The 144,179-nt window shown below is 44.1% G+C and overlaps 1 protein-coding gene and 1 pseudogene across 3 annotated transcripts; one reads left to right on the top strand and one right to left on the bottom strand.

Annotated features, from left to right (window-relative positions):
• Positions 1 to 37,020: 37,020 nt before the first annotated feature.
• On the bottom strand, positions 37,021 to 103,297 carry LOC147426817 (RNA ligase/cyclic nucleotide phosphodiesterase family protein). Of its 3 annotated transcripts, XM_086498371.1 has the most exons (3): positions 103,139 to 103,291; positions 80,795 to 80,902; positions 37,021 to 37,905 (listed from the first exon to the last, which is right to left on the bottom strand). In XM_086498371.1, the coding sequence occupies exon 3, from the start codon at positions 37,882 to 37,884 to the stop codon at positions 37,336 to 37,338; it is 549 nt and encodes a 182-aa protein (XP_086354497.1). In that variant the 5' UTR covers positions 37,885 to 37,905; positions 80,795 to 80,902; positions 103,139 to 103,291; the 3' UTR covers positions 37,021 to 37,335. The 3 variants fall into 3 exon arrangements, with proteins under 3 accessions (XP_086354497.1, XP_086354496.1, XP_086354498.1); XM_086498370.1 differs by lacking the exon at positions 80,795 to 80,902 and having other exon boundaries at positions 103,139 to 103,297; XM_086498372.1 differs by lacking the exon at positions 80,795 to 80,902 and having other exon boundaries at positions 103,084 to 103,257.
• Positions 103,298 to 105,465: 2,168 nt separating this feature from the next.
• On the top strand, positions 105,466 to 109,303 carry LOC147426816 (uncharacterized; annotated as a pseudogene).
• Positions 109,304 to 144,179: the final 34,876 nt, after the last annotated feature.

Here is a 144,179-nt window from a genome sequence, read left to right as displayed (position 1 = left end):
AGGAATTTCCCACACACTGGAGCATCATAATATCCACATGAGCATACATTTCTTGTATCAATCAACATCAAACATTTCTGGTGCAAATATGCTACCCCTGGTTCAAATAGTACGCTTTTACTATGCATATTTAACAGTATCCATCCATATTGAACTTGCTTGTGAATATCCTTAGAATCTCCTGGATCAAACACCAATGAAATCACACAGCATTGATGGGCTCCACAATATACTAGAGCTTCACTTGAAGCATAGTGCAACACCACATCTCATAAACTTTTGGCAATTTAAGCCCGTTACCAGAAAGCATTAAAGAATTTTGACTCCCTTTTACTAGCAGCCAAGACATCACTGACATAAGAATCAATAGAAATAGCATACGAATCCAGTCACATTTGGCACATTGTCCAAGGAAATGAAAAACCCTGTGCACTTTATGCAGTATCAAGGATGATTTAGCATCATCACCCCCTCTAGCTTCATAGTCATCACAAAAAACCTTGGGACTCTCTGGACCTGTATCATTAGAGAAATTTTTACCTGTTGTTGGGGTTTCATCTTGATCATGAAAAACAGCTTCAACCTATAACTCTTCATCCATAGCATCCTCGGGAAAATAGTCTAAATATTCATCAAAACTGTAGGAGTTATCTCCTCATGCAGCCCATGTACAAGCATAGATGTAGAATCCCTATCGATAAACTATTCACAATTAGCATGATCTAGGCAATCTTCATACTCATCCATGTCATCCTTTGATTCCTCATTTGCATCCATGTTACTTAGCAATCCATCATAGCACTATAAAGGCTCATCTGGCACCCCCTTTGAAGAGGTACACGCATCAAAAAGCTCTTCTATACTGTCATAATCATCTCCTTCACATCTAGACATAAAATCATCAATTATGGCATCCTCTTCTGTGATAGCAGCATCTGCAAACATATTCTTAGTAGCAATCATATGTTCATTGACATCATCAGGCTCATCTTGTGCCGAGTCCACAATCTTGGTCACTTCATTGGCTACTGTGTATATAACAACTTTATTTACGCACTCATCTGCAACAAACATGTTTTCTTGCTCGGCTATAGTGCTGATAGTTTTAGTAATGTCATGTAAAGGCTTATCTGCTTAATGAACTCCTTTAGAATAACCCGTGGCAAGGTCAGCAGCTTGTGAACCACTTGTTGTACAGTCTATGTCTTCACTGGAACCATTATTGGAGGTAGCGTCCATGCGAGCAATCTTTGTACAAAATTCAAATAATTCTGTTTTAGAATTAAATTCATCATTTACCTTTCCTTTGTTACTCAGAATATGCTTTTCTGAAATTGAATCTTCTACTTCGAATTCCGCATTCTCTTTGGCTTTGTTTCTTGCAGAAATGTTGTCCCAAAATTCATCATAGTTGAGGAACTGCATATGATCCCCTTTACCTTTACTAAAGACAACCTAGCTTCATTCAATAATCTCTTTTATTTCTAGATTTAGAATCCTTGAGATTTTGTAAATAAATTCCTCTGCAAAATAGTCCCATTGTGTGGGATATGCTTCTGCCAGTTCTTGAAACTGCTCTTTAAAATCTGAGTTTACAACCTCTTCAAAAGCTGCAATCATCCGATTTTTTGGAACATTTTGGCTCTTATCTCGGCTTCATAACATGCAATAAAACCTTTTGGATCATATCCCAGAAAATTATTGTATTGATCCCATACAACATCAAGTGCCATCTCTACCGCATCATCAATCTGCTTTTTTATTTGCATGGCTTTTGCTTCCTGCAGACATCCTTGAACTAATTCCATCATTTTTGGCAAATCCATTGAAATTGAAATCGTCAATAAACTGCTTCAACTCTCATGGCATCTCCATCTTTACCTCCCACCCCGGCTCGTTTCGCCTCGGGTTCGCCAAAGATGTCAGGGGATATGTGTTCGAAACGTGAGCCGGGCAGGCAGCGCTGGGCCTCTGGCTGTGAGAGGTGTGAGAGAGAACAAGAAAAATAGATGCATATGGCTTTGGCAATCACCATATTATTCAATTGATCAATTCAATCTCTGAATACAATGTAATCGGTAGCTAAGGCGGGCTATTAGCAGCACCAACACTTAGATCAATTGGTAAATATGAGTTTAAGCTCCCTTTATAGATTAACCGGGTCGTTAATGACGTCGGGGTTTAATAAAACAATTAATTAATCTTCAAACTGATGATGGTGAAGGAAATTTTTGCATGTCGCTTTACCTGCTTCAATTGCCCCTTAGATTCTCCAAATCTGATTTTGCTCCAATTGCTATGCTTTGGACATTTGGCATACATATCGGCCAAAGCATTGTCAAGCTCCTGCATCTTTCTCGAGAAGCCCCTATCGAGCTAGGCATATCCCACAATCAATATGCTCCATGAGACGTCATTTGGACAAAGAGCTCAGCAATAACTTTTTATGCTTTCGTAACGCCACCACATTTGGCATATAATTCACCAAAACATTCTTGGACTCCATATGTACTCCTGAAGCCCTCGGCTGGCATATCATCATGAATTTAGTTGCTCATTTCAATTTCTCGGGTACTGTGCCACTCACCTTCATGATGCAATTATAATGATTAGATTTGAGGAAAGGCCTTCCCTTCACACTCGGTTATGGACACCATCATGGCAACGATGAGCATTAGATTGGCACAAAATCATATGCTAACACGCAATCAACAACTGGCACACACTTTAACTTGTTATATCTTTTTGACCCGGGTTCTGATTGATGCAGAATAACTTTTTGCTAACCCCATATACTGAGTACTATCCTCTTGAATTGTGTCAAGCTCCAAAAAACACCAGATGGCACATCGATCGAGGCGAACGACTTGGCACGAAACTGGCCCCTGAGGAAACTTAAACTGGCAATAACTTGGCAACCAGATCTTCGATTGCTGATCCAAAAAGACCAACACACTCCACGAAGTGAGCACTTCAGCCCCATGCATTCACTTTATCCGATACGGATCTGCATCAACTTAAACTTCAGACTACCATAGCTTCTTCACCGTTGCTCCAATCGACGAGCCGAAAAGACAAACCGATAGAGAACTTCAAGCACTGCAGTTCTAGATCATAAACTACCATATGTGCTCACTTCAAGCATACTCCTTTTTAGCATCATTAAAGCATCTGTTGGCCCTTTGAAGCTGCATCTGGCATACATTACTCATAGAAGTATCTTGTTACCAAGCCTTGAACGTTGATCATTAATCACGTAAGCTCGAAATAAGCTTGACGTGCATTTTTCTAGTATCTTTGTTAGCTTGGAAGCGGAGCTACACGACATCACATGGCTGAGTGGAAAACGTGGTGTCTTGCATTTGTTCTGACATCTTATGTCTGCCCATGCAACGACTCAATGGACCGGGTTTGTGTAGAGGAAGACTTGTAGTGGTGAATGAACCGTATAGTGAACAACAAGGGGTATTGGGTAAAGTGATTATCGAAGGAGGGGTGTGTTTAGAGACAAAACTGTCTGAGGTGAGCTTGGGACATTGTCTGCATGGGGATTTGAGTAAAGTGAAGATGGGCACACTCTATGCATAGTTATACACACACGAGCCAGTAATGCTCCACTCTTCGCCCACCTTTGATTTTTGTGCACCGTTTGTGACGTGTCAAACACGCATTCATCGGCTTGATTTGTTATTACTGACAAGATTCATTTTATGATTGTTTAATTTATTTTCCTTGAATGACCGTTATTTGATACTGGATTCACTCTTGCTTCTATCTAGAACTGGAGTCACTTTGACTATTGGAGTCTAGACTAAATGTCACTTGGAAATGATGATCCATTGAACTAGTGTTGAGTTTGCCATATTATAAACCTGGTCTGAAGTTGTTGATACCTCTTTAACTGGCTCTGACACTGGCATGGAGTGGAATAAGTCTAGAGTTTCCTCCTCTGCATTTAGTACTACTAGAAGTTCCTTTGCTTTGGAATAGTATAACTTGATTTTGGCCCCATTGTATATGCCTAGAAACAGTAAACTCGACAAGTCTTTGAGTCTTACTGCTCCATTGGAAAACACCCAATCCACTTCATAGGGTCCTGACCAAGCTATCTTTAGGTTTGGCTTCTTCAATTGCACTTTGAACTGATATAAGAGTACCAAATCATCCCTCTAAAACTCGCGTACCTTGATTTTATTGTCATGCCAATGTTTCCTTCTCTGTTGAACAACTTCTTTTTCCGACATGGCCCTCTATCTGATTACATCCAATTGCAACCACTCATCCAATCATTGTTTTAGATTCTAATTGAATTCCAATCCATGCTCCATTGCTAGTCTTAAGTTGGGAATGATAAATTCCTTCAAAACAACTGCTTCAGTACCATATACGAGCTTGAATGGTGTCATCCTACTCATTACCTTGTGAGCAGCCAGACATGCCCATTGTGTTGTTTGAAGCTTGGTGACCCACTGATGCGGCTCCTTTTGCACAATCTTAGTGAGAACGGTTTTGATTGTCTTATTGTTACTCTCTACTTGACCATTACATTTAGGATAATAGGGTGTTGACTTACTGTGCTTGATTGAAAACAACTCCATCAAAATTTCCATCGTATCATGGATGAAGTGAGTGCCCTGATCTAACATTATCTCTATAGGACAACCATATTTGTAGATGATATTTTCATAGACGAATAAAGCAGTAGATTTTGTGGTGTTGTCTGGAAGTGTCTTAGCCTCTATCCACTTGCTGACATAACATGTATCCATATGATATATCTAAATAGTTCAACATCTATTGGCTCGTCCCTCAACGATGTTTACCCTTTGTGCTTCTAGAAAGTAAGTCTGCCTCAAAATGTGTCTTGCCTGGTTTGTGGAGAATCTTTAACTTGAATTCCATTAAAAACATCATCCACCTTATTAACCTTCCTTGTATAATCACTTTGTTGATCAGAAACAATAGAACTTGATGGTCAAAATAGAAATGGAATAATTTTCCCAATAGATAGTGTCTAAACTTGGTAGCACTAAATACTATTCCCAATGCTTCTCTTTTAGTAGTCGAATATCCTTGTTTAGCCGTACTGAATAGTGACTGGTGAAGTAGACTGGGTAGTCCGACTTTCCATCAGGCTGGACTAGTATAGCCCCCATCTCTGTTCTAGTGGCATCAACATGCACATGGAAAATGACATCCTAGTTTGGCTGGTGAAGTGGCTTCCTACTAATCGCATCCTTTTAGCACTAGAAACTCCATTCACATTCTTCAGTCCAGTAGTTTCTTGCTTTTGAAGCCATTCAAGAACCATGCTTGCATTCTCTTCTCAGAAGGGGGTTCTTGCAACTATCTGGTCATATCTTTGATCTTTTCAACATAACTCTTGATCGACAATTTGCCTTGCTTGATTTGGTCAAGCTCACATAGGATATCTTCATCCCCTATGTTATTTGAGTACTCCAATCCAAAAGATTTAACAAGTTTATCATAAGAACTCAGTTGACAAGCTCGATAATGGTAATACCACTTCCTAGATGCATCCTTCAATGCTTGTGGAAAGTAATCCCTCCACTCATCTTCATTTGAGTTCTGCATGCTGAAAAGATTAGATAGGTACATCGGGATCATCCTTTTTCTCTCCCTTGAACACTTCAAAGGAAATCTTCAGATTATTAGAGTGTTTGGTAACTTGACTGCTTCTGGCTTTATGTATTGGCTTTCCTTCTCTAGAACGTCTTTTGCTATAGTGATTAGTGTCAGCCTTCCAGACTTTGTCTGTTTCTGTTATGATAGAGTTTCCCGAGTCTTCTTCCTGGCTACTTTATGCGCTAATCTGTGACTTTGTTTGCTACCCTCACTTTTCTCAGCGTGTCTTCTGCTCCTTTGAGATCCATGGGATCGATTCCTCCTTTCAAATCGCTCAGCTTGTCTCCGCGTGGCATGAATAGAGTGATAAGAATCCCTTGATTCATCAGCAATGCCTGGTTCTGGGGCCACACGTGTCTCATTTCCATGTTGATGTTTAGTTTTACAGCCTTGCTTTGACTCTTCTAGAATTGGGATGACAGGGTTTGGATCCTCTATGAATTTGATAGCTGGTCGTCGACCTCTTTTGGATGGAATTTCTAATATCCAGTTGCTCTAACCCCTACTGGGAGACTATTTGATTGTCTAGAGAAATTTTAGCTCAACCATCATGATGGCCAAAATGGAATGAGATTTCAGTGTACTGAAAGAGAGAATTGGAATTGGAATTGAAAGCAGAACAATATTGGCACTAGAATGGTATTAGTCCAATACAAAAGTATACAACTAGAGTCAGTACAATATGAGCTTCCAAATCAATGTGAATTATAAAGTACAATTAGCCAGTGGCTCAAGATACAATTAAGGATTAGGATCAAAAGGTCAAGACAGACTAAGCTAGGCTCAAGATACAAGAAGAGCTCCCAATAGGTAGACCAACCCCACAAAATGAAGTAATGGTTCCTATTTTATAGCTTTCTTGAGTGGGCTCTGATTGTTCGCGTCCTGCGTCAGTTATTGTGGTAATTATCTCTGATTTACTGTTTTTAGAAGCGTCCAGTCCAACCTTCCGCTCTAGAGGTTGTTTCCACCTTCTACAATGAAGAAGAAGCTCAAGAGCACACAACGCATGAAATGATATTATTGAGTGTCTTAATACAAAGATAAAGCTTTCCCTGGAGTGAGGAGCAGGAGCGTATACACAAACTAGGGAAAAAACCTCTTATCGAAGGAAAATGTACCTCCACGTTCCTAAGTTCACACAGATTACTACCTCTTACCGTAATATGGTCAGTGGGAGAAGGAGATGGAGAGAGATAATACATGTCCATTGGCATTACTATAGAGATTGGTTTGAAGTATAGTTAAGATATCAACACCACTAGTAAAACTCGATACATGTAACCCCTATATGATGTCCTTTAGTTTGTGTTTTCTTTTTGTGGTATTAAAGCTTGAGGCGTGCCAAAAAAATAAATGATAAAATCATAAGCCAATGAAAAAGGGCATGTTAGGCAAACATAACAACTTGCTCGTTAGAATAAGTTATAAGATTTAAACTATTCTTTCAAAAGCTAAGCAATCAAAAGTAGTATCCACGGCTAGAAAATACATTTTCCTTGATCAAAGAGAATAAGGGAAAACTTGAAATTCTGCCGATTTTTAGGTCAAAAATTGAAGCTTTTGTCGGTATTTACACTAAAACTTGTGTAAATTAAAACCAAACTCGGATTTTACGATTTCAGTCGGTTAAAATATACTAGATCCTTGTTTTTTCTAACATTGGTAGTATTCTTCCCTATGGACGGGAATATTTTCATATCGCCCTTCTCATGATGAGATATCTTGGAAATTGTACATCAAATCTTGTAACTTGGAAGCATGTTTGGTGAAGAATATGAGTACCTAGCATTTTTTATAAACACTTGAGTAGAATTCATATTTACAATCCTTAGTGTTAATTAAAAAATTTATTCACTAGAGGTTGGAAACATAAAAAACTAGAGGGGACTCTCCTCTTTTGAACATGGTCAATTCTTGTTCGAATGCTATGGCGGCATGACTTATTTTCCAAATCATGAGAAGGGCACTCTTCCTTTCAGGCTTCCATTGGGAAGTACCCCCTTTTATACCCCCCTCTTAAAATAAAGGAAGGATACCTATGTTTATCAATTTGGGGAATGAGGAAGAAGCAAAGCAACCTAGTAAGCATTTTTCAATGAAGAAAGGGTGGTGTTGGAGATTCTTTTTAGGCTGGTGGAGAGCTTTTAACCCAACCATGATCGAGTCTTACATTGTGTATAAAGGATGTGTCTTGGATCCTTTGATTGCAATTTCTTTGCAAAAGCATAGCTTGTAACGGGGTCAACATGGGTGTTGAAGTCTCGAATGATGATGGTAAGGAGGACAGAGTCTCAAGTTTATCTCCTCACATTCTGACTTGTGCAAGTAGAGATACAGCAAGAACCACGCCAATCTATCAAACCACACCAAGCACCACACTAGAACCCTATTAGAAACCTAAATACTTTACATTATCCTAAAAAGAAAGATTGTTGAACAAAATATTCCTGCAACAAATGAAGTTTTTACAAGAAAAAGTGCTCATCACCATCATGCACTATTTTGACAATTAAGCATCACTAAGCTAGATGTATATTTGGGTTTGCATGGTTGCTTCCTCCATGATTATCACAATTGTAACACTAACTCCCTTAAGCATAGAGATTACTGGTTGCATCATGGGTCACTTGAACACAATCAAATGTGATCTACAAGTAGTACAATATTTCACATTGATTGTCCCCATGATTAGATTGTGGCTTATGGATCTAACGCCTTTGACTACACCTCAGATGCCTTACCTAGCCTACCAAATTTGTGTCTTCAAAATATTCATTGTATGCAGGTTGCTTTGCAATGAGGAGCTCTAGCAAGATCACCCCAAATGAGTAGATGCCCCTTTAAAAGTGCACTTAAAGCATTGGTAGTACTCTAGAGGCATGTGACACGTGTCCCTTCCAATGTGCTCACACTTAGGTGAGTGTCCATTGCACTTGTCATCCTTGCCATGCCAAATTGAGACACTATAGCCTCAAGATTTTTGTCAACGCATTGATTGAATTTTTGTCCCTGTGGATTATATGAGGTAGCCACTCGTGATGTATAAATTACAAGTTGACGCGCATGCAATTTGCTTCGAGTATTGCCATGCCAGCCTCTATTCCATCTCCATATCTCCATGTAGCCTATCATATAAGCTTCCACCTTCCATGTACTCATACACTAAAAATCTCTCTTACCCACCTTACAATAGCCCTGGCAAATATCTTAACAAGGCACAAAGTTTCAATGCTAAATCTTGCCCAGAGTCTCCATCTTAGCTATGAACTCTATCTGCTTGATAGATGAATTGTAGTAGCTTCTTGATTGCAACCATACACCCATCTTTTAACTCAACTAGCGCACCTCACCAAATCCCCCTATACCAATGAGGCTCTCCTCACTAAACCCATTTTTTCACCTCTATAAGTTGTGCAAAATTAGACTTTCTAAGAAGCCTCTCAAAGGTAGCCACATTGATGATGTGGCCGGCTCCCTCTCCCCTCCTATGTTCTAGTTTCTATTTCCATGGCATGATTCTAAACAAATATTTTTGAGCAACTCATCAGTTTATTTTTGTCTCTTATTAGCCCTCACATGATGATACTCCACACTGTCAACATACACATGAGTGCAAGAGCTATGGTAATTCCCATAACAATGCTATTGGCCCATGACAACACAATAAAGTGGCTATGATTGATGCGTTCACCACTTGCACCACCACTAATGCATCTCTTAGATGTTAACTTTTGACACATAGGGACAAGGTGGTAGGGGTCCACTACATAGACATGGGTTGTGTCCAAAACCTCTTGTTGGAGGGTAGGAGCCATCACATTTCAGTGCAATTGGAGAAATCAATAGGTAATAGACGCAAAAGGAAGTTGTTATTTAGAAGCTCAAGTTTAGAGGGAGAACTCTCACTTTCGTTAGTAGCCCTATCTTTTGGGATCTATACCATGAACTCATTGTACCACATTGACAAGCTGATAGGCACTCAATCCCAATAGATATATTTTGAAAAAAATTAGAAAGAGCTACTAACATTTCTCCTACAAACTCATTGTTAGGGAGCATCAACTTCTCCAAGGCAGTGTATGGAGATCATAATTTAGATCGAATAGGGCCACTCATCTTGTTGGAGTGCAGTCCAAAACCTTCAAAGCGTTTAAGTTCGTGATTGCCATTGTAGGTAGTGGGCCTGTGAAGGCAATGAAGGTGAGAAGCAAGCTCTCCAAGCTGCAAAAGTAAGTGACAACTTATGAGTTGTCAAAAGGAGTCAGAGGAGCTGGATCAAGAAAGAATGGTACCGGAGAGTTTTGTTGATGGAAATACCTAGCTGCACCAAGGTAGGGCATGCATCTCTAATTTTGCATGGTGTGGAGTCAGTGAATGAATTGTTTGAGAGGTCCACTACTTTGATGTTATTAACACTACCCAAGGAAGTCGGTAGCCCCTTCTCTCTTCTCTTTTTATACACAACAATGGAGAATGGAGAAGACCAAAGTAGACAGTCTGATTGGAATGTACACACGACATAAAAAATAGCAGCAAGATACTACCCACGGATATGTTGTACATGTAGACACGGATTGAAGCTTTGAGTACGCGTCAAGGCTTGGGGGCTCAAAGTGATTGCTTGTTGCGCGCGCGCGCGCACACACACACACACACACACACACACACACACACACACAGAAAGAAAGAGAGAGAGAGAGAGAGAGAGAGAGAGAGAGAGAGAGAGAGAGAGAGAGAGAGAGAAGCCTCAAAGAGACTCGAGAGTCATGATGCTCAAAATAAAACATCTCTCACAGACACTCTAAATGATCAAAGCACAGCATGATGCTCAAAATAAAACATCTCTTTAAGATGCTCAGACCCTATCCTAGAGTCATCCACCCTAAATGATTGAATCACACCTCACATCACGAGGGTGTGAATGTATGTATTTCCAATAATGATGTAAATCTCCCATATCACCCCCATGATCCATCATTGCCTTTACACTTCACTCTTTAACGAGTGATTCCTCCTGATTCAACCAATGGTAAATTTGCTCTCTAAAATTGATTTTCCTATAAAGCTTAGTATTTTAGCCAAGGAAAAAGACAAGTCATCTCTATGGCCTTTTCCCTTTAGGCAGGCCAAAAGAACCCCATCGAGGTTTATGGTGCCGTCAAGGTCGAGGGTCGTGGGGCAGCCACTCTGAATCGCTCATCTGCAGCACATTCTAGCCCGAAATTCCCGCTACAGCCGTCAGATGCACAGCACGTCAGACAACGGAATCGAGACCTTGAGCATCCAATGGGGTAACAGCAAGTCAACGCTCAAAAAACGATGAGGTCTTGACAACTCAGCATGTGTAACTGTAATAGAGCAGCCAATCATTGGCATCGTAATCAGAGCACCATGACTGAGTGCCGACAGGATTGACTGCAACTATCTGACTGGCAGGCACACGTCTCCTTACGATGATTGGCCCCCCTCCTCTCGACCATTGATGGCCGAGAATGGTCGCCTATTGACCATTCCCGTAATCAGATCTCCCGACCTTCGCCGGTCACCCATGATTAACGGGAATGGTCAGTTGGCGACCATTCCCTACACCTTAAACAATAGTATATTGTGCACTCAATGAAAGGTTCTTGTCGCTTGTAAAAAGCCCCACATTCTCTAATGTATGGACTTCTTGCAATCATCATAAAGTTGTCACTCATCAAGATTTCCTTGTCACTAGTAAAATTTATGTAGGGCTTTAAAAGCCTCACTTCCTCTAATGTATACGACTGCTCAAAAAGTTTAACGTTTTCTTTTACCACACTCACAATTGTGAGTGGTAGAGTTATCTTATCTCAAAAATAAATGTATAATAACCCTCAAGCATAGATTGTGCAATGAGGACCCAAAAGATATAAAATATCTCCACTTACACAATTCCTCTTCAAGATGAGAATCAATTGGTAACTAACTGGTAGCCCATAATTAGTATTTACTACAAATCCAATGTAGAGGAGTGCTTGCTTCCACTCCACCAAGCCTTTGTTTTTATCAGCAAAGATAATCCATTCACTACTTTCATGTAATATTTCTTCAAAATTGGCTATCGCAAGGTTTCTTTCGAACACAAGAAGGTTTCTTGATTTCCAAGTTTGTTTAAGATAGCAGAATCAAACTATCTATGTGCATGCCAGGATGGCATGATATCGAGAGCCTTTCCTCCTAGAATCATGTCATTCTTGAAAAAGTGGATCTTCCAAGTTTTTTGTATCTATTTGTCAATTTTTCATACTAGACCTCTCTTGGTTGGGGCGGTCTTTGAAAAGATGAAGAGGGTCTTTGATTGTCACTTTACATCCTAAGCACAGGTCAACCCTCTAGCTGTTACCTTGATTCTAGTTGTTTATATTGCCCTCCAAAGAACCTTTCACAAGAAGATCTTCATTATGCTAGGCCATGGAGGATCCCAACTGTTGCCCACTTAGATTATGGCCATAGCACCCTCCACTATTTGTTAGGTAGATAGTACCAATAGGCTTTGTAGATTACCTTGATGCCAATGCCAAACTTTCTAATCAAATTTTGCCTTTGTAATGGGCGTTGGAACCTTGGATCTTCAATCACTCCTTGACAGAAGCTAGCTAGTTTTAAATTGCTTCTATCTAGAACTGTGATAAATGTATTAATCCTTTGTTGATTATTCTTATGGCTACTTCCTCAAAAATAGGCTTAGGAAAGCTCCTCTAGCCTCCTTAGAGATCAAATGGAGACCAATGAGTGATGGAGTATTTTGTTATTTCTCCCCATTCAAGTGCTTTGGTACATTTTTGTACCAACTTTTTTGTACTGCCGTCTATCTTCACACTTTCTCCCCATTCAAGTGCTTTGGTACATTTTTGTACCAACTTTTTTGTACTGCCGTCTATCTTCACACTTGCCATAGTGGTGCCATTAGGTTATCATAAGCTCTTACCGATTTCCATGGGCACTCTTGGGAGCGGAGTTTTACCTTGTCTATCATACCACAAACTTGGCACATTGGGCTTCTACATGTGACATCCGGTTGAGTATCCTGGCTCCACAATGCTCCGTGGGTTTTGCAACCCACTCCCATTTTCCCCATTGCTATGGTTTTGTATACTTGGAGTTATTTTTCCATAAGAAGTGTTTCACTGGTTTTGGGAAATCTTTCCAATTGCATTTAGACATATTCATGATTGTCAAGAAGAAGGATAAGTATGGGATCATGAACATATTGACCACCTTCAATTTGTTGTGAAAGGGAAGAAGCAATTACTCCCATCTTTTCATCTTGATCCTGATTATTTCCATGATTCATACAAATTCCTATATATCAAATATACCTACCCCTAGTGGGCCCCAAGGTGGAAAAACATTATACCTTTGGAGACAATCTCTTGACCAATTAGTCGAGACAAATGAGTCATTTTTTCTGGGAGAGAGATCATCCTAGACCTCTCAATGTTGCATTTAGAGTTGAGACTGTGGCAAACATTTGCACAATGTCAAGAGTGTTTTGCAATATATGTGCGGTGGCTTTTAGGAATCATCCGCAAAGAGCTTGGCCAAGAAATGCATGTTGTCTAGGAGAGGAGGCCTTGAATGTCCCCTTTCTCAACGCTTGCCTCAAGCATGGTGGCTAAGGAATGAGAGAAGATTGCAAAGAAGAGAGAGGCTATAGGGCAACCTTATTTAATTGACCTTTTGGCTTCGAAGGCTCCCACAAATCTATAGTTAAAGAGAAGTTATGAGCAGCTGCCTGCTCCTAGGATGTGTACCATCTGACACATACAGAGGCCAAAGCCAAAAACCTTCATGACGACTTCTATGAATGACAAAGAAAGATGATCATAAACTTTGTCAAGGTCAAAAGCTGGAGGAGAATACATTCCTAGTTAGTGAAGTTTGCGTATTCTTTATCGACCATTTCTGCAACAATGTTGTCGTAGATTGATTTTCCTTTGATAAATCCATGTTGGTGGGGGGTGATCACCTTATCCAAGATGGAAGACAACCTTAGGGATATAACTTTAGCAATGATTTTGTAGGCCACTGTCATCATTGTCATAGGCCACCAATGCTTTAACTGGGAGTGACATTTTAACGCCCAAGTTGAGCACTCTAGGGATTTGTGCGCTAAACGAGCAATGGGGGTTTTCAAGTCATCCCAAACTCTTCAAAGAACTTCATTGTAATTCTATCCCATCCTTGAAATTTTTCATTGCCCAAGGATTGTAAGGCAAGAAAGCGTTCGTCTTTGGTGATGATTTTTGCCAAGAGTTCCGCTTATATCGACGCTTTAGCTTTAGTAACACTATTGTGAGGAGTGAGGATCTTGCTTCCTATGATTCAAATTAAATGAAGGGGGGATTTTTTTTGGGTTGTGCACTTCGTTCCCTACATCTTTCATGATTTTTGTGATGATACTCCATCTCTTTTTGTTTTAAGGGCTCTAAAGAAGTGCGATTGATTGGCAACCTCAGACTTAAGGGAGATCCCTCTAAACAATAATCTTGTCTTTCTTACTTCTTTGAGTTGGTGTTCTACTAGGTCTGCTTTCACTTCAAACCACCTCTTGTGCTCTATCATCTTGATGGTCATACCTTTTTTTTTTTTTAATAGTTAGTGCCTCCACTTATACTATATTTTTTTGGAATTTGACATCATGGGACTTCTTCATCCTTGGGCATATTCGTTTTATTGCTCTATGGAGAATCCATGGATGATCTACATCCACATCTTTTTTGAGCTTGCTAATTGTTGTTTTGATCGGGCTTCTAAATAGTGGCTCTTGAAGAGGTGTTTCCTTGTGACTAGCTTCTTATTTTTCCCTTCAAGATAGTGTTCTTTGCTTTTGATCCAACCCAGTTTGATTGGGTCTTTGGTTTTTGGTTTGAAAGTGGATCGATGCCCTATGCCTATATTGGCAAGTGATCCAATAAGCTTTGGGAGGAATTCACCTTCATATTTATTGACAACGACATCCAGTCATCTTGATGGGATTTGTACAAGTTAGCAGGATAACACTAAGCTTCTCAATAGCGGGTTTCTTAAAAAAGATACAAATTTAGGAATATCTATTTAGCTTAGAGGCTTTATTAAGGTACTAAAGGCTTGTGTAAGTATAGCATGACATGCTACCCCATGGACCTATACAGCATAGGTGCACCACTACCCACTTCTTGCACAAGATTTCTCCATTTATCTTTCTCCGATCCCATCAAGAGTTTAGAGGGGTTGTCTTGTCTCTTATGGACTCAACTATATTGAAATCCCCCACAAGGCGCCAGTCCCCTCAATAGGAAAGTCTCGAAGATCCACCCATAGTTTGGCTCTCTTTTTAGCATCGAAGGGGCGTAAACATTGTGGGAGCTGCAAAGAGAGAGAAAGAGCAATGACACAAACTGAAGAACCTTGTGGGTTGGTTGGTGGTACTGCAGAGCGAGTGTGGGTTGGTAGACAGGCTTGCAGAGTCCCGTGATACCTTATTCTTGTGTACATATACAAAGAATAAGGGGCAGCTCATACTAGAGTCTTACTCCACCCACACAGTGTACTCACTCCTTCTCTCCTTTCCACACGCACACCACACCACATACGCACGCATTTGCATACATGCACTCTTAAACTGGTATCAGAGGTTTGGCGACACGTGTGCGGTGGCTTCTCTGTGAGATGAAAGTGACGGAGCTTGTCTATGGCGGCTTGAGCTCAACGACGGTGGATCTGACTCTGACGACGTCAGATCTGAGCTTAGGAATGTATAATTCAACTTGTATAGAGGCTGTGTCGCAAGCCAATGCTAAATTTTGCAGAGAAACAGTAGGAACATGAAGTGTTGCAGCTCCTTTTTGTTGTTTTTGGCTCCCGAAATAGTGTTTTTTTGCACATTTCTGTTACATGGAGTTGGATGGATATGATCCAGGAGTCTAGGTTGGGGTTTTGGCACATTCCAAATGCAATGGTGTTTTTTTGCACATTTCTGTTACATGGAGTTGGATGGATATGATCCAGGAGTCTAGGTTGGGGTTTTGGCACATTCCAAATGCAATGGTGATTTCTATTTGTTGAAATTCTGATCAAAATTACAGCAAGTACAACAACAACAAGTTTATGCTGCGTTGTTGGACCAAAAACGGATGTTTTTGGCATACCTCTGACACTTGGACTCAGATAAATGTGATCCAAGAGTCTACCCTGGGGGTTTGGCACTTTCCGGATGCGTTGATTAAATCAAAATCTTGAAATTTTAGTGCTACATTGTCTTTAGCAGCCTGTCAACAATCTCGACATATCAAAATTTTGCAGTTTGATTCCTACATTGTAGAGAGTGATGTTGTTTGCATCTTTGGCTATGTATGGCACACTCTGGTGCTATTTGAGAGAGAAATCACCTTGTTTTCGCATATGCAAGTGATGCTTTGGGATGTGACTTTCGGATCTTTCCACATCCGAATACGGTTTTATGCGCATTATATGACTGTGTGGGACATTCCAGAGAGCTTTTTCAGCACATTTTGGTGCAGTTTAATGCTATGTATGCATTTTGTGAATACCACTTGAGCTAGGTGTAGCTCGTAGGTAGCAAGTTTACAAGTTTGCAATTTTTTTGGACAAGTACACGTCCATAGAGACACTCGTTTAAGAGTGAGTCGATTTGCCAAGCATTTGGCAGTATATGTAGACCGTTTGTGGATTTGCTTACTGAGACACTGTTTGTTTTTCATGCAATTTGGTGAGATTTTTTGAGTTTTAACTTAGTTTACAGGGGAAACTCTGTCGGATTTTTCCTAGATTCTTGCCATGGTTTATGCATATCCTCGTTTGCTCTCTAATGGTTTAGTGGTTGAGTTTACTCCCACTCTGGCAGTTATCTGCAATTTTTTGGAGTGCGGTTTGCGTTGAGTTTTGGCTCATTTTGCAAAGAAATTCTATCGAATTTTTGTCATGTTCTTGCCATAAAAGTTTGCAGTGTTATGCCATCTTGTATAGTGGTCGATATATTCCCACTTTGACAGTGATCGAGTGTTTACTCTCACTTTGACAGGTTTTGTCAGCTTGGATACAGTTTGGTGTTCTTGTATCCACTCTCGCAAGAGTGAGGATTGTGTATGCTTGTGTGGCTACCAATAGACAGTCACACGTTTCATAGGTTTTTGTAAAATTTTGCAGGCAGTTTCTCTTGTGGGATGCGTTTTGAGCTAGTTTTCTCTGTACTTGCGTATATGGTTATGCGCTTTACGCTTGGTTGAGAAGTTTGGCCCAGTTTATGCTTGCAGATAGCAGATTATGGAGATTTTTTGTGCATATGCGAGCATCGATTTTGATGTAAGTAGTCATGGTTTTCATGATTGTGTAGTGGTTGAGTGATCTCCCACTTTGTTGCCATTTTGTCATTCACTTATGGCAGCAGACATGTGCGACAGTGAGAGACGACGGTTTCGTTCTTGCCGATACGTACGATGTTGGCATTGTGGTCACACATGACACATTAAGCGCCATTGTTTTAGATGTATGACATAGTAGCGTAGATGTATACCTGATGCAGATGCAGCTTTGACACATGTTAGAGAGGCAGTTCCAGTGGCAGTCTATGCCAGTGATGATAATGTCATGCTTGCGTCGAGTGTACCTCTTGCAGATATGTCTATGGATAGCACACTTTCTCCACAATGGTTACTAGATAGCGATGTTGCTTTCCACATCACACCATGTTGTGAGTGATTCATCACATTGTCTAGTGGGAGACTTGGTTGTGTGCCCTTGGCCGATGGTTTGGAGTTTGACGTAGAGGGTGCAGGAGACGTTTGTTTGTCACTTCCCAGGGGTGCTTCATACATGCTACGGCATGTACGCTACGTTCCTCAGCTGAGACAGAGCTTGATCTCAGTGAGACAAGTACCAGACTTTGGTTGTCAGATACAACTTAGAGAGCAGTCTTTCCAGATGCATTGCGGATCACTAGTGATTGTTGCCAAGGGAGCCCGTAGTGGCTTGCTTTACCTTATGCATGCATCTGAGGTATGAGATATCACAGTCTCAATTTTGTTGCTGGCATGCATTGAGCGATAGACGAGACGTGTCTCCTTCGCAGGTGACCTCCACCATGCTCACGAGACAGAGCATTTAGTTGTGCAGGACATGTCGGTGGACTCTATAGAGACAAAGATAGAGCGACAATGTTCTAGTGAGACACAACAGGTGTTGTCAGAGTCTGTGCATACAAAGATAAAGTAGTTCTGCTCTCTATAGACACATGTAGAGATAACAGATATGGAGTTTCTTTATATGCTCATGCTAGAGACTGATGAGGTGATATCAGGACACATGCATTGAGTCCCTATGGATGAGGGGGAGGTAGTCCTCTAGGAGTTAGAGTCGACGCATCCAATTGTAATAGCTAGTCCTGATGATGCAGAGTCTGCACATAGCACATGGGAGGCAAGTACAACTAGGTTTGTGCAGATTTTGTCAGCATTCAGGCGTCTCATCTACGACCTGTTAGTATCGAGGCCCGACCTAGCGGTTGTAATGGAAGCATTTGCAACAGGAATTGTCAGTGGTGTGATTATTGACACTAGCATGATGCATACTGGAGTTTTGTGGACCATGCAGAGTAGTCTGCAAGATTTACATGCAGCCTTGCAGGCTCTAGCGTGGGTACACATGCTCACCTACCACGAGAGCCGATACAATTGCATGTAGATCGAGTGAGCGAACCAATAGCCGTAGGTTGAGAGAGCTCTCACATGTTTTCTTGTACATACTAGTAATTTAGCTAGTAGGACTCACTTATCAGTGCCTTTAAGTGAGAGATTGTTGGGGTACATGCGTATGTGCCTTGCTCGATCGCCCAGGCTATGGGCGCTTACGCAATGATACTTATTCTTGTGTACATATACAAAGAATAAGGGGAAGCTCATACTAGAGTCTTGCTCCAGAGTCTTGCTCCACCCATACACTATATACTCTCTCCTTCCCACACGCACTCTTCAAACATGGCGAACACTGAGTCATATTCCCACTGCTGACGTGCCAAATAATCATTTGCAAGGCTTGAAATTTATTATGCATGCTGATGTGGCGCCCATCCAAGGGTTGCAACATTGGATTTTGTAGGAGAAACGACACTAAACAGAGGGCTGCCACCAACCCTGGACTTTGAAAATTTAGTAATCAGCATGGCCGTAGTCAACCTTCATACACAACGATAACCTCAAGAAGAAAGGCTAAGTGCCGCTTAACGAGCCCATAGACCTGAGCATCGAAGGAGGGGAAAAGGGATTGGATGCTTTGTCTGCTGGAAGGGTTGAGAGGAACGACTCTCCAATCAAAAATTTGGCAGAGCTAAGAGAGAGAAAAGCAAAGATAGACCAGAAACTACAGCTATCCAGACTACACTGACACAAGGTGATTTTGTACCAAGCAAGAGATCATTCAAGGAGGCAAACACATCGTCTATAAGCATGGATATAGCCAAAGGAGACAAGGCCTTCCAATCACTCATGAAGACCTTGCCTCAAAGGGTGGAGGTTGACAATGCATGCACAATGGCAGTCCCCCCCCCCCACCCCCACCACACTAATCAAGAGGCAATTAGCTAAGCTAGCCGGCTAACAGACTAATCAAGAGGCAATTAGCTAAGTTAGCCGGATAGTAGACAAAGCTAAACTTGTCAACGGGTTGTACGGTCCAGGAGTTCTTGATCATAGTGACTCAATGCATTTCATACAGTATCTGGCAAAAGAACCCTTCACGGTCGAGTTCAATTATCCCTCTATAGTGTCGAAAGTCATGGCCAAAAGTGTGCTCTTCTTTAACATATCGTCTGATCTCATGGGATCCATCCTTTGAAACTCCACACACTTTCAAAGACTTATGTCCATTATGGGTGGAATTTATTCAGCTTCCACTTGTTAGAGTTTAGATTCGTGTCTGGTGGTAGCTCTAATATCTCCCAGGAGCAGATTAGGGAGTGAGTGTTTTTTTGTGGCTCTGCCCAATCGTACTTGAGGTTGATGTACTTATTCATGGGGGTGCACTTCAGAGTGTTGCTCACCCGTTAGGCTCGCATGAGGCGAGACCCCCATTCTTAGGGTTTCTCGGGACAATATTCTATAGTTCTGCTACTAGATATGTGTGTCAGATCACTTTTAGTAAGTTTTTATATTTATTAGCATTTATTAGGCCATTTATGGGATCATGGGATTTTTCTGCAGGTAGGACAATTTAGAGATTTTGCTGCAGGTAGGACAAATCAAAGCCTATATATGCAACCCCCCCTTGTACTTTTGGTATGTGTTATCAATGCACAAATCGAGTGTTTGGACACACTTCCTCTCTCTAGTGTTTTCTAGATTGCTAGAATTTTGTTATGTCTGATCACTTCTCTATAACGTTTTCTCTCCACATCGATATCTCTCTCTAGCATTTTTCATTAGCTCTCTCTCTCTCTCTCTCTCTCTCTCTCTCTCTCTCTCTCTCTCTCTCTCTCACTCTCTCTCTCTCTCTCTCTCTCTCTCTCTCTCTCTCTCTCTCTCTCTCTCTCTCTCTCTCTCTCTCTCTAGTGCTTCCTCTTCTCTGTCATGCGCACACCCTCTCGATGGGACATTGCCTATGGAGATTTTTCATGCCCATTCAATGGGCGGTACGTGCTAGGAGCTTGATGACAAGGAGATCCATCGCGATAGATCCGAAATCTATTGGTTGCCCAATATGGAGAGGAGGTTTACTTGCAATTGCAAACAAGTTTATCACGTGATTCATTCTTTTCTACTACACCTTTGACATAGTATTAGAGCCACAACATGCTCTTGAATTGGATCGGTGATTTGTGCGAGTTTTTGTTGCTAATTTTTTGTGACGAAAAAGGACGGTTTCTATTTTTCAGTGTTTTTTACTCTTTTCGATTGTAGTGGGAAGATTTGCAGATTTTATCTTCGAACCTTTACCTCGACCTAGCCTTATCACATACCTAAGTTCTCCAACACCATGGAGAAGATTGATGATTGTGAAACAAGTTCAGTCCATGATGACGAAGTATATCATGAGGAGGAGATCGGCGGCAGTGAACCCACCGTCAATGATGAATAGGGAGATTGGTCCCAGTTCTTTGGTCCCAGTTCTACTCCAACGTAAGTGATCAACCATTCGAAATACCTACCCTCTCTACCTTTCCTTTGGATCGGCAGTTGAATGGAGACAACTATGCCATTTGGAGAACCCGATGGATTTAATGATATGCACTTGCTTGGAGTTGCAGAAAACATTGGTCGCTGCTCAAGTTATTGGAACAAGTCTTTTGAAGAAATACGTCGAGCTTAGCATGTTTTGCTTGATATGTAAAGCCCAATGTGGTGCTCTTACAAAAGCACAGAAGGATCTTGATGGCCACATCGAACACATTGAATGCAGTTCATCTATGCTTGTACCTTGAAGGCAATGTCTTTATGAAAGGCTATTAACATGAGTAATAGAATTAATGGAAAGGTTATTGGTAAGAGATCAAAGGAGGAATATGCCGTGCTTAGTAGTGTTTTGGTCAAATTTATATGTATAAAGGTCAAAGGCTATCGAAAATACAATGATGTGTTAGACAATGCTTCGGTCGATATGTAATCAATTGTGGTGCAATAGCCACTATTAATAGCCATTTAGTTGAGGAGCTCCATTGTTAACTGTGCATGGCGTGTGAGACTGAAGAGCAGCCAAGAATTGCATGAGGGAGGTGCCAGGTGTGGAGGGACGGCACCACTAGGAGTACTGGTTGCATGGTGGCTACGGAGCTAACTCCAAGGCATTAGAGGACATGCGGCAAAAGATGAAGGGGAGGGCCACAACTTGCATGAGGAGGGAGGCAATCCTTGCTTGGAAAAGAGACGCGTGCCTTGTAGAAAAGAGGGAACGAGGAGTCAAGCTCTCGCTTGGGAGCAGCTACAAAGTTGGCGAAAGAGGGTTGCAGGATAAAGGGAGAGGAAGGGAGATGAGGGAGAGGGTCGAGACCTGCAGAGCCGGCCTAGGGCTGGAGACAAGGAGCATGGTGAACAATTGGAAGGGCAACCTAAGGAGCTCCAAGGGCAGCCACAAACTGCGAATGGCCCATAAGAAAGGCGCGCTGCAGGGAGGAGGCCCCATGCAAGCTGATGAGGCTACTGATGGCCACATGAAAAAGACGAGGCTATGAGGACTCCCAGCAAGAAGAGGAAGCAGCGTTACTTGAGGTTCAAGAGCTCAAGCCACAAAAACTCTTGGGCTTATACTCAAAGCTCAATTAAACTCTCTCTCATCAAGCCCAAGCTCCATAACTTGATCTTTATTAAGCTTTAATTAATCATACATCTTTCTCATTCATGCCCAAAGCTCCATAGCTCTCTCTCACAAGGATTCATATCTACTGCTCCTTCATGCTAAAAGCTCTAACTCTCTATCTCTTGCCCTCATACTTAACTAATTATTAGGAAGAGAAAGGGGTCTAGGAGGGCCTCTTTATTTGACAGTTTAAGGGAGTCAAGCCTCTATTATAAGAAAGCAATCAAATGACAAATTTTGAATTCAAACAAGCAAAACGATTAGTTTATTTGAATTCAAAGTTTTCCTCCAAAATGGAAAGCAAAATCTAGCAGGCAAAACCATATCATGTAACATATCTACAGAAAGAGCTCGGCCTGTAGATAACAGATCTATAATCTCCCTCAAATTAGAGATCATATGTAAGAGTTATGGAAGGCCAAAAAACATAAAGTTGTCTACCGCCTTTTGGGGGGGAAAAGTGCATCCTTTGACCACTCTTATACCTCTCTTACACACCCACCATTCTTGTACACATGGTGGGCACCTATTTGTCAAAATGTTAATCACCTCCATAATCTCATGGCAAATAAAGAGGCCCTCCTAGACTCCATTCTCTTCCTAATGATGTTTCTCTTTCTCCCTCAAGACACAAGATGTAGCTCTACCATCGCCCTCAAGCCTAAGATCTAGAACTCGATCTTCAAGCAGTTCATAGCTCTCTCTCCTTCTCCATCGACAATGGAGCTCTATGAGGGAGTGCTTGATCTTTTCGGGACTAGAGTGGATGTTGGATCTCGTGATGGATAACAAAGAAAAGGAGACCTACTTGGTGTTTTGTGTTTTCAACAGGCAGAAGATTAATCAGTACTTGATCTAGACAACTCAAGGGTATCAATTAACCTTCAACAACTTGTAGCTTGAATTACCCTCTTGTATCTAGGAAATTGGATTGGGATACCTCCGCACAGGTATAAGCCTCATGTCATGAGCTACATAGTGTTGTGAGGCTATTGGGGTTCACTAAAGTGCGTCGCCTACAGAACGCACTTAGTGAAATTCGTTGTTGTGTAATCAAATTCTAAGAATTGAAACAGCTATATGATTTTGTCAAATTGTGTGCACCGAGCGTGTCTATTGAGTGCAAATTTCCTCTCTCTCTCTCTCTCTCTCTCTCTCTCTCTCTCTCTCTCTCTCTCTCTCTCTCTCTCTCTCTCTCTCTCTCTCTCTCTCTCTCTCTCTCTCTCATAGCAAGGAGCCATGTGCTCAGCCTGTCCCAATCCAAAAATAGCTTAATCTTTGACAACAAGATTGGAGGTTTTGTCTCAAGCAACTTTCAAAATCCAAAGGACCTTGTGCCAGTGAAGGTCCTTTGGCTAAGCTATGGAAGCGTGTCAATGCTCGAATCTGGTCGTTCATTATCCTCAATAATACACCATCAACTATTAGCCACATACGATATGAAGGATGCAAAGTTGATTTGAGATCGACTTTCTTCACTTTATGATCGAGTTTCTCCAATGAAGCGGATAGCGCTCGAGGTGCGATTAAGGACCTTGGATGCGAAGAAGTCTTCCATGTGGGATCACATCAACAAGATGCAGGAGCTTGCGTTCGATGCGTGATTGAGGACCTTGGATGCGAAGAAGTCTTCCATGTGGGATCACATCAACAAGATGCAGGATCTTCAACAAGAGATATTTCATATAAGAAAGCTTATTAGTTCAGAGGATATGGCCATCTAGCTTTTGGCCCAATTGCCTTCTCAGTACTCCAACTTCCATTCTCCCTTTATTACGAGTGGAAGTTGGCTATGGAGAAAAAACTTGATTTTGTCAAGAAGAATAACACTTTGGAACTGGTTCCGCGGTCTGCCAAGCGAAAAGTGATAAACCTCGTGTAGACTATGACGAGACCTTTACACTCACTGCAAGGATGGCAACCATTCGGGTAGTTTTTGTCCTTGCTTCCTTTCTCGGGTGTCCGGGTTTCAGATGGATGTTGTTATAGCATTCCTCAATGGTGATCTAGAGGAAGAGGTGTATGTGATGGAGCAACCTCATGGGTTCGAGGATCCAGACATGGTTTGTGGGTTGCTAACTCTACGGCTTAAAGCAATCTTCTCAAGCGTGGTACCAAAATGTAATGGAACTAGCCTATTCAACTTGAGAATAGCGGAAATTAATGAGAATACTTTCGAGAAATAACTTTGTGAGCATAGCGGGTAGACATAATTGAAGATAGCAACATAATCATAGCAATTAGTTAACTTGGCATGAACAATACTTTTGCAAGAGAGAGAATTTAGAGAACATGACAACAATTGAGGACCGGATTTATGTGGAGCCGGTCCCCCCTCCAATAGGCATTTGTATTATGATTTCTCCCATTAAGAGAGACTTGTTACAATACATTCTTTGTGTTCCTTGGACCTAGGTGAAGCAATGAAGATGGAAAGCTTCATGCATCACCATCATAGCATAACCTAAACTTGAAGAAAGCTTTAACTATCGCAAGCCTCAGTCCCAAGACCTCAAACACCTTCGAAGGTGGAGAGAGCTAGCAGGGAATGAGGGTAGGGAAGAGGAAGAAGAAACATTTCGTAGGAGAAAGAATTAGTTCCTCACTTATCATACTCTTGTTGCTAGCATACATAATAGCATAGTAATGAAGAAGAAGGAGATAGCAAGCTTAAGCATTGAAGCATGGCTCTTGGTTGGATTTGCACTCCATAGCCAAGAGTGTTGGTGTAGGCTCTCAACCTCTACTTGCTTGGAGAGGGAGCTCTTGCACTTTGCATAGCACACAATAATAGTGATTGTGAGTGTGTGTGGGTGAGTATACCCCTCAAGCAAGCCCCCAGCTAGCTTGGGTCGACCCCCCCTTGTAGCTCATGCTTAAAGCTCATTGGACCCCTCCAGGCCTAGCCAATCACAAGTAGGAGCCATTACAAGCAACATGGGTAGAGCCTTGGGACAAGTGTTCCCCTTTCCCCTTTGAGAAAGAGGACTTGATAAATGCAAAATCAATTAGATAATTCAAGTAATTTATCATTGGACCCCTTTGAAGCTTAGCCAATAGGCTTCAAGCAACACATGAAGGTAACATGGGTAGGGGCCTGACATGTGTCCTTGCTGCCTCTTCAAGTTGGGGCTTCCCTTGTGTGTGTGTGAGTGGGTGTTCTCTCTCTAGCCCCTAGGAAAAGGGCTCGCCCCCCCTCTTGTAGGAATGCTTTTGACTTTAGGTGATCAAGCACCTTACTCACCAAGCATGACAAAGCACTTGAACTAGGGGGTGTTCCCACAAGCATCTCAGGCAAGCTTCTCAAGGCACCTCAAGTACCTTAATCATGCAGCAAGTCAAGCACCTCCAGCATGGAGCCAGTTAAGCACCTCAAGCATCTTAATCAAGCACCTCAAGCATGACTAACACCTCAAGCACGACAAGCACCTCAAGCATGACAAGCACCTCGAGCTTGGGCCGGGTTCCCACCTCAAGCTCAGCCCCTGCTTACTTAAGGTCAAAGGACTTTTCCACACATTTATTGGAGGTCTTCAATGAAGCTAACCCTAAGGTCTTATGCTCCATTGGTTAGCCTTGCTCTTTGATAGATCATCTCCCTTTTGGGCCCCTTTACCATTGGCCCCGTGTTGAGACAGATCTATAAGCACATATCTATATCTTAACACTTGTTCCCGTTTATTCTCCCACATTAAGTGATCAATTTAATATGAGAAAATCATTTGGGTTGGTTAGATAATAGATTTTATGACATTACCTCTCTCTTGAAATCATAGTCGTCCTCGACTATGAGGTAGAAGAGATAAAGTCTTAGTCATTAGTCAATCGTACTTAGCGGTAAAGGATCCCTTTTTACCCTACGACATCTTTCGAAGATGGATGACTAATCCATTTGGTGCTTGGGAGACATAGCTACCGCAAGCATGTCTGCTGTTTAGTCCATTTCATTTTCCCAAAGTAGAGTGACAAATTCTACGTGGTGTTTGAGAGACGTCGTCATCACAAACATGATTCTAAGCATGCATACTAGTTCAATTTGTGCACAATTAAAAAGAGGACTAGTCATATAAGACAAAAACATGAGTCATTAAGAAGACATTTGTACATTTGCTTACTCTAATGTAGCATTGTAAGCATTGACAAGGTTCATACTATCCTTAAGTTGTACTCCTTGCATCCATTTAGCATCTTCAAAAGGATAATTTTTGAACTTAATAAGATACCGTCGGATTATCTTACCATGTCGTAGTACCTTGTCTTCATGCTGAAGGACAGCCTCGGGTTGTAGCACCTCTTCTTGGTCTTCAACTTCGGGAGGGTCTTCAATAATTGGTTCAATTGGTGGCTCTCCTTTGTAGGGCTTAAGTAAGCTTACATGAAAGGCATTGTGTATAAGCCAATGGTTGGGCAACTTGAGTTGATAAGCCGTCTCATTGATAGGCTTCAAGATTTGGAAAGGACCATAGTATCTTTTTGCTAGTTTAGCATAATACTTTTGATGGCCCGTAGGGTTTTTGCCCGTCGTTTGCCTTAATCGAGCCTTAGGAAACTTGAGTAAGACCCAATCATTTTCTTTGAACATTAAGGCTCTTCTGTGCTTATCAGCAGCAGCTTTTTGCCTTTGTTGAGAGATAAATTGAGCCTCTCTAATCTTTTGAAAAGATTCTTGTAGGTCACGGCTATACTCATCGGCGGCGAAGATCTTCCCATGTACTTTGAGTAGCAAGGGACTTTTAGGTCTTCCCTCAATGATCTCAAAAGGTGCTTTTCCCGTAGAAGTATGTACAGTATTATTGTAGGCATACTCTACAAGAGGTAAGTACTTTTCCCATTGTGAGCGTTGATCTACTTCGGTAACATAAGTCTTGAGTAGATCAAGTATCGTAAGATTGGCTATCTCACTTTGGCCATCCGTTTGTGGGTGATAGGCCGAAGAGAAATTCAATCTTGTTCCTAGATTTTCAAAGAGACCTTTCCAGAAATTACTGGTCATTCTAGGATCTCTATCTGACACGATGGATGTGGGTAATCCATGGTGCTTGAAAATCTGAGATATGAAGAGAGTTGCCATTTGGTGTGCCTTAATAGTCTTTTTGACAGGAATGAAATGTGCTTGCTTGCTAAACCTGTCGACTATTGTCCATATTCCTATATTCCCATGGATAGACTTGGGTAATCCAAAGATAAAATCCATGGATATACTCTCCCATGGTGAATTTGGAATAGGCAATGGCTGGAGTAATCCAGGTTTCTTTCCTCTATCATACTTGGTCTTTTGGCATACTACACATTTTGATACATACTCTTGTATGTCCACTTTCATGGTAGGCCAATAGAAGTACGTCTCTACTCCTCGGAGAGTAGGCTGAATACCTCTATGCCCCGCATATGGAGGAGCATGGGATTCATACATAACCTTCTCACGAAGGGAATGGATAACACATAGCCTATTGCCGTGGAGAAGATAACCATCCTGCAAGGTGAATGGTTCCTCTTTCTTCCCCAAAGCAAGGGCTGACATTAAGTCTCTAAAGTCAGGATCAGTAGCATACTCATCTATCATAGAGGATAGATCATTGTGAGTAGCTATAGACACCGCATTAACTTTTGGTCGTCGTGAAAGTGCATCGGCAACTTGATTGTGCTTACCAGCTATGTGAGCAATATGGAAATTAAATTGCGAAAGAAAATTTGTCCACCTCATTTGTTTGTCAGAAAGCTTGGTTTGCGTCATGAAATACTTGAGACTTTGGTGGTCGGTTCGTAGGATGAATGGAGTCCCCAATAGGTAGTGCTTCCATGTGTCTAGGGCATGTAGAACAGCTAAAAGCTCTTTCTCATAAATGCCCAAGACTCGTTCATCACCATTGAGCCTTCGGCTCTCATATGCTATGGCATGCCCTTCTTGAAGCAAAACCGCTCCAAGGCAATCACCACAAGCATCACATTGGACCTCAAATGGCTTTGAGAGATCTGGAAGCACGAGGACTGGTTGGGAAGTAAGCTTCTCTTTGAGTTTTTCAAAAGCATTTTGCTCCTTAGCAGTCCATACAAACTTAACGTTCTTCTTAGTTAAGTCGTGTAGTGGTCCTGCCACTTGAGAGAATTTTGCTATGAAGCGTCTATAGTATGCACACATACCAATAAAGCTTCTTAGCTCATGTAGATTTCTTGGGTTAGGCCATGCTTTTATTACCTCTAACTTTGATGGATCCATTTGGATACCATCTTTAGAGATAATATGACCTAAGTATTGAATCTCTTGAAGGAAGAATTCGCTTTTCTTTTGGTTGAGATAAAGCTTGTTCTCCCTCAATGCTTGAAAAATCACTTGGAGATGCTGTTTATGTTCCTCCAAAGACTTGGAGTAGATGATGATATCATCAAAGAACACTCCAGTGAATTTTTGATATGGTCTAAAAATTTTCTCCATCAAACGATTGAACGTAGCTGGTGCATTAGTCAAGCCAAAAGGCATGACTAGATATTCATAAAGACCAAACGTTGTGCGAAACGCGGTCTTTAAGATATCTTCATCCACTATCCTTATTTGATGATAGCCACTCTTAAGGTCAATCCTACTGAAGTAGGTAGAGCCTTGTAGCTTATCAAACAGATCTTCTACCCGAGGTACGGGAAATCTGTTTTTGATAGTGATATGGTTTAGTGCTCGATAGTCCACACACATACGGTATGTACCATCTTTATTTTGCACTAAAAGGACTGGAGAACAAAAGGGAGAGGAACTAGGCCTCACCATCCCTTTGTCTACCAATTCCTGTACTTGCCTCATAATCTCCTCTTGTTGAGCTTGTGAGACTCGATAAGGAGGCTTGTTAGGTGGTGAGCTTCCAGGAAGGAGCTCAATACGATGGTCATCATCCCCTCGTTTTGGAGGTAGGTCCATAGGGATATCATCGATGAACACATCTTGGAATCCTTTTAGAAAAGTAGACAAGTCTAACTCTTCTTGATTCTTATCATTTTCATTTGATGAAACATTAGTATCTTTTGGAGACTCTTTGACAAAAATCATGTACGCAGAAACTGAGCTCTTCATTGACTTATCAAAAGAAAGAGGATTTACAAGTGGAATAGTGTGACCACGCTCACTAGCATCTATATACATGTTCTTTCCCCTGTAAGTGAAGTAAATTCTCCTTTCAGGGAACTTCATGTTGGCAGCCATGCGATCAAACCATGGTGCCCCTAGGATAACATCCTGATGTTGGAGAGGAGAGATGAAGAAGTCTTCTTTGTCGACATAGCTTTGGACATGAAGCCTCAACTTCCCAATCAAGGGAGTAACGGAGGCTTGTTGTCCCTTGAAAGCTGCATCAGCTGTTACTATATTTCCCATCTCAAAAGCTTGAATGCCCAACTTGGTGGCCAACTCTATTGATATGAAGTTGAGAGTAGAGCCAGGGTCAAACAAGATGAAGGCATCATGCTCTCGTACCTTTCCCCAAGCATAAGAGAGTGATGATCCTTTGCAATGAGCATCCTCTTTTGGAGCTTCGATGGTGGAAGCTCTAGGAGTCTCATTGCGAGTATTCTTCTTGGGGCAAGAACGATAGCCATGTCCTTGCTCTCCACACTTGAAACACTTATGGTCCTTGCGAAAAGCTTCAAGCTCTTCAGGAGAGAGTTTGTTTTTACCTTTGTAAACTTCCTTCTCCTTGGACCGATTGTTGTTGTTGTTGTTGTTGGAAGTGCCTTGGGAATTATTTTGAGCATTGGATTTCCCCTTTGCATCATTTTTATCTTTGTTTTCCATGGGCTTGACATTACGTCTAGCCCCTTGATGGAAATTGATGCGTGAAGCAACCATGGTGTGGTGGATTACTTCGGTAATAGTACCGGGCCGTTGAGAGTTGATGTATTCGGCCATCTCTTCAGGTAATCCCGCACAGAATTGTTGTCTTTGCTCGGCAAAGTCTATCTTTTGAAAGACAGTAGCTTTGAGATGTAAATCCCAAAACTTGTCTACATACTTGTTGATAGACTCATGAGAGAGAAGCTTCAAGCCGCGCCATTCGGTAAGAACTTTATCTTTAGTATCGCTTGGCAGAAATTGCTTCATGATGGAAACTCGTAGAGTTTTCCATGTCTTTGGGGCTTCTCCATTGCCACGAAGGCTAGCCCACCATTGACGAGCTGATTTTTGGAAGTGCATGGCTACATGGCGTAGCTTGGAGGACTCTGTGAAGCCCTCGTCCCCAAAGGCCGCGTCAAATTGCTGGATGAAGGCCAAGACTTTGTCGGTAGCACCAAAGGTGCCATCGTAGGTGAGAAAAGAGATACTCTTTCCTCCCTCCTTGAACTTCTTTAGCTTTTGTGACCTTCGCAATGCGGGAAATGATTTGCGATGTCCTCCCCTCTTGTATTCTCTAGGAGAATAGCCATAACTTTCATCGGAAGAGGAGGAAGGTGAAGAAGAAGGAGAAGAGGGTGACCTCTTCCTAGCCCTTTTCTTCCTTTGTTTCCTCTCTTGCCTTTCAGAGTGATGAGGAGAAGGACTATGGGTTACTCTTTTCCTCTTGGGAGGAGTAGGCGATCGTCTAGACCGCCTTCTTCGTGGAGCCACATCTTCAGAAGAACTTAGACTTTCATTGCTTTCTTTCTCTTTGGATTCCTCCTCTCGAATGGGAGAGAGTCTTCTTTTGGAGGTCTCTTCATGAGGCCTCCTAAGCTCTCTCTCCTCTTGGAGAGGAAGGAAAATTCCATAGGCACGAAGTTGTTGAGTAACTTCGGCTTGCAAAGTAGGGTTGCCCATAGCTTGTTGCAACCTAGTCACAAGGTAATTCACAAACATGGGAGCATCATCATTAGCACCTTCATGTGCAAAATCAAAGCTATCAATGTTCATTCTACTCTCTTGATTATTGTCAGCCATGTTAACAAAATTTTATGTATGTACTTAGTGTATGCTTTGGCAATTCAAAACCTTAGTTGCCACTCCTCTTAGCCTTTGAAAATCGGCTCTTAAGTATCTACACCCACGGCTCAAAGTGGTTAATTATAGAGAGTAGAGGAGTAGGTCTAACATAGCGGAATTGCCAAGGGCTAGCTCCTTTCGGACTTCTTATGGCTCAATAATGGTAAAGCCGTAAGCAAGTCTAAAAAGACTCCATTATTAAGTCCAAAGCTCCCGAGGTGTGCACCATCCCCCACATAGTGGGCTTAACAAAACCGATCTTAGATCCCAGTTCCACTTACCCTATTATAATTAACAACATCAACCATTTATAGGCTACTTAAGGACCTCCCTTCTTAAGCAAGAAAAGAGAAACCAAATGCTCTGATACCAATGTAATGGAACTAGCCTATTCAACTTGAGAATAGCGGAAATTAATGAGAATACTTTCGAGAAATAACTTTGTGAGCATAGCGGGTAGACATAATTGAAGATAGCAACATAATCATAGCAATTAGTTAACTTGGCATGAACAATACTTTTGCAAGAGAGAGAATTTAGAGAACATGACAACAGTTGAGGACCGGATTTATGTGGAGCCGGTCCCCCCTCCAATAGGCATTTGTATTATGATTTCTCCCATTAAGAGAGACTTGTTACAATACATTCTTTGTGTTCCTTGGACCTAGGTGAAGCAATGAAGATGGAAAGCTTCATGCATCACCATCATAGCATAACCTAAACTTGAAGAAAGCTTTAACTATCCCAAGCCTCAGTCCCAAGACCTCAAACACCTTCGAAGGTGGAGAGAGCTAGCAGGGAATGAGGGTAGGGAAGAGGAAGAAGAAACATTTCGTAGGAGAAAGAATTAGTTCCTCACTTATCATACTCTTGTTGCTAGCATACATAATAGCATAGTAATGAAGAAGAAGGAGATAGCAAGCTTAAGCATTGAAGCATGGCTCTTGGTTGGATTTGCACTCCATAGCCAAGAGTGTTGGTGTAGGCTCTCAACCTCTACTTGCTTGGAGAGGGAGCTCTTGCACTTTGCATAGCACACAATAATAGTGATTGTGAGTGTGTGTGGGTGAGTATACCCCTCAAGCAAGCCCCCAGCTAGCTTGGGTCGACCCCCCCTTGTAGCTCATGCTTAAAGCTCATTGGACCCCTCCAGGCCTAGCCAATCACAAGTAGGAGCCATTACAAGCAACATGGGTAGAGCCTTGGGACAAGTGTTCCCCTTTCCCCTTTGAGAAAGAGGACTTGATAAATGCAAAATCAATTAGATAATTCAAGTAATTTATCATTGGACCCCTTTGAAGCTTAGCCAATAGGCTTCAAGCAACACATGAAGGTAACATGGGTAGGGGCCTGACATGTGTCCTTGCTGCCTCTTCAAGTTGGGGCTTCCCTTGTGTGTGTGTGAGTGGGTGTTCTCTCTCTAGCCCCTAGGAAAAGGGCTCGCCCCCCCTCTTGTAGGAATGCTTTTGACTTTAGGTGATCAAGCACCTTACTCACCAAGCATGACAAAGCACTTGAACTAGGGGGTGTTCCCACAAGCATCTCAGGCAAGCTTCTCAAGGCACCTCAAGTACCTTAATCATGCAGCAAGTCAAGCACCTCCAGCATGGAGCCAGTTAAGCACCTCAAGCATCTTAATCAAGCACCTCAAGCATGACTAACACCTCAAGCACGACAAGCACCTCAAGCATGACAAGCACCTCGAGCTTGGGCCGGGTTCCCACCTCAAGCTCAGCCCCTGCTTACTTAAGGTCAAAGGACTTTTCCACACATTTATTGGAGGTCTTCAATGAAGCTAACCCTAAGGTCTTATGCTCCATTGGTTAGCCTTGCTCTTTGATAGATCATCTCCCTTTTGGGCCCCTTTACCATTGGCCCCGTGTTGAGACAGATCTATAAGCACATATCTATATCTTAACACTTGTTCCCGTTTATTCTCCCACATTAAGTGATCAATTTAATATGAGAAAATCATTTGGGTTGGTTAGATAATAGATTTTATGACACAAAAGATAGACTTTCTTCCTACAACGCTCCTTTCGACGATCTTCTACACACCCAGATTTCTACATTTATCATGAGGGAGGATTGATGACATATGGTATCCTCTATGTGGAAAATCTTGTGATTATCAGTAGCCATGTTGAGCATATCCACACTACTATGGAGACCTTAACTACGAAGTTTGAGATAATACATCTTGTCTTGTTTTATCACTTTCTTGGATTGGAGATATGACAGACAAAGAGGGCATCTTTCTCTCCCAGGAGTGCTATATCCAAGAATTATTGAAAGCATTTGGTATGATTGAGTGCAAACCTATCTCAATCCTTATGGATCCTAATCAGAAGTTGTCACAATTTGATCTCTCTATTCTAGCAAATGCTAGACATTATTAAAAACTGGTTGGCTCTCTCATTTAGGTACTCAACACCCGGTTTGATATCAATTTTTCAGTGGGACTTCTCAATTCTTTCATGCAAAAACCCGCAAGTCACATTGGGAGTAGGCTCTTCAGACTTTGCGGTATTTAAAGTGACCATGTCATTAGGCCTACACTATGCAGCTAGAGGTACAAACTCCTAGATTATTCTACGAGCATGGAGTGATTTGGATTGGGGTGGAGATCAAGATGGAATGATCGACTACAGGTTACGCCTTTTCTTTTGGCTCAGGAAAGTTTCATGGAGCAGCAAGAAACAGCCAACAGTTGCCTTATCTTCCACAGAGCCAAAGTAAGCCAACATTTGCCTTATCTTCAACAGAGGCAGAGTACCAAGCTGTTTGCAGTGCTACATGTGAGTCAGTGTGGATTCGGAGGATACTTTTGGAGATGGGCTTCCCAAGCAAACGACCATCATGTACTCTGACAACCATAATTGTATTGGTATTACAAGGAATCTGATGTTCCATGCCCGAATCAAGCATATAGAGATATAGTAGCTTTTTCTTCGTGAGAAGACAAGGATGGCTCTATCGGAGTAGAGTACATCTCGACCCTGTTGACATCTTCACCAAACATCTTCCACAAGTGACATTATCCTCTCATGCCAGCTCCCTTAGACTAGTTTCCTCTCCAAGAGCTGAGAGGAGCTGTTAGAATTCAATTTCTTGTCCGATGGTAGCTCCAGTATCTCCCAGAAGCAGATTAGGGAGTAAGGGATGTTTTGTGGTTGTGCCCGGTCATACTTGAGGTAGACGTACTGAGCAACACCGTGAACAAGCCGTTATGCTAGCATGAGGTGGGACTTCTCTTCCTAGGAATTCCCGAGGTCAAAGCCTCGAGTCTTCTATAGTTCTGCTACTAAATATGTGTGTAGGTCACTTTTAGTGAGTTAACATATTTATTAGCATTTATTAGGCCATTTACGATGAGGGCCGCTTTTCATCTTCCGCCTCTCAACTAGATCGTGGGGTTTTTTTGAAAGTAGGGCAAATCACAGATTTGCTATACATATGCAAACCCCTCCCCTTGTACTTTTGGTAGGTGTTATCAGTGTAGAGATCCACTCCCTCTCTCTAGCATTTTCCAAATTGCTAGCGTTTTGTTATGTGCGGTCACTTTCTCTCTCTAGAAATTTCTCTCCATGTCAATCTCTCTCCCTGGCGTTTTTCATCAGCTCTCTCTCTCTCTCTCTCTCTCTCTCTCTCTCTCTCTCTCTAGCTAGCTAGCGCTTCCTGTCCTTCGTCGTGTGTACACCCTCTCGGTGTGACATTGACTATAGAGAGTTCTCGTGCACATTCGGTGGGCGGTACGTGCTAGGAGCTTGAGAACGAGGAGAATAATTGCGATAGATCCAAGCTCTATTGGCTACCTAGTACATAGAGGAGGTTTGCTAGCAGTTGCAGCCATAGTTCATCATCCGATTCACTCTTTTCTGCTACATCTTTGACACCACTCTGGCTCCATGGTAATCTGAAAGATCTGGCCAACACACTGGAAACCTGACTTTTTATCCCATCGAACAAAAAGCTTGGCCGCACGACAAACAAGGTGTGATCTGTTGGGACATCTGAAAGCCACACTGTATGGTCATAAATGTGGGGGCCAAGCTTAAGGTAATCCCACTTAAGTATCGCACGCATGCTTTACATGCAATGGCTTTGGGCACTTTGCACATCCTAAGAGAGGTGAGAAAACCTAATCAAGCAATTATGGAAGTTGAAAATCCCCCGCAAAAGGCCAGTGACCACTCGGAAAGGACAGACAAGGTAGCGACAATCAGGCTCCAAAAGTAAACCTAAAACCACAAGAGCATCTAGCCAAGACAAACAAAGCTTCTGATGTCCGTGAAAAGGCCGCCCTACTTTTCGATTTACTTCTTCTCACCAAAAAAACACAAGCTCTGAGATCGTTCTCTCGTTCGACTTTGGAAGACAATGGATGGCATATATGAATCACAAGCACAGGTCTGCGCATAGCACAAAGAGAATCCGTGGAACAAAATTGAGACTCCGATTGAATTTGAGAATCTATTTGAAGTGCTTTGGGACGCAAATCCTGAGAACCTATTTGAAGTTCCTTGGGACGCAAATCCTAAGGACCAGGATCACAAAGATGGTTGCTTCCCATACTGGGATAGCAGTAAACAAACCCAAGGAGAGGGAACTCGATCTCATGGAGGACGTCAATCATAACGGGGATGCGGAGGAACATGAAGGGCATAAAACCCAATAAAAAACATGCCCTTCTCTAGGATGTTATCAAGAATGATAGAAACAAGCTATCAAAGAGCATCAATTGGATGCCACTATATTGGGAACTGTTATTTCCCGGCCGTCAAATGTCCAGGGCGAGGGGGGCCGCGACACAACTGTGCAGGCATGCAGATCACACCCACCAAGACATTTCGTCTGCTGATGAACACCAATGATTGGTTGTTGAAGGATTGCATGCAAAAAATATTCTGGCTGCTGCTGTGGCAAGCAATCAGGTATTGGCTCGTCGCTTTCAGCATTCTGTGTGCTCATGTGCTAGCACGGCAGAGGATTCTGTGAGCTGATGTGTCAGCACGACAAAGGCTTGCACTGTACTGATCTCTGAACATTCCGGGTGCTGAGTTGGCGAGCATCGGCAAGATACAGGTCCAGATTACGGCTTTTAATGTTCAGCAAATGGACGGCTGCAGTTCTTTGCCCCCCTCCCCTGGACTTTGACAGAGAAGGAAGTGATGGCTTCAATTGCATGCAAAAATGTTATCTTATAAAGAAGTTTGACTCACGAATGAAAGATGTTAGTTCCATTGCATCAATAAAAATGAGTTCAACATCATCTTTAGTCCATTTCAGTCACAAAAGTTGAACTTGGTTGAAGAGGTCTAAGCTAGATACTTGCACGTGGATTATCTTCATTGTGGAACACATTTGACACTTCATTAGCAATTCATCACATTGCAGTTTTGATAGTGTGGTTGGGAGCTTGCTTTCTGAAGAGATTAGATGCAGGTCTGTTGATCAAGAAAGTGAAATGTTGCTTGTGCTATTTGCAAAGGTAGAAAGCACAATAGTAGCAATCAGATGGTTGCCCTCAGATGCCAGCCTTAAGAACACAAAATGAACACAAAACCTTGTGACAATTTAATGGTGCTATAAATACGAACTAGGCAGTGGATGCAAAACCTTCTTAGATATCATAGATCGACTTTCTATTGATTAGAAGCAATGGATTTATGTGAACGAAAAGATCGTAGTTAACAACTGAGAATTCACTATCCTTCAACATCTTGTGGCACCACCACAGCCCATTTCCCCTAGCACACATCAAGGCAGGCGCTCAAGCATACAGAGTCTACACAAATTTCTCATGGAGAAACTTCAAACACAACATCCTGATGGAACCTATCTTCTTCTATTGAGTAAAAAGTGGGGCTTGTGACACTTTGCATTACATAAAAAGTCGACCAAAAGATTTATATACAAGAAATATGGGAAAAAGCCTTGAGACCATGGGGGAAAATACCCATACCACCACAGGATACTTCAAAATGATTGAGTAGTAAAAGCTCTCTCTCTCTCTCTCTCTCTCTCTCTCTCTCTCTCTCTCTCACACACACACACACACACACACACACACGCGCGCGCGCGCGCACGCGCAGACCATAGTAAAACCAGCAGATGGACAAGTCAACCCAGAATAATTCCTTCTTGATTCATAAAAAAGTTCCACACATTTTGGCCAAGTAGAAAAACAAATGTCCACCCTCTGCCATATGTTATGAACAGATGACTCAGATACAGGCAGAAACAGTCACTTTTGGGTTACATCACTGTATTTAACCTCATTAATCTGTAGTTCAACAAAGCCGATACACTAGTGAACTGTTCAGCCATTCAGAAAGCCTCTAGATTTCTATTTCCAACAAGAACCCCATCATCGCCAGCGACATCTTCTCAAAATTTCAAGCCTCTTACACAAGCAATGCTTCATGTAAAAACAGCTTCTATTTGCTCTCACCTCCCAGAGGAAAAGAAAAATGCTCTCTTACAGGGGGAAATTCGACCAGGCCAATGTCGTAGACATGGCCCATCAAAGGAAGCTTGAAGTCCCGCAACATGGAGAAGGCATCTGCCATGCGGGTTTTGACAACATTCAGGGCGACAGAACAATGTGGAAACCAAGCATCAGGTTGATAAGACTCGCTGACGTCAAGCCCTTCTCGCCGAAGCACATCACACAGCTGCTCATGGCATGTCAGCAGAGGGATGGTGGGGGTGGGTGCGAGAAACAGCACATTATCCTCACTGGGAAAGCTGCCCACAGCAGAAAAAGTGATTGAGAGTGGCTGCTGCTTGGCTGCAAAATTCTTGATCACGCTATACAACTTGGTTGATTCAAGCACCGGAGCTGTGAAAACTGTAATGTGAGGCCGCTCTTCATTCTCAATAAGCTGTGTACTGATCTGCCTTCTCGCAAACACATTCCATATCTTTAGCACCTGATTCTCGAGGGCCGGGTCAAAATAGAGTTCCACAGCGTACCCTTCAGGCATCTTGCTCTGCTGTGTTGCTGTCTGCAGTACACATGAGAAATATTCTATGATTATTTCACGACAGAAATCTCCCCATTAGCTCCTTCACATTCAAAAGGTTACACTTTTCGCACATTCCGAGAGCTGAAACATAAACAACCATAGCACAAGCATATGTAATTTGAGCTGTCCTCAGTGTTGCACACCTGATACAAGTACATCAATTATCATCTTGTTTTGTACCTCTTGTCATTATGTTTGTATAAGAACTGAAAATGTGTACATAAATAACACAAGCATAGGGCTTCTCCGTGCCCAATCGTTGACAACTGCAATATAGCTTAAACTCTTTTCATTCTTTATTGCTTTATATTTTTCATAACAAAAAAGACAAACATTACCATTATCCCTTACACATTGTGAACCCCCCCCCCCCCCCCCCCCCTCTCTCTCTCTCGATTGGAAAGGATGTGTTCACAGGTTCAGTTTCAGGAGCCCCGGACGAAGCTATGGCTCTTTGACACCTTGGTGGCTTCAGCATTGCTCTATGGAACCGAGATATGGGGACCTTCACTAGATCACCACGGGAGGCCGGGTCGCTCAGACGGATGGGGGAACATGGAGAAACCTCTTGTCTCTCTGATCTCGCGGCTCATTAGAGCCAAGGCATCAGTACCACGGGCCATTATCTGAGCAGAGCTAACGGCCCCCCCACTTGTGGTGGAGGCGCTCACCAGATCAGTCTCCTTCATAAACCGCACATGGGAACTTCCTAGAGACAGATATGTTCGCATAGCACTTGAATCCTCTCGACAGTTAGCCATACAAGGGGATACAACATGCTGGTATGGGGAGATGACATCATGGTTTCAGGCACATGGGTTCAGCATAGACAGGCTGCCACCATTCCATTACTCATTAGATGCTTCATCTCTCACTCTTACACAGTCAGAGATCACCAAGCTCATCCGCCAAGACCTGACCCAGCTAGACACCAGGAGGACATGGATACAACCAGCACAGGAAATGGGCACGATGACGGCTTTCTACAGAGACCACCTTCTCCAGCTTACGGAAGATGGTTTTGTGGAGAGACCCAGATACATGGATACCCACTTGTCTCATGGGATACGATGTGCTATTGGCCAGTTACGCACATCTTCTCACCAGTTGTGGATCGAGATTGGGAGATACAACCGAGTACCAGCAGAGGACAGGACATGCCCCTTGTGTAACATGGAACCTGAGACAGAGCTACACTATACATGCCGCTGCCCCGTCTTGTCACCAGCGTGTGACTACTATCTATCCTTTTTGTTGATTTCTTTCTTATTATCTATTTACTTTCACTTTTTGGAAACACCCCTCGGGAAATCTAACTGCCCTGCATTGCATAGCTAGTGTGGAACTGTCCAGAGGGAGTCCAGGCCTGAGGGCAAGAGAGCACTAAGGTTGGACAAGGACTATGGTTAGCCAAGTGGGGTCATTGACTAGCCAAAGTGGAATCCTTTGCTACAGAGGCTACATTTCAGTTTTGGATGTGGCCGCAGTGTACAAAGAGGGTCGGATGACCTAGAAAGATACAATGGCAGCATCTCCTAAAATTTAGGGAACTGCTATTTTGGGACCTGAAAATGTGTTGGCGTCATTACCTCCGGAATGACAAAGGGAACATTTTCTTACTCTGCCGTGAAGTCAACTGGGTAACCGGTTGGGATATTTTTAGGCGGCAACCCCGAAACGGGAAAATGCTTGTAAATGTGCCAAGTGGCACATTCTGGTGCACTTGCCTCATGCAACAAGAAGTGGCGCTGAATTTGAAGAGGGAAGAGCCTCATTTTCAGATTTGTCACAGGTTAAGAGCTATGGAGTGCTTGCTTTCCCTCTTATGCACAGTGCGGTGCCAGGAGTGATGCCCTGCACGCTACGCACTGCCCTCTCTCTCCCCTTTGGCAGTATGTTATGCCCCTCTAGTGGGCTCTTCATTTGACCAATGTACAGTTGTGTGGGTTCATGCGCGATTGCCGAGGCAAGAGCCTCTTGCACAGGTACTGGATTAGCTAGCGGCTAATCCCCCCGCAGGTACAGGTGAATTCGGAGAGGTTTCACGCCAGAAATCTCGTTCGATTCAAAGGGCAAGTAGCCCTACAGGTGCGGGAGCTCGAGGACTTGCTAGGGATGCGACCGGCACGCGAAACGGAGCCCGAAACAGTGAATTACAGCCTGCTGTGTATTTTTGCAGGTTTAGGGTTTTGGCCCTAAACGGACCCTAATACCCCCAGGAGGTTCGGGGACGCAAGGGGACCGCTATACAGGTGATCTGGCGCATTTTCAGGGCTGAAAACAGAGAATTCAGCGTGCTGCAGATTCTCGCCAGGTTTTGCAAAGTGCCCGTATGCGTCGGGAAAGTCGGTCAATGCGTGGGAATACTGACCGTGAAGGGTTCTAGTACAGTTATGCTGCCGAAATCGGGCTGGAACAGAGGAAATTCAGCCGAGTTTGTGCGGGGCAGCTTGTAGGAACCACAGCGTTTATTCCCTCTTTTGAACAATAAAGAAATACCGAAAGGGGCGCCTAAGTTAGGGGCCAATCTGGTGTCCGTCTACTCATACAGGTGCAATCTAGCAGCCTGTATCCCTCTCCCCTTTGTTGTGTCTTGAAAGTACAGGTAAAATAGACGACTAATAATGGATGAAAGCTAAATCAAGGTTTAAAGTAAAGTCTACCGCCCTTTTTGGATTGAACAGGCCGGTTGCATGGTTCCATCGACGGGATTAAATCACTTTTTCCCATAGAAGTGAGCCTTGGTCAGTTTTGGACTTGAAGACACAGGGGATCATAGACCAGACACAGGGAATTGCAATTATGGCTGACAGACCAGATGATGTGACTGAAGAGGTTTCCTCTTCACAGGGTCAACAGACACATGAAGTGGGTGAGTCCTCAAGACCACCACAGACTGATGATGATATATTCAGGACCCAGTTGGCTACTGCTGTGGCTATGTTCACACAAGTAATGCAGAATCCGAGGTTTTTAGCCTTTCTGCAACCTCCTGTTCCGTCTCAGCAAGTTGGGTCACTGGATCATATTCAAAAGCCTGTTAAGGCTCGAGCACAGGTGATTCATACCGCACAGTCAATGGAAACACCTGTACACTTGACGGAGAACATGCAGTCTCCACAATGTATGCCTAAGGTGCAAGAACAGGTGGCTGAGATGCCAGTTTTTCAAGCTGTACCAATTCAGCCCGCCACCTTTCAGCAGCCTATAGCTGGTTCTAATGGGCAGGGAAGCAACTTACAGGCTATGCAACAAGTCTTCCCACCACCTTCAGTACACCCTGGCTATTTTGGAGGTGGATCCGTATTCCAAAGCATGGCTGGTCATGCACCTGGAAATCAGTATTATACGCCAGGAACAGTGTTTGCGGGTGCTCAAACGATGATGCCTAACCCCATGTACAGTGTCATGGGTATGCAACCAAGGTTTCAAAGCACTCAGGGACAATTTGGGATGCCACAAGCAAATTTTGGTATGGCTGGAATTACAAATCAGCAGCCAAATATGGCATTTCCAGGTCAAGTTAATAGCGGCCAAGGAACACAGATGAACCCTAATAGTGTTCCCATGTTTCAGTCACTTCCATATGACAATTTAACGCCGCTGGAGAGGCCAACTCCGTACAAAGAAGGTGGCAAAGGTGTGTCATTCACGACCTTTACAGGGTTTGATGACAGGAAGAAGGCTCTTTCATTCCTCCAGCAGTTTGACAAGGCCTATGCAGGGGGAAATTTTACAGAGGCTTCAAAGGTCCGCAAGGCAGCCACTTTCTTGACAGGGAATGCGGGACAATGGTGGACAACTTTATTGCTTCAAGGGCAAGCTCCGTCCACATGGATTTACTTCAAGCAGATTTTTGCAGCAGCATGGTTATCTGATGATTTTGAAGCAGATGTCATGACAGAATGGCACCAGCTTAATGCTGCCACTTGCAGAAATCTGGATGATTACAATCGGAAGTTTTGGAAAGCTCTACTTCCAGTAACTTCCTATAGGTTTGTGCCATTGACAGAACAGATTGAAAAATACTGTTGTGGCCTACCCAAAGGATTGAGAAAATACTGCACGAAGACAAAAGTCACTACTTTGACGCAGCTCATCGAGGTAGCAAACACTGGCAATGGTTTGCTCAAGGGAGAAGATTGTGAATTTAACACTGGCGTCAAGGCAGGATCAGGCAAGAAAAATTCAGCCAAGAAGCACGTTCCCAATGAGGCTCCTAAAGGGACTCAGGAGTCGGCCAACATAGGGAAAGACAAAGCTACGGCTGAATCAGAAAAAGGACCAGCAAAGAAATGGAAAAGACGTTTTCCTCGCAAGTCAGAAGAGCAAAAGAAGGTCCTGAGGACAGAGAACAAATGCTTTATATGTGAGCAGCCTGGCCACATTGCTTACAATTGTCCTACAAAGAAAAGGCCAGCTGATTCTGAAGACAAGGAAGACAAGAAAGGAAAGAAGCCCATGGCTGGTCTAGTGCCAGATATGGTGGGCGACAAGCCAAATTCAGATGCAAGTGAGCTTTGCAGAGCATGGGGAAAGGTTAGGGATCAAACAGTGCTTATCTTCTTTGATCCAGGTGCCAAAGCCAACTTTATTTCCCCAGAATTGGCTTCAAAGTTGGGAATCAGACCTGAAGAGATGGGGTATACAGCAGAGGCAGGTTTGGCATGTCCTGGCCATACAGAGGCTGTGACACCCATCATTGGAAAGTTGCGTCTACATATCCAGTCCTATGTAGATGCTGAAGAATTTTACATCATGCCACTGGATGGATGTGATGTGTTGTTAGGTATTCCTTGGTTATTTCGTGTACAGGGAATCATGGATGCCTACAACAAAAAGATCACTGTACAGAGCAGGGGAAAGACTCACATTCTGGATGTAAAGCTTAAAGGGGAGTCTATTCCTACTGTATCAGCTTCTGCTATTACTTCTGTAATGAAAAAGCATCTTTCTGCGTACTTGGTTTTTGCACGTGAAGTGTCAGATTGTGATGAATCAAATTTATCTGTGCTAGATAAAGAAAGGTCAATGTTTTTACAACAGTATAGTGACTGTTTTTCCGATTCATTACCGTCTCAATTACCGCCAGAGAGACCCGAGGACCATGCGATAGATTTGGTGCCAGGCAATAGCCCACCAAATAAGCCTCCGTACAGGGTTAGTGCGGCTCAGCAGAAAGAGATAATGGGCCAAGTACAGGAGTTGTTAGAAAAGGGGCTGATTCAGCCCAGTTCATCTCCATTCTGTTCTCCAGTGTTATTGGTGCAGAAAAAGGATGGCTCATGGCGTATGTGCATCGACTACCGTGCACTGAACAAGAATACCATCAAGAATAGGTTCCCTATACCTAGAATTGATGATATTATGGACAAATTAGAAGGAGCAACTATGTTTAGCAGGATAGATCTAAAGAGTGGGTACCATCAGATCCGCATTAGATCAGAGGATGTGCACAAGACTGCTTTTAGAACAACGTTTGGCCTTTACGAATTTTTAGTGATGCCCTTTGGTCTCACAAATGCTCCTGCTACGTTCAATAGGATGATGGACAGAATTTTCCGTCCACACTAGCAGTTTGTTGGTACATTCTTTGATGACATGATAGTCTACTCAAAGAATGAAGAGGAGCATAGGCATCACTTGGCCATTGTGTTCAAAGAGCTACGCAGTCATAGGTTGCTCATCAATGCAAAGAAAAATGAGTTTTTTCTGGAAGAGATTCACTTTCTGGGACATTGTCTCAAAGGATGGTGTCAGAATGGATCCTGCAAAAGTTGAAGCAATCAAGTCATGGCCAAATTTGAAGACGGTGCATGATGTCCGAAGCTTTTTGGGACTATGCTCCTATTACAGAAGGTTTATCCGAAATTTCGCTGAGATTGCTTCACCTTTACATGCTCTTCAAAAGAAAGCAGTCACCTTTAGATGGACACAAAAAGAGATTTCAGCTTTTAATCTCTTAAAGGAAAAGATGACTTCAGATCCAGTCATTGTGTTGCCAGATCTTAGGAAGTCATTTGTGGTCCAGTGTGATGCCTGCGGTAGTAGCATTGGTGCAGTGCTAATGCAAGATGGCAGGGTAGTAGCCTATGAGAGCAGAATTTTGCAAGGGCCAGAGATGACCATGCAGGTCTATGAGAAAGAGTTACTGGCTGTGATTCATGCGCTCTTAAGTTGGAAACACTACCTGCTAGGTGCAGATTTCGTTGTCCAAACGGACCATCAGACCTTGCGATACTTCTTGACACAGACAAAGTTATCTGAGAAGCATATGCGATGGGCAAATATCTTGTCCGTGTTCCATTTTCAGATTGTGCATGTGGAAGGCAAGAAGAATGTTGTGGCTGATGCCTTGTCTAGGAAGCCACAAATTTCAGCTGTGTCAATTCCTTATCATCATGAACTTGATGATATGAGAGAACAGTATGCAAATGATGAAGATTTTGCAAGGGTCTTCGAGCAACTAATGGATGGACAACGTCATGAACACTATCTTCTCAAAGATGGGTTCATGATGATGCATGGCAGATTGTGTGTCACAAAGCCATTGCGACGCAAAGTTATGGAAGAGAGTCATGTCCCACCGTATGCAGGGCATCGTGGTATCGATGCTACAGTTAAAGCGGTTGAGACATTCTTCTATTGGCCTACATTGAGAAGAGATGTGGATGCCTTTGTGCGAGAATGCCTAATATGCCAAAAGGTCAAGTTTGACAGGCAAAAGGCACCAGGGTTATTGCAACCACTACCTATTCCAGATAAACCATGGGAAAGTATTGCTATGGATTTTATCTTTGATCTTCCGAGAACGCAGACAAGAAATGATGGTATTTGGACCATTATTTGCAGATTCAGCAAACAGGCTCATTTTATTCCTGTCAGGAAGAAGATAAAGCCAGATCAGATGGCACGCTTGTTTATGAGCAATATTTTCAAGTATCATGGCATGCCACAGTCGATTATTAGCGACCGTGATCCACGCATGACTAGTTTGTTCTGGAGAGGCTTGTTTGAGAATATGGGCACCACGCTCAAATTCTCTTCGTCATTTCATCCTCAAACAGATGGGCAGTCAGAAGAGGCAAATTCTACTGTCCTAGATCTGCTGAAGTGTTATGTGTCAGAGCATAAAGGAAAGTGGGAGCAGTATTTGCCATTGGTGGAGTATGCATACAATAATACAGTGCATTCATCAACTGGCAAGGCACCCTTTGAGATAGTTGAAGGTGGCAAGAAAGTTCCTCCCATACTGCATACAAAGGACAAGATATTTGAAGCAGATAAGTATGTTCAGGACATGGATGAAATGTACAAGAAGGTCAAAGTGGCCTTAGAAAGGACTCAGGCAAAGCAAAAGAAAGCAGCTGATCGTCACCGTCGTGAAGTGGTATATTCACTTGGTGATTGGGTGCTTTTACGCTTTGAAAAGGCAAGGTTAAAGAAGATGAAGGGCAAGGAAAGACTGTTTCCAATGCTCAGCATGCGTTACTATGGGCCTTTTCAAGTATGCGACATAATCAGTGATGTTGCATATAGGCTGAAATTGCCTGACAGTTGGAAGATTCACAATGCGTTTCATGTGAGTCTTCTCAGACCCTATGTGGGTGATGTGCCAGAAGATATGCCAGCTGAAGATCAGCCGGAAGTCGAGGAACTTGACGAGATCTTGGTCCCTGAACAGATTTTGGCACACAAAGAAAGGAAAGTGAAAGGCAAGGTTGCTAGGCGTTACTTGGTAAAGTTCAGAAACTATCCACCAATGGATGCTAAGTGGATGGAAGAAGGTGAACTTGCAGAGTCACCAACTGTGTTATCACTTTACCTGGAAGCCTTCGATTTGCAACCTACCTTGACCCCTTGAGTTTCAAAGCTACATGAATTGTCAGTGTGACAATGGCTTCTGAAACAAATGATGTACATGGTATTTAAAGTGAGCTCAAATCAAATACCTGTTACATGAATGTTAGAGCTGTACAGATTGTCAGTTTGGCAATTGCTCTTATGGAATGTCCAAAAGTTTGATTAGTGCTATAGAAGTGAGTATTTCTTGTCAGTTTGTCAAGGATACAGTGATTGCTTCTATTGAAGAGTACATGTGTAACTGCATTCTTAAACTGTCGGTTTGGGTATGCTCGAAAGTGTTACGGGATCCCACGTGTACTATAAGACAGTGGCAAAATGTGCAGCTACCATTTTGTCATTGGAAAGTTAGTGACTCAAAGCAATGGCAGAGTGCGAAGCTACCACTATGTCATTGGGACAGGGTTCACACGCAGGCAATACATGAGTCGACGAGGTGTTGAATACACCAGGGTTGACAATGAGCATGTATGTGTCGTATATGTGTCGACAGGTGTTGAATACATCAGTGTTGACAGTAAGCATGTACGACATAGATGCAAACGAGGACGTTTGAGATTTCAAGAGGGGGGTATGTCACCAGCGTGTGACTACTATCTATCCTTTTTGTTGATTTCTTTCTTATTATCTATTTACTTTCACTTTTTGGAAACACCCCTCGGGAAATCTAACTGCCCTGCATTGCATAGCTAGTGTGGAACTGTCCAGAGGGAGTCCAGGCCTGAGGGCAAGAGAGCACTAAGGTTGGACAAGGACTATGGTTAGCCAAGTGGGGTCATTGACTAGCCAAAGTGGAATCCTTTGCTACAGAGGCTACATTTCAGTTTTGGATGTGGCCGCAGTGTACAAAGAGGGTCGGATGACCTAGAAAGATACAATGGCAGCATCTCCTAAAATTTAGGGAACTGCTATTTTGGGACCTGAAAATGTGTTGGCGTCATTACCTCCGGAATGACAAAGGGAACATTTTCTTACTCTGCCGTAAAGTCAACTGGGTAACCGGTTGGGATATTTTTAGGCGGCAACCCCGAAACGGGAAAATGCTTGTAAATGTGCCAAGTGGCACATTCTGGTGCACTTGCCTCATGCAACAAGAAGTGGCGCTGAATTTGAAGAGGGAAGAGCCTCATTTTCAGATTTGTCATAGGTTAAGAGCTATGGAGTGCTTGCTTTCCCTCTTATGCACAGTGCGGTGCCAGGAGTGATGCCCTGCACGCTACGCACTGCCCTCTCTCTCCCCTTTGGCAGTATGTTATGCCCCTCTAGTGGGCTCTTCATTTGACCAATGTACAGTTGTGTGGGTTCATGCGCGATTGCCGAGGCAAGAGCCTCTTGCACAGGTACTGGATTAGCTAGCGGCTAATCCCCCCGCAGGTACAGGTGAATTCGGAGAGGTTTCACGCCAGAAATCTCGTTCGATTCAAAGGGCAAGTAGCCCTACAGGTGCGGGAGCTCGAGGACTTGCTAGGGATGCGACCGGCACGCGAAACGGAGCCCGAAACAGTGAATTACAGCCTACTATGTATTTTTGCAGGTTTAGGGTTTTGGCCCTAAACGGACCCTAATACCCCCAGGAGGTTCGGGGACGCAAGGGGACCGCTATACAGGTGATCTGGCGCATTTTCAGGGCTGAAAACAGAGAATTCAGCGTGCTGCAGATTCTCGCCAGGTTTTGCAAAGTGCCCGTATGCGTCGGGAACGTCGGTCAATGCGTGGGAATACTGACCGTGAAGGGTTCTAGTACAGTTATGCTGCCGAAATCGGGCTGGAACAGAGGAAATTCAGCCGAGTTTGTGCGGGGCAGCTTGTAGGAACCACAGCGTTTATTCCCTCTTTTGAACAATAAAGAAATACCGAAAGGGGCGCCTAAGTTAGGGGCCAATCTGGTGTCCGTCTACTCATACAGGTGCAATCTAGCAGCCTGTATCCCTCTCCCCTTTGTTGTGTCTTGAAAGTACAGGTAAAATAGACGACTAATAATGGATGAAAGCTAAATCAAGGTTTAAAGTAAAGTCTACCGCCCTTTTTGGATTGAACAGGCCGGTTGCACGTCTACTACGAGATACGAGGCCGCTTCCATTGCCTGTTCAGAGAGGGTTTTGCACCATTCTAAAGAGTCATTGGATACGAAGACCAGAGATGTCTGGGTCTGTTCTTACTCGAACTGCGCAGACACGGAGATAGCCTGATGAATGGCGAGGCTAGCCAGTCTCAAAGGCAGATCACAGACTTCTTCAGAGCAGACACGGGACAGCCGCAAGAGCCACTCCCACAACAGAGCTCCCCCTCGTCTCACAACAGAGGCACACTGATTGACCGAGCGATTGAACTGGGGAAATCCAGGCGCCCGCGACTGCGAAGAACTACACAGCATCGACGGAGGCTACGACAGAAAATTCGGAGCACGCTGGCCAGGCATGCACGACGCCCCGGTCAAACTACTAACCATGGAGGAAATTGATGAGATTCACCAACGACCGATGCTAGATTTCTTGTGATTCAGCTATCCCAACAAGCCGCCCATTTTGTGCTTAGTTATTGCTTGGCTCACATCGACCTACTTAGGACCCCATAGTATATATCTTTGTTTTGTACTGTTGTTAGGTTATTTTGTTACTCTGACTTTGTATCAGATCCACCACTTTGTAACTTTCAGGTCTCATAGGTCATTATGGCCTTTTGAAGACGTTAATATAACATTTCATTTCTCTCTCTCTCTCTCTCTCTCTCTCTCTCTCTCTCTCTCTCTCTCTCTCTCTCTCTCTCTCTCTCTCTCTCTCTCTCTCTACCTTTCCTGATCTCAATGTGATCCGACAAGCTAGGCACGCAAAAATGCAGGTCAAGCCCGCGAAGTTCCCCTCTGCCAAGGGGGTGGACAGTGTCCACGGGGTAATGGTGGACATAGTCCACGAGGGGGGATGAAAGGGGGGAGAATAGAAGTCTACAACACAGCATTCAATCTTGACTTCCTGGGTGTTGACGAAGCCTAGCAACCGCGGACTGTGTCATTGTACGGACCCGACGTAAGGGGGTGATCATTGGCGGTCACTCCCTCTTCCAAGGCCGCGAGAGGGCCCATGACCGGCAACCACTCCCTTGGAGTTTACTCTCTCCATGAGTCGAAGGCGGGTCCACCCAGGGGGGGGACTCTAAGCACCCTCCTCGCAGGGGGATGGGGCAACGGGGTCTGGGACCACATGGTATCTCTCGTCGGGGTTCAGTTTAGGGATGCTGCGTGAACCACCTCCAGCTGGCCCAACACCCAAATTTCACTCATGGGTGATTTTTACAGAGATTCACCTAGGTGAGGACTTCAACACCTGCCGCCACCATCTGCCTCCAATCCCATATGTCTCCGTTCTCGGTTCCCTCATCCTTCCTTTTTGAGGGGTGGTGCCCAGAAATCCAACCCAAGGTGATCCCTCCCTTGAGTTTGAGGGGTACTTAGTCTAAGTCCAGTCCGGCCGCGTGGAGGCGACCCCTCGTTCAAACTCTCTCTCTCTCTCTCTCTCTCTCGCCCCCCCCCCCCCCCCTTGCTCGCGACTGCCCTGCACACACGCGCGCGCCTGTTTTCCCATTGCACCCACCCGCCCCTGCTCGCGCACCCCCCCACCCCCTGCTCTCTCTCTCTCTCTCTCTCTCTCTCTCTCTCTCTCTCTCTCTCTCTCTCTCTCTCTCTCTCCCCCCCCCCCCCCCCCCCCCCCCCTCCTTGCTCGTGACTGCCTTGCACACGCACGCGCGCCTGTTTTTCCGTTGCTCCCGCACGCGCGGCCTCGTTCCCTCAGCCTTGACCTCCTGCGTAGAGAGAGAATGGGCATTTCGGTTCTTTTCCCAACGTAGAGAGAGTAATTTCGATTTTCCAGCGTAGAGAGAGGAGTTCTAGGCGTAGAGAGAGAAAGAAGGGAGTTTCAAGCGTAGAGAGAGACAGAGGCTTGCACGAAGAGAGAGAGAGATAGATAGATAGATTTTATTATCGTCCTCGGAGGTCAAATATGACCTATGGGACCAAAGTTACATGTGATGTAGTATGTGTATGGCTGATGAGTGACTCTCGATGCTCCAAAATTGTAGTGATGAGAGTCGCAATGGAGAGCCCACACTTTAGCTGGGAGAGGAAAGTGTGTAGGTCTAAGTTATGGCTGAAAATGTGAGAGAAGCAAGTTCGGATGTGATCAAAAGCTGAGCACTCTAGTAGTGTGTGGTACTCAGACTCTCGAACTTGCAGTGAGCATAATGTGCACAATCGATTTGACTCTTCTCCATTGCCCCAACGCCCTATCTCGCATCGAAGGAAATGGGAGCTAAGCCGAATTGCTGCGATAGTGCGTATCGCGGACAAGGGAATAGGCTCAAGCATGTAAGTGTGAGTACGGTTTCCTCTCTCAGCGAAGAACATGGTTTTGTAGTTGGGGGCAATATAGGTGGTGTAATGTATGAAGCGTGACCCACCGGATTTCTCCCAAGCCGTAATACATTGGCGTTGTAGAAAAGCTTCATTCACTTGAGAGTCAATTGAAGCATCATGTAGCAAGTGTAATGCATCCCATCTCCCAAACCACTTCTTTATGTCTTGCATCCATCCCGTGCTCAAGATCTTGCTTTTATGCGTCTTTTGAACTTTTTTGCTTGCTTCCCATGCAATTGTAGGAAGTCGATGTGAGGGGTTTTGACGCATCTTTATCATGTACTCCACAACCCTTTCCATGCCCATAACCTCAATTGGAAGAGATCCCGACTCAAGAAGTAAGAGCATATATGGTGTTTGTGTCTTAACTTGGAGAAAGTTTGTAAGAAAACGCTTTTGGACATTCTCAAACTCTTTCCAAGTAGACTTTGAGATGCTCCCGCCCCACACTTCAACTCCATACAGAAGAACCGGTGTCACCAATGCATCAAAAAGATACTTCTTGAGAACCCAACACTTGATGTTTCCCGCATTACACATGTTCTCAAATGCATAATATGCTCTCTTTCCCGCTTCCAAACGACGCATAGCACATTCATGCCACTTGTGATTGGATGGAACCTCAAGGCCAAGGTACTTAAAGCTCTCAACAACTTCAAGTGTCTCGTTGTTGTACACAATGCGTGGCTTCTCCTTATGGTTGGTTTTCACAAGCATAACCTTTGTTTTGGATTCATTTACAATCAGCCCACTATGCAAGCAAAAGTTCTCAAGGACAACCATAAGCTTTTGTGCATCTTCTAAAGTGTGTGCTAGAAGCACTACATCATCCGCATACAACAAAAGCATGATTACCGCATTGCAAATAGTGACCTCTTCAATGCCTTCTTCTTGCATAAAGTCAAGTACCATTTGTTCCAATTGATCGATGCATAGACCAAAGAGAGAGAGAGAGAGAGAGAGAGAGAGAGAGGGGGGGGAAAAAAACTGCGAGCGTAGAGAGAAAGAGCTTGCACACGTAGAGAGAGGAGAGAAGAGAAAAAAAACTGCGAGCTTAGAGAGAGAAAGAGCTTGCACACGGAGAGAGAGAGAGAGAGAGAGAGAGAGAAAAAACTTCTTCTTCACTTCACTTCTGTGCCCCTCTCCCTCTCTTGTTGCGGCCTCTCAATCATGAGAAAGCAAAATAGCAAGGAGGACCCGGTGGAGGATGTCATCCAAAAATGCAAGGAAGAACTGAGCGAGTCCATCAGCAAGATCAACCACCACCTCTTAGGTACTATTAACGAACTCGACGCACGCGTGGCAGTACAGGAAAGCACGATACATACACTCAAAGATCGCGTGAAGGCCCAAGATGAGGAAATCGCACTACTCAAGAAAGAGCTTGCAGAGGTGCGATCGCAGAATGTCCTCGAAGAAGGAGAGCTTCAACCCTCTGTCATTGAAGAGCTTAACACGATTAAGGAACAAGTGCGAGCCATCAAAGAAGGTAGGGAGCAACAAAAAGAAATGACGACCTCGTGGGTGGATGTCATCACAAAGACCCAACAAAAAGCAAAAAAGGCCGAAAAATGGATCGAGATTGTCAAGAAAGGAAAAGGCAAGGAAATAGCCCCCACCCCCACACCAACCATCATCAACTTGACACTCGAAGAGGAGCAAAGGAGACGTGTGCGGGCCTTACACGTAAGGATATGTGGTCTCAGAGACCAAGATAATGTAGATAAAGAGGTGAAAGAACTCATGACTCTGGTGGGAGTCAACGAGCAGACGCATACGAGGGCTTGGAGAGTGGGCACTAAGAAAAGTGGGTGCAACACAGAAACCTCGAAGGAAAGGGCACTCATTCTCCGCTTCCCCTCCATGGAAGCGAAGAAAGATTTCTTGAAGAAGAGACCGACCCTAAAGAAGACTGGCATCTTTCTTGGAGATGACCTCACCCACTTGCAGATTGCTCATATGCAAGAAGTAATGCCGGAAATTAGAGCAGCAAGGGAAAAGGGGAAGATTGCTTTTTACAGGGTTGGAAAGGTGGTGGTATTGGTGTAACAAACTTGGACACTCCAAGTCAAGAATCAACCGCGACAGCACCAAATAACCACTTCAAAACAATTCACAGATCACAATAGATTTGCACTGGCCCGGCGGAGTTCCGTGCCTAGAGATATTGGCCCCAAAGACTGGCGCCCCTTTCGGTATTTCTTTTTATATTAATCAATCATCAAAGTACAAGAGAGCGGTTAGGGTTTCACTCTCAGACTCTGCGTCCAGATGCTCTGAGAAGTGAGGCCCTCACCACTAATTTAAAGGTTACAAGGGATGCCCAAAAGCAGAGCCCCAAAAGCTTTTAAAATCAAAAGCATCAGTTCCCTCTCTCTCTTAGAGTCTTTTCTCTTTTTTTTTTTATAAAAAAAAAGCAAAAGCAAAATTCGCGTCGCTCATCATTTTCCAAAAAAAAAATTATTTTTTTTTATTTTTTATTTTATAATCCGCCTCCGCGATTTCCGGAAATTAGGGTTTCTGGCAAAAATTAGGGTTTGCAGGAATTTTAGGGTTTCTGCTGTCCGCCACGTCATCACTTTGTGACATACCCCCCTCTTGAAAGCATTGTAATCGACCGCGATTACGCCTGCAAAACCGACAAAAGCCATAAACGGTCTTAGCAGACACTGACTGTTAGTACCTACGTACTAGGAACACACATCTAGCACATGTACAAAATCGACAGTCACATCACACGACATCACAGGACATCACCAGACATCACAGGACATCACATGACATTCCACATTCATTCGGATCTTAGACCATGATTTATCGGCAATGTAGCTAGCAATCACATCTAGGTCCAATCAGGACCTCATCGATGTCCGATTGACTAACCCCTATTGCAACCATGTCTATTCGAGATCAATCAGACCAAAATGCTGCAGTCATTTCGGCTATCAGTTCCTGCACTCACAAGAAGTCAAGAACAAATCAGTATCATAATCAGGAATTCCATTTCATAAAGTCATCCAGCAGAATACTGTCAGCTCTCAGTATCCCTGAAGCTCAAAGAGACATCAGTGACTTTAGTATCAAAATCGAGGCATCTGTTGACAAGGGAGCGGAGTAACTCCCCTCTTGTGCATCCCACTGCACCAGATCTTCGGCCAAGCTGAGTTCTGGGTTTCGTTTGGAGTAGACTATGCTAAACCAAACCATCGAGGTAAAGTTTCACAATCCGAGGAGTATCTGCTAGGTCCTCCTCCTCCATCCACTTCGCATCAAATGCAGGAAAGTTCTTGAACTTAACCAAGAACCGCCTTCGGACTTTACCTTTCTTCGTATCATTATGTGCCAAAATCTGTTCAGGAACAAGGATCTCCTCGTTTTCTTCCACTTTGGGTTGCTCATCAGGCTCCCCATCATAAGGCACATCACCCTTAACAGGGTTCAAGAGACTCACATGCAATGCATTGTGAATCCTACAAGTATCTGGCAGTTTCAATCGGAAGGAGACATCATTTATCTTGTCAGTAATCTGGAAAGGTCCGTAGTATCACATACTAAGCTTTGGAAGAAGCCTCTCCTTTCCCTGTTTCTTTCTTAGGCGTGCCTTCTCAAAAGTAAGAGCACCCAATCATCCTCCTTCAGTTTCCAGTCGCGACGATGGCGATCCGCTGCCTTTTTCTGTCGTTCTTGAGACTCCTGCAAAGTCTCGCGAACCTTGGCAAAAGCCGTATCCAAATCTCGCGAATATTCATCCGCTTCAAATTTCTAATCTTTCGTGCTCAGGAAGGATGGAACCTTCGCAGCAGTTTCAACAATCTCACATGGCGTCTTCCCCGTCGAAGAGTGTATCGTGTTATTGTAGGCAAATTCCACCAAAGGTAAGTTCTTTTCCCATTGAGTCTTCTGATCCGAGATACAAGACTTCAATAAATCTAAAATCACTGAATTGGCAATCTCAAATTGCCCGTCAGTCTGCAAGTGGAACGATGACGAGAACTGCAACTGCGTGCCAATGTTCTCCCAAATTGCTTTCCAAAACAAACTCATAAATCTGGGGTCTCTGTCGAAGACAATCGTCTCAGACGTGCCATGTAATCGGAAAATCATCGTGATCATTCTGTGTTCTCGGGAGATCAAAAATGAAATCCATTGCAATACTTTCCCAGGGGTGGGTGGGTATGGGTAAAGGCTGTAACAATCCTTGTGCCTTACGCCTGTCAAACTTGATCTTCTGGCATACCAAGCAACTGCGCACAAACTCTTCCACATCCTTCTTCAGTCTCCGCCAAAAGAAATCTCTCTCTACCCCTTTCATGGTGGTAGCAATGCTGCGGTGACCCGTAAAAGGTGGACAGTGGCAATCGGTCATAACCTTTTCCCTCAACGGCTGTGTAACGCACAACATAGTCTTTTTCATCAAGTAGCCTTCTCGAAGGGAGTATCCAGCTATTGTCTCCCCATCCCGTATCCGTGTGAAAATATCTGCAAAATCTGTATCTGTGGCACACTGATCGACCATATCCTCGAAGCTCCTATGATGTATCGCGGAAATAGCCAGAACCAACGGTTTCCGAGACAAAGCATCTGCCACCACATTCTTCTGTCCCTGCACATGGACAATCTGGAAGTGAAACTGTGACAAGATGTTCGCCCACCGCATCTGCTTTTCCGAAAGCTGCTTCTGTGACAAGAAGTAGCGCAAACTCTGATGGTCTGTAAAGACAGTAAAATCCGCTCCGAGTAGGTAATGCCGCCACTGAGTAAGAGCATGGATAACCGCCAAAAGCTCTTTCTCATAAATCTGTGCTGTCATCTCCGGCCTAGAGAACAAACGGCTCTCGTAAGCTATGACATGGCCTTCTTGCATCAAGACCGCACCCAGACTACGACCACAAGCATCACAAAATACTTCAAATGACTTCTGCAAGTCCGGCAAAGTCAAATCTGGTCCTGTAGTGAATTTCTCTTTCAATGTCTGAAAGGCAGTCACCTCTGTGGGTCCCCACGAAAAAGGTACTCCTTTCTGTGTCAAGATATGCAAAGGGGAAGCAACCTCTGCAAACTTTCGTATGAACCGCCTGTAGTACGAACACAGTCCCAAGAAGCTTCTAACTTCCTGGACATTCCTCAAATCGGGCCAATCACGGATAGTCTCTATCTTGGCCGGGTCCATTCGCACTCCTGCTGCTGACACAATGTGTCCCAAAAAGTGTATCTCTAGTAGGAAAAATTCACTTTTCTTTGCATTAATCACTAACGTGTGATCTCGTAATGCCTGAAAGACTTGAAGCAGATGATCTTTGTGTTCTGCCTCATTCTTGGAGAAAACAATGATGTCGTCAAAGAAAGTGCCAACAAATAGCCTGTACTCTCGAAAAATCCTGTCCATCATCCGGTTAAATGTCGCAGGAGCATTGGTTAAGCCAAAAGGCATCACCAAAAACTCAAATAACCCAAAAGTCGTCCGAAAAGCTGTCTTGTAGACATCTCCTGGTGCTATCCTGATCTGATGATATCCACTCTTCAAGTCAATCCTGCTAAAGCACGAGGATCCCTGTAACCTGTCGAGTATATCATCGATCCTAAGAATCGGAAATCTGTTCTTGATGGTGATTTCGTTGAGAGTGCTATAATCGATGCACATTCTCCAAGATCCGTCTTTCTTCAAAACCAACAACACTGGAGAGCAATACGGTGAAGTACTAGGCTGGACAAGACCCTTTTCCAAGAGGTCTTTCACTGAGTTGATAATCTTTTCATTCTGTACTCGGCTCACACGATAAGGTGGCCGATTCGGTGGCGTGCTTCCAAATATCAGATCAATGGTATGATCTTAAGGCCCTCTCAAAAGCAATCGGCATGAGCGTGGAGAAAAAAAATCTTGGCGTTCTTTTCTTCAGGTCAAAACATATTCAACCTTTATCCATCGTTCAGTTCTCCCAAAAGAATGAGTAAGAAAAACTGAAGTTCATCAAGTACAATCTCTAAGCCCTTCATTTATCAAAGTCGCTTTCTCGGCCCGGTAGTCAACCACGGCGTAGTTCTTGTGGTACCAAGGGATCCTGAGTAGAACGTCACTCGCGTGCCCTGAACACCCCTGTCATTGCAAACGAAGTTTGCCAATGCTCGGTGTAATGGCAACATCCCATCCGGGTGCCAGTCGAACTACCTCCGCCTGTGGCGTCAGTCTGTCGGGCGTAGTTCCAAATCGAGCCGCCAATTCCAAGAGAAAAGAAGTTGGCCTTGGCTCCTTCAAAAGAGCTTCCTGATCCTTCACTTTGCCCCAAGAGCGGCAAAGTTTGTACTTTCATTCATTAGATTCGGTGCAAGTCCCACGCCATGTGGTACCAGTTCTGCTTTTCTATCTGCCTTTTCTGCCACATTCCTCAGCTGCTCTCGTACGCTCAAGCCTGTTGTCGTCTTTATCATTCTGTTCTTTCTGTGCCTTATCAAGGCACTCTGCGGAGATATGTCCATGTTCCCCGCATCCAAAGCACTTCCCCTCTCTGATGAAGCGAGCTCTCTGCTCAGGAGTAAGCTTGGGTCGTGTATCCTTTTTTTTCTCTAGGTTGCTCTTTTTCATTCTACTTTCATTCCCAGAAGTCTGTTTGGCTCGTTGTGTCATGGCCTCATTTGTGGGGTAAGTCAGACTGCCAGAGTGAATGGCAAAGCCCCGCTTCGCATGACTCATCAACTCCTGAATAGAAGCTGACTTTTGTTCCAAGCAGTGATCTCGGATCTCTGTAGGTAGACCCAAGGTAAACCGCTCAATCTGTTCTCTGAACGAGATCTTCTTGAATGAAGAGGCGAGTAGAAAAGAGCTCCAGAATCTTTCACAGTAAGAATTCACTGTATTGCTCTTGGTCATCCGGAGATGGTTCCAAGCAGCTCGTATATCTCGCTCAAACTCTTGAGTCAACCAAGAAGAAATAAAAAGCCTCTTGAATTTCAGCCATGTAACTGGCACAGTCTTGCTTAATAGAAGCGTGGACCACCAAGTGCGAGCATTCCCCTTAAAGTAAGAGGCAGCTCTCCGAATCTTGGAGTGCTCTGAATAGCGTCCTCCCGCGAAAGCGATGTCAACCTGCTGTATAAAAGACAAAGCCTTCGAAGCATCTGAGTATCCTGAAAAAGTATCAAACTTGATCGAGTGGCCACCTTCCTTAAACTCTCGGACTTTCTTGCTTTTATCTTCGAGAAAGTCATACTGGTTGGCTTTGTAAAAATTCTTCTTGTTCGCATAAAACTTTCCGTCATCGGAGTCTGAGCTGTAAGAAGACGAGTCCTCAGTAGAACTGTCAATCTCTGGGCGAGATGTAGCCTTCTTTGCCTTTTTCTTGCCCTTTCCGAAGCTTTGTGTCTTGCTTCACTTTTTGCTTTTTTCTGTCTTCTTCGCCTAATCCGAGGAGCTAGAAGAACTGTTAGAAGAAGAAGAAGAAGAACTGGGTACTCCTTCAAATCGAACACGCTTCTTCCGTTTCTTTGCTTTGTCGAATGTCGACTGACGACCCAAATATCCCGGGAAGTCAGTACCTTTGTTCTGCTTTTTGCCGTGCTTTTTGCCTTTCTTTTGCACGTCGAAAAGCTGAGCAATCCGTGCATCAACCACGTTCTCCAATTCCTTCTCCATATATTTCTTGGAGGCAGAAGGTTTCTTGAGAGTGGGTTTCGAGAGTGGTGTTGTGGTTCTCTGCCACTCCATCTGTACCTCTTCCAAAGAGGTCTGGTTCATATATTTTGCCATCTTCAGGTCCTTGGCAAAATTGAGCATCATCTTTGTTGCATCACCAATCAATTGACGACGCTCCATCTCTCTTTGCTCCGCCTGAGTAGGCCGAGGCGGGCCATACTCTCTCTGTCTGAATCTTCGTTGTGATCCCAGCCCGCATCTCCAGATGCAGAGGGAGTCGACTGATCATTGCCTGAAGCCATAGGTGCCGCGGAAAAAAAAAATTCGGGGATCGGATTTCCCGTAGAAGAGAAATCGGCCGTGCTCTGATACCACTGTAACAAACTTGGACACTCCAAGTCAAGAATCAACCGCGACAGCACCAAATAACCACTTCAAAACAATTCACAGATCACAATAGATTTGCACTGGCCCGGCGGAGTTCCGTGCCTAGAGATATTGGCCCCAAAGACTGGCGCCCCTTTCGGTATTTCTTTTTATATTAATCAATCATCAAAGTACAAGAGGGCGGTTAGGGTTTCACTCTCAGACTCTGCGTCCAGATGCTCTGAGAAGTGAGGCCCTCACCACTAATTTAAAGGTTACAAGGGATGCCCAAAAGCAGAGCCCCAAAAGCTTTTAAAATCAAAAGCATCAGTTCTCTCTCTCTCTTAGAGAGTCTTTTCTCTTTTTTTTTTAATAAAAAAAAAGCAAAAGCAAAATTCGCGTCGCTCATCATTTTCCAAAAAAAATTTTGATTATTTTTTTTTTTTTTTTAATCCGCCTCCGCGATTTCCGGAAATTAGGGTTTCTGGCAGAAATTAGGGTTTGCAGGAATTTTAGGGTTTCTGGCAGAAATTAGGGTTTCTGCTGTCCGCCACGTCATCACTTTGTGACAATTGGAGCGACGCCCCGCATGACGGTGCGAGACCTATGGGACCACACTAAAAATCGCAATCTGGAACTGTAATGGGTCACTCCGTCTTGATGTAGGGGCCTTTGAGGATAGTTTGACGGGGAGAGATCATTTTCTACTCTGAGACGCATCAAGCACCTGGGTAATCCATGCTACAGGTGAGCGGATATAAATGGGAGATAGCCTGCAAACAGGAGACCAGATCGGAGCATCGAGGACAGGGCTCGGGGGAAGTAGCAGTTCTATTCAGGGAGGAGTTGCAACCACTGATATATATAGCACGCAAGGATGAACAGGCTAGGTACATGTGGGTGAGGCTCAGGGCAGAGAAGGGCAGATACCTCTACATTGCTATTTGTTACTTTCCTCCTAATACGTCAGTATATGCATCACCTAGAGGACAATCCCCCTTTGCTATTTTGGATAATGACATATGGGAGTTTTCCAAGGATGGTGACATTATCATACTAGGGGATTTCAATGCTAGGATTGCCCACCACCATACAATATTTTAGGATACTTCCGAGGAGATGCTTAGGGAGTTGGACGTCACATAGATGGGTCTATCCAGACTATCACAAGATGAGGAATACACTGAATATGGCAGATACCTGATAGATATGGGAACCGCACATAGATTGGCCATTGTGAATGGCCTACAAAGATTTTCGACAGCTGGGAGTTTTACTTGCTTTCCACACCGACATGGTGCCAGCACAGTGGATTATGTTATGGCCCACCCAGGTCTCATTCCATTCTTTCAGGATTTCATGGTGGGTACTAGGCCAGTTGGAGTAGCAGTTGATCATGCTATCTTGTCTTTCACCCTAACCTTTCAGTTCAACACAGCTCCATTAGGAGAGGTTCCCACACACACTCGGTATACCTTCATGAGGGAGACAAATTCTGTGTATATGGATGAGATATACAGGCAGCTATGCGCAAAGGAGCCGGGACGGCCACTAGGAACTCACTCAGATACTGACAGAGACGCTCCATGATGCAGCATCAGAGGCATATCCCCACATCCAGCCCACACAGAGACGATCTGGGAGCATGCCCCAGAACAATTGGTATGATGAGGAGTGTAGAGAGACGAGGATCAAATTACAGAGGGAAGTGCTCATGGGTATTACCACACATAGACAGTCACAGATTATCTTTCGTTGCCTAGTGCGACGAAAGAAAAGGGCTTATCTATCTCAACTAGAGTGGGATTTGTATCAGTTATTTATAAGTCAGGACTCAGGCGCAGCATAGAGGCTATCCATGAGCATTCACCACCACCAGGTCACCTCCACTGAGACATGGGGAGAATATGCCACATCTCTCTACAAAGCATCAAGGCAACCACCTTTGCCGGACCCACTAGAGACATGCCCGAAGACATGTTCTTTCTTTACTGCCGAGAGGGTAAGGAAAGCCATTGACAAGATGAAGACAAGGAGAGCGCATGATCATGATGGTCTGGTAGCAGAGCACTTCATCCATGCCAGAGATATGCTTGCAGAGCTCCTGGCTATGATGTTTAATCGAGCCATGTATGAAGGCTTCCCGAAGACTTGGAGTATGTCTACGATTGTGCCTATTTTCAAGTGAAGAGATCCCATGATTCCCGCGAATTATCGCACCATCATGGTTGGTCACACATTAGCCAGGTTATATGCATCCGTTCTTGAGCAAGAGCTGAGTAGATGGGCAGAGCGAGAGGGCATAAGAGCACCAGGGCAAGCAGGTTTTAGGAGAGGTTTCTCCACTCTTGACCAGATTCTGACACGTAGAGCTATTATTGAGGAGGGTAGACACCATGGCAAGAGGATCTATTGTAGCTTTGTGGATTTCCGCAAAGCTTTTGACACAGTGCCGAGAGACAAACTTATACGCAGACTACAGGACATGGGTGTGCCTACACAGCTGATATGGGGTATTCTCGCTCTATTTAGGACAGTGATGGGGCAGGTACGCACCACTGAGGGAATGTCTGACATGGTCCACTCCACTATTGGAGTAAAGCAAGGATGCCCCCTATCCCCGACTCTCTTTGGGATGTATGTAGATGAGTTTTCGGACTATGTAGAGCGTCAGGGGCACAGGGGGGCTCAGCTAGCAAGGACATGGATTCCGCTGTTACTATATGCTGATGATATTGTGCTGATTTCTGACTCTTCAGAGGGGATGCAACGTCATTTGCATGCTCTGCATACAGTTGCTCGTGACAGTGGATTGTCTGTCAATCTGGGGAAAACCAAGGTTATGGTGTTCAACACCACACCACAGTGGGTCAGGAGGTCGGCACCCACATTTACGTATGGCCAGGAGACTGTGGAGTACACAGATGCATATACTTATCTTGGGGTAGTCTTCGGTGGACCGGTGTTTTCACTAAGGAGAGCATTAGAGACTGGACTAACGAGAGCATATGCAGCTTTGGGAGGACTGGAGAGGATGTGTTCACAGGTTCAGTTTTGGGAACCGCAAACAAAGCTTTGGCTCTTTGACACTCTAGTGACTCCAGCTATGCTCTATGGAGTTCAAGTGTGGGGACCCTCAGTAGACCACCATGGAGATCTGGCAACACAAATGGATGGAGATGTATGGAGAGGCCTCTGGTCTCTATGGTCGCTCGGATGATTCGGGCTAAGGCCTCAGTACCACATGAGATTATCCGAGCCGAGCTAGCCACCCCCCCCTCGTGGTGGAGGCATTGACTAGATCAGTATCCTTTATGCACGGTCTATGGGATCTCCCCAGGGACAGATACGCTCAGCTTGCCCTGGAGTCATCTCGACAACTAACTCTACAAGGCGATACAGTATGTTGGTATGGACAGATGACAGCATGGTTTCAGTCGCATGGTCTCAACATGGATAGATTACCTCCGCTTCAATACTCCCTGGATGCACCCTCCCTGTCTCTCACACGGACAGAGATCACCAAACTCATAGTCAAGATCTCATTCAACTAGATACCAGGAGCACAGGAGTTGGGCACGAAGATGGCCTTCTACAGAGAGCATCTTCTCCAACTCACGGAGGACGACTTTGTGACTAGGCCTGCATACATGGATACACACTTATCTCATGGGATAAGATGCGCTATTGGACAGATACGCACACCCTCACATCAGCTCCAAATCGAAACTGGCTGATTTCGAGGGGTGCCGGCAAGGGCCAAGATATGTCACTTATGTAACTTAGCGCCAGAGACAGAGCTGCACTACACATGTCACTGCCCGGCATACTATGAGATACGTGGCCGCTTCCACTGCCTGTTCAGAGAAGGTTTCGGACCTTTGTCTAGAGTCATCAGATACAAGGATCAGAGGTGTCTCGGATTGTTCATGCTAGAGCTGCGCAGACATAGGGAGAGCTTGCTGAGGACATCAGGGGAAAGACAATCTGAGAGACGAATCACAGATTTCTTTATACCAGCAAGAGGAGAGCCAACGGAGCAATCATTACAGCAGATCTCAGAGCCTACTCATACTAGAGGTACGCTGCTTGACCGAGCACGAGACCGAGCACGATCTATACCAACTATTCTTGAGTCAGGACTCACGTGAGGCATGGCGGCTCTTTCAGGAGCACTCCCCCCCCCCGGCCATCACTTCTACAGAGGATTGGGGCCAGTACGCATCATCTCTGTACAGAGTTCCTGAGCAGCCCCCCCCTCCCGACCCCCCCCCCCCCCCCCCCGATCCATGCCCACACACATGTGCTTTTTTCACCGCGGAGATGGTGATGAAGGCCATTGACAGGATGAGGACTGGGAGAGCATACGATCATGATGGCTTAGTGGCTGAGCATTTCACGCATGCCAAAGATCTATTAGCAGAGCTTCTAGCAGTTATGTTTAACCGTGCCATGTGTGAGGGCTTGCCTGATACTTGGAGCCTATCTACTATTGTACCCATCTTCAAGTCGGGAGACCCTATGGAGCCTCGGAATTATCGCACTATCATGATTGGACACACATTGGCACGGTTGTACGCATCTATTCTTGAGCAACAGCTGAGTAGATGGGCAGAGAGGGAGGGGATACGCGTAGCCGGGCAGGCAGGGTTCAGGAGGGGTTTTTCTACTCTTGACCATATCTTGACACTCAGAGCCATCATTGAGGAGGGCAAATCGAGTGGGAGATGGATCTATTGTAGCTTTGTGGATTTCCGCAAAGCATTTGACACAGTGCCCAGAGCTAGATTGATGCGCAGATTACAGCAGATGGGAGTACCCATCCACAGAGCTCATTTGGGAGGTCATGGCATTATACAGGTCAGTAATGGGGCATGTACGCACCTCAAAGGGTCTATCCACACCGATTCACTCCACTATTGGCGTGAAGCAGGGCTGCCCGCTCTCTCCTACTCTATTTAGTATGTATGTGGATGAGGTTTCTGACTACATTGAGAGAGATGGTGATAGAGGTGCACACCTGGCAGGGACATGGATTCCACTATTGTTATATGCTGATGATATTGTGTTGATCCCCGACTCTCTGGAGGGGATGCAACGTCACTTGGATGCTTTGCATAGGTTTGCTCAGGAAAGTGGTTTGTCCGTCAACCTTGGTAAAACCAAGGTCATGGCATTTAATACCAATCCACAGTGGATCAGGAGGTCAGTGCCAACATTCACATACAGCCAGGAGACAGTGGAGTATACAAATGCTTACACTTACCTCGGAGTGGTTTTTAGTGGGCCAACATTTTCATTGAGGAGGGCAGCAGAGACTAGATTGACCAGAGCCCATGCAGCATTGGGTAGATTGGAAAGGGTGTGTTCACAAGTTCAGTTTCAAGAGCCTCGGATGAAGCTTTGGCTCTTTGACACTCTGGTGGCTTCTGCATTGCTTTATGGAGCTGAGATTTGGGGACCTTCATTGGATCATCACGGGAGGACAGGCCGTAGTGATGGATGGGAGACATGGAGAAGCCTCTGGTCTCTATGATCTCGCCGCTCATTAGAGCCAAGGCTTCAGTACCACCTGCTATTGTCCGAGCAGAGCTAGCTGCCCCCCCACTAGTGGTTGAGGTGCTCACCAGATCTGTCTCCTTCATACACCGCATGTGGGAACTTCCCAGAGACAGATATGCCTGCCTTGCACTTGAGTCCTCTCGACAGTTAGCCATGCAGGGAGATGCAGCATGCTGGTATGAGGAGATGACATCATGGTTTCAGGCGCATGGGTTCAGCATAAATAGATTGCCTCCCATCCACTACTCACTGGATGACCCTCTCTGACTCTTACACAGTCCGAGATCACCAGGCTCATCCGCCAAGACTTGACTCAGCTAGACACTAGGAGGACATGGATACAGCAAGCACAGGAGCTGGGCACGAAGATGGCTTTCTACAGAGAGCATCTCCTCCAGCTTACGGTGGATGGTTTTGTGACAAGGCCCAGATACATGGACACCCACTTGTCTCATGGGATACGATGTGTTGTTGGCCAGATACGCACATCTTCACACCAGCTGCGGATCGAGACTAGGAGATACAGCGGAGTACCAGCAGAGGCCAGGACATGCCCCCTACGTGACGTCGAGCCTAAGACACGAGCCTCAGACAGAGTTGTGCACTACACATGCCACTGCCCTATCTTCCACGAGATACGAGGCCACTTCCATTGCTTGTTCAGAGAGGGCTTTGGACCATTCTCCAGAGTCATGCGGTACGAGGATCAGAGATGCTTGGGTTTGTTTTTGCTCGAGTTGTGCAGACACAAAGAGAGCCTGATAAGAGGAGAGGCTAGCCAGTCTCAGAGACAGATCACAGACTTCTTTAGAGCTGCCATTGGACACCCGGAGGAGTTACTACCACAGCAGAGCTCGTCGCCTCACACCAGAGGCACACTGATCGACCGAGCGACCGAGCTAGGGAGCTCCAGATGCCCACAACTGCAGAGGACTACACAGCATCGATGGAGGCTGCATCAGAGGATTCGGATCACTTTGGCCCGACATGCACGACGCCCAGTCAGAGTACTAACCATGGAGGAGATTGATGAGATCCACCAGAGACCGATGTTGGATCTCTTGTGATCTAGCTATCCCCCAGCTAGCTACTTAGTTCACACCTAGCAATTTAGATTCCATAGTATTTTATTTTGTCATTCTATCGTTTCATTTTTGTCATCTTGTTACTCTGACTTGGTATCAGATCCACCACATTGTAACTTTCTGGTCTCATAGGTCACTTTGGCCTTTTGAAGACGTTAATATAACATTTCATTTATAACATCTCTCTCTCTCTCTCTCTCTCTCTCTCTCTCTCTCTCTCTCTCTCTCTCTCTCTCTCTCTCTCTCTCTCTCTCTCTCTCTCTCTCTCGTTCTCTCGTTCAACTCTCGTCGGATAGATCTTTGAGGTCTCTTGGGATAGTTTCCTACGACGTTAAAATCCTTGTCTTGTCTTCTCTCTCTCTCTCTCTCTCTCTCTCTCTCTCTCTCTCTCTCTCTCTCTCTCTCTCTCTCTCTCTCTCTCGGAAAAAGTCAAGGCTGTATATTATTGAGTACAATATAATCCCCAACGGATGCCAAAATAGCCTATCACGTGGGGTGTACAAGCTGAATGTGAGGAGGAGAGCCACTATAGTGACAACTCGACTAGAACAATCTCATGGTGGTCGGTGTGATGAGTGGAGGAGAAACCACCGAGGAGGGGCATAATGCCACGTAATCTGGCCACCTGTAAGTGTAAAGAAGAGTGGGGATCGTGCCCAACGCCGAAGGAAGGCAAATCGGCGAGCCTCGGCTGCTCGAGATGTACCTGAGGAAGAATCCCACCGCCAAATCAGGGTATGAATGATGTCCAGCCAAATGGCAGTGAGGGTATCCTGAAGGAGCTGTGGAGCCGCACTTAGAATGTGGAGACAACGAGCTCTCCAAACATTCCATAGTGTAATACTAGTGATGACTGAAAAAACTTCATCACGTGTCTGAAAATCCCCCTACCAAGCAATCTCTGGTAGCATAGCCAAAGTACCTCGCCGATAACCAGCCGATGTGAGCATAAAGGCTGGATCTGTGTCTGAGCCCTCGTAGAAAAGATGGGGGCCAGGCATCGGCATCAACCATGAGACAAATCCCCAAGTAAGAAATCCATGCTGAACACCTGCTCTGCTAAGTAGAAAGCAAACTGCAAGCCACACTAAATGGGAAGCTGAGCATGACCAAAGACAGTGTGCAGGTGACTCAAGTAGTCGCAAAGGGCAACGAGTACATAACGGATCATGACCCATAGTAGCTAGCCAAGTCCCAATTGGAAGTCCCGCATGTGCAATCATCCGCATGTAAATCTCAATCTCTCTCTCTCTCTCTCTCTCTCTCTCTCTCTCTCTCTCTCTCTCTCTCTCTCTCTCTCTCTCTCTCTCTCTCTCTCTCTCTCTCTCTCATGCATGCGAAAGCTCTACTAGTAGAGCTTCTAGCAGTTATGTTTAACTGTGCCATGTGTGAGGGCTTGCCTGATACTTGGAGCCTATCTACGATTGTACCTATCTTCAAGTCAAGAGACCCTATGGACCCTGGGAATTATCGCACTATCATGATTGGACACAAACTGGCACGGTTGTACGCATCCATTCTTGAGCAGCAATTGAGTAGATGGGCGGAGAGAGAAGGAATGCGCGCAACTGGGCAGGCAAGGTTTAGGAGAGGCTTTTCTACTCTTGACCATATCTTGACACTCAGGGCCATCATCGAGGAGGGCAGATCTCATGGGAGACGGATCTATTGTACCTTTGTGGACTTCCATGCAGCTGGGCAGGCAAGGTTCAGGAGAGGCTTTTCTACTCTTGACCATATCTTGACACTCAAGGCCATCATCGAGGAGGGCAGATCTCATGGGAGACGGATCTATTGTAGCTTTGTGGACTTCCGCAAAGCCTTTGACACAGTACCCAGAGCTAGATTGATGCGCAGATTACAGGAGATGGGAGTACCAACAGAGCTCATTTGGGGGATCATGGCATTGTACAGATCAGTAGTAGGGTATGTACGCACCTCTAAGGGACTATCTACACCGGTTCACTCCACTATTGGGGTGAAGCAGGGCTGCCCACTCTCTCCTACTCTATTCGGTATGTATGTGGATGAGGTTTCTGTCTACATTGAGAGCGACGGTGATAGAGGTGCACAGATGGCGGGGACATGGATTTCACTTTTGTTATATGCTGATGATATTGTGTTGATCTCTGAATCTCCGGAGAGGATGCAACGTCACTTGGATGCTTTGCATAGGTTTGCCCACGAAAGTGGTTTGTCTGTCAACCTTGGTAAAACCAAGGTTCTGGTGTTTAATACCACCCCACAGTGGATCAAGAGGTCAACACCTACATTCACATACGGCCAGGAGACTGTGGAGTATACAAATGCTTACACTTACCTTGGAGTGGTTTTTAGCGGACCTGTATTCTCACTAAGGAGAGCAGTAGAGACCAAATTGACTAGAGCCCATGCAGCATTGGGTAGATTGGAGAGGATTTCGCAGGTTCAGTTTCAAGAGCCTTGGACGAAGCTCTCACTCTTTGACACTTTGGTGGCTTCTGCATTGCTCTATGGAGCTGAGATATGGGGACTTTCATTGGATCATCACGGGAGGTCGGGTCGCACTGATGGATAGGGGAGCATGGAGAAACCTCTCGTCTCTATGATCTCGCGGCTCATTAGAGCCAAGGCCTCAATACCACGTGCCATTATCCGAGCAGAGCTAGCGGCCCCCCCACTAGTGGTTGAGGCGCTCACCAGATCAGTCTCCTTCATACACCGCATGTGGGAACTTCCTAGAGACAGATATGCCCACCTTGCACTTGAGTCCTCTTGACAGTTAGCCATGCAGGGAGATACAGCATTCCGGTATGGGGAGATGACATCATGGTTTCAGGCGCATGGGTTCAACATAGACAGGTTGCCACCCTTCCAGTACTCATTGGATGCACCATCTCTCACTCTTACACAGTCCGAGATCACCAGGCTCATCCGCCAAGACCTGACCCAGCTAGACACCAAGAGGACATGGATACAGCTAGTACAGGAGTTGGGCACGAAGATGGCTTTCTGCAGAGAGCATCTTCTCCAGCTTACAGAGGATGGTTTTGTGACGAGACCCAGATACATGGACACCCACTTGTCTCATGGGATACGATGTGCTATTGGCCAGTTACGCACATCTTCTCACCAGGTGCGGATTGAGACTGGGAGATACAACGAAGTACCAGCAGAGGCTAGGACATGCCCCTTGTGTGACATAGAGCCTGAGACAGAGTTGCACTACGCATGCCGCTGCCCCGTCTACTACGAGATACGAGGCCGCTTCCATTGCTTGTTCAGAGAGGGTTTTGGACCACTCTCCAGAGTCATGGGATACGAGGATCAAAGATACCTGGGTTTGTTCTTGCTCGAGCTGCGCAGACACAGAGATAGCCTGATGAGTGGAGAGGCTAGCCAGTCTCATAGACGGATGACAGATTTCTTTAGAGCAGACACTGGACAGCCGGGCAAGAGCTACTCCCATAGCATAGCTCACATTCGTCTCATACCAGAGGCACACTGATCGACCGAACGATTGAGCTGGGGAAATCCAAGCGCCCACGACTGTGGAGGACTACACAGCATCGACGCAGGCTACATCAAAAGATTCGGAGCACTCTGGTCACGCATGCACGACGCCTGGTCAAACTACTGACCATGGAGGAGATTGATGGGATCCGCCAATGACCGATGTTGGATCTCCTGTGATTTAGCTATCCCAGCCAGCTGCTCATTTTGCTTAGTTCACATCCACCAGCTTAGGATCCCATAGTATTTTTTGTTTTGTTATGTTGTTATTTTGTTACTGTGACTTTGTATCAGATCCACCACATTGTAACTTTCTGGTCTCATAGGTCACTTTGGCCTTTTGAAGACGTTAATATAACATTTCATTTCATTTCCTCTCTCTCTCTCTCTCTCTCTCTCTCTCTCTCTCTCTCTCTCTCTCTCTCCGCGCGCGCGTGTGTGTGTGTTTCGCCGCATATCGACGTGTATGCGTCTCTGTTTTCCAGTGATGGTTTTCCATAAACGGTTTTGGGCATTTGGCATTTTCTCACCGACATTGCAACGATTTGCGGTCTTCTTCATGTGGGTCAAATATTGGGCTTACTGGACACTATGGCATCAGCGTAATGGCTATATGTTCTTTCGCATTCATGCACATCCCTTCCCATTCTTCAAGCTCTCTCTTAGGCAATCTTTACGGTTCACCTTGGACGTTGGTGATATCACCGTAGAGATACATCAGCTTTCCTATGAATGCTTTTAGCCATATTGTAGAGCCGAACATTCTGTGTTCTTTCCTTGTATATGATCTTTTCAGTGGGTTTTCCTTACTTTGAGGTTTCCCACTAGTAAATCAATCAAAATGATTTACCAAAAAATCAAAGCGTGTGTGTGGGTGTGTGAGAGTGAGAGAGCAAACCCTGTCTCTGTGTGAGCCCTGCCCCTGTGCGAGCCTTGCCTCTGCACAAGCAGACCTGCCTTTGCGCGAATTAGGCCACGTTAAAGCCTCGGTGAGAGCTGTTCTCCTGCGCGCCCAACCTCCATACGTGACAACGAGTTGCTGTAATCTGTATATCTTGCCTCTGCTGCTGGGCTGCATTTTGGTGTGTGTGTGTGTGTGTGTGTGTGTGTGTGTGTGTGGGGGGGGGGGGGGGGGGGGGGGGTGAGTGTGTGAGTGCTGTACAATTGTGTTCGAGTGTGGTGTGTGACCTCTTCTCTATGAGAGATGGAACCTGTCGACATGTGTACATACAAACGAAGGAAGGCTATAAACACTTTGCCATGGATATTTTGTTAATCATCAAGGACTGTTTACGGGACGATTTTAATGATGTATGCAAAATATGGGATGGCCTTTTTCCTGATAAAGAAGTATCCATTCTTGTATACAGGACCTAATGAATCTTGTTGCTCAATATGCTCTTAGTGCAGTTATTCTCTTCTTCCCTGGTAAAATGCCTGTGGTGATTTGCTTTTGAAGCGAAAGGCAGTTTGGGGGGTTTACTTTGGTGCGAGAGGTTTCTATGGAATGTTATTAGCAGATATGGAGGCACGAGATGCACTGCTTGAAATGTCCCCGCTCTCTTTCAATACGCAAATGAATCATGTGCTTACATGGGCTTACTAAGGATTATTAGAGTTTGATTCGACACAAATGCCTGTATGGGTTGAAGTACTCAACTTTCCTCGTACCTGGCGTCACTTTCGTCCTTTATTGGCTGAATTGGGAAAGGTGATTTGCCCACCTAAGTTGCATGCAAATACCAATTGGTTTTGTATCCTATAGGCTATGGGACACTGATATTCCAACACCAACAAGCATTATGGTGAATTCGGGTGATCCTGTGGTTGGTAAGAGACCGTTTATGCTTAAATGGGGCAAGTTTGCTAACTCTTGTCACCGTTGTGGTACATTCGGTTACATGCAGTCAGAATGTCCAGAACCTAATCTTCGACCCCCTCCCTCGGCTGTGCCTAATCCTCAATCTACCTCATTAGCCAGAGCTGTACATGCGGCCCCTATTACTGGAATCTCAACTCCCACATCGATATATGGGGCAAATAAAGGTAAAGTGAAACAAGCATCGCAACAACATTTGCTGATTCTACAGAAACAAAAGATAAAGGTAAAGAACTGGCCTCAGCCACAGAGGCTTGGATGGTCCCCAAAAAAATGATCAAAATATGCACTTTGGAATCTTCTCGCAACTATGTACCTTCTCTTCCCAATATATCTCAAAAGAAACTTCTCTGTAATGATAACAAGTCTTTGGCAGAGGCTTGGGACAAGGTTGTTCGTTCCTACAAGGAAGTCGTCACACGGGATGCTTCAGTGCTTGCCTCTCCCTTACCTGGTGCATCCCCCTCAGTTTTGTCCGAACCCCGTTATGCACCACCTCCTCATCCACCCTTAGTCGATGAGGATGTGCCCTTGAACAATAGCATCTAAGCTTTGTGTCTCTTTGCCCCTTGTACATATCAGTTAGGATGCATAGCTCTTTGAAGTGCATTTCATACAATGTGCGTGGGTTAAGCAACCACGACGAGTGGCGGCTTACTTGGCACTATGTACATACATGCAATGCTGATATTGCTGTTTTACAAGAGCACAATCAACATGAGTTTGCTGGGCAAACGTCTCACTTTGCAGGATATTGGATTGCTTACGCCGGATGTGGTGCTTGTTCATCATGAACTGCAACCAACGCTAGCTTTCAATGATCCTACTGAGAGATGGTACTCCAATTCCAATGTATGGTGAATAGGAAAGTCTATGCTTGTTCATCATGAACTGCAACCAATGCTAGCTTTCAGTGATCCTGTTGGGAGATGGACAGTAATCCAATTCCTATGTATGGTGAATGAGGAAGCCTATGAATTTGGAGATGTATATGCCTTTACAGCTTCTGTAGATAGGGCCAGGTTGTGGGATGCAATATCCTCATACAATTGGCGCTCAAATGCATTTCTTAGTGGGGATTTCAATCATGCCCCGAATCCTCGCGATAATACTACTGGTCACTCTCACATGTTATCTGTGGAACGACAATCATGGGATCACTTGATGTCGACATGTAACACATCGGATATGTGGTCTCATTTGTACAACGATGATTTGGGATTTACTTTTCAGCACACTGCTCAGTCCTCTTATCAAGTTCGCTTGAACAGATGGTATATTCTTCATATGCAGCAATATGAGGATTTTATATGCGATATGAGCATTGATTATGCAATTTGCCTCTCGGATCATGCTCCTCTAAGCTTAACATTGCACTTCGGCTACACTCAAGATGATGCCAAATTACCCAGGAAGCATCTGTTACATATCAATAATGCATATCTGTCGCATGAAGTATTGATTGTGGATACCATCTTGACCCTTTTGTCTCATATGCACGTTGACATTGAACAGCTTGGTTCAGTTTTGTTATGCGAGTTCAGTGTGTTATTAAAGATTATGGAAAACAATACATGTCTCGGCTGAGACAGCAGGTACAACATGCTAAGGATACTTGTCAAAGATTAATGAACTTGGCTAATATTTCTTCGCTCTCTAACGCTCAGCTCTCGAGCCAGACAGCATGCATTCAATGATAAAGGTTGTGCCTCTAAACAATTATTCAAACATTTGCATCACACTCAACAGTCTCAAGCTATTAAAGATTTAAACTTTCATCTGGGGCGTGGACTTCTTCCATACAAGAGCTTGCATACGCTTTGGTGACCCACTATGGGAATGTTTCTGCCACCCCACCTCCTCTTACGTAGGAGGCCACGCAAGCGCGCTTGCTGTTTCAATCACATGTAACTCCTATCCTCTCAACACAGCAAGCGAAAGATTTGGAGGCTCCTTCTACTGAGCAAGAATTGCATACAAGCTTACTGAATTTGGGTCCCTGGTTGGAACGGACACACTGTGGAGTTTTTGTTGTCCTTCTCGGATCACATCAAAGAGCCGTTGCTTTTCATGATGAATATAGCATGGGAATCGCATGAACTGCCTTCATCTTGGAAAGAAGGCCTTCTCAAATTATTACCGAAACAGATTCTATACGAGGAGTTTTCACATTGGCTGCCAATTACTCTCATGCCTGTAGTCTATAAATTAATATACCTAGATGAATCCAGGATATACCCAGATTCACCCTTGAAGGAAAGTGCAAGGTATAGCCTCATGGTAGTCACCCACGAGACAATATAACCATCAGCTCCATCATGCATAGTATTGACTAAATACCACGACATCCCCACTAACGTCGTCAGTGCCCAATAGTGGGTGTAGAACTAGGTACAAACATATGCTCCCAAACACAACACACACCACACGCACACACACATGAGCATACATCAACACAAAGTTCAGCGAGCTGAGTTTCTGTCACGACTCCGGAGATCAAGGGCAGACTCAGCGATAATGAAGCCTAGCACTAAGAGAAGCGTTAAATTGGAAAAATTAGCACAAAAGAAAAGGTAGTTGATAGGGCTAAGATGCTTGCTAAGTGTATAAAAGATTATTTACATATTGACATTCATCAATCTCAATACGGCTTTATTCCATGTCGCCAAATTACTGATAACTTGGAAAATGTAATTCTTGGAATGGAATATGCAAAGTACACTCAGCAAGACGTATTGATTATGCGGGTAGACATCGAAAAGGCCTTTGATACGGTCCTATGGGATTATATTGCCGAGGTTATGCAAGACTTGGATTTGGACCTAAAATTGCACAGGTCAAAAGATCTAGAGTTGTAGGAGACAAAGCGGAAGCAAGCTTCCAACAGAGGAGTTGGGTAGCCTTTTGCCCTTAGCCTAGCAAAGAAGAGGTTTCGGATATCGATAAAACCTGAGAGAGAGCTTTCTCGAATGATGTATCTTTTAAGCTTTGAAAGAATGAAGGAAATCTTTTGGTGGGTAGGGTGCCAGGACTGCCAAGGGATATAATTGTAAGAGTTGAGACTTTTTTTATGACACTTAGAATCAAGTATCCCATGGGTGAGAAAAGAGGCTCCTTTGAAAAAATGGATGTCCATAATAGTGGCCTCTTGCAAGGAGATGACGGAGGAGATTTTGATATGTTTTTGGAGAGGGTGTCCATAGTTGTGAAGAAGCTTGCTCAGACTAGCAGAAGGGCCATCCCAAATGCCAAACGCATCATCCACGAATCTTTTGAAGTAGAGAAGAGACGGAAAGGAGAGGAGATTCATTCCTTCTTCTAGGGAGCAAAGAGGACTACTCGTCCAAGGTTTTTTATCTGCTGGTTTGATGATGATACTATGATCATTTTCAAGAAAGAGATGGTTTCTAATAAGAAAGATTTGGAGTGAAAGAAGGGGGTATGGGAGAGAGGGGATTTAAGAATGGTAAAATTATGTTCGAAGGTGAGGTTAAGAGAATGGGAAGGAGAAGGAGGATTCCATGAGGGATTGGGGATAGATAAAGAGAGAGAAGTGGCTGGAGAAGCGTTTTTAAAGAAAAGTTGAAGTTGAAGAGATCTTTTGAGTTTAGAATAAGATTCAATGATTGAGTTAGGGGGGGTGGAGGAGAGGGAGGAATGTAGTTGAGGCCTAGACCAAGAAGTTTTTGCTCAGTGAAGGAGAGGGAACGTTCTGAGAGATTATGAGAAGAAAGGTTAGTGACCTTGTGCTCCAGAGAGAAGGTAGAGAGATTTTTTAAGACCAAGATTTTAAAGAGGGAGGGGTTAGTGAGGGGAAGCCAATACTTGCATCTTTTTTTACGAGAAGGGTAGGGATGGGAGAGAAGAGGGAAAGAACAAGGAGGAGAGGTCCAAATGTGAGGGAAAAGAGGAGGTTGAGAAAAGAGCAAGTGGACCCAAGTTGTAGGGTGCTCTTTCCCTAGTTCAACCTCCTCCATTGCAAGTTTTTTGACGATTTGGGTAAGCTAAATTTTGGATGAAGGGGTTTAGATTGGGGTAAATGGGAGGTGCTAGGAGAGGGAGAGTTTAGAGGATAGTGGGGAGTTTAGAGAAGAGGGTGTAGCCGGGAAGGGTTGGTGGAGGCGGGAGAGGGGGAGGGATTTCTTGGAGTGACTAAAAGGGGAGAAATACATGAGGGAGAGGTTGAGCGGGGGTAGGTGGGAGGGGGAGAGGTTTTGGGTTTTTTAAAGGGTTGTCGAGAGAATTCTTCCTGGAAGCTTTTGGATAAGAGAGGGGTTTTTTTAGGGGAACCTTTGAAGGGAGGGGGATTTTTTGAGATTGGTTTGGCATTCCTTACAAATGGGGGAGGGTGTTCAAGGTAAGTAGAATGGTGGGGAGGTTTGTTGAATTGTTTCTTTGAGGATGGTGGAGAGAGGAGTTTCTTCATTTGGGTAGTGACCTCATGGTAAACCAATTCGCCAACGGTTTCTTCTTTAAGTAGAGACTCAACTTCCTCTAAGAGAGAAACTTGGGATCTCTTCCTAGCATTGTGAGCTGCTAAGTTTAAGGAAGAGGCCAAATGGGTTTGAAGAATTTCATTTTGTAGAAGAGCATCAAACTCGTTAAGAGAGGCTTGCTTCCATAGGAGTAGTTGGCTAGCCCAAGCTGATGGTTGAACCCTAGGAAATGAGATGGGTGCAAGCTTTTTTGTGAGCTCACAAAGCCTCTCTTCCACGGTGTTGTGATAATCGTCAAAGCTTTTTTGGAGGTTTTTTACAAGTAAGGTTTGGGCTAAAATGTAAGCTTTGGTGCAATCCAACTGAAATTGGATATTGAGGGTTTCTAGCTTAGCGCTTAAAAGCGCTTGTGCTTGAGAGTCCTCTAGGGTAAGGCGGGGTGTTTTCATACAATGACTGTGTGGAGCTCTTTGGATGGCAAGGAGGTTTTGAAGGTGGGTGAGGTGAGATCTAGCTTTGTTGAGCTTAAGATTGAGGGCCTTAAATTCTTCCAAAGAGAGGGATACAATTTTAAAGAACTCCAAAGGTTTGTCTATGGCGGGCAAAATGGGAAGAGTCGTGGTAGAGGAAGAAGGGGTTAGGTTAGAGGAGCTCGCGGATAGAGAGCCAAAGGAAAAGGGGAAGGTAAGGGAGGGATTGGGGAGGATACCACTTTGAGGGGTATTGGAGAAGGTGCCGCAGTTTTTAGAGGAGGAGTTACACATGCTGGTGTGAGGAGAGGTAGAGGAGAAGCCCATGCCTAGGTCAACGGTAGAGGGAATGGAGAGTTGGTCAAAATCCTCGATAGGTAAATTTGCGGTAAGTCCCATGATTTCTTCCGGGCTAAAAAGGGTTGTAAGGTGCAGCGGAATGAATGTTGTATTTTCTCAAGATTAGTGATCTTTATTGCTCGAGGTTCCTTTTAGTTTCTTAGGGAAGGAGAGAGCCTTCCGCCTTGTGGAGAGTGCTATGATCACGAACAAAGTGAGTGGATATTGTGCGTGCAAGTGAATGAGACTGAGAGAAGGAGAGAGAAGAGATACGACACCGAGAGGTTGTAAAACCCTCCTCCAAAGGCCCCACTCTCGTCGGCGGCGAGAGTGGTCTACTTTGATTGCACAAAGGTGTACAATGCTTATGCAATGGACTGATGCAAGTTGGACTATGCCGATGACGACGACGGTGATGACGACAGCGACTTGATGGCTGAAATCTGAGATCCTTTATCTGCTGATTTTGGGGACTGTTTTGGTGGCTGAAATTCTCTGTTTTGGCTTCGTTTTTATGGCTGAAAATGAGGGAGCATCTGCAACCAACTTTGGGGGAATCTGCTACTGTTCATAAGGCTGAAAATCTGCGTTTTTCCACTGCTGAAACTGCAGCTCTCTTAGCGTTAGTGTTGGGGCTGAAATCGCTGAGAAATGCTGAAGTCTTGCTGGCGTTTTTGCATCAAAAACGCTGGCTGAAAGTGAGGTTCCTTGGCAATGAAAACGCTGGCTGACTGGCACTCTAGGTGATCATGCAAGGGGGACAACAAGCGGGGGATCTCAGGTGATAGGAATCGCCAAGGATCTGATGGATTGGGCTGCCGTTTTTGACTGAAAACGCTGAGGTATGCTGAAGGAAACGCTATGCTTGATGTGGTTCTGTCGCGGGAAAAACACCGAGATTGGCTGATCTACTGCTGGGACTGTCGCCAGAAGAGGGGGAGAACTTCAGGGCGAGGATGCTCTATGAAAAACGCCAAGGTGATGGGAGGTCATGAGGGGGGGTACTGCTGAGAAGTTGCCTGTTGAGCGGGAAGCTCCTGCTGCCTCTTCTGTCAGAAAGTGTGAACTTGGGTTTGCTTATATATTAACTTAGCAAAATTGCCCTACCTACTTTTGTAGGAAAGTCACTTAAAAATAATAAGTGAAAATCCCAATAAATAGGAAAATAGGCTAAATGCACTGGAAAATTCCCCTAACTGATGCTAATGGATTCTGATGGGAATTCCGATGATCATGATGTGTGCAACCGGAGGATATGCATCTATGCTAAGTGACTGGGCATGCGCGGTCTACGAATAGACTCACAAAAGTGCCAGATCACTGCTAATCTAGACTTGACTGAACTGACTGAACCCTGCTGTGGTATAGCTTGTCCACGAACACATAGGGTTGGGATGTGTCACGTGACAAGGGTTTTCTTAGATGGTGTAGTGGAAGGGGTAGACGGATGTACCGGGGTGTTTGACAAAGGTGGGTTGACGAGGCTAGCCGCCGAGACAAAGCCAGGAAAAGTGAAAGAGCCAAAGGGAGAGGGATTAAGGGAACGGGTAACCAAAGGGGTAGGGGGAACGGAAGAGGATGCAAGGGGGGTTGGGGTGTTTGGAGGGTTAGTTAAGAGGGTGGTGGAGGGAAGACTCATCGGTGGAGTAACGGAGGCTCCCTTGATTACCATGGCAGCGGGAATAGGGACTAAGGGAGTGGGAGAGGGTGGGAGAGTGGTTTCCATAATGGACCTTTTTTGGACCTTTCTTGTGAATGTTTTGTTAGGAAAAAAAGCTAAGCCCCGGTGGGGGTTAGCAAGCTAAGAAGTGTTGTGTGGGTCTTTAAGCCAAACACACCCGGTCGATAGTGTATGGAATTTGCAGGTGTTTACAAAGGCTTATGAGCCCCGGTGCGGGTCTTCAAGACCAATGAGCGGCCGTCAGTGTTGAGAAAAGCAGGCCAATTACTCTCATGCATGTAGTCTATAAATTAATGGCTAAGATGCTTGCTAAGTGTATAAAAGATTATTTACATATTGACATTCATCAATCTCAATACGGCTTTATTCCATGTCGCCAAATTACTAATAACCTGAAAAATGTAATTCTTGGAATGGAATATGCAAAGTACACTCAGCAAGACGTATTGATTATGCCGGTAGACATAGAAAAGGCCTTTGATACGGTCCTATGGGATTATATTGCTGAGGTTATGCAAAGACTTGGATTTGGACCTAAAATTGCACAGGTCATTTATTTCCTCTATGATCACAGCACTTCCACGGGTTTACTAGATGGCTTTCTTACTAATCCTTGGTCTCTCGGTCAATTTGTCAGACAAGGATGTCCTCTCAGTGCTTTGCTTTATGCTATTGCTTCTCATCCTTTGTTTATGTATCTACATTTTTTGGCTTCCGTTGATACACTGCATGGTCTGAAATTACGATCTGGGAAGCATTTCATTAGTCAAGCCTACGTGGATGACTCTTTGTTTACACCACAAAATCATTATGATGATGTAAAGCAAATTATGAATACTCTCCACCTCTTTGCAATGGCGACTCGGTTGAAAGTTAATTTCCACAAATCCAAGTTACTCCCTCTGAATGCTTATGAATGGCACAAGTTATTATGGCGGGGTGAAATTATCTCCCCCCACACTCTAGTGCGTCATTTGGGATACCCAATTGGATGGAATGTATCTGCTAAGCACAAAATTGATTGGGTGTGGCAACGTCGCAAGTCCAAATTACATTATTTGAAACTACCTACCTGACCCTTGCATGTGCCTCTTAGAATTGTTCAATGTATTATGATAGCCTATGTGCAGTTTTATCTGCCCCTTTTATCTTGGCCACAACAAAGATTGGAGTGCCTCATGTCACGCATTATGGAGCAATTCTGGCACACTTCCTCTAAACGCAGGGGCCTGAGGCTTCTCTCTATGAATAAGATATGTACTCCTAAGCACCTTGAAGGGCTGAATATTTTGGATTTGTGGAGACACGAGGAAAGCTATGTTGTTACCAGTTTTGATCGCCCAGCAGCAACCTTTGGACTCTCATGTTTTCCTATCTATGTGCTTATATTGTTACACCTGCTTTTGGTCACTGGCATCCATCGTATTGGGAGGTTATATTCGGCAAGCTTGAAGGCTATATACCAGGTTGCCCATTTGCTTCCTCCCTTATAGCTGATTGGAGGGCTGTTACTGTGCATTTATCATGGCACGGTCGTCAGTCCCTTTCTGGAAACTTCTCGGAGAGTATCCATTGGAGTAGGGTATTCTCATCCACTCTCGTTCAGCGTGCTCCTCGTCAAGCGTATTTTCTCTCTAAAAAAGGATTGTGTCAGGTTGATTAGGTGGTTGATTCTGATGGGCATGTTATCTCCTTTCATGATGCAGCTCACCACCTTGGTTTTGGTCCTCATCGTCATGTTTGGCAGAAGATTCAGCATATGCTTGTTGATTTGACCCCAATAACTCCATGCACAATGGATTCCCGTTTGTTTGATTGGCGCCTCTCCACTACTAGTTTTGCTTGCATATCGGCTGCCTCGATTTATGCATTCTTACAATCTGATGCCTTGATAGTGCAGCATGGCAACCAGTTATGGTCCATACACAATTCTCATTTGTGGTGGAAGGGCACTTTGTTTTGTACCTGGGAGAATCGTTTGCCTTTGAAGGAATGCATTTTCCTATGGCGATGTTTGGTTGGTGCTCTACCAGTTGGTCATTTCCTGCATGTACGGCATATCACGACATCTTCATGTCCTCGATGCAATGCTTTTGACGAATCAGTGCTACACTTGCTCTGGCAGTGTCGTCACTCTCGTACATTTTATCACCGGGTCTCAGCTGCACTACAACTTCGATTCTCCTCAGCCACCTTTCATAGACAGTTCTGGCTTTTTGGAGTGCCCAGCCTCAACATTCTCGGTTTGAGGCCTTTTTCAGTTGGGTCAGATTTTGGGTTTTGTGGGCTCTATGGCATCATCATAACTTACAAATGTTCCATAGTTCCCTTGCTGATCCTTTCCACTACTTCAAGTTGTCGCTTGGACAATCGTTACACTATGCTTATGAGGCTGGAGACATCTCCCTTGATGCCTATAGGATTTTCTTCGACTGTTTCTAGACCCTTTTCCCAGGGAAACACTTGCGTGTTCCTCTGTTTGTATATGATCTTTCTGGTGGATTTTCCTTGTCTTGAGGTTTCCCACTTGTAAATTAATCTAAGAGATTTATCAAAAAAAAATTGTGTGCGCGTGCACGCGCGTGTGCGCTCCAGCAATCACATATGCTATGAGAAGTATAACCATCTAAGGCAGCTATTGCTTTAGCAATCACATATGCTATGAGAAGTATAACCATCTAACGCAGCCAGCAAAGCAATAGAACTTCACAAGTGATGAGCCCCAAAGAGTAAGCCAGCACCTGCCCTCCATAAATAGAGAGACTACAGTTACACCACCAAGGGATCCATAGTTCCCATACTTCAACATTATCAGCTATTAGTTTAGCCTCTGTCTAAACCATAACCCTGTCTAGACCATGTCTAGACAATCACAGTCATCTTATGAGGAGCATATCCCTGCTGAAGGCACTTAACGCCAGTTAAGTAATCAGAACTCAGAGGTGTCTGTCAAGCTGTGTTCTAGAAGACCAATGCACATGTACAAAAATCTGTGTCAATTCTAAAACCACCTGCCACTCAGCCCAACACCCAAACCAGAGTTAAACCATAATGCCAGTCCCAAAACTTAATTCATAACCATGTTACTCAGGTATCAAAGTTGACTAGGGGTTGTAACTTTACCTACCAGTCCCCCAGATCCTACAAAATTTCCCCTGCATAGGCACCTTCAGGCTAATAACAAAGCATCGTAATGAAAAGAAAAGTTTTAAGGTAATTTCTTTTCCTCAAATAGCGACAAAAGTCTGGTCTGGTCATCTGATTTGATCTGATATGATGGTCTGATACTGAAGCGCCAAAAAACTCGACGCAAGGTGGTTAAGAGAATTGGACACACTGTTTTTAGAAGTTCCCCATGTGGGCTGCTTTGTAAAAACCTCACTAAATGTCAGAATAAGCGACTTCAGAAGTTGCTTTTTTGTAGCAACCAGTAAGTTTGAAAAAGAGGCCATCGTGTCCAGCTGTATACATAGTCCAGGCATTTACAGAAGGGCAGAGGGCCTTTGTAATCGTTCATTGGCTGAATACTGTAAGTTCTTCTCTAAGACAGATATGCACCTAAACAGGCACCTCTAGTGGCGTTTCTTTAAACGCTGCTCGAATAGCAAACAATGCGCAAACAAATAGGTGCCAAGTAAAGCAAGCAACTGTCGAAGTTCCCACCTCAGCAAAACTTGACCTCAATCATGCAAGAGAGGTGCCGAGTGAGCGATGATATCAAACTGATGCAAATCAGCCTTCAAAATCTCGCCAAACTGTCACTGGCTGGCACTACATGCCAATGAGAAAAATCAGTGGAACAGACTTTAAACAACTAGAAAGAACTGAAACACTTCATCACACTTGATCACTTGGAGACGACATAGAAGAGGCTCAAGGCTCTCTCTCTCTCTCTCTCTCTCTCTCTCTCTCTCTCTCTCTCTCTCTCTCTCTCTCTCTCTCTCTCTCTCTCTCTCTCTCTCTCTGCCTGCCCCCTGCCTCTGCAACCTGTGCGCTGAGGCTTGACTGAGGCCTACCTGCGCGCTGTGCACCCGCTGCCCTGAACTCCACCTGCGAGCTGCCTGCCCCCTGCCTGTGTGCTCACGCAATGCCTTGAGCTCTGGCTGCGCATTGCCCTGCTGACCTGCTGTCCTGCGGGCTGCTCCCCCCCCCCCAAAAAAGTGCCGACATGCTGAAGAACGCCTCGGAGGAGGAGACAACCAAGCCGCCGGAGATGACCAAGCCGGATGATAAGAGGATGCCGTACATCACGGATACCCTCGACGCCTTCACTAATCGGCTATACAAGCTTGAGAAAGCGGTCGAAGGATTGACAAAGGAGAAGGAAGCATGTAGGAAAGAGAAGGAGAAAGAAGAATGGAAGAAAGAAAAGGAAAAGCTTAAGGAGCAAATCTACCTCCTTCGCGCCTCTATCGCATCCCTCACTCCCGAAGGAGAGATCAAAGCGAAAGCCAAGGAAGCCCTGAGGAGATCACCAAAGCTCTCACGGCATCGATGACAAATTGGAGGCTACCAAGGAAGGATGGGTTGAAGTAGTCAAGAAGAACATCAAAAGGGAGGCGAAAGCGGAGGTTCAAAAAGATGAAGCGTTCATCATACACATAACCATTGAGGAAGAGAAGATGCGACAAGCCCGCCGCCTCAATGTACAGTGACTTGCATCAAAGAAGAGGAGGGGTCCACCCCCGAGAGTGATGGGAAAGCCCTATGCATGAAGCTTGGGTACAAAGAAGATGAGGAGCCACCCTTCTCCAAAGCTTGGAGAGCTAGGAAAGACCCACAAAAAAGAGACTCGAACATCCTTCATCCGAAAGAGGGTTATCCTGAGAGGGCTCGAAGGGCCCCCTATCTACCTTTACAACGACCTCACAAAGATGCAACATGACCACCGCCGAGCATGCATGCCTAGAGTCAAGAAAGCTCGTAAAGAAGGGAAGAAGGCGGTATATTGAGATGGTAGGGTCATCATTGATGGCAAGGCCATCGCATAGGGACTCGCGGCCTATGGGACACATGAGGAGATCCACCTCGTGGTTTGCAATTGCAATGGGGATCTATGGACACATCCAGAGAGGCTTGAGGAGGTGATGAGAGGACCGGATATCATTTTTCTGACAGAGACACGTGAGAGTCCAAAGCGGAGTCTACCAAAGATTCAGGGCTTTCAATGAGAGTCCTCACATAGAGAGAACACCCGGCAACACACCACACGAGGGTCAGGAGGGGTGGATATACTCTTCAGACACGGACTTCGGAGCAGGATACAGATTGTTACTCAAGACCCACAGGCTCGTTACCTCTGGATCCGTTTTGAGCTATCACGAGCTAGGACTATCTACATCGCCCTCTGCTACTTCGCCCCCGCAAGCTCCAAATTTGCTACCACAGAGATATCAGGGGAGAGGGAGGAGAGATCATCCCCATTACATGCTTGTCAGATGAGATCATGGAGTATTCTACACTAGGGGAAGTCTTCCTTATGGGAGACTTCAACGCCAGGACAGGCAGGAGTCAGTGTGAGACATACGACACAGAGGACTCGGTGGCACTATTCGCGATACAAGAGGAGGCCACCATGAGAGAGTCAGGAGACACCTCGCACCACAGAGTACGGCCATCATTAGCTCAGATTAGGCTCTCAGCACCGCCTCGTTATTTATAACGGGATGGCACAATGGCCTACTTCAGGAGGACTGACATGCATACCACATGGAGTTGCAGTCGCGGGGGGGGGGGAGAGAGAACTGTGGATTACATCATGGGACCCAGAGAGGCCACCCACCTACTTAGCTGTTTCACCACCCCACCCATACCAATTGGAGCCGACCACACCTATCTTGCACTCTCCTTCACTGGCGACGCCACACCCCACACACCCATGATACGCACTCCACACACCATGATTTATTTCACACATGAGCTAGTCCACCTTATACTCGGTAGAGGTTGAGAAGGGACTCCTCCTACTCCACCCATCTACACCACTTCACATCTATTCTTTAGACATCAGCCATCAGCTCTTTCCCGCACACCACCCATACTCCCCCCCCCCAGGGACCATGCCACAGAACCGCTGGTACGATGAGGAGTGCAGAGACATCTACCACCGGTTGCATGCACAACGGACTCGTGGAGAGACCACTGATCGAGAGGCCAGACGACATATGAAGTCACTCACACGCCGAAAGCAGCGAGCTTTCGAAGAGGCACAAGAGCTAGAGCTATGCCACATGTTCATGAGCATGGACAGTGCCACAGCATGGCGCACCCTCCAAGAGCCACGACCGACTACCCCCATTGAGGATCCATAGGTATGGCACCACTACGTAGAGAAACTCTATGAGGTGCCGAACCAGCCTCCGATTCCACAACCTCTCGGGCCTTGACCCACGAGCTCCTCCTCCTTCACAGTGGAGATGGTCAAGAAGGCCATCCACTGACTACGACATTGCCGATCATCAAACCATGCAGGTTTACAGAGTGAGCACCTCATGTATGCAGCTGCCACGATAGCCCCGTTGATCGCACGCATTCAACCGGGCTATAGGGGAGGGCTTCCCATAGGAGTGGACCAACCACACCATTGTGCTGATCCTCAAGTCTGGAGATGCTTCGGACCCAGGGAATTCCAGGACTATCATGATCGGCCATACAATGGCCAAACTATATGGGGCAGTTCTTGAGGCTGAGCTCAGTTTTTATAGGGAGGCTGAGGACCTACGAGCTCTTGGCCAGGTAGGGTTCAAGCGCACCTTTTCTACTATCGACCACATCTTCGTTATACGCTGCCTTATTTATAGGGCAAAGGTATGGAAGAAGAGGCTTTAATGTTGCTTTGTGGATTTCCATAGGATTTGACACCGTCCCACGGGAGAGGCTCTTTCGACAAGTCCAGAGTTTGGGGATACCTTCAGAGATGATATGGGCCATCTATGCTCTCTATGAGAGAGTGACTAGGAGAGTTCGTTGTCCAGACGGTATGTCAGAGTCTATTGCTAGCACCATTGGTGTTAAGCAAGGATGCCCTCTCTCGCCAACCCTCTTCGAACTCTACATCGACGAGATCTCCGACTACATTCTACGAGCGGGAGGGGCAGGAGCGGACCTAGCAGGTACCACAGCCATGCTATATGTTGATGACATTGTACTGATTTCAAGAGTCACCAGAGGGCCTACAAAGCCATCTGAGAGCTTTAGATGAGCTTTCTACAGACAGGGAACTCACAGTGAATCTTGGGAAGACCAAGATCATGATCTTCCACACCTCCAAAGCAGTTCGTCGAGTCGCCACATTTACAACAACAGGAGGACGAGTAGAGATGGTCACCTCCTACATCTACCTGAGCTAGCGGCTAATCCCCCGCAAGTACAGGTGAATTCGGAGAGGTTTCACGCCCGAAATCTTGTCCGATTCAAAAGGCAAGTAGCCCTACAGGTGCGGGAGCTCGAGGTCTTGCTACAGATGCGACCGGCACGCGAAACGGAGCCCAAAACAGGGAATTACAGCCTGCTGTGTATTTTTGCAGGTTTAGGGTTTTGGCCCTAAACGGACCCTAATACCCCCAGGAGGTTCAGGGACGCGAGGGGACCGCTGTACAGGTGATCTGGTGCATTTTCAGGGCAGAAAACAGAGAATTCAGTGTGCTGCAGATTCTCGCCAGGTTTTGTCAAGTGTCCGTATGCGTCGGGAAGGTCATCTAATGCATGGGGATACTGACTCTGAAGGGTCCTAGTACAGTTATGCTGCCGAAATCGGGCCAGAACAGAAGAAATTCAGCCCTAATTGTGCAGGGCAGCTTGTAGGGAGTCACAGCTTTTATTCCCTCTTTTAAAGAATAAAGAAATACCGAAAGGGGCGCCTATTTAGGGGCCAATCTGGTGTCTGACTCGCATACAGATGCATTCTAGCATCTGTATCCCATTCCCCTCTCTTGTGTCATTATAGCACAGATAGAATAGACGACTAATAATGGGTGAAAGCTAAATCAAGGTTTGAAGAGGGAGGGCTAGGGATCATAGACCCAGCACAACAGAGCAGAGCCCTTCTTGGGAAGTTCATCGTCAGAGGACTTCTTCTACGTGAGGAGCCCTAGAAGGAGTTCTTGCTTCAGTGGCTTCGTGATAGGGTACCTCAGGCTGGAGGCCCTTGACGACCTTCGACCAAATGGATTTTCACAGAGATGCGCAGAGTTGGCTTGAGCAGGAGACTGGAGGACCGCTTCGCTGTGAGTTTGCTCCGTTCTTGAGAGCATCTATGGCGAGGCCTGGAGTAGCGTCAGCCTACTTATACGGAGGAGCGCTTGAGACAGCCCCTTGTTTGGAACCCCATGGTTAGCACTCAGAGAGGCCACTTGGTTGGTAGTCGGCCTCATGTTTCCTGCGGTCGCATGGCAAAGGGTCCAACACGTTCTTTAGGTGACTGGTTACAGTTTTCAGGCTCGTCAGAGGAGCTCCAGGGCTTGCAGCTTCAGGGCATGAGAGGGGTGCAGAGCATGTGTCAAGACATCTCAGAGGCAGTACCAGCTGAGTGGCTCACACCTCTCGACTCAGCAGTGCCCAGATAGATGGGAGCCTTCACGCGACTGGAGGTTCTCATCTCAGTTCGGGCTTGCTCAGAGACTATACCCTCCCTGTTTTTTGAGATACAGGGTGAGGAACGCTTACACCGAGTTGCAGTAGAGGCCCCGCAGGTGGCAGAGTGTTGTTTTCAGAGGATCCGAGTGGTAGGCATCTGTGGGAGGACTTGTGTCATCGATCCTGACCCAACAGCTCTTGAGACTGGACACTGGAGACTGTGGGCTTGGGAGAGCTGTCCACTGGCACGAGTACAGTGGGATCCTGGAGAGTGGCTTTGGAGGGACCCCTTTTCCTCTGCAGACCATCCAGGTGTCCCCTTCTTTCAGTACACTACGACTGGGACATCACATACTGGCAACACAGAGAGACGCTCGCCCTGTTACAGCACCTCATTGGCAGGAGGAGGGTCTCACAGCTAAGTTCTTGGCAGCTTTTTGGGAGAGGTTGTGGGACTCCAGACAGCCGAGACGAGTCACTTTGTTCTAGTGGCTGGTTGCACACAGAGCTTCAGTAGCTGGGAGCTGGCTTGTACATAGTGGTCTCTCGGCCACATGTGCAACTTGTGACCATCTTGTGGAGAGTCGGCGTCATTGTCTTTGAGACTGTCCTTTGGCACAGCAGGTGTGGCTTCGTGTCCTTTCCACAGCTCGGCAATACACTTGGGGGGCAATTGTTTTGGTCCACTCTCACGGGCCCGGCACTTCACTTTGAGCTATCTTCCACCAGCAGGATGATAGTGATGCAGGGGGGTCGGCCTACACTCCTGCCTGCTACAGAGCTTACTCCACAGGAGTGGTGCAGTGAGAGAGGAGTGTTGGGAGCTCATCAGTGGCCTGACACTCTGGTTCATCTGGCAGGCCCGCTGCTTCCGCATCTTCGAGGCTCGCCCTATACCACCAACAGAGACTGTTCGGTATCTTTGGCTAAAGCTGATCCACACTCTCAGAGGGCAGTTCGAGAGACTCCAGGGAAGTTCCGACCGCATGCGGGAGCACAGAGAGGCTTTCCTTCGACTTTGGCGTCCTGGGCCTTTTTTCACCATGGTCCAGGGTAGGCTCAGATGGCACTACCGTCCACCTGTGTGGCTTTTCCCTCCTCCCATTTCTTGATTTAGCCTCATTGTACATATGTTGTTTTCTCATTGGGAGAGTCTTCCCATCATGATTGTTGTAGCCCTCTCTTGTAGAGGAGGTTGTAGCCCTATGGGCAGTTTCATTAACTAATAGAAGGATCTTTTTCTCGAAAAAAACAAAATGTAACAAATCTAGGAAACCACAATGAGCGCCAAGCCAAAAATGATAAACCGTCCAAAGCAACATTATTATGACAAAAGTGGAGGGTTGCCCTGATGTTATCAAACATTACATTTGTAGAAAATGGCCAAAAAACTGGACAAGTCGCAGAAGCGGATGCAAAGGAAGTGCCAAAGATGAGTGTATCATGGCTCATTGGTTAAGGTGACGCAAGCGGAGAGAGGCAAAGAAGAGGTACCTCCTCCTTAAGCAAAACTTTCTGACAAAAAGACTTAGGTTGCCGTCGAGAAGAAACCAACCACCCTCCAAACCAATGAATTGACATAGGAGGATAGTAAAGCAAAAATGAAGAGGGTCAAGAAAAACCCTCGCAACCAATTTCTTGGTGGAGGCATTGGGAACAAGGACAGAAGTTGTCCCAGTCCCAAGTAACCCATCAGCATCTACATCTTTGCGCCACTCATGTCGTCTTTGATAACATGTGTTGTATGGCCATGTCTTCCACAATAGGCACTGTGAATGGTTTTGAGATTAAGGTTTTTGCGTTCGAGATCATAGACGCAACTGATCATTGCGTTCGTTGACCAGTCACATACTCTCTCTCTCTCTCTCTCTCTCTCTCTCTCTCTCTCTCTCTCTCTCTCTCTCTCTCTGTGGTCCATACCAATCTAGTTGTCAGAGCTAGAATCCTCCCCGTCGTGCACTCATTTTCTCTCTAAAGCTGAATTTCTTATTCTCTCACTACTCTCCACAATTTTCTCTCTCTAAAACTGGAGAGAATTTTTCCTCTAAACAGAAACTCTCTCTAAAAATGATTTTTATAACACTTTCTTCTTATGGCTGTTTTTAACTAAAAAGAAAAAGTTGGCACCCCAATTTTTAACACAAGGTTTCTTTTTGTTGGGCAATCCCTAAACTAAGGGGGAGGGGGCCAGAAATCTATGCGCCCTGTTTTTTGAAGGCCCCTATTCTTGCTGCCCCCCAAAACCTATAAAAGCATCCCTCCCCCCCGCCCCGCCACTTGCGCACACACAGTTCACTTGCAGATTGACCTTGATGATTGTCAGGCGTAGCGGATTCGAAATGGTGAAGATCTAGTTTTACACTTCCACAAAATCCTTTCCTTCTTTCCTTGCGTTGGTGATTGCTTTATGCTTCAATGATGGTTCCTTTTACTTTCACCCTAAGAGAATGCAATAGAGATGTGTGGAGAGAGAGAAAGAGAAGAGAAGAGAAGAGAGCGACACCCGATGGGGTCCCAACCAACCCTCTCAAAGGCCCCCCACACCGTTGCCGATGTGGTATTTGTTGTAGATTGCGTAAATGGAATATATATACAATGCAATGCCTCAATGCAGACTCTACTGACTCAAGGAATGATTGTCGCCGCGGTAACTCCTTCAAAAGAGGCACCTCCGGGGTTGATTTGATGCACCTTTGTATCCTCCTAGATGTGGGAATGACGGATGACCACCGCGGACTGATTTGCACTCCCGATGCGAGAATGACGAAGGGCTGAAAACGCCGATCTCGACAAGGCCGATGATGGACAACAATGGAGCAATCAATTCCGGCCAAGGAATGGCCGAGGGGAGACTCAATGGGCTGCCGAAGTACTTGCCCGCAACGGGAATGTAGCGAAGATAGATTCAAGCCACGTTCCGGCGACGGAATGGGCTGAAAACTGAAAACGCCGATGCTGATCTACTACTAGGGCTGATTTGGAGAGGATCTGCAAAAACACCAAGGCTGAAGAAAACGCTGGCTGATTTGGAGCAAAACGTTGGGCTGGTCTGCTCCCTTGCTGGCGCTATCTGCTCCTACAACTTGACTTGAGAATGGGAGCTCTCTTGCTCCTTTTATAGGTGAAGTATAGGCCTTAAAAATTTTATTAGGCCTGGGTAGGGCAAGTGTCCACCAGGTTTTCCAACAAACAAATCATAAAATAATTTATTAAAATTTGGTCCAAGGTGGGAGGCCAGATTGGGTGAAATTGTCGCACATCTGGCCGCCCCGGAATCTGATCGACGCGGGGAATGGCTCGTTGGATTCCTCTAACCTAGAACTACATGCACATCATGCCAGATGCCCACCGTAGTGTAATAACATTTGTGAAGACACATATACAAACCATTTATGCAAGAGGGTTCCAAAACTGAAAAACCTAATCTAATGGATTCGTTCGGACATACAAGTCATAGTTACCAGGAACGGGAAACCGGAACGGGAACGCGGAACAAAATGCCATTCCCTGTTACGGGTACTCACGTTTGAAACACGGAACGGGGATTCAGAACGGGAACTTGGAATGGGAACGGGGAACGGAGACCTGAAAACGGCCATTCCCTGTTACTATGATACAAGTCCCGTGCATAGGCTCACAAAATTGCCGGTACTAATTCTCCTAGGATTCTAGACACTCCTATCTAAGAAGAAAGGGAAAATTGGTTCTAGAAGTCGATGAAGCATGTCCACGTGGCACACGGAGCCATGTGCACGTGACATCCCCTCCTGCTTAAGGTGAGGTACGGGTACCGAACTCAAGCACGCCATAAGATGGTCTCTAATGAAGTTCCTTCTAGATGATGTCCTCTGCGGCAACTTTTGAGAGAGGCTCTCCCGGTGATGTGGAAATGTCCAAAACACAAGGATGGTGATGTTGCATCTACTCGCAAACAATGGACTGCCTCTTGGATCGAGGATGTCCTTGTTGGTTACCGGCCAACAATAACCTTTGTTGCCCCAACTCGGATTGTCTGAACCAAACTGCAAACCGGATGGATGCTCATAGAGCGAATGGCTAGAAATGCAAACGCCGATGTCCACGAAGGTTTCCGACAAGCCTATGCTGCCTCTACGCGAGAAGATTGGCAAGAGCAATGCCGAATGGGAGATGAAGATGGATATGTCCTTTGGAATGCCCACGAACCATGGCAAGTCCTCTGTATGATGTCTAATGAAACTGCCAAGTAACTCCTCAAAGATAGAGGCTCCTCTTGGGGCTTCGACTAGATTGCCGTATGATGGAAGCTCTAGATAAATCCTCATCTTTGCAACGGATGTGGTTGCAAATGTAGGCTCATGATGCCTGTGAACTCCTGCGGTGATTGCCTCGGATTGGAACCCGTTGGCTCCGGATTGACGACTACCGATTGCTAAGAAGATGCAAATGGTGCGGACTCTATGTGCTGCCAAAGATGTGTACAGATTAGTGATGATGCAATAACTCTTCGGGAGTGATGGAATTCTCCAAGCAGATGGGAGAGATGATTCTTCAAACAATGCCAAGACTCCAAAGCTAATAGGCTGACCTGGATGGCGCCTTCCTTTGTCGTCATAGGCCGCTAACATATCCTGATACTCGCAATCAACATTTTAATGTTTCCTGTGCAAATCTTCAATGATGCGATCTGTCATGTCGAAGAAATTATGACTACAAATATCCATGCTAGGACTTCTTTATGTCGAGGTGGCCGAGCATGCACACCACGTCAACTATCGTAACCCCCGGTATACAATGTTTGTATTTCCTACGCTCAAGGCGCACGGACCTACGCGCAATGGCAAGTCTTGCCATTCCCTAAGTGAGAGATTCATCCTTGGGTGAAACGCTACAACACACACTCAAACACAAGAGGAAATTTTTTTTCCAAACCTTAGCGGATTAGTGTAAAATTTTCAAAGCTCTGATACCAATGTCAAGTGCAGTGGAATTGAAACGGTGAAGATCTGGTTTTACACTTCCACAAAATCCATTCCTTCTTTCCTTGCATTAGTGATTGCTTTATGCTTCAATGATGGTTTGTCATGTGCACATCTAACCCTATGTGCATGTGGGCAAGCTACTTCATAACAAGGGTTCAGTTAGCCTAGCTTAAGAAGTGTTCTAGCACTTTTGTGAGTGTTCGCAAACCGTGCATGTCCAGGCACTTAGAGTAGATGCATATCCTCTAGTTGCACACAGCATGATCATCAGATTACCATCAGAACCCATTAGGAGCATTTTTATAGTGCACAAACCTATTTTCTCTATTTTAGCCATTTTTCACTTATTATTAATAAGTGACTTTGTTGGGAAACTGGGTAGGGCAATTTGACCAAGCCAGTATATAAGGAAACCCAGCTCTAGCACTTTCTGGCAGAAGAAGAAGCAGATAGCCTCTGAAGTCCACCTTCTCAGCAAGACCGGCAAGAAGACCTAGCTTTTTCAGCCATCAGAATCAGCCTGGTGTTTTCACCAAGTGCAAATCAGCCCCAATGTTTTGCCACTTGCAGATCAGCCTAGCGTTTACAGATCTCCTGGCGTTTTCTGCAGCAGACACAATTTCAGCCCTAGCGTTTTTGGATCAACAAGCCAGCCTAACGTTTTGCAGATTCCCAGATTCAGCCCTAGCTTCAGCGTTTCCAGTTTTCAGTATATAGACACCGTAGAACAACCCCCAAACCTCGCAAATCTCACCTTCCCTCGCCACACGGTTAGATCAGCCGAAGTTTGCAGATTCAGCCCGCTATTTGGAGATTTCAGCATCTGCATTTTCAGTGCATCATCATCGCCGTCGTCATCGCGACACAAAGTCAGAATTCAACAGATTCAAGATTTGCAGATTTCAGCCATAGCGTTAGCAGTTTTCAGCCCGTCTCGTCGTCGTCCTCATCGTCGTGACATCGTCGGCAAGTCCATTGCATTGTAGAGATTTGTGCAATCAATAGTAGACCGCTGAAAAGGAGACTCTCTCAGTCATTCCTTTTCCGAAGCATGACACACATTTATTGCATGATAAAGATGTGATTGTTCACAAGGATGATGGTTTGCATGATGATTTTTCTAGTGAAGCTAACCTCATTGCAAATACAATCAATCACAAAGAACCAATCTTGGCTCTCGAGTTGAGGTCTAAAGAACCCACTCAAGAAGTATTGTGTGTTCGCATGATTAGTGAGCACGCATTGTTCGAGTGTTTCATTCGTGAACGTTTCTTGTATTTTCGTCACCGTCTTTATGTGTTCCCTTTTCATAGGCATGCCGTATTGTACGATGCACACGATTCACTCACAGATGAGCACGAATGTATGCGGATTACTCTCGAAAAGAAAAACAATTTGCATTCAAGGAATTCACATTGTTTACCGATTGTCCCTTTTGTCAATCGCTTTTACATGTCTCTTCCTTGGCATGACACAGTCTTAGAAAGAGCACGAGAAAGATTATCCATCAAGCATCTGCATTTCCGTTGTGATTTGCCACAGTTGATAGGTTTAGGTCGAAAAGTCAAGATACGATCTCACTTTTTGCATGTGTTTGGTAAACGGTTTGGCACTCCGTCACTTTGTTCATCTGCATTGCTTGCGCAGTCTTTTCGGAAGAATAGTATTTTTCCAGTCACTCTACATAGATTGGGTATGTTAATGATTTTGTGTTGGAGGTGGTTTCAAGGATTTTCCTCCTCGGAGATTCTCGAAGAAGGTAGACGCACGACCATAGCCGAAGTTGGAGCATTAAAGCCGCCACAAATCACTTTGTCGCTTTCGACGCGCCCAAAGAAGCAAGCATTGCAGACCTTCATGAAGTTCTAGCATCGCACGACCCACGCATCAGAGTGGGCCGACGAAGAGTTCTTCGCAAGATTCCAAGCGTTGTTGGCGCTCTCCCCCGACGCCATACAATTCGGTACCAGTACCTCATTTTGAAAAGGAGGGGATGTCACGTGCACATCTAACCCTATGTGCATGTGGACAAGCTACTTCAGGTCTAGGGTTCAGATCAACTTAAGAAGTGTTCTGGCACCTTTGTGATCCTGTGTGCAGGCCGTGCATGTCCAGGCACGAGTAGTTGCATTTCCTCTGGTTGCACACAGTATGATGATCGGCATGAGTCAATACCCATCATGAGCATTTTACAGTGCACAAAACCCATTTTCCCAATTTATCCATTTTTCACTTATTATTTAATTAGTGATTTTTGTTGAAAAATTGGGTACGGCAAATTTGCTAAGCTACCATAAATAAAACCTAGCACTAGCACTTTCTGGCAGAAGAGGCAACAAAAGTTCCAGCAACTTGTAGTGCACCTTCTCAGCAAGACCGGCAGGAGGCCTAGCGTTTCCAGCCAACAGCAGAGCAGATAGTGTTTTTGGCTACAAATCAGCCAAGCGTTTTCTGATACAGATTCAGCCTAGCGTTTCAACAGATAGCAGATCAACCTTTGAGTTTTTGCTAGAGTCCACCTGGCGTTTTTTCAATTTGCAAACTCAGCCTAGCGTTTGCAGATTCCGGTGTCAGATCGGCCCCAGTGCATCACCGTTTTCAGTTTTCAGCACTTAGACACAACAGATCAATCCCTAGCCTCGCAGATCTCACCTACCCGCAGCAGATCCTCGCTGTACAGTCAAGTCAGCCAGCGTTTTCAGATTCAGCCCGTTGTCCGCAGATTTTAGCATCTGCGTTTCCAACGCATTGTCGTCGTTGTCACCATCCTCGCCGACACAGTGTCAGTATTCAGCAGAAGTCGACGTTTTTTGCAGATTTCAGTCCTAGCATTTTCAGATTTCAGCCTGTCCTCGTCGTCGTCGTCATCGTCATCGTCGTCGACATCATCGGCAAGTCCATTGCATCTAGACCATTGTACCAGATTTGTGCAATCAATAGCATAGACCTCTCTCGCCATAGAGAGGAGCCTCTTCGAATCGATCCTACTGAAACAAGAGGATCCCTGTAGTCGGTCAAAAATATCATTGATCCTCGGAATCAGAAACCTATTATTAATGGTGATTTTATTGAGAGCTCTATAATCAATGCACATTCTCCAAGATCTGTCTTTCTTCAAAACCAACAACACCCGAGAGCCATAAGGTGAAGTACTCCCCTGAATAAGACCCTTTTCCAAGAGGTCTTTCACTCAATTCATAATTTCTTCATTCTGGGTTCGGGCTCACATGGTAAGGTGGCCGGTTCGGTGGTGTGCTTCCAGGTATCATATCAATGGTATGATCCTCAGGACGAGCTGGTGGCAACTCGCCTGGTAGGCCCTCTAGAAAGCAATCGGCATGAGTGTGGAGAAAAACTTGGCGTTCTTCATCAAGTTCAGACATATTTGTCCTATGTTCATCATTCAATTGTAAGGTGCAGCGGAAGTGAATGTTGAACTTTGCTCAAGATGAGTGCTCCGAATTGTGCTCAAGGATTCTTTTTACTTACGGAAGGGAGAGCCCTCCGTTCCTTTAGTGAGAGAGTGCAATGGACACAAACAAAGTGATGAACACTGTGAATGAAGGTGCATGAGACTAAGAGATAGAGAGAGAAGAGAATGCGACACCAGAGACCCTCCTCCGAAGGCCCCACTCTCTATGGTGAGAGCGGTCTACTATTGATTGCACAAATCTCTACAATGCTTGAACTTGCCGACGATGTCGACGACGATGAGGACGACGACAAGACGGGCTGAAATCTAAAAATGCTAATGGCTGAAATCTGCAAATCTTTATCTGCTAAATTCTGACTCTATGTCGATGACGACGATACGACGACGACGCGCTGAATACGCTGATGCTTGTGGGGATTCTGTCACGAAGATCTGCAAAAACGCTGAAGTGCTTTGCAGATGCAAAAACGCTAGGCTGGTTTCTGTCTTCTGCTGCTACAGGTGGTCTTGCAATGCAAAACGCTAGGCTGGTCTGCTATGATTCTGTCGCCGGGAATCTGCAAGTGCAAAAATGTTGTGCAAAAACACTAGGGCTTCTATTGACAGAAAACGCTAGAGTTGTCGCGAGGGTTGGTCTTGCTGAGAAGTTGCCTATTGAGCAAGGTGCTCCTACTACCTCTTCTGCCAGAAAGTGCTAGCGCTAGGTTTCTATATATACAAACTTAGCAAAATTGCCCTACCTAGTTTCCAACAGAAGTCACTTAGAAATAAAATAATAAGTGAAAAATGTTTAAAATAGGAAAACTAGGTCTTCTGCCCTATAAAATGATCCTAATGGAATCTAATGGAAATGTTGATGATCATGCTGTGTGCAACCAGAGGGTATGCATCTAATCTAAGTGTCTGGACATGCACGGTCTATGAACAGACTCACAAAAGTGCCAGATCACTTCCTATTCTAGACTGACTTGACTAAATTGAACCTTGTTCATGCTGTAGCTTGTCCACGGATACATAGGGTTGGATGTGTCACGTGACATCCCTTCCTTTTGAAAGTGATGGTACCGAACTGTATGGCATCGAGGGAGATCGCCAACAGCGTCTGGAATCCTGGAAAGGACTTCGCTGGCCCACTTTGATGCGTGGGTCATGCAATACTTGACCTTCATAAAGGTCTGCAACGCTTGCTTCTTTAGGCCTCACCGAAAGGGACACAGAGTCTTCTGTGGCTCCTTCAATGCTTCAACTTCGTCTATAGTCATGCGATTACCTTCTTCAAGAATCTCCGAGGCTGAAATTTCCTCAAACCACTTCCAACACAAAAACATGAACATACCCATTCCATGTAAAGTGACTGGAAAAATACTATTCTACTATAGAGACTATGCATGCAATGCAGATGAAGAAAGAGACGGAGTGTCAAACCATTCACCAAAAACACGCAAACAATGGGGTCGAATCTTGACTTTCTAATCTAAATCAATCAACTGTGGCAAATCACAATGGAAATGCTCAATCCTTCTTGTGCTCTTTCGGATACCATGTCATGCCAAGGAAGAGACATGGGATGTGACTTCCTTGAATGCATACTTTTCAGCTTTTCATGAGTAATCCACGTACATCGTGCTCATTCATGAGTGCATCGTGCTCAACGTACAATATGGCATACCTATGAAAAGGGATCACATAAAGATGCTGACTAAAATACAAGAAAACGATCATGAATGAAACACTCGGACAATGCCTCCTGACTAATCATTCGAGTACATAATACTTCCTGTGGGGGTTCTTGAGACCTAGGCTCGAGGGCCAAGATCAATTCTTCCTGAGGGGTTTCTTTCTGAGGAGGCTCTTCTTGAGGAGGGTCTTTGGACCTCGACTTGAGAGCCAAGATCGGTTCTTCGTGATTGATCGAATCTGCAATGAGGTTAGCTTCACTAGAAAAAGTATCAACTAACACATCACCCTTGTGAACAATCACATCATCTTTATCTTGCAAATCATCATGCTTGTGAGAAATCACATCTTGATCATGCAAATCATCATGCTTATCATTGTCATCCAAATCATCATGCTTATCATTATCATTCAATTCATCATGCTTATCATCATGCAAATCTTGTGTGTCCTGCTTTGGAGAAGAAGAGACTGAGAAAGTCTCCTTTTCCCGAATCTCTTGCATCTGTGCCTGCACTTGAGAAAAGAGTCGCAAGAACTCTTTCATGTGTTGGTCGCTCTTTTCTTTTCTTGCTTTGTTCTCACGATCAAATTCTGCTTGTCTTGCTTTGTTCTCACGATCAAATTTGGCTTGTCTTTCCAAGCGTGCTTGGTCGTGCTCACGCTCTATGGCTTCCATTCTTGCTTCGTATTCACAATCTAAAGCTGCCCTTCTTTCTGCGGATTCACGATCTATGGCTGCCATCCTTTCTGCTTTTCTTGCTAACTCCCTGTCCATCATCATCTTGTCGAAAGTCTCCATAGGAGTTAGTGCAATCCTTGTCGTAGATGGAGAAGGGGGAGGGTCGGAAAACCCTCCTGGTGGGAAAAACTCTTCTCCGACACTCCCATGCTCACCACCTCCATGCGAAGTATCCATTCCGCTTCGGGTGATGACCATCCACTGAAGTCTTGGATTCTTGTGGGTCTTGGGTTCTTAAGTTCACCAAGAACTTGGGTTCTTGCGGGTCTTGGTTCTTGAGGTTCTTGAGGGTCTTAAGGGTCTTGAGTTTCTTCTTTCGCTTGCAATCTGTGTTAAAGAAGGATCTTCTCTTCACCCGAGTTCTGCTCTTTTCCGTGGGCGCACCCGTTGGCGGCCTTGCGCTCACACCAGGGTTGCTTTTCTCCACCTCACGTCGATTGGCCGGCCGCTAAGTGCACGGTCCGCTCTCAATGAGTAAAAAGAGGCACAAGGGGAGGCTGGACAAGCCCTTCTTTCTTTGGTTTCCTGTCACTCTTCAAAAACACGATTAGGAATCGACACGCCCAAGAAATCTTGGGTTACGTGTGACCTCAACAAGCAAAAAAATTATGTGGTTCTTTCCTTGAGTGATTCAGGACGCTGCCAAAGCTCTGATACCAATGTAAGGTGGAGCGGAAGTGAATGTTGAACTTTGCTCAAGATGAGTGCTCCGAACTGTGCTCAAGGATTCCTTTTACTTACGGAAAGGAGAGGCCTCCGTTCCTTTAGTGAGAGAGTGCAATGGACACAAACAAAGTGATGAACACTGTTAATGAAGGTGCATGAGATTGAGAGATAGAGAGAGAAGAGAATACGACACCAAAGATATTGTCAAACCCTCCTCCGAAGGCCCCACTCTCTATGGCGAGAGCGGTCTACTATTGATTGCACAAATTTCTACAATGCTTGGACTTGCCGATGATGTCGACGACAATGAGGACGACGATGAGACGGGCTGAAATCTGAAAATGCTAATGGCTGAAATCTGCAAATCTTTATCTGCTGAATTTTGACTCTATGTCGATGACGATGTCTGACGACGGTACGACGATGACACGCTGAAAATGCTGATGCTTGTGGGGATTCCGTCACGAAGATCTGCAAAAACGCTGAAGTGCTTTGCAGATGCAAAAACACTAGGGCTGGTTTCTGTCTTTTGCTGCTGCCGGTGGTCTTGCAATGCAAAACGCTAGGATGATCTGCTATGATTCTGTCGGCCGGGAATCTGCAAGTGCAAAAACATTGGCTGATCTGCTGCAAAAACGCTAGGCCTTATATTGAGAGAAAACGCCAAAGTTGTCGCGGGGGTTGGTCTTGCTGAGAAGTTGCCTGTTGAGCAAGGTGCTCCTACTACCTCTTCTGCCAGAAAGTGCTAGCGCTAGGTTTCTATATATACAAACTTAGCAAAATTGCCCTACCTAGTTTCCAACAAAAGTCACTTAAAAATAATAAGTGAAAAATGTCAAAAATAGGGAAAATAGGTCTTCTGCCCTGTAAAATGATCCTGATGGAATCTCACGGAAATGTTGATGATCATGTTGTGTGCAACCAGAGGATATGCATCTAATCTAAGTGTCTGGACATGCACGGTCTGCGAACACACTCACAAAAGTGCAAGATCACTTCCTATTCTAGATTGACTTGACTGAATTGAACCTTGGTCATGCTATAGCTTGTCCACGGACACATAGGGTTGGATGTGTCACGTGACATCAACTCTTTCAAGAAGATCGAGTAAACAAATAGACTGGATTTCATTAATTTTGAAACGTCCAAGGCCGATACAATAGGGACAGACTCGCCCTTCCATTTCACATCAAGTACAATTTTTCGGCCCTTTTCGTTAGTCAATGTCGCTTTCTTCGCCCGATAATCGACCACGGTATTGTTCTTATGGTACCAAGGGACTCCCAGGAGGACATCACAACCTTCCAAGAGCATTATGTAGAAGTCCTCTTGCCCCAAATACCCCTGACAATGCAACCGAAGTTTGCCAATGACAGGTGTAATGGCCACGTCCTTATCGGGTGCCGCAAGAACTGCCTCTGCTTGTGGTCCCATCCAATTTGGTATAATCTCGAGCCACACCGCCAATTCAGGTGAAATGTTTCAGTTTGCCTTGGCTCCTCCATCAAAGAAAATTAGGGCTTCTTGATCTTTCACTTTGCCCCAAGCTCGGCAAAGTTCTGTACTTTCATCAATTGTGCTTGGGTCGATACCCATGAAATCTGGAACCAATCCTGCTTTCATCTTGCCTTTTTGTCTACGTTCCTCACCTGCCCTCAAACTCTCTCGTTTGTCTTCATTATGTTCTTGCAGTGCCTTTTTAGGGCACTTCGCGGAAACGTGCTCATGTTCCCCGCATCCAAAACACTTCCCCTCTTTGATGTAATTGGCCCTCTCTCGAAGAGTAAGCCGAGGTCGTAAATCCTTGTCTTTCTTTTCTTAGGGGCTCTTTTTCTTTCTACTTTCATTATTAGAAGTCTGTTGGATTCTCTGAGTCAAGATCTCATCAGTGAGGTAAGTCAGCTTTGGCTTCTTCTCTTTATGGTCTGACTTGTCCTCCTTCTCCTGTGACTTCTTCTGTGGGCATTCATTTCTATAAACGAGATCTTCTTAAATGAAGAAGCTGGTAGAAAAGAGCTCCAAAATCTCTTGCAATACGCGTCCAAAGAATCTCCCTTGGTCATCCGAAGATGATTCCAAGCAATTCGTGTATCTTGTTTGTACTCCCGAGTCAGCCAAGAAGAAATAAAAAGCCTTTTGAGTTTCAACATTTAATCGGAGCTTCCTTGTTTAGTAGAAGGGCGGACCACCATGTTCGAGCATTTCCCTTGAAGAAAGAGGTAGCCCTCCGAATCCTGGAGTGCTCTGAGTAATGCCCTCCAGAGAAAGCTACGTCAAACTGCTGTATGAAGGCCAAAGCCCTCGGAGCATCTCGGAGTGTCAAACTTAATTGATTGTCCACCTCTTTAAATTCTCTAACTTTCTTGCTTTTATCTTCGAGGAAGTCATACTGGTTGGCTTTATAAAAATGCTTCTTCTTTGCGTAAAACAGGTGATCATCGGAGTCCAAACTATCTGAGGATGAGTCCTTTGTACAACTGTCAGAAATTGGGCGAAACTTAGGCTTCTTTGCCTTTTTCTTGCCCTTCCCAAAGCTTTGCTTTTTGCTTCGCTTTTTCCCTTCTTGTCTTCTTCGCTCGAGTCAGAAGAGCTAGAAGAACTGTCAAAAGAAGAAGAAGAAGAAGAAGCGGGTAGTCCTTCAAATCGTATACGCTTCTTCTGCTTTCTTGTCGATGCAAAAGTAGATGGACGACCCAAATAACTGGGAAGTCGGTTCCTTTCTTCTGCTTTTTGGCTTTGTTGTTCACGTTCAAAAGCTGTCTGATCTGTGTCTGAATCACCTCTTCTAATTCTTGCTCTGTAAACATCCTCAGAGAAGGAGGTTCTTGAGTACCGGTTTGATGGGTGGCTCTGTGGCTTTCTGCCACTGGGTGTGCACTTCTTCGAAGAATTGCTTAGTCAAAAATTTTGCAAATTTCGGATCCTTCGCAATGTTAATCATCATCTGTCGCGTCGTCAACCACTTGTCGATGTTCCATCTCTTCAATCTCTGCCTGAGTAGGCCGAGGTGGGCCGTACTCTTCATGCGAATCTTCTTCGTGATCTCCTCCCGCATTCCCAGATGCAGAAGAAGTCGATTGCTCTTTGTTGGAATCCATAAGTGTCACGAGAAAAGGATCGGATTTCCTGGTAGCACAGAAATCGGCCGTGCTTTGATACCACTGTAACAAACTTGGACACCCCAAGTCAAGATTCTACTGCGACACAGCAGAGATTCACTTCAAAAACAGCTCACAATTCACACTTGAGTCGATACGGCCCGGCATAGTGCCTAGAGATATTGGCCCCAAAGACTGGTGTCCCTTTCGGTATTTCTTTTTGTATTAATCTGTGTTCAAAGTACAAGAGAGTGGGTAGGTGCTCACTCTCAAACTCTGCGTCCAGATGCTTTGAGAAGTGAGGCCCTACCCACTTATTTATTGGTACAAGGGATGTCCAAAAAGCAAAGCCCCAAAAGCAATAAGTGAAAAGCTTCTTAAAATAAAGCATTATCCCAAAAGCTGCCAAGTATTTTCAACCAGCACAAAATCAGGAATTATGTACGCTATCAGCATGTTCTGTAATTTGCGGAGAATCCGTATAGATGCCACGTCAACCGTTCCGCAGGTTTTGCACCAGAAAACCCGGAACTACCGTACAGTCTGCCACGTGTGTTGTCTGTCCAATTGTGTGTATATCTAGGACAGTGCCACGTCACCAATTTGTGACTTGTACAGCCCGCTACTACGAATTGGGAGGCTTCTCAGGCTTGTGGCTCGAGTCTTGAGTCTTAAGACTCGAGAGTTGCGATTTTAGGACTTCCATTATATACCTTCATAAGTTCAGAATAGTCTGAACTCACGAATTATAAGAGGGAATAAAGCACTCATAAAACTATAAAAGCAAGGGACACAAGAAAAGAAAAGAAAAACAAAAATAAACAAACAAACAAACTAAATCACTTAGTTTGCTACGAAACAAAACTAGATAAAACAAAACATTATTAACTAGGACTTCCATTATCCTTTACCTTTTTGTATGGCTACTTGCCCTCTTTGTAGCATCTTTTATTTGTCACCTTTAGTCTTTTGACATTGTGGTCACCGGTTTGGCCCCCTTGTAGTCTCATTAAAATATATGTCACCTTTGGTTTTTTTGTAGCCCCTTGGTGGGCCTTGTTAGCCAGAATTAAGCGAAAAGTGTTATCTCTGACTTCTACTCTTGCAATTATTTGAGAGCTCTAATTTGTAATTACATGTGTTATTGTGTATGGGCATTGTGTTTGTTCAATGTTCTGTATGTACCATCATCCATGGCCGCAGCGCCGCACATCCCAATCAAGTCATAATAAGGTTGAATGGTCTTCGAATAGTGTTTTTTGTGGGTGTTAAAGGACTCTAGTACTACTTGTATTCAAACACATAACACTACGAATAGCATTATTTGGATGTTTTTTAAGCCTCCCGTTTCGCCCCGTTCTCGTCCCCCGTTCCGCAGGGAGGCCCGTCGCCGTTCCCATTCTGGATAACTATGCTAAAAACATTGCTATAAGCAGTAATTTCAGCAATCCACGCAGTGCCAAAGGTACTAGATGCTATGAGTCAAAAGTGGAAGACGGTGTGTGCACCAAGACCAGGCTGAAGTCCAAAGGCCTGAAGGAATACAAAGCAAAGCCAGCCACAAATAGGAACACCAAAGGGGCCCAAGGAGATGGATCTCCAACCAGTAGTGATCCCAAGATGGAGCATTGGTGGCAAGGATGAATAAATGCTGGTAGCTGTGATAGAGTAAAAACACCGGAACCCCACCAAAGTTAATTAATAATGCTAGTGTTCTAAGCTTCAATAAAACACTCAGCCTGGTTTAAGAAACACTGGTCTGACCAGGTTTTAAAAACCGTATTGATCGGAAAAAGCTGGTGCTAAGCCAACGACGGGCAGCTTGGGCTGAGGGAGAGTGGGTGGACGAGGAAGAGATGTCAAGCATGAGCTGGCAGTTGCTTCACTAAGGATGCAGATGGCAAGTTGTTAAAGCCCGGTGCCATCCAAATAAATTCCCTTGTGGTTCTTTATGATCCACCTTCTCACCGGATCCAATATCAACATGTCCAAGATAAGTCTCCACTGGGAACTCAACTCTTTAGCTCTTGGAACTGGGGGTTCAGCATGTAGGCTGCTCCATGAAAGATGGAGTCATAAGAGTTCCACCTACTATGCAAAGATCCGGTAGATGATCATACATGATTTTGGTTGGCTGTGGAGTTGCTTTTTATGCAAGAAATCTATGCTGACCTTCTCTGCCCCACCTTTCCTCTTCTAAGGAGAAAGCTTGCATGACCGCACCGCATGTGCAACATCTACAAACAGCGGTCTGACCTCATCGTACCTAGTCCAAGTTATCCTATTTCCCTCTTGAAGAAGAGGCCTTAAGTCCAAGACAAGTTAAATAGACCTTGGCAGTCTCTTTTAACGTAAAAGAGCTCTCTCTCTCTCTCTCTCTCTCTCTCTCTCTCTCTCTCTCTCTCTCTCTCTCTCGTGTGTGGGTGGATAGGTGTGTGTACTAATAAAAAGAGAAAAATGGTATAACCTTTTTATCACCCAAGTGTGGTAGATTGGTTATGCCATTTCCCTCTTGAATAATAGGTCTTGAGTTCAACTCATCGTTAGCTAGATCTTTAAGGTCTCTTGGGATAGTTTCCTATGACGTTAAAACTCTCTTCTTCTCGGGTGTGTGGGTGGGTGTGTGTGCGTCCGTTAATAAAAAGAGGAAAATGATATAGCCTTTTTATCACCCAAGTGTCTTCTCTCTCTCTCTCTCTCTCTCTCTCTCTCTCTCTCTCTAGCAGAGAGAGAGAGAGAGAGCAGAGAGAGAGAGAGTGTGTGTGTCGTGAACGAACAGAAAGAAATGGTAAGTTGCATACACAGGTAGACAGAAAATGAGGCACGGCGAACGAATTGCAGATGCGGCAAGCCTACCTGCGCCCTGAGTCTGTGTCGAGACGTCTGAGGCTAAGTGCAATACACCATTATGGACTCCAAGCTCACTGCGTGCAGATCGAGTGTGCTTCAAAAGTTGAAAGTTGAAAATGGCAGGCGCGCGCCGTGAAGAAAATGTGCTGCGACTATGAATTTATACTATAACCATACTAGCCTACACTCTCCTCGTCACTATATGGCAGCCAAGGGGGATCTAGGGCCCAAATTTGGGGACGCAAGACAGCTTCAATCTCGGCTGTCGGATCACGCAGTGAACTAGGGGTGAACTAAGGGGTGAACTCAGGGCAAAAATGGCGCCCCAAGTTCACTCTTAGTTCACCCCTATTTCGCCCGCCTCGCGGGGTGTGGGTCGAACCTAGAACGTCTCGATTGTCACACGAATGCACTACCACCACGTTAGCGCGCGTCGTTGTCTATGTTTGCATGACACATTATCATATCCTAGTTTAGGCGCCCCTGGTTCACCCACCCCTAGCTTACCCGCCTCTAGTTCACGGTTAGTTCACCCTCAGTTCACCCACCCCTAGTTCACTTTGTGATCCGACGGCGGAGATTAAAGCCGCCTCGCGTCCCAAATTTGGGCCCTAGATCCCCTCTGACCCAGAGTCGTGCCATATAGTGACAAGGCTACTCTCTCTCTCTCTCTCTCTCTCTCTCTCTCTCTCTCACACACACACACACACACACACACACATACACAAAAACTCTGGCATTCATATAATTGGTTCATTAGAGGAGCATCTGCCCTCACCTTTCCAAAATGCACCGGATAAGTATATACATGCAGCCCCTTTGCAAAATGCATGGGATGTGCATACACACATGCCTCTCGCTTATTTACTTCGTTAGCGTAAGAGGCATTTTCAAATCCCTGGCCTCTCGTTAACCCACGTGGCTCCTCTTCTTTTTTTAAACCCAGCAATGAAAAGCTTTAAAAAAAACTACGTTGTCAAAAGCTACCGAGTGAATAAAATAAAAAAGCATTATGCGTTGCTCTCAACAGCAAGTGGATCTTCTCCACAAGCAATTCGCAGGTTCCCAGAAGAAGCCACAAGCAATTCACAAGTTGCAACCACAAGCAATTCACAAGTTGCCAGAAGCAGCTCCGATATGGGTTTAAAAGTTCACCCTGACATTGTTAGTCAGGGGTTGTTGCAAAAAACTGCCGTGCTTGGCAATGCCTTGGTCGACATGTATGCCAAATGTGGTGCTCCTGTGCAGGATGTCATCTTTTGAAACACACTAATTGGATGATATGCCCGACAAGGGCCGGGCAAGAAGCTCTGGGCTGTTTTGGGTAGGTGCGAAGCGAGGGCCTTTCTCCATACGCTATCACCTACGTGTGCATCTTGCAGGCATGTGGCTCTATGCAATGTGCTCTTGAAAAGAGATGGCATGCTTGGCACCATGAGACCTACTACTTACTCTTGCACCTTGAAGGCCAGTGACCTTATGCAAGCGGTTGACATGGGTGAGAGAATTAATGAGACCATACGTGGTCCGACGCTCTTGGGGAAGCATGTCATGCTCTAGGCTGCTTTTAGCGGATGCAAAGCAAGTGTATCTCTCCAAATTTAGTCATCTATACGTTGCCTTGAAGGCTATGCTTGCATCTTGAAGGCATATTGCTCTATGCAAGAGCTCGAGGAGGTTCCTTTTTGGAGTGTGGACTCTTGGAATACATTGATTCCAAGATTTTCCTTGTGCAGCATGCTTTGCATTGTCTTGGTCGATATGGATGCAAAGCGAGGGCCTCTCTCCAGATGCAATTATCAACATATGTATCTTGAAGGCATGTAACTCTACACAAGATACTGATATGGGCACAAAAATTAGCAATTATATTGTTAGTCAGAGGTTGTAATTGAAAAACGATATCATGCTTGGTACTCCCTTGGTCGTATGTAAGCCAAATGTGGAGTGCTTAAGAAAGCACAAATAGAACTTGAGCAGCTTCCTAGCTGGAATGTCGCCTCTTGGAATGCACTAATTGTGGGATGTGCACAACAAGAGCAAGGCCAGAAAGATCTTGTTGAAGTGAAGTGAGGGGCTCTCTCCAGATATGATCAACTATGCATGCATCTTGAACGCATGTGGCTCTACGAGAGATGTTGATATGAGCACAAAGACTCACCATTATATTGTTAGTTAGAGGCTTTGAAAAAGGATGTCATGTTTGACACTACCTACTATGGTGTGCTTGAGAAAGCACAAAAAGACGTGCTTGAGGAGCTTCCTGTCCGAAATGTTACCTCTGGGAATGCAATGATTGCAAGATGTGCACAACAAGAGCAGGCTGTTGAAAAATGAAGTCATGCTTGGCACTGGTTGATGCCAAATCTAGTGCGCTTGAGAAAGCACAAAGAGTGCTTGAGCAGCTTTTTGGACGGAATGTTGCCTCTTGGAATGCATTGGAGCGCAACAAGAGTAGGGCTAGAAAGTTCTCGTTGAAGAAAAACGAGGAGCTCTCCTCGGATGCAATTAGTTACGCATGCATCTTGAACGTATGTGGCTCTATGCAAGATGATGATATGGGCACAAATGTTCCACCATTATATTGTTTGTTAGAAGCTGTTGCAAAAGGATGTCGTGCTTGGCACTACCTTGGTCGATATGTATGCCAAATGTGGGCTGCATGACAAAGCCAAAAAGTGCTTGAGCAGCTTCTTGGCCAGAATGTCGCCTCTTGGAATGCACTGATTGCGGGATGCACGCAACAAGGGCAGGGCCAAAAATCTCTTGTTGAAGCGAAGCGAGGGACTCGCTCCAGATGCAATCAGCTACACTTGTATCTTGAAGACATGTTGCTCTGTGCAAGATGGCATTGATATAGGCACAAAGATTCACCATTGTATTGTTACTCAGAGGCTGTTGAAAAAGGATGTCATGCTTGGCACTGCCTAATGTGGTTGGTGTGCTTCAGAAAGCACAAAAAGTGGTTGAGCAACTTTCTGTCCAGAATGTGGCCTCTTGGAATGCTCTGATTGCGGGATGTGTACAACAGGAGCATGGGCAAAATTCTCTAGGTTGTTTTCAGCAGATGCAAAGCAAGTATATCGCTCCAAATTCAGTCACTTATACTTTCGTCTTGAAGGCATGTGGCTCTACACAAGTGCTCGAGGAGATTCGTGTCCTGAGTGTGGACTCTTGGAATGCACTGATTTCATGATTTGCTCCACAAGGGCACGGCCAAAAAGCTCTATTTTGTTTTCAGCAGCCTATATCCAGATGCAATCACGTACGCAAGAAGCTGAATGGGCACAAAAATTCACAATTGTATTGTTGGTCAGAGGCTATTGAAAAAAGATGTTGTGCTTGGTATTGCCTTCCAAATGTGGTGCATTTGAGAAAGCACAAAAAGTGGTTGAGGAGATTTTCGTCTGGAATGTCATCTCTTGGAATGCACTAATTGCAGGATACGCACGACAGAAAGCTCTAGGTTGTTTTCAGCAGTGCATCTCTCCAAATTCAGTCTCAATGTGACCTTCTGCAAGCCGTTGACATGGTTGAGAGAATAAATGAGGCCATACCTCGTCCGGGGCTCTTGGGGAAGCATGTTATGCTCTAGGATGCTTTCAGCAGACACAAATCGAGTGTACCTCTCCAGATTTGGTCACCTATACTTTCTTATATGCTTACATATTGAAGGCATCTTGCTCTATGCAAGAGCTCGAGGACCTTCGTTTTGGAGTGTGGACTCTTGGAATGCAGTAATTCCAAGATTTTCCTTGTGCAACGTGCTTTGCATTGTCTTGATCTATATATATGCAAAGCGAGGGCCTCTTTCCACATGCAATCATCGACGTATGTATCTTGAAGGCATGTAACTCTACACAAGATACTAATATGGGCACAAAAATTCGCAATTAAATTGTTAGTCAAAGGTTGTTGAAAAAGGATGCCATGCTTGGCACTGCCTTGGTTGATATTGTAAGCCAAATGTGGAGTGCTTAAGAAAGCACAAAAAGAACTTGAGCAGCTTCCTGGCGGAATGTTGCCTCTTGAGAGATGTGTGCACGGCCAAAAATCTCTTGTTGAAGCTAAGCGAGGGGCTCTCTCTAGATGCAGTTAGTTACGAATGCATCTTGAAGGCATGTGGCTCTACGCAGAATGCCGATATGGGCACAAAGATTCTCCATTATATTGCTAGTTAGAGGCTATTGAAAGAGGATGTCATGCTTGGCACTGCCTAATGTGGTGCGCTTGAGAAAGCACAAAAAGTGCTTTGAGGAGCTTCTTGCTCGGAATGTCACCTCTAGGAATGCATTGATTGCGGGATGCGTGCAACAAGAGTAGGGATGTTGAAGAAAGATGTCCTGCTTGGCACTGCCTTGGTCGATGTGTATGCCACATGTGTTTCTATTGAGAAAGCACAATTTTCTTTCTTAGTGTGCTCATTGCATGGATTGTTGCTCAACAGTTCTTGGAAACATGTTGTGCTTGCCAATTCTTTGGCTCATATGTATGTTTTGGTGTTCATATGTATGTTGTGGTGCCGTTGGTCAACATGTATGTCAAATGAGGGACGCCGTGGAGCCCTGCGCTATTACCAACAAATGCAAAGTGAGGGCACCTCTCCAAATGCAATCACCCATGCTTTCGTCTTGAAGGCATGTCACACTTCCTTGATGTCTGGAATGTCGTATCTTCAAGTGCATCTGATTGGGGGATATGCCCAACAGTGACAGGACCGGGAAGCTTTGGCTGGCTGGCTATTTTCAAGATGCAAAGCGAAGACATTTCTCTTGATGTAATCACCTATGCTTGCATCTTGAAAGCATGTGGCACTACGTAGGAGCAATGATCACGTATGTGAAATGTGTTGTTCTTGGGAAAGCACCAAAGAGTGCTTGAGGATCTTTCTGTCTTGAACGTCGTCTCTTGGAACACATTAATTGCGGGATATGCTTAACACAGAACGCCATGGGCTGTTTTCAGCAAATGCAAAGTGAGCGTCTCTCTCCAAATGTGCAATCACCTATGCTTGCATCTTGAAGGCATGTGGCAATTTGGAAGACGCTAGGATGGACATAAGAACTCACGATGATATCGTTAGTCAGGGGCTGTTGAAAAAAAATGTTATGGTTGGCAGCGCCTCAATCGACATGTATGCAATCACCTGCACCTTCTCTTGAAGGCATGTGGTGTTACGTAAGATGATGATATGGGCAAAAGAATTGTTGATGATATTAGGGCTGTTGAAAAAAGAAGTCATGCTTGTATGCTTTTCGGCAGTGCTACGCCATCGTCCTCTGGTTTTCTTCTATTATTACCTTGCGGCTACCTGCACCCACCTTGGAAGTGGGAAGAAAATCACACAAAAAGGACAGTTTTCTTGCATGCATTTGTGCTTTGTTGGCTATAGATCGGCATGCAGTGTTGCAACTAAAATGATGCATGCTTCCCTTGTGGTTCCTTGCCAGTGGATGGAAGTGGCGGAGGGTCGTTTCCAATCCTTCTTGACCCTGGTAATAGCTTGGATCACCCAGGGCTTCTTAATGAGCTTCAGATTCAGCTTCAGAGTTGTACAGATGTGCGTAATTACTTAGCTAGAAAATCACTTCAGAAGTTTATATTACAAAATGCCCAAATATTACATTGGTAAATTTCTTGATTTGCATGCATGCGTCCTTTGGGAATATTGCCCAAGCTAGTCAAATTTTCAGAATTTTAGAAAAAACTGCTGCTTCTCCCTAGGTGACATTATTTTGACCCATCTGTGAAAACGACCAAGCTATTGCTCTTCATCATGAGATGCTCATCTCAGGAGTATTGGCAGATGATCTTTATATGTAACAGTTCTTAAAGCATGCTTTGCTGCTGGAATCCCTTTAGAGATTGGCATGCAAGTGCATGCTCATATTGTCAAGAATGGTTTTGTTGGCGGTGTGCTAGTTGACATGTCTCTAACGGCCTAAAAGCTTAATGTTGCCCGGTTGCTCAGTAGATTGGCACACAAAAATATTGTAACATGGAATACACTGATCTCAACCAGACGAAGCACTTCATTGCACAAAGCAAATGGAGTGTGAGGGTCTTCAATTGGACGAAGTCACCTTTGTTGTGATGTCAAAGTATGCTCTAGCATTGTAGTTGAAGAGCAAGGCAAATGGGTACATGACCAAGTTATTGGGAGGGGCCTAGGTATCAACCCATTTATTGCCAGCTCCCTTGTTGACATGTACGGCAAGTGCGGCAACATGGAGGTGGCTCGTGCAGTACTTCATAGACTACCTTACAAAGATCATGTGTCATGGAGTGCCTTGATTTCCGGTTATGCACATAATAGACAGGATGAGGAGGCTCTTTAGCTATTTGATGGGATGGTGCAGAGAGGAATAGTGTCAAATAGGGTTACATTCGTTTCTCTGACAAAGGCTTGTACCAACCTTGTTGCTTTAAAACATGGAGTCGATTCATGAACACGTAACCGACAAAGGGCATGAATGTGATTTCCATATATGTACCACATTTATGAGTATGTACCCAAGTTGCAGGAGTCTAGAGGATGCTCACATGCTATTGTAACGGTTGCCTGAAGTGCAACAATTATTGGATGTGCTCTTATAAGAGGGTAAAGGGCCCCCTACCACTGTAAAAGAGCCCTCTTGGCTCTTCCATAACAAAGCTTTGTGACGCAGCTTCAAGCTTTGCAATATCCACTCTGCCTCCACTATCATGTTTGTTCATAACAATGCGGTCATACGGAAGGTTAAATGCAACTTGCGTGCATCAACGATAATCACGCGGTAAGTAAGCATTACCATTTTTTTATTTTTGACACTGAGAATGCCGTTAATGAACGCATTGAAAATTGCACGCTGCTGTGGGAATGGCACGTTCCCTCGTGTTATAAAAATTGGGGAAGATTGTGCAAACTCCCCAATGCAAGGAGACTTGCATGTTTTGTTTTTTTTGAAACATAAAAATGGAACAACAAACAATAACATTGACATCTTGTATGATCATGAACATTGAGCTTAACAAAACTCTTAACACTCCTTGTGGTTTTTGGCGAGGTATCCCTTTGAAGCATTACGATCACTAACCAATTTTTGTGGAGGTACACCACTGAACCACGACGATCGGTATCCCAAACAGTCTCAGGTTAAAAAATCTAACACTCTTTCATGAAATCTCTCTCTTCTCTCTCTCTCTCTCTCTCTCTCTCTTTCTCTTCTCTCTTCTCTCTCTCTCTCTCTCTCTCTCTCTCATTGTAGTGTGCAGTGTGTAGGAGAAGATACGAAGATGACATTTTGAAGCAGATTAATACTTCTAGTTCTGTCTTAACACGTTTACTGCTCAAGGGAGGGAGAGAGATAGATAGAGATAGAGATAGATAGATAGATAGATAGATAGATAGATAGAGAGAGAGAGAGAGAAAGTGCGTTCCAAGAGATGACATTCTGGACAGGAAGCTCGTCGAGCACTTTTCTGAGCTTTGTAAGTATTTGGCGTACATGTCAACCAAGACATTTCCAAGCACAACGTGTTTTTTCAATAGCCTTCTCCCATATCAACATCCTCATAATGCCACATGCCTTTAAGATGAAAGTGTAGGTGATTGCACTTGGTGAGATGCCATCTCTTTTCATCTGCCAAAAACAGCCGCGAGCTTCTTAGCCCTGTCTCTATTGGGCATATTCTGCAACAATCAATGCACTCCAAGAGACGACCTTCCGGACAAGAAGAGAAGCTTCCAAAGCAAGTTTTGTGCTTTGTGAAGTACACCACATCATGAATTTTTGTGTCCGTATAAGCATCTTGTGTAGAGCCACATGCTTCAAGATGCACGGATAGGTGATTGCATCTAGAGAGCAATGTGTTCCAGAGATGACATTCCATACAAAAAGCTGCTCAAGCACTATTTGTGATTTCTCAAGCACACTACATCTGGCATACATGTCGATCACTAGGGTAATCAATTTCATGTGCAAGAAACCAGTCTTAATGGGCTGCCTATGATATTCATGATCATCATCATCTTCATATGTATCCAAATCACATTATTCATCAGGATACCACCCATCAACATTTGTTGAAATATGAGGAGCATGATTTGACAAAGCTCCACCATGAACATATCAACTAAAGCACCACATCTTTCTCTAACAGTTCATGACCAGGAATCGTAAGGTGCATTCTCTCACCCATGCCAACATCTTGTGTAAGGTCACATGCCTTCAAGGTGCCATTGTAGGTGACTCCACCTAGAGACATGCCTTCCCTACTCATGTTTTGTGTATCCCGTAATCAGTGCATTCCAAGCGAACAGTAAGCTCCTCAAGCACTTTGGGTGCTTTCTGAAGTGCACCACATTTAGCAATTGAGACATGCCTTCCCTTTGCATCTGGTAAAAATAGTCCATGGCTTCCTTGCCATCGCATAGGTGATTGCAACTGGAGAGAGGCCTTCCCTTCACGATTAGTGAGCAACATCACAAAGCTTCCATGGCATAGCCATATCGGACATCGCATTCTTTTTGTGTTTTCATAAGGGCATCACATTTAGCATACAAACCGACCAAAGCATTGCAAAGCGCGACATGTTTCTCCAACACACCCTGATTAGCAATCTCATTGTAAATTCTATGGCCCATATTGCAAGGCTTTCCATAACCATGCTAGGCTTATCCAGCAATCAACCCGTTTTAAGAGATGACATTTTGGACAGAAAGCTCAACAAAAACTTTATGTGCTTACATGAAATTCATCAACCTTAAAAAGGAAATTGCAAACAATATTGTGGAGCTCAAAGTCTGTCCTACTAACTTGGTACAAATGTTTGTCTAGTCAGAAAAGAGAAATCGTTGCTTTTGACTCGTCATCAAGCTCATTGCAAACAATATTGTGGAGCTCAAGGTCTGTCCTAGCTAATGAAGCACTCTAGTATGGATGTGTTTGTACACTCCATACTCATGTCAAGATGTACATCTCAAGTATTGAAGCCTTTGCTTTCCAATGCATGGCCCATGGAACAAGCCGTTGGGCGCACCTATTTGCATATATATGGGGATAGGGGACCAACCATAATTTTATTAGCCCACTTTTGCGAGATTAATGAGTTGATGACACCTTGCACCAAATTTAGAGCTCAGTGTGTTAACATTCTAAAAGGAGCATGTGCAAATAGGTTATCAACTCACATGAGGCCATGTCATACGACACGTTTACCCCAATTTCATTCACTCTCCTTTCTTATCCATTAATCTCACAAACCGCCCTTCCAACTAATCTATCCCATTTTTTGCAACAACTTAAATTTTTGAAACAAGAGATGTAATCTCTCTCTCTCTCTCTCTCTCTCTCTCTCTCTCTCTCTCTCTCTCTCTCTCTCTCTCTCTCTCTCTCTCTCTCTCTCTCTCTCTCTCTCTCTCTCTCACACACACACACACACACACACACACACACACACACACACACACGTTTTATAAGGTTACATAAAAAAGAACAAAGGCATATATGTCATCAACCTCACGGAAGAGACAAGGCCATTTCATAGGACACACTGACACCCAATTTCATCTTCTCTCTTTAGTAAATACTTCCCTAATATTTTCCACTAATGTTGCAAATCATTCTATCAATTAAACCATCCCACTTTTTGCAGGGATTTAATTTTCCATAACATATGATCCTCTCTCTCTCTCTCTCTCTCTCTCTCTCTCTCTCTCTCTCACACACACACACACACACACACAGCACGCCAATGCGGAATCTGTGTGGTGTGTGTGCATGTGTAGTGAGTGTAGAATGATAGACTATGTGTGTGGGTGGAGTACTCACTACTAAATGAGTGAGATCCCCTATACTTTTATGTAGAAAGAATAAGGGCAATGATCAATGAAGACAATGGATGGCCAGACACTGAACGTCCGACCCCGGGAGAAGGCACTTGTCGCCTTTATCCCAACACACTCCCACTTAAAATTGAATCTGCCAATAAGTGGGTCCTACTATCTAAACTACTAGTATTTACAAAAAAATAGGTGAGAGGCTCTCTCACCCTATGCCCACTGGCTCACTCACTCGATCTACATGCAGCCGTATTGGCTATAGTGATAGGCGAGCGTGTGAATCCATGCTAGAGCCTACATGCAACCTGGCAAATATCTATGTAAGGTATGCATAGCTCCACAATGCATCATGCTAGTGTCAGTCATCGTATGACTGGCAATCCCTACTGCAAATGCTCCTATTGTATTTGCTAGGTCGAACCTCGACACTAGTAGGTTGTATGTGACGCGCTCGAATGTTGACAAAATCTGCGCAAACCTAGCTGTACTAGCTCCTCAATGCTATCTGCATACACTACATCATCATGTATGGATGTGTCATCATCAATATTGGGATGGCTACATCCCTCTTATCCATAAGTGAAACTATGTGTCCTGGCATCAACTCATCAGCCGCTAGCATGAGCATATCAAAAAACTCTATGTTCGTAATCTTTGAGTGTGTCTCGAGGAAGCAAACCTGTTGTACCTCTGTCTGCATAGACTCTGACAACACCTGATGCATCTCGCTGGAGCCATCCTGCTCCACCTCTATCTCTATAAAGTCCATTGACATGTCTTGCACAACTACATGCTCTGTCTCCTAAGCATATTGGAGCTCACTCGCGAATGAGACAACATGTCTCGTCTCTCCCATATGACATGTCAATGACTCAATCAAGACCAAACTGTCTCGAACCTCAAATACATCTGATGGAGCAAAGAAGCCATAGCTAGCTGCTATTGCAATCACAGGTGATTGCAACACATCTTGAATGACTACTTTCTAAGCAATACATGACACTCTTTGCAATGTCAAAAACATCACACACATGTCGTAGAGTAAAAGATGCACCACTAAGTAATGACTAGCATACATCTCCCACTCCTACAATGTCAAACGTCGAACCATCGACCAAGTGCATACAGCCAAGCCTCTGACTACAAATGGTACTTAACCACTCAAGACATGGTGTGATAAGAAAGATTGCATCCTCATGTAATTGTGACAAACATATAAGGAAAAAGAACACCAAAGGTAACTTTAACATCATCGTTACTTCACATATGAAGCCACCTCTCTAAGATGGAGGTAGATGAGGGTGAAGAGAACTATTTTTATGCAAAGAAGTAATCTTTTTCTAGTATGATTAATCCATGAGCAAGCTTTTAGTGGTGGAATTAGGGTTGCAAAGAAATGCACACAGCTTGGAGAAGACGAAGGAAGCTCAAGGCACACAATAGAGAGTGTGTTACTTAGTGTGCAATGGAAAGATAGATAGACCTAGAGTGATGGGCGTATATACAATGCACGGCGGAAAAAACCTCCTAAAGATGGAAAAAATGCCCCGGCGGTCCTAGTGTGTTCACACACATCACTACCACATGTATATGGTAACAAATCCCCCTTGGAGTGATGCGGTGAACAAGGGCTGGCACATGAGTAAAGGGAAGTGCCATGCCCTGAGGACATGATCAGTCCACAAAGGGGAGTAAGCCCAAAGCTTTGCGGAAAGCTTCGAGATTCTCATGAGACAATGCTCTTGTGAAAAGATTTGCAAGGTTGTCCTGTGTTGGCACATAAGCCAAGCTAATCTCTCCTGCTGAGAGCCTCTCCCTGACATAGTGGTAATGCACCTCAATGTGCTTTGTGTGAGCATGAAAAATTGGGTTCCTCCTTGCAACTGCCAATGCACTCTGATTGTCAGTGTAGATAGTGTTGGCAGTGTCCTATCCAACACCCAAATCAACCATAAGGCGTATGAGCCATACACACTCAATCGTAGCTGTGAAGACTGCCATGTACTCAGCCTCGCAACTCGAAGTGGCCACAATAGGTTGCTTCTTGCTTAGCCGTGATATACATGAACTGCCAAGCATGAAACAAAAACCACTTGTGGACATTCGTGTGTCAAAACAACCAACCTAATCTGAGTCTGATAAAGCATGTAAGTCTGGCGGCAATGATCCCTCCTTGGGATAAAACAATCCAAGATGTAAAGTGCCACTAAGGTAGGGAAAAATCCTCTTGACAGCCTGCCAATGCTTAGACCCTGGGCTATGCATAAATCTGCTGACCTGTGAGACTGCAAACTGAATATCTGGCCTCGTGTTGCATACATAAATGAGGCATCCAACAACAATTTGGTAAAGAGTGACATCAGCAGGATCACCAGCGTCATGAAGACTCAATTTCAAACCTATTTCCATGGGAGTGGCAATAGGTTTGCAATCCTCAAGTCCAAACTTACATAGCAACGTCTCTATGTAACTTTTCTGACACAAGGCAATACCACATCACACTGCTTGAACTGTATTCCCAAGTAATGATGCAACAGCCCCAAATCTTTCATCTTGAAAGTAGCACTCAATTCAGCCTTAAATTCAGCAATACGTCTCTTGTTTGGTCCAGTGATCAGCAAATCATCTACATAAAGAACCACTATGAGAAGTACATCACCCTCACGCTTTACATACAACGTGCTTTCTGTTGGACTGTTTTTACAAAAGCCTTGTTTGACCAAATGAGTGTCAGCTTTCTCATACCAAGCATGAGGAGATTGCTTCAACCCCTACAAAGCCTTGTTACATTTGCACACTTTGTCCTCTTGTCCTTGCTTGACAAAACCGCGAAGCTGCCTTACATAAACTTCCTCAAAAATGTCACCATTCAAGAAAGCAGTAACAATGTCTGATTGATGTACATCCCAACCAAAATGAGCTGCCAATGCACATAGAAAACACAAAGTAGTCATGGGACAAGTGGGAGCAAAAGTATCTTCATAATCTATGCCTTTTTGCTGTGCATAACCCTTTGCAACAAGTCGAGCCTTATGGCGATCGATGTCACCATCCGACTTGCGTTTCAACTTGTAAACCCACTTCGTACCAATGACCTTTTTGCCAGGAGGCAAATCACATAAAGTCCACATATCATTTTCTATAAGTGCATCATATTCTGATTACATGGCAGCCATCCAATTTTCTAAATTTTGTGCTTCATCAAAAGACAGAGGCTCCTCAACATCATGTAAGCTAGACACAACCAAAGCATAACAATCTGATGCATAAGATGCATGGCGAGAGTTTGAATGAGTACGACTAGACAAAGGTGCATCCAATTTACTGTCACACAATGTATGCACCAGCCATTTTGGCATACCTCTAGCCTGCTCATTTTCAGCCCTTTCCTCATCAAGTACATCATGTACATCTGCATCAGTAATAGGGTGATCTGTAACATTTTCAGAAACCCCCATAGGCTGTACATTTTCCTCATTAGAATTTACATTAGAACTTCCACCACTGAAAAGAGGCAACAAAGTGTCATAAATGTCTTGTGAGCTTACATTACTGTCTCTAGTACATGACGGCAAGGGCTGAACAGAATCTTCCACAAACACTACATCTCGTGAAACCAAAATACGCTTTGTTTGCGGATGATGCAACCTGAAACCTTTGATTTTAGCACTATAACCAACAAAAATACATTTGACAGCCTTATCATCCAATTTTCTGCGTTGTGTTTGTGGCACCAAACATATGCCAAACAACCAAAAACACGCATGTGCTCAATAGAAGGCTTTCTATCATGCCATGCTTCATATGGAGTAATAGACTGCAAAGCTTTCATAGGACACCTGTTCAGTACATAAGTGGCACACATGATGGCCTCAAGGCAAAAAGAATTTGGCAAAGCTTGACTTTTGACCATACATCTTGCCATTTCCGCAAGTGACCTGTTTTTCCTCTCAACAACACCATTTTGTTGAGGTGTATAAGGCACTGTACATTGATGTTTTATCCCACGACTAGCCAGAAATGCATTGAATTCATGAGACATATACTCCCCCCCTCGATCGGAACAGAGGGTGCCCATAGTACATTTCGAGACGTTTTCATCCATAGCCAGAAATTGTTTGAAGCACAAAAAAACTTCGGACTTCGCTTTAAGCGGAGATACCCATGCATGCCTGGAGTAGTCATCAATGAAAGTCACTAAGTACAGGTAATTTCCCAAGAACAAAGTTTGCATGGGCCCACAAACATCACTATGCACAAGCTACAACTTGCATGTGGCATGAACTGAACCATCCTTTGGAAACTTCGAACGTTGCATCTTACCCAAAATACGGCCTTCACAAACATGTTTGACAGGTGCTTCAAGAGGCGGCAAAGAAGCAACCATATTAGATTTTTGCAAACGCAACAAACTGGCAAAATTCAGATGACCAAAACGTGCATGCCAAAGTTTTGCATTTGAAATAGCACTTGAATCTGCAACTGCATTTGCAAAATTTTGTCCACACTTGTCATACAAAGTGAGATTATACAGCCCACGACACAAAAGCCCAAATGCAACAATTTCATCACCAAAACTGAGATCATGAACTGTATATCTGTCATCCACAATTTTGACTACAAGTCCAAGTCTAGCAAGTGCAGATACAGACAAAAGATTCTTCTTGATCCCAGGTACATAAAGTCCATCAGCAAGTGTGAAAGAACTGCCAGTAGCAGCAGTAAGCACAATCATTCCAACTCCCTGAACCGGATAAGAGGCATTGTGTGCACAAGTGACTGAATTCCCATGAGGTACAGACTTGAGACAGGTGAACAATTCCCGATGTGAGGTAATGTGCTTTGTAGCACCACTATTGAAATACCACACATGTGAATCTGCAGCAACTGACATGCATGCATAATGGACAATAGGATTGTAAGTGCACTCTGCACTAAAAGCCCATTCTGCATCAACATCAGCAACACAGTCTCCTTTCACAGAAGACTCAACAATGGCTGCATTTGTAGTAGAACTAGCATTTGCAGTGGAACCACCCTCTTTCTTCTTAGCCTCTTTGGCCTTCAACTTAGGACACTGCTTGATCAAGTGATCATTAGCTTTACAATAATGGCAACACATCTTCTTTTTTCCCTTACCACCAAATTGCCAGACGAAGTGCTGCCAGCAAAAGCATTGGGAACATAAGTTTTGCCACTTGCAGCAGAACCATAAGAAGTGGCTGCATTACTGTTACTACCCTTTCTTTGAGAAGCAATAAAAGACTGTTCAACTACATGCTGTCTAGTCCTGTTTTTTTTGGAAAGTGACTCTTGCAACAGCAATGTGCATAATGCATCAACTTCTGGATTTCCTTGGGTCATAAGTCTCCAAGTACTAGCAAAAGTCTGGTAAGAATCTGGTAAGGAATCAAGAACAATCTGCACAAGGGAGCTGTCTGAAATGACTTCACCTGCAGAAATAAGTTGCTCATTGATATCCTTGACACCAACAAGAAAAGTGTCCATATCATCCTCCTCATGCATAATCTTCGTCTCCAGCTCTTTACGCAGCAAAGCAATTTTAGCCTCATTGCGACTTGCATAAAGACCAGCCAAAATATCCCAAGCCTGTTTTGCAGATTTTGCTGAATGGATGTGAGGAACAATGGTGTGCTTCACAATCAATGCAATCAATGCATGATCCTGCGCATCCTTTACATCCCAACAAGCTTGTTCTGCCGTAGGCAAAACAACTCTAATAGTAGCAATCCTTGCAGCAAGACCTACAACATCCTCAACATCGCCTACATCCTCAGAATCAGGACGTACATCAATGCCCTGCACAATATTCTAGACACCCTTTGACACAAGAACGTGTTGCATCATATAAGCCCACATAGGGTAATTGTCCCCATCTTGAACACATCTGTTTTGTTGTCAGCCATGGTAAATGTTGCACTTGATGTGAAAACTGTCCGAAAAGAGGAGAAACGGAGCAAGAACAACACGTGCTATATAGCACAAACCGTGGAAGACTATAAGACACCTGTTATGCAAAAAACGGCACTAACAAAAATTTTGCACAAAATGACAAAATTGCCTGTGCAGACCTGCCCGTAGTGGAAACGAAGGCCGAAATGAGTCTGAATCAGAAATCTAAGCAGACTAAGCTCTAAGAGCTTGCCTGAAATATTTTTCGACATGCGAACGCTCGCCAAACCTCACTGAAATTGGAGAAAGTTAGCAGGCGTGTGCTGGAGCAGCTGGCGACTAAGCTTGGGAAGACACAACCTGCTCTGCTACCAATTGTTGGAATTAGGGTTGCAGAGAAACGCACACAGCTTGGAGAAGATGAAGGAAGCTCAAGGCACACAATAGAGAGTGTGTTACTTAGTGTGCAATGGAAAGATAGATAGCCCTAGAGTGATGGGCGTATATACAATGCACGGGGGAGAAAACCTCCTAAAGAGGGAAAAAGTGCCCCGACGGTCCTAGTGTGTTCACACACATCACTACCACATGTATAGGGTAACATTTAGCGTAGCTAGAATAATAGATAAGAAGAAGAAGAAGAGCTTTCATGCATCTATTTTCTTGGATTTGCATCCATAATCAAGTCGTTGAGCAAGAAACCATCTCTTGAGCTTCCATGTGAGAGGGAGATGAAAAAGTGAACGGTGCGCGAAATGCGTGTATGCGTGATGTGGTGCAAGAGAGGAGAACAATGTTGTGTGGGTGGAGATGTAGGAGACAAAGCTATGGTAGGTGGTGGCCATGGTGAGGTGGAGAGATGAACGGAGAGAGAGAGAGAGAGAGAGAGAGAGAGAGAGAGAGAGAGAGAGAGAGAGAGAGAGAGAGAGAGAGAGACGATACCAATACAATAGAACACACTCCTTTTTTTATTTATTTCAAGACCTTAGATTTAGGTAAAACTTTCCATGCACGTTGAGTGTGTTAACTGTATGCTTTAGGAGATGTTCCCACCAGCACAACTTTACTAGAGTTGACTTGGCTTGGAACCCAACAACTCCACCCCACCCAATGTGTGTGCTTTGTGTGTGTACTTCCCTCAAACAACTATCAGAGTGAGACAACAGAACTCAGAACCAAACATAACTATCCACTGATGTGTGGCAGTGTCTATAACCCATACAATTTATTGACAATGATTAACATAAAAGGAAACTTAAAGACAATTGAAAAACTATAGGACATCACTATCTATGAGAGGCATCAATGCTTCATCATCACCATCAACCATGTTGAGTTGTCTTCTTGAAACACTTGTTTGAAGGATTATTGGTCTTTCCATAGTGAATATAAGGGTTTTTGTTGAAACAGTCCTTGGCTTGCAGTCCTTGGCTTGATGATTGCTACGGTCACATATCACACAAGGTCAATTGTTGGTAATAGGTCTGGTTGAAGCTGTAGTCGAAGTGCAACCACGGGCTACATATGCAGTGGGAATTATGTCAAAACTGACACGTGATACTTGATTCTCTTCTTCCCACAATGAATTAACAATACCGTCCAAACAAGGCAGCGGATCCTTCTCCTTTAAAGTAGTTACAATCTAACAAAATTCTGTTGGTAGGCTACTAAGGAAAACAACTATAAGATCTTCATACAGTACAAGGGCTTCGATAAGAATCAACTAAGTGCAGATGCTTTTCAATCTGTTAGCTAAAGATGCAATCTTTTCATCATAACGCATCGTAAGAGAATATAACTCCATTTTAAGGTTCATTTTGGAGTATCTGGCTTTGGGACCTAAAACTTTTAATAATCCATCCAAGTAGTATTTGAAGACTGTACATCATCCCAATAATGAATAAATTCATCTTCGAGAGATATAAGAATAATACCTAATGCTTGTTTGTCCTTGCATTGTTGCTCGGCAGATAACACTCTCGTAACTGCATCAGATGTGCCTGCTTCGTTGATTGAAAGGGGCTTGACCATGCTCCAGAGATTCTTTTGCATCAGATAGCTCTTCACTTTTATTTTCCAAGTATGACAACCGGAACCATTGAGTTTTTGACTTTTGATGCCATATTGTAGTCTATTGCGACATTTCAAGATGCTTCAAGTTCGGTCAATTATTCTTTGCACTTTTGCCAACTACTTGTTGCATATTGCCTTTTGAGAGGCTATGCAGTTGTGGAAGAGGTAGCTTTGATGGTCAGGGCTTTCAAAGAAAGAAGAGACTTTCTGGTAAAGAGACTCCAAGCTTTAGACGAGGTGCTTTCTATCTATATTTGGACTTCAATGCTTACTTTGGATTAGAAGCTGAAGGGTTTGGCAAGATTCAACCAGTGGCAAAATTCAAAGCTAGTCAACTTCCGGAGCAAGTAGTATTTCCCAAAAAATGGGTGTTGTTGCTTTAAGACTTGGCTGATACCATATCACTGATGAGCTCAAGGGTGTGAATGGGCTTTTGATTAAAGCAAGGTTGACCATCTAAAAAAAATGTGAAAATTTAAAATAAAAACTTGAACTTATGTAATTGATTGACAAAGTAGACGATGGCGCTGATGGCAAAGAAGCTCAAAACGAGCTATAGCAGGGGTTTTAGCAGAGGATGATATGTCAAAAATTCTCCTATGTGCCAAGAAAAACTAATTGAGGGCAACTGCAATCGAATTTGTGTAGGTCCGTGACCTTCTTCTTCCTTCTGCAAGCGGCCACTCCCACGTGGCACTCGAACATGGAAGTCGAAGCCTTGATGCTCTGATACCAGTTGTAGGAGACAAGCTATGGCAGGTGGTGGCGAGATGTGGCCATGGTGAGGTGCAGAGTTGAGAGAGAGAGAGAGAGAGAGAGAGAGAGAGAGAGAGAGAGAGAGAGAGAGAGAGAGAGAGAGAGAGAACATGAGTCACTATCGATAGAATAGAACACTATCGATAGAGAGAGAGAGAACATGAGTCACTATCGATAGAATAGAACACACACCTTTTTTTGATTAATTCGAGACCTTATATGTTAAGTATGGAGCCTGATTTACCCTTGTAATTTTCTGTGGTAAAAGCGCACATTTGTAAGGCCCCCATTATGAGGAGAAGCCATCGTGCGTGAAGGAAAATCACTCACCGGAAACCAAAATTTTCACGGACAAGAATCAGGGGCAACTTTAAAGGCCTCGGGGGCGGAGGCCCCTGAGACTTTTTTTTTTGCCGGAATATTCTTTTTCGTCGGAATATTATGACCGGATGGCGGCCGGAAAGTGGTCGGAAAACAACCGGTCGGTTGGCCGGTGGCCGGTAGTCAATGGCCGATGGCCGGTGGTCGGAAGTCAATGGCCGGTGGCCGGTGACCGAATTCAATGGCCGGTGGCCGAATTCAAAAGCGGACTTGTCTTCTTAAGGGCGGCCACACATGGGCGGATTGGAGGGTCCGATTTGGACTTATTCGCACAAGGGCGGCTACACATGGCTGTCTCTCATAAGAGAGGGCAGCCCTTTTGGCCTATAAAAGGAGGCCATTTCTACACACATTTCATAGTGTGAAGTTGATGCAACAAGGTGAGTGTGAGGTGGTGAGAGTGAAGCAAGGCGGGAGCTCCATTAAGGGTATAATCCCTTTGTAAACTACTTCTTGTTTTGAAGTACTAAAGCCATTGAGTGGCTACTTTCCCGTGGACGTAGCCCACATTGGGTGAACCACGTATATCGTGTGTACTCTCTCTCTCTCTCTCTCTCTCTACTCTATAATCTCGTGTATATAAATCTGTCTCTCTCCATTAAGTAATCTACTCAATTATCTATTTAGCTACGTCTTATTTCCTAACATTATATATAGATAAAACTTTTCATGCACAATGAGTATGTTAAGTGCATGCTTTAGGAGATGTTCCCACGGGCACAACTTTACTAGAACTGACTTGGGCTTGAAACCCAATAAGAGCAAGCCTTCGGTATATGAAGAATAAGGTGAGTGTGGTCGCAGGCAGTCGGCCCTAGGCAAAGATACATCACCTTTACCCCAAAAATCTCCCACTTAAAGGGCAAGTGTGCCAATAAGTGGGTCCTGTCATCGTCTCTAGCATGAGCATATCAAAGAACTCCATGTTCGTCATCTTTGCCTATATCTCTAAGGAGAGGACCTGCTCTACCTCTATTTGCACATATTCTAACAACACCTAATGTGTCTCACTAGAGCATTGTCACTCTATCTCTACAAATGCTGTGTTTCATGAGCATGGTGGAGCTCACTCGCAAAGTTGACATGTCCTGTCTCTCGCTCAATGCATGCCAGCAACAAAACCGAAACCATGCCGTCTCGTACTTCACATGCATGCATAGGGATATAACAAGTCACTGTGGGCTCCCTTGGCAATCATTAATGATCCTCAATGCATCTAGAAAGACTACTCTCGAAGCAGTGTCTGACACCCACAAACTGCTAACTGTCTTAGTGATGAGATCAGACTTTGTCTCAATTGAGGAACATAGTGCACATGTTGTAGCGTGTTGGATGCATTACTAGGAAATGACAAGCAAACATCTCCTACACCTGTAATATCAAACGTTGAACCATTGGCCAAGTGTACACAACCAAAGCTCCCACTAGAGAAAGTACTAAACCACTCTCAATGTGGTGTGACGTGGAAAATGTATCCTCATCTAGCAACCAACAAGGAGAAGTGTCACCACCTGTAGAAGACATGTAAGCAAGAGAAATGCTAAAGGCAAACATGACATCACCATCATTGGCATATGACACCACCGCTCTAGCATGTGTCAAAACCTCATGTGCATGATGCATAGATCTCTGTTATCTGCCTCATTCATCTAAAATAGCGGCGCCTAATGTGTCATATGTAACCACAATTCCAGCATCGCATATATTGACAACTATGAGACCATCGTCCCTCATGAGTCATCACCGTAGACTCTGAACTGTCACACATATCTACTACCATAATTGAATGTCAAAGTGGGAGATCAACTTGACCACTACATGATCAATCGGATCAAATTTGATGCCCACACCTGCCTAAAATAGCTCTATAATCTACACGCATAAACATCATCACTAAACCAAGTGAGCCAAATCTGGGACAAACAGCTCAATCGAGCATAAAGCACATAACCATGTACGCAAGTAGTGAGCAAACACGCTCAAAATGCATCCCACAAGAAGATTGCTTGCACTCTGTAGTGACACGATCATATGCAACTGGCAAAACTTGAAAATTGAGTATAATCTCAAATCTTAGCCATAAAGAATTAGTATCACAAACAATGCGTAAAATGCATCAATGAAGCAGTTTTGGCAATGCCCAAAAACAAAGACTATGTCTCTCATCCACAGATGTCATACACCAAGTCAAAAGTGACTAAATGCTATCCAACCACGATGGAGAGAAGCAAGGCAAAACCTATGGGTGGCAAGAAAAAATGCATAAACATATCCAATACCAATCGGTCTCAATCACAGATCACAGATCAACATACGGCACACATGTACCATAAGCATGGCAACCAATCTCACTCCCACATAAGAAGCACTATGGACAACTCCACCTATCAAAAACACCTATATACATGTGAAACTGTCACTTGTGAGCTATAATAGCTCAATCCGTATCCGCATATGCATACATAGAACATCCGCACAAAATCATGTGCATAAATCTCTATGGAGAAAAATCCACACAGTCACAATGCGACAAAATCGCATCCGCACGTGTAACAATTTGAAAGCCACATCCCAAGTACCTTTGATCAAGATAATTAAATAGTAATTATCCTTGATTTTTTATAAACTTCTTTTCTTTGATCCCAAACCTTTGACCGAATTGAGTCTATAAGCACTTTAACTAACTTTACATGTTCTCTTTTAGCTCCCTAGACTCAAGTCGTCAATTTACAAAGGAAAATACTTATAGAAGATTCGAAGTTAGTTTTCATGACATCACCTCTCCCTCTAAATCATAGTCATTCTTGACTATGGAGTAGGGAAAATAAAGTCATGGCTAGTCCTTTTATTTTGGGTAGAGAATCCCTTTTTACCTATCAACTTCTTTCCACAATGGTGACTAATTCCACTTGGTGCTTGGAAGACTTAGCTATTGTAAGCATGTCTTTACTTAGCCCTTACATCTTCCAGAGTAGATTGGCAAAGTCCACTTGGCGCTTGAGAGACTAAGTTGTTGCAAACATGTAATCTACCTAGCCACTAATCATCTTCCATAGTAGATCGATAAAGTCTAATGGGTGCTTGAGAGAAATGTGTCTGATGGAAGCATGATTTATTGTTTGTATACACTTAGAAAAAAACTTATGAACTTTAAAAATAAATCTTAGAGTCAAAAGAAGACAAAATTCTTTATGGAACATGTTTGTTCATACATGGTTCTTACCTTTGACATGAGTCATTGTAAGCATTTACGAGGTGACATTATCCTTTAATCGGATGTCTTGCATCCACCTTGCAAGGTGGATGTCTTGCATCCACCTTGCATCTCTAGAAGGATACTTTGAAATTTAATAAGATATCTTTAGATAGGCTTACCACTTCATAAAGCCTTGTCTTCATGTCATAGGATGCTCAATATCTTTTCTTGCTCTTCAAATTTGGGCGGATCTTCAATCACTGGTTTAGGTGGCTTGCCCTTATAAGGCTATAAAAGGCTCACATGAAAGGAATTATTAATGAGCCAAGTGTTGGGTAACTTTAACTTATAAGACGATTCATTAATTGGCTTAAGAATTTGAAATGGGCCATCATATCTTTTCGTTAGCTTAGCATAATATTTTTGATGATCCATTGGGCATCCTTGTTTTCCCTTGCATGTTGTATAGCCTAGGCGTGCTTTGGAAAGTGTTGGGTAACTTTAACTTATAAGACGATTCATTAATTGGCTTAAGAATTTGAAATGGGCCATCATATCTTTTTGTTAGCTTAGCATAATATTTTTGATGATCCATTGGGCATCCTTGTTTTCCCTTGCATGTTGTATAGCCTAGGCGTGCTTTGGAAAACTTAAGCAATACCCAATCATTATCTTTATAGGTCAAGGCTCTTCTATGCTTATAAACAACAACCTTTTGCCTCTATTGCACGAGGATGTAGCTTCTTTAATCTTATTAAAAGATTTTTTAAGGTCTCTACTATACTCATCAATAGCAAAGATCTTCCCAAGTGTCTCGATGGAGTTTGGGTCTTCCTTCTAGTAGAAGTATGAATAGTATTATTGTATGCATACTCCAGTAAGGGCAAATACTTTTCTGATTGATCTCTTTGATCTACCTCCATAACATAGGCTTTAAGTAAATCTATAGTGGTCGACTTTTCTATTTCAATTTGGCCATTTGTTTGTGGGTGCTAGGCTAAGGAGAAATTCAACTTAGTACATAGATTCTCAAAGAGAACTTACCAAAAATTACTTGTCATTCTTGGATCTCTGCCACATATTATGGGTGTTGGTAAGCCGTGATACTTGAAGACCTGTGATATGAAGAGAGACTTTTATGGAGACGGGTACGAAGAGAGATTTTGAAGGAAGCTTTTGAGGGAGCTTCTTCATGTTGTTTTACTTGGGTAATATATTCTAGAAAAAAGCTCCCTCCTCTGTCATTGGAGAGAGCTTTCTTTGTTATTTATCAATCTCTCAGAATTTTCAAACTATGGTTGCCTTTGATAAAACTTATGCTACAACCATATTTGAAGGACAATATGGTACAATCCACACTTTCAGGACATGTGAGTCACAACAGATACCACAATTTTAGTTTAGTACACATCATCTATTAGCAAAGAAATATGTTATGCACGAAGCAGACGAACTGCAAAATGACTTGAAACAAAGTAATATGGTAAGCTCCAAGTAGAAAAACTGCAAGACCTTTAGTGCCAACCAACAAAGAGACAGGCTATGCACAAAGTCGGCAATTTTCCAAAAATTGAGATGACATAATCTTGAAGATGGAATTCTCATTAAAAGAGTCTCAATACAAAATCAATCCGCAATTACATACAAAGTCATAAGCGCTCAATGGCAATTATATTGCACATCTACAACTAAATACACGCAACAGATCTTCATTTGTAAGCTTGCTCTGATGGACGAACATATTGTGGTTCAAATCCAAGAAAAATAGCATAGGAAAATGTAGTATATGTGCTTATAGGCCAGATATGGTTTACTTTGCACCACTCGGTCTGCAAAGTCTCCAAATGTACACATCGGACTACTAGCAACATGCACTTCGTATCTCTCTCCTTGAACTTGAGAAGAAGATGTCTCAACCATTAATTTTTCATGCATGCCTGCCTTTACAACATTGTGTTGAATAAAATGTGCTTCCATGGTTATGACTGATTCAATTCTTTTAGAGGCTTGAATTGATACACGTGGCCGATAGCGCACATTGCTAGTTGTCCTTGCTGCGATCTTATTTACAGTGAAGCCCCCTGTCTCCAAATCCAACAACTCCAAGGCATTTATGTTTGTTCCCTTCTCCACAAGCCAAGTTGTAGGTACTCTTGCAGGGCTTTGAGTGATTGTGTAACAGATTTTCCACGTGTGATCCATACTATCATTGCAAAACCACATGAATTGTGCCTTTGAAGCGCTTCCTTGACCAGCGGAATCACCTCTTTCCCATGTACGAATCCCCCAAAAGGATGGTGTGTTAAGGCGGTTACGCCGCTAGCGGAAGCTAAATAGCGAGAACTCAACCAACAACAGAATTTGTCAGACGAGGACGGAGCTTGACCCGCAGGCGCATGGAAACAACTAGGTGGGTGTCAAATCACCTACTCGACCTTCTAATGACAATCACTACCAAGGAAATCAAATCTAAGTTCTAAAATACGCAAGTGACTGAAATCCGTACTACGAACGAATGCTATACGAAACAGGATCTAAAATCATCGAATCGATCTCAAACTCAAGGGGAAGTCTATACACTAGGTAAGAACAACACCCTAAAGACTTGAACTGCAAAATCAACCTATAACCACTCCGTGAGGCAAACGCGTATGAAGACAGGCCGAAAATTACAAGTGATCGAAACTTGACCCCGATGGTACTAATGCGTAGCTCTACTCGTTGTGGTTCTATAGATATGCTGCACGCTCTATTCCGACACACGAGTTGGAAGAAAACTCACACCGAAGCTCGTAGGAACTTACCACACATAGAAGCCGATAGCGCGCACTCTTGGTATCTGTGCGTAGCTCTCGCCGTTGCTAACACAATGGCGGTGTCGCTTCTCCAATGGCGGCTCCGTAGCTCGCGTAGCAAGGAGATAAGACTCTCTCTCTCTCTCACTCTCTCAGACACAGTCACGGCGCTCAAAAACTCCTTTGATTAATAATTGAATCCCCTTTTAGGTTACAAAACTTTGGCTTATATACCTCAGCCTTGGAGGTGAGAACATCTCTAATTATTTACATCAGCAGGTGAAATTACGTCGGGATTACAGGCTGGAAACTCAATTGAGTCCCGTTACTTAATGAATGGCTCAAATCAAAATTAATGTCGGAAAGACATTTATTACAATCAATGGTTACAAAATGATGGGTGTGAGCAAAAATGCGGGTGTGATCCTCTGCTGGCTCAACACTCCCCCCCTCCGCGTTCATGTCGTCCCTGACATGACTTTGAGGCTTGATCAATAGAGTCCTGTCGTCTTGAGCATCTGCAAATGTGATTCGTAGCGTAGGTTGCCGATGGTCAAGGTTGGGCCGAATATTTTGCTTTCGTGAGTGAAAAAGCCGGTGTAGAAAGCTTCTTCGAATGTTTGCATGTGGAAGCTAGGCAAAAACATAATTCTTTGGTATAAGAGATGTAACACCTTTGGTGAGGGCTGCAAAGAAAGATCATACATCATATCCGTCACTGTGTCGGCCGTCGATAGTAGACTCGAGGTCGTGGCTTTGTCTGGCGCGAACACTTCAATGCATGCTAAGAGAGTCCTGCAGATTTTCTTTAGCATCTGACACGAAAGGTCAGGAGAGCCAGTAAAGAGTTTGATGGTGCCCGTTAGGGTTTTCACCATGTAGGCTTTACCTATTCTCTCTCCTTCCTTTGGTCCTGGCATCCTTGGGTAATTAAGCCAATTTGGCTTCTTTTTTGCAATCCTGCCATGCTCTTTCCAGCTTCTGACTCTTGGCACCGGGCAGAAGGTTGCATCCTCCCGAATCTCCTTTGGAGCCTCTACCAAGTAGATGAGGTAGGCTGGGTATTTGTTCAGCCAACCTTTCCTCCATCTAGGTTGAGAATCTACAATCTTCTTTGATTGTTCATCCTTTGTGATGTCGCCTTCATAAAGAGCGACATACTGCTCCTCCTCTATTCTCTTTTTCGTCTTTATCACTTCAAATTTCATCAGAGGGAAAGGCAGGCTGGGTTGCATCCACTCTTCATGGAGCACTTTTGTGTATAAACCTTGAAGTCTAATGGAGATGAGGAGTCTCCTTTCCCATTCCATTTCCGCCTTGGCACTTTCCTCTGTTGACTTTTCTATTTGGTCCTGGAGCCTTTGTTCTTCTTCTTCAGAGATTGCTGAAGTCGAGGCCACTTCTTGAACTGGGGCTGGATCTTCAATTGTGGTTGCCTCTCCAGTTTCTGGTAGCTCTATGGCTGCTCCCCCTGCTTCTTCTTGTGGTGTCTCTGTTTCTCTTCTTTGTTGCTCTTGGAGGTCTTGGAGCTGTTTGCGGAGGGCCTCATTTTCTGTCCTTAGTGTTTGGTTTTCTGATGTGAGCCTCTCCTCTTTCCCTGACAGAACTTCCTTTGTTGTGCAGCTTCAGTGCATCTGCAATGAGCTGTGGAGTGATCTGTACTTCTACTGTTTCTCCATCCATGGCTGTCAACGTGGCTTTCCCATCCTTCTGAATGGATGTTGCCAACTCATACACTCTTCTTGTGTCTACACCTGATGGTCTCGAGGTGAAGAACCTGTGTAAGTCAGCCTTTTCCAGGTATCTGCTTATGTTCTCTGATCTGCTATAATCCACTAATTCTCGTGGGATCATAGGTACATCGACCGATTGCCCTTGAGGATCTCTGAAAGTCCCCTGGTAGATCTTTATTCCCTCTTTTTCTAGTACTGCTTCCTCCACCCAAGTCTTGGTTGGCTTGAGGGTTTCTGTTGGAATATCAAAAGGTTCTGCTTCTGCAAGAGCATCCTTGATGGTTGGTCTTTTTCTCTTAGTTGCCGATGACTTAGCGGAATCCATGGATCCTGTAACTCCAATTACAGAAGTTAGCGTTTTTTTAGTACTGAAAGCCGAAATGAAGCTTTTAACTATTCAAATGACTTGAAAATTGAAACATGAGCTATTCAGGGCCTAAGGATGCAATGTAGGTGAAAAAATATGCAAACTGGGCTCAAAAACATGCTTGAGACATCATACGCGTATGATGTCTTTTGTGTCAGAATGACTTCATATTGGTTGTGCTTGTAGCTGATAGTGTATACATGAGTGTCATATGCTTGGATTTGAGTTTGGATCCCATTTGGTCAAGTTTTGGCCAGTTTAGTCCAGTTCAGGCTCTTGGCAAAATTTTGAAAGGGAAATGGATTTTATGATCCAAATTGGGTAAAACTTGGTGGATTACTTTCAAATGGCATGTAGAACACTTCTGTTTGGTGGTTGAAGCCCTTAGATGCCAAAATCTCATAGTGAGACATCATACGCGTATGATGTTTTTTAGTGCATTTTTGGACCAATCTTCTCTATAAGCTTGTTTTTGGCTTTAGATAGGCTTATTCAGTGGATTTATCAAGTTTGGATAGAATTTGGGCTAAAAATGGCTCAAAAGACATCATACGCGTATGATGTCTTTTTCATCAATTTTGCATGGGATTGGTTCTGTGGACTCTCCATGTGTTAGTGAAGGACTGTTTATACTCAAATCTTGGTTTGGACTTGAACATGTTGGATTTGGGACAAAAATAGGCTTTGTATGAAGGATTTTCTCTTAATTGGGCTAATGGGGTGATCCACTTGACCAAATGGTTCCAAACTTCATATGTAGCATGTATTAGATATATATAATGGATGTATGATGACAAATGAGCATTTTTGGCTCTGTAAGTGCAAATAGACATTATACGCGTATGATGTCTTTTGTGTCAAAATGGTGCTTTTTGATTCCAGATAGCTTGTAGATGTGTTAACCAACAATCCTACAAAGTTTCAATGAGTTTGGAGTTATTTTGACAAAATTAGGACCAAAAATCAATTTTATGGCCTACTTTGCGTTTTTTTTTGTTTTCCTTGGGTTTTCTAACTCCAATTCTCATGATACTTGGTTCATAGGATGTGATTAACATGTGGAATGAGGCTATGCACTCAAATGTTGAAATGGATGTGAAAATCATGCTGTGAGACATCATACGCGTATGATGTCTTTTCTTGAAATGTTGGTCTTTTTGTGCAAAGAATGCTTTGTGCTAGTGCCCTAAGCCCTGCTAACTAGTTTTCAACTTAAAAAGTCATCAGTTTAGCTAAAAAGCCCCCTTATAGGCATTTCAGTCTCCGAAGTCGTCTTTTTGCCTTGGAGTTGAATTTTTTCAACTTTTCTTCTTGAGAGTTGCATTTCCAGCTCATTGGATATGTTGTGAAGCCACCTATTCGGTTGAACTTGACTTTGGCTCCCCGTTCTCCATCTTTCTCCATTTGGTTGCCCGAAAGCGTCTTTTTCACCATCGGTAAGTGAATCAGCTTTCTTTTGGGTTTTGCTTGCAAACATAAGTCATCCATGTATAGTTGAAACTGCTTGTGAAGTTTCATGTCATTTGGTCGTCAATTTTAGCCGTTATGCCAAAATGACGCTTTGTGTGTCCACAGCCGAATCGGTTGTTCCGACCTACTTTTGGTGGTCCAAACCTGGAGATACTCCATGGTTGCATTGCCCTCGATGTTGTTAAGCTTCCTGAGAAGTTTTGTGTCGTTCCGACAACTTTTTTCTGTTTGCCTCTTGCAGGCTCTGTTGACCTAGGGTTTTCCCAGTCGTTCTTTCTCGAGCTTTGAGTGCTAGAAACTCATCTCCTATACTAGGGTAACCCACCTCTAAGTTCTTGTAAGGTTTGGTTAGGCGGTTGTGCCCCTACCTAGCGTTCTTCCCCATTCCCCGTCTGCTCTTGTTTCTTGGTTTTGGTGAGTTTTCGCGACAAAAGTTAACGATAAGCATCAAAAGCTTATGGCAACGAGTCTACCTCTCATGTCTGGTGTCCTCTGAGCTCTCGTAGCAGTCGTAGAAGGTGGTAGAAGGTCGGATGCTTCTGTGTGCTCTTTGCTCTCTCCAAGAAGATAATAGTGGAAATGAGCTTGATACTGAAGTGAAAAATACTTATATTCGGGCTTCCCGGATCACTTGTTACCAAATTTGACATGTGCTCCTATCTCGTCGTGAAATGCACTTTAGGATTTGAAATTTCTCAATTTGGACTCCATTTGACCTGTTTCTGAGAAATCTGTCCACTTTGCCAAAATTCTGTCATTTCGGGCTTTCCGCAACTTTTTCAGAATTGTACCCCATTTTTACCATGGGTTGCCCTTGTCATTAAGATCATCACCGTCTATTCTTTTCTTTTTTCCGATCTCATTTCACCTGTTTTTTTATTTTTCTTTTATTTTTATTAAGAAAATCATAAAAAATAAAAAAAAATAGCAAATTGAAGCCAAAAATTCCAAACATACACGATAAATAGCTGGTAACCCTGTGTATATGAATATACACTTCTTCGTGATTTCTGGGCTTGGATTACCACTTTTTTCCACTTTTTAGCTCCAAAAACACTCTTATTTAGTGATATTTACACATCTAGAGACCCAAATTCATCATTTGATCTCTTCTTGTTGCAAAGCAAGGTATATAAGGGCATAAATATTATCAATATCCGCAATCAAACATAAAAAATTGCAAAATCATGTAAGACACTGCCCTTGTAATATAATTTTTGTTTTTCTTTGTTTTTTCCGCTTGTAGCTGCTTTGTAGCTCCTGTATACCTCCCCCCCTCCTAGTCCGATACCAGTTGTTAGGAAATAAGACGTAGCTAAATAGATAATTGAGTAGATTACTTAATGGAGAGAGACAGATTTACATACACGCGATTATAGAGTAGAGAGAGAGAGAGAGAGAGAGAGAGTACACACGATATACGTGGTTCACCCAATTTGGGCTACGTCCACGAGAAAGTAGCCACTCAATGGCTTTAGTACTTCAAAACAAGAAGTAATTTACAAAGGGATTATACCCTTAATGGAGCTCCCGCCTTGCTTCACTCTCACCACCTCACACTCACCTTGTTGCATCAACTTCACACTATGAAATGTGTGTAGAAATGGCCTCCTTTTATAGGCCAAAAGGGCTGCCCTCTCTTATGAGAGACAGCCATGTGTAGCCGCCCTTGTGCGAATAAGTCCAAATCGGACCCTCCAATCCGCCCATGTGTGGCCGCCTTTGAGAAGACAAGTCCGCTTTTGAATTCGGCCACCGGCCATTGAATTCGGCCACCGGCCACCGGCCATTGACTTCCGACCACCGGCCATTGACTACCGGCCACCGGCCAACCGACCGGTTGTTTTCCGACCACTTTCCGACCGCCGTCCGGCCATAATATTCCGGCGAAAAGGAATATTCCGGCGAAAAAAAGTCTCGGGGGCCTCCGCCCCCGAGGCCTTTAAAGTTGCCCTTGATTCTTGTCCGTGAAAATTTTGGTTTCCGGTGAGTGATTTTCCTTCACGCACAATGGCTTCTCCTCATAATGGGGGCCTTACAAATGTGCGCTTTTACCACAGAAAATTACAAGGGTAAATCAGGCTCCATACTTAACAAGTCCTCCCGGACGACTATGAAGTGTCTGTGGGTGAAGCATTGTAGTTGTTTTGGTCATAAGTTCCCAATGTAATTGTAGAGCGATGATACAACAGTCTTTCCAATAAAGCTGCTCTTTGTTTGATTGAAGGATTGGTGGTCGGGTGTTTGGTTGGTTTTGGCACTTCGGTACTAGAATTAGTAGATGGATTCTTCATTACCTTGTTGTCTTTTTTCACAATCCAAATCTGCCTCCGCTTTGCTTGTGCTTGCCACAAACTCTTTGCGACCCAAACCTGCCTTGTTCTGTGTGTTGATTTCCTCGCCTTGAAATACCTAGGAGTTTCCGTTGATTGTATTGAAGGGAGTTCCTGTTTACAAATCTTTGGGATCCAAATTTGCTTGCTGTAGCTTTGTGCCGTCATGAACTTCTTTGGAATCCAGATCTGTTTCACTGTCCTTGATTGTCGGGGATCACTCTGTTGTCTGGTATTGAAGACTCTGTTTTCCACCTTTTTGTTCTCTGGCACAGCCTTTTTTGGTTTCCATACCAACTTTGACTCCTTTGTTTTCCAAGGTTGAGCTGTTATATTATTGCTTGTCTTCCTTATCCACTGTTGAGAATTCCTCGTCGAAGAGTAATCCGGTTGTATAGAAACTTTTGGTTGCCATTGCTTCTTCTTTTTCTCTGTTTGTTGTTTGCCCTTGTCCGTGGATTCTTCCTTTGGAGTTGGCTCTGCTCCTTTGGTGAACTTAACTGATTGACTTTCACCTTTGTATTTGATAAGCACTGATTTAGAACTCCAGTCAATCATTGCATTGTATTGCTTCTGCCATGGTTGTCCTAGCAATAATGGATGTTGTGTAGCCTGGTCCTCAACCACGTAAAACATATGAGGATACACATATTGGTTAATCTGTATATGTAAAACTGTGCATCCGACAGTTTTGATTGAATTCTCAGAGTAACTTTTTAACTCTTGCTTGGCAGTTTGTAATTTCGTATCATTTGTCAATTGTCTATACAAACTGAGTGAAAGTAGGTTAGCTTGAGCTCCTGAATCCAATAGTGCTCTGGCTTTGATTTGGTTGGTTCCTACTTTGCATTCAATGATGGGCTCTTCTTTGTCATTCCCCATTTCTGTTATACTAACTGCGTTTATTCGTATTGCTCCTTCATTGTGCTATTTCTGACGCAGTAGTCTTCTTTTCTCCATTCTTTTCTTCGCCTCGGCTTGCGCTTCCTCCTCAATCTTTTTCTTTTTCTGGACACACAGCTTTTCTTGATGTATTTTGAGAAGCATGTCTTGTGTTAGCGGCAACAGATACTTTTTCACTCTGCATCCACTAATCCAATTGGGCATTTCTTCTCCGTCTAATGTAGCAAGCTTGACGGCTCCACTTGGTGATAGATCTTTAATCACCAAAGGTCCCATCCCTCGCTTTTTAAGCTTTTTAGCATGCTGTTTCAGAGTGTAAACTAGGACATAGTCCCCAACTTTAAACTCTTTAGTCCGCACATGCTTATCAAAAAATTCCTTTTGTCGCCTTTTTTGAGCGTAGATGGAAGCTACTGCTTTTAGGCGAAGCTCATCTAGCTTTTCCAGGTCGTCTATTCTATCGGTTTCTTTTTCGAGTACAGTTCTCAACATGAAATACGGAACCACGTCGTACCCGTCCTTGTCGCAAAATTTCGTTGTGGGACCATCTGGAATTGCACAAACATCTAGGGTTGCTAGAATGTGTGTCCATTCTAATGGTTCAAACGTGTCCTCTGGAAAGGGTTCTCTTACATAAGTTTCGTCTTCGATAGCCCTTTCTAAAACACATTCTTCTCGTTTCAGACTTCCACATTTCGAAGCTCCACACATCCATAACTCCTTGGGTTTACCTAACCAAGCTGGAAATTCGGATCCCGCCAAAGTAGCTGAATCAAATTCCTCTACCGGTGTTCGGTTCACATCTTTGTAGCTATGGTCTTTCAGGTTCACACGTGTAGTGGTTTCCATATTTCTCAAGTATATGTGATCGTAGCCCCAATCTTGGACCATTTTCAACTGTCTCATGAATGGTCTTCCCAGTATGATATCATAGTTATTCTCCTTGCCAAAATCGACAATAGCGAAAGTATGTTCGTATTCAATGCCGCAAGAAGTCACTACAACTTTCTCTAATAACCCCATAGGTTTCTCCATGTGTCCATCTGCTAATTGGAGTTTCAACCTAGTCTTCCTTATTGCTGGTTTCCCCCATTTTTTCCAGATTTCTTTTGTAGCTATGGCTACCCCAGCTCCGCTGTCTAGTATTGCCATTGTGTTCACTCCTTGGAATTCAACTGGTAAGGTTGTATTCCCCTCTTCACCTTCGCAATACTCTCCGACCTTGTTTAAAGGTACAGGCTTAGCGTCCTTTTGTGGCTTGCTCAGCTCCTCTATGCTCTCTTGCAATCTCGATGTTGGATCTTTTATCCCGAATTTCTCCAAGCATTTTCCTACAGTGGTCCACATATGTGGTCTTAGCCTCAAAAGCTCAGCTAGAGTGATAGTGCATGTCACTGGTGTTGACAAGATCTCTATCAATCCTTGTGAGTCCATGACTTTTTCTGGTGAGATTTTCCATGAGGGAAGTGCTCTAATTTCAGATTTTGCTTCATACTCTCCTAAGTATGAAGGTAAAGTTTTCAGTGAATGAGGTTTGCTCTCCATTGTTCTAACAGAGCCCCCATCTCCCCAGTAAGATTGCAGATCCAAGTCCACTTGAGATCCTGCCTCAAATTCCACTATGGGAGGATTCCTGATGTCCTTTTCCCAATTTGTCTGATTAGCTTGGCAACTTAGCTCGTTTGCAAAGTTTGCCTCTCTCACTTGTTTCCAAAATTCATTGTAATCCTCATCTTTTCCGTAAGACCTCTGTATGACTGGATGAAAACTCTCGACCTCCTGATCGGTTGTGTTCAACACTATGCGGTCATCCTTTTGTGTATCTTCAGGCTTTTGTGCACTGGGAGTCTTTTCAGCTACCCGTGAAACAATAGTCTCTTGCTGAATTGGGTTTTCCTTTCCACAATTCATTGTTTCTTTTGGTGGTTCTAATAAGGCTTGTGCAGTCTCGATCATTCTCTGGCACATTTCAAGTCTCTGCTTTTCCAATTCCGCGTTTGGGTATGTCAGCCACCTCTGTTCTTGTGTTTGGTTGTTCTTTAACCTAGCTTTGTAAGCTCTCATCAGTGCGTCCAATGGTTCGTGTACTTTGTCGACTAGCACTGATCCCCCTGAGCTTAAGCTCGTTGTTTCTTTGATACTCTTTTGTTTCGTTCTTTCCGGGCTCAACTCTCTTTTCCCGTTTTCACTCTCAAGTTTTTCTAATCTATCTTTCGTTCGCTTTAGTTCTTCAGCTAGAATAGCGTCTTCACGTTCTTTTCTCAACTTCATGCGTGCTTTTCTAGCTTTCCATGTGTTTTTCTGACTCCGCGGTCCTTGACTAACCACTTCAATCGCTAACTTTCCATTCTCAGGTTCTCTAGTGGTTTTCTTAGCTTGAGCTCTAGTAACAACTTGCGTTGGTATCAGAGTTTCATTTTCAGACCCACTGCTGGTAGGAATAGTTTCTAACATATTCAATGTCGTCTTTTGCACTTTGTTTGGATTCTTTGAACAATCCTCAATGAAGTGAGTAACCCCACACTCAGTGCAATAAGCGTTAATTCTAATGATTTCCGTATGTGGGCAAACATTCATCAGATGGTCACCTCCACACTTGTAACAGGGTCCTAGTGCTGGTCTTGGTCCCCCTTGATTCGTCCTTTGTGGATATGATGGTCTTTGTCCTGTTAACCCTCCATGAGCTATGAACATCAAGGTTCTTGCGTCCAAATTGTATCTCTCTTCATCAGAAGCACTTGTAAGTGTTGGTGTTCCAACATTCCCCATCATGCCCCATGGTTCTGGTTGTTTTGGTTCTTCTGGTGGGTAATACACTGTCGGAGACATGTGTGCACCCGATTCTTCATAATAGGATTGGACAGGCACTAAGGCTTGTTCTTCCTGATTCTCTAAGGTTGGTGCATATCTAATGCCCACTGGTCTTGCTCCTGGTAAAGGTGGTTGTTGTCCCAATACCGGTTGCGGTCTTTCTATCCCCATAGGTCCTGGTACATTTCCCGTTGGGTATCGAGGTACTGGATGTACTTGAGGTGGTGCTAATTGAGCAGGAGGTGCATACTGGCGCTCCCTTACATACCCTTTGTTGTAATAGCACTCCTCTGTTGGATGATTTGTCCATTTTTGTTCAATAGCACACCATTTCAGTGTTTTTGGCAATGGTTTTTGGTATGGTGCCATCCTTTTTAGAGCATCTTCTATCATTTGCTCTACATTTGGCATGGTTGTTGTTTGAACATTCTTTTTAGTGGTAGTCTCGCTCGCTACGGAGGAGGAGCTACTGGATGCAAAATCTGTATCCGCTGACACTTCTCCATAAACCGTACAGTTATCCACTAAGTACAATGCCTCTCTCGTTACTTGCTCGAAACTTGTACAAGCTTTCAAGTGCAAGTCCTTCTTGAGAGTGTCGTTCCTCAGTCCCTCAATAAAGAGAACAGATAGTCTGTCATCTTGTGGTCGTTCACGTACTGGACATCTCTCAATGTATTGTTTGAAGCGAAGTGACGCTTCCTTCACTTTTTCGTGTTCTCTCTGTTTAAAAGCATATATTTGTGAAACCGTATTGTGCTTAATCCCTCATTTTGAGAATTCCTCAGCAAACTCTCTTAGCAAATGGTCAATGTCATGGAATCCCCCTATGTTCATTGGTTGAAACCATGTCAATGCAGTACCTTCTAGAGTAAGACCAAATCCCTCGTATTGTGTATGGAAATCTGTTATCTGCTCAGCTCTTAAGACTTGCTTAAAGAGTGACACATGTGCATACGGATCTCCTGAACCACCATACTTCTTTGGCATACACTTGGCTACTTGAGATGGTCTCATACGTCTATGATCTGCTACCAATCTCATTGCTCCTGTGTCCCGGCTAAAGCTTTCTCTAGCACCATGGACTTCATGGGTTACCCTTGTCGGTTCCTCTGCCCTGAATCTACTACTGGGAGGTAAATGTGATGGTTCCGCTTCAAACCTTGGACCTGGAGTGGTATAGGTGGGGATTGGAACTGCACTACCTCGATTCGTCTCCATTGACTCTCTGGAATGTAATGATCCCATTGGTCCGAGCTTCGAGTCCCAAGGTTGACTGAAAGAGTCAGCGACCTGAGTTCTTTGTCCTCCTGTTGTCATTGAGTTTTGCACTCCAATTGTTGGTGCTGGTCTATGTGAGCTAGAAGTAACATAATACTGATGTAGAGGTCCCCCAAAGTATGTATATCCTTCTAATTCTTTCTTGCCCATTGTTGAGTATTGCCTGCCATACTTATCGTAAGCGGCAATTTTCACTTCCGATCCCTCTGTGTAGGTAAAGACATAGAGTCTTTTTTTGTCTGTCAACTCTCCGGTGTAGGGTTCTTCACATCTATAATAGAGATCTTGCTCCCCATTATTATATTTGTACAGCCCCACATAGATGTTATCAGTGTTGATCCTTGTAGTTTCATTCTCTCTTCTTAACCTCACATTAGGGAAGTTCATTATTGGTGCTTTCTCCTCGAGTTCTTCATCTATTTTGGCTTTGGTGCCCATCAATCCCCACTTGTCCACAATGTTAGGATTTAGGACTACCAAGTACATGGTACCCTCGTCATCTAGATATCTATCTCCGCTATAGCTCACAGGCACTAAGTCCTTGAACTCACTAGGTCTATCTTCTATCTTTACACAATAGCGGTCCATTCCATCTTTGTAGATCTTGGCACCTTGCTCATTGTCGTACTGGTATTTTATGAACAATAGCTTCATGGTGGCGGAAGGGTTTGATGATCCTGCTGCCATATTTTCTCTGTTGTTCAGGTTCAAGTGTTCCAAGTTTTCGGTGAAAATCTCGTAAGATCTCTCCGAAGAAGTATTAGAGATACTTCCTTCAAAGATCGGCTCTAATGGTTGCACCCAACTTTGGTTTACACTTCCCTCGGTTGATATGACACTTGCTGGTTCCCCTTGTTTTGGTTGATTATTCCGGAGATTCCTGCCCGATCTCAAATTCATCAATTCCCCTAAAGGACTGTAACTTTTCCGTCTCGGCAATTTGTTTTCCCCAAGTTTTTGTGGTTAGAATTGATCCAAACTGACTGATACTTGGTCAACTGTTTAATCTTGTCAGTTGGACAACTTCTGTTTCATCAAGTGAGAATTTTGTTGCAGTTATGCTGAAAAAGACATTATACGCGTATGATGTTTTTTTTCACAGATTTAGACTATTTTGGTTATGCTCACTCTCAGTAGTCCCCTTATGCTCTTTCCACTCACAAAATTCAGTTTGAACTCTGTTTGAGCAAGTTATGGCTAATTTAGGCTTTTCTTGGCAATTTTCCGCTTTTGACTTGTTTTTTGGGTCAATTGTGATCCAAATGGGATGAAACTTGAAATATAACCTCTAGACAGCTATTACAATGTATCTGGGTTAGCAAAGTATCAAAATATGTCCAAAATTAGGTCAAAGACATCATACGCGTATGATGTCTTTTTCATCAATTTGGGTCCAAACTTGATATTTATGCTTTCTACAGTGTTTGTAACAATCTTGTCAGGCCAGATTTCAAAAATAAGCAGTGGATGTGCCAAAAGACATTATACGCGTATGATGTCTTTTTTCCCAGATTTTGACTATTTTTGGTTTTAAGCCTTCTCCAATGTTTATAATTGAGTTTCAAGTGTTTTTGTCAGGTTTGAATGTAAAAACAAGATTTGAATCCAAAATTTCCTATTCTTTGCGTTTCTTGGACTCCGACTTGTCTTTTTGGGTTTCTTTGAGTGTTAATGCTCTTATTTTAAGTTGATTCTTAGGGTAAAAACCCCCTTCTAAACACTCTGGCAATGTCAAATTTTCAATTTTAGTCTCTGTTTAGGTTCTAAGACATCATACGCGTATGATGTCTAAAGTTGCAGATTTCCAGTTTTTCAGCACAGAACTCTTCCAATAGCTCTTTTAAGTGCTCAACAACAATCAGTTACACAGAAAATTTTTCTGAACTTTGTTTATTGCATATTTCACTACCAATGCGACTTTTTCAGTGATCTAACATGCAATCAAACACATCAAGCTAATAGAACACCAATTGATAGCTCTAGATCAGGATCAAATCAGGCCCTACCTAAGCTACTTCTAATCATAAAATGGATTTTTTGCAATTGAAAATATAAAGAGATTTACTACCACACAAGGAGTAGCAAATGCTTTTTATGTCAACAACCACTTAAACACCATCAAAAACAATCTAATCTAAGCTAAACTAAAAATACTGTCAACACGGAAGACCCAGGAATACCCCACTTCCTAGTATCTCTCGAGACCTTCGGAGTCCACCACTCCTAGATCTTTTCTAACTAAAGTATACAAAGTAGTTTATACGACTCACCTCGTAGGATTAGTCTAAGGTCACCTACTTAGGGCTCTCGTCCCCGGCAGCGGCGCCAAATGTTAAGGCGGTTACGCCGCTAGCGGAAGCTAAATAGCGAGAACTCAACCAACAACAGAATTTGTCAGACGAGGACGGAGCTTGACCCGCAGGCGCATGGAAACAACTAGGTGGGTGTCAAATCACCTACTCGACCTTCTAATGACAATCACTACCAAGGAAATCAAATCTAAGTTCTAAAATACGCAAGTGACTGAAATCCGTACTACGAACGAATGCTATACGAAACAGGATCTAGAATCATCGAATCGCTCTCAAACTCAAGGGGAAGTCTATACACTAGGTAAGAACAACACCCTAAAGACTTGAACTGCAAAATCAACCTATAACCACTCCGTGCGGCAAACGCGTATGAAGACAGGCCAAAAATTACAAGTGACCGAAACTTGACCCCGATGGTACTAATGCGTAGCTCTACTCGTTGTGGTTCTATAGATATGCTGCACGCTCTATTCCGACACACGAGTTGGAAGAAAACTCACACCGAAGCTCGTAGGAACTTACCACACATAGAAGCCGATAGCGCGCACTCTTGGTATCTGTGCGTAGCTCTCGCCGTTGCTAACACAATGGCGGTGTCGCTTCTCCAATGGCGGCTCCGTAGCTCGCGTAGCAAGGAGATAAGACTCTCTCTCTCTCTCACTCTCTCAGACACAGTCACGGCGCTCAAAAACTCCTTTGATTAATAATTGAATCCCCTTTTAGGTTACAAAACTTTGGCTTATATACCTCAGCCTTGGAGGTGAGAACATCTCTAATTATTTACATCAGCAGGTGAAATTACGTCGGGATTACAGGCTGGAAACTCAATTGAGTCCCGTTACTTAATGAATGGCTCAAATCAAAATTAATGTCGGAAAGACATTTATTACAATCAATGGTTACAAAATGATGGGTGTGAGCAAAAATGCGGGTGTGATCCTCTGCTGGCTCAACATGGTGCAACCGCAATTGCACCAGTGTCCTTTATGTTTTTCTTGCATTTACCAAATCTAGAACCCAACCACCCTTGACCTTGAACTCTACTACCCTTTCCTATACAACGCAATGCCCACATTGTCTTATGTATATCTGCCTCTTCTACTACCAGACCACTGTCGTTATCTTTGACCTCCTGGGCTACCATTGTAAAAGTTGTTTGTGTTCCTTGACGATTGCGAGGAACGTTCTGTGTAATGTATTCAGGTCAGTGCGATGCATTCTCCTCCTCACAATGTATTGTACTAGCATTTTTGCACCTTCTGGCTACTGTAATATTATCTCCATCCATTGCTGGTCTTTGATATAGGGGCATACCTCCTAGACATCTTCAATATCTTTAGTAATGACTGCTAGACCTGGTGCTTTTTCTTGTTGTGCATGCCAACCAAGTTTTCCTGTTGATAGACCTGATCCATGATATCTACCTTCAACAGAAGCAAGCATCTTCACACTTTGCAACAATGAGTTTGATAGATCGGAAATGCATGCATCGTACAAGCTCAATAATTCTTTGTTTCCCTCGCCGGCTAGCCAGCTGGATGCTTTGTTTTTGCAAGGTCTGTAGTTGGAATGTATGAAAAATCATCTACTTCCTACAACATTAAAAAATATCTAGTTAATGCATTCAAATAATTAATTTTACTTGCCACTACATATTCTACATAGTTTTACCCCAACAAAGTGCTTTCTCAAACGAGGGTAACGCACGTGCCACCAATTGAGCCAACAATCGATATGGGACAAGTTACTCTCGGATACTTTACCAGTTGCCCACCAGGCTCGAATAGTCCTATACAAGCTTGTTGCCTCATTCTCGCTCCGTGCACATAGCCAAAGTTCACACAGACGCTTGTGTTCGTCCTCGAAACTTTTTAGGAACTTATTGCATGGTGTGAATTTGCAAACTTTGCTCCCAATGAAACAAGCACGAATGTTCTCTTCCCTCCATTATATTGTCAGGCCCTCCGTTGAATACAAATCAAATAGAGTCTCCAATTTTCCTAGCCTCATCGCCATGAATCCTCTAAAATCTGATGGAAGGTGCCCACTTTCCAAAAGCACTGAATTCATCATTTCCCAAAACATGGTTTGCGCTTGTGTGTCTTCTTCTTTTATTTTGCGAATGGCTATGTTTGCATTTCTTGGATCCTATAGAGTGCATTGATTAATATTTGTAACAAACAAAAGAAAAAGAATAGGGTCAATATGTCAATAGGTCTTATGCAGGGTCGTAGACATGGGCTGCCATTGTTGTCCATCCTGCTACTCTACGGATGTGATCAAAGCAAACCCAACTTTTTGGGAGGTCTCCACTACCGTCTTGGTGCATTCTATTTACAATCTCAACACCAAATTGTGGGCTATTGACTGACATTTTGAACACATGACATCTTTTGCTTTGATCTGTGGATTGTCCTGGAAAAAGAAAATCGTGAAAAAACTTGTTGCCACAATTTTTTTTTTTGAGCTGAATCAATTGGGACTCTGCACCAACACCAATATGTGTCGTTGTAGCTTCTCACATCCAATGTTCGAATCTGAGTTGCAAACCATGAAGATGCAGGTAAGAACATATAGAAGGAGCACACATGATACATATATTAGACAAGAGAGAGCTTCACCTTTGTGTATGAATTAGTGGCCACATCTCCTCTAGCACAGAGAGCAGCTCATTACTATTCAGCTGCTCCCCATTTTCTTGCACCACTGCTCCCATAACCATCTGCTTTGGAAGATTTAATTGCAAGTGCCTAGGTCCCGTCATCACTGGGTGGGCTTTCGGACAACACACATGACACAAGCTCTCTAGTTTGTCTGATTGATGATCACAAAACACCCTTGGCCACGTGATGATTATGCCTTCCAAGATGTATAAATAAACAGGTCCAATTGTAATCATC

Source organism: Adiantum capillus-veneris, chromosome 24, assembly GCF_014529385.1.
Source record: "Adiantum capillus-veneris isolate H3 chromosome 24, ASM1452938v2, whole genome shotgun sequence".
Lineage (NCBI taxonomy): Eukaryota > Viridiplantae > Streptophyta > Polypodiopsida > Polypodiales > Pteridaceae > Adiantum > Adiantum capillus-veneris.
The sequence above is the reverse complement of the archived record's forward strand: the minus strand, read 5'-3'. Positions and strand labels throughout refer to the sequence as shown.

Coding starts and splice junctions, on each gene's coding strand:
- LOC147426817 (XM_086498370.1), bottom strand. CDS start 37,884: ATGCCTGAAGGGTACGCTGTGGAACTCTATTTTGACCCGGCCCTCGAG.